Source organism: Henckelia pumila, chromosome 4 (genome assembly GCF_033568475.1).
Source record: "Henckelia pumila isolate YLH828 chromosome 4, ASM3356847v2, whole genome shotgun sequence".
Lineage (NCBI taxonomy): Eukaryota > Viridiplantae > Streptophyta > Magnoliopsida > Lamiales > Gesneriaceae > Henckelia > Henckelia pumila.
This window is the reverse complement of record NC_133123.1, coordinates 156,020,016-156,164,194: the sequence shown is the minus strand read 5'-3', so window position 1 is coordinate 156,164,194 and position 144,179 is coordinate 156,020,016. Positions and strand designations below refer to the sequence as shown.

The 144,179-nt window shown below is 37.0% G+C and overlaps 9 protein-coding genes and 1 pseudogene across 42 annotated transcripts; 7 read left to right on the top strand and 3 right to left on the bottom strand.

The window, feature by feature from the left end:
- Window positions 1-26,936: 26,936 nt before the first annotated feature.
- Window positions 26,937-30,175, top strand: LOC140860101 (probable xyloglucan 6-xylosyltransferase 5). Its single transcript, XM_073262881.1, has 2 exons — window positions 26,937-28,527; window positions 29,925-30,175. The coding sequence occupies exon 1, from the start codon at window positions 27,121-27,123 to the stop codon at window positions 28,492-28,494; it is 1,374 nt and encodes a 457-aa protein (XP_073118982.1). The 5' UTR covers window positions 26,937-27,120; the 3' UTR covers window positions 28,495-28,527; window positions 29,925-30,175.
- A 2,553-nt stretch (window positions 30,176-32,728) lies between these two features.
- On the bottom strand, window positions 32,729-47,565 carry LOC140863631 (formin-like protein 20). Of its 5 annotated transcripts, XM_073267195.1 has the most exons (18): window positions 46,955-47,565; window positions 45,480-46,186; window positions 45,167-45,388; window positions 44,374-45,088; window positions 42,111-44,241; window positions 41,765-41,894; window positions 40,691-40,762; window positions 39,847-39,945; window positions 39,702-39,743; window positions 38,333-38,413; window positions 38,209-38,259; window positions 38,050-38,131; window positions 36,274-36,368; window positions 34,277-34,348; window positions 34,081-34,197; window positions 33,847-33,915; window positions 33,685-33,751; window positions 32,729-33,603 (listed from the first exon to the last, which is right to left on the bottom strand). In XM_073267195.1, the coding sequence occupies exons 1-18, from the start codon at window positions 47,025-47,027 to the stop codon at window positions 33,449-33,451; spliced, it is 4,980 nt and encodes a 1,659-aa protein (XP_073123296.1). In that variant the 5' UTR covers window positions 47,028-47,565; the 3' UTR covers window positions 32,729-33,448. The 5 variants fall into 5 exon arrangements, 3 of the variants coding, with proteins under 3 accessions (XP_073123296.1, XP_073123295.1, XP_073123297.1); XM_073267194.1 differs by having other exon boundaries at window positions 42,111-45,088; XM_073267196.1 differs by having other exon boundaries at window positions 33,431-33,565; window positions 42,111-45,088.
- A 1,511-nt stretch (window positions 47,566-49,076) lies between these two features.
- LOC140894422 (protein IMPAIRED IN BABA-INDUCED STERILITY 1-like) lies at window positions 49,077-55,072 on the bottom strand. The gene is made up of 9 exons (XM_073302929.1): window positions 54,039-55,072; window positions 52,871-53,155; window positions 52,406-52,723; window positions 51,864-52,091; window positions 51,540-51,637; window positions 51,365-51,458; window positions 50,336-50,866; window positions 49,749-49,881; window positions 49,077-49,529 (listed from the first exon to the last, which is right to left on the bottom strand). The coding sequence occupies exons 1-9, from the start codon at window positions 54,402-54,404 to the stop codon at window positions 49,495-49,497; spliced, it is 2,088 nt and encodes a 695-aa protein (XP_073159030.1). The 5' UTR covers window positions 54,405-55,072; the 3' UTR covers window positions 49,077-49,494.
- Window positions 55,073-60,295: 5,223 nt separating this feature from the next.
- Window positions 60,296-63,128, top strand: LOC140864728 (APO protein 3, mitochondrial-like). 4 transcript variants are annotated; one of them, XM_073269060.1, is made up of 4 exons: window positions 60,296-60,359; window positions 60,691-61,283; window positions 61,408-61,838; window positions 62,220-63,128. In XM_073269060.1, exons 2-4 carry the CDS (start codon window positions 60,898-60,900, stop codon window positions 62,624-62,626), a joined length of 1,224 nt encoding a protein of 407 aa, XP_073125161.1. In that variant the 5' UTR covers window positions 60,296-60,359; window positions 60,691-60,897; the 3' UTR covers window positions 62,627-63,128. The 4 variants fall into 4 exon arrangements, with proteins under 4 accessions (XP_073125161.1, XP_073125160.1, XP_073125163.1 ...); XM_073269059.1 differs by having other exon boundaries at window positions 60,302-60,359; window positions 60,673-61,283; XM_073269062.1 differs by having other exon boundaries at window positions 60,306-61,283; window positions 62,220-62,630; window positions 62,710-63,128.
- A 10,198-nt stretch (window positions 63,129-73,326) lies between these two features.
- On the top strand, window positions 73,327-77,466 carry LOC140862307 (probable LRR receptor-like serine/threonine-protein kinase At1g74360). The gene is made up of 2 exons (XM_073265320.1): window positions 73,327-73,726; window positions 74,045-77,466. Exons 1-2 carry the CDS (start codon window positions 73,633-73,635, stop codon window positions 77,302-77,304), a joined length of 3,354 nt encoding a protein of 1,117 aa, XP_073121421.1. The 5' UTR covers window positions 73,327-73,632; the 3' UTR covers window positions 77,305-77,466.
- Window positions 77,467-77,987: 521 nt separating this feature from the next.
- Window positions 77,988-87,488, top strand: LOC140863921 (uncharacterized). 7 transcript variants are annotated; one of them, XR_012144056.1, is made up of 12 exons: window positions 77,988-78,483; window positions 79,439-79,588; window positions 80,107-80,268; window positions 80,950-81,102; window positions 81,223-81,375; window positions 81,939-82,103; window positions 82,184-82,372; window positions 82,653-82,839; window positions 82,943-83,135; window positions 83,467-83,729; window positions 86,276-86,379; window positions 86,823-87,483. XR_012144056.1 is itself a non-coding variant. In XM_073267714.1 (11 exons), exons 1-10 carry the CDS (start codon window positions 78,297-78,299, stop codon window positions 83,608-83,610), a joined length of 1,683 nt encoding a protein of 560 aa, XP_073123815.1. In that variant the 5' UTR covers window positions 77,988-78,296; the 3' UTR covers window position 83,611; window positions 86,823-87,481. The 7 variants fall into 7 exon arrangements, 2 of the variants coding, with proteins under 2 accessions (XP_073123815.1, XP_073123814.1); XR_012144055.1 differs by having other exon boundaries at window positions 83,467-83,611; window positions 86,823-87,481; XR_012144053.1 differs by having other exon boundaries at window positions 83,467-83,611; window positions 86,276-86,391; window positions 86,823-87,480.
- Window positions 87,489-88,513: 1,025 nt separating this feature from the next.
- LOC140863543 (uncharacterized) lies at window positions 88,514-94,985 on the bottom strand. 7 transcript variants are annotated; one of them, XM_073267047.1, is made up of 12 exons: window positions 94,738-94,985; window positions 93,641-94,414; window positions 93,124-93,560; window positions 91,177-92,901; window positions 90,957-91,071; window positions 90,784-90,873; window positions 90,390-90,455; window positions 90,210-90,305; window positions 89,908-90,091; window positions 89,469-89,544; window positions 88,963-89,074; window positions 88,514-88,683 (listed from the first exon to the last, which is right to left on the bottom strand). In XM_073267047.1, exons 1-9 carry the CDS (start codon window positions 94,807-94,809, stop codon window positions 89,969-89,971), a joined length of 3,498 nt encoding a protein of 1,165 aa, XP_073123148.1. In that variant the 5' UTR covers window positions 94,810-94,985; the 3' UTR covers window positions 88,514-88,683; window positions 88,963-89,074; window positions 89,469-89,544; window positions 89,908-89,968. The 7 variants fall into 7 exon arrangements, with proteins under 7 accessions (XP_073123148.1, XP_073123144.1, XP_073123146.1 ...); XM_073267043.1 differs by having other exon boundaries at window positions 88,514-88,855; window positions 88,963-89,544; XM_073267045.1 differs by having other exon boundaries at window positions 88,514-88,783; window positions 88,963-89,544.
- Window positions 94,986-112,608: 17,623 nt separating this feature from the next.
- Window positions 112,609-114,039, top strand: LOC140862149 (uncharacterized; annotated as a pseudogene).
- Window positions 114,040-135,493: 21,454 nt separating this feature from the next.
- Window positions 135,494-139,321, top strand: LOC140864889 (uncharacterized). Of its 15 annotated transcripts, XR_012144395.1 has the most exons (9): window positions 135,494-135,611; window positions 136,092-136,190; window positions 136,597-136,647; window positions 137,074-137,113; window positions 137,310-137,426; window positions 137,996-138,302; window positions 138,507-138,603; window positions 138,702-138,817; window positions 139,100-139,236. XR_012144395.1 is itself a non-coding variant. In XM_073269291.1 (8 exons), the coding sequence occupies exons 2-8, from the start codon at window positions 136,098-136,100 to the stop codon at window positions 139,217-139,219; spliced, it is 825 nt and encodes a 274-aa protein (XP_073125392.1). In that variant the 5' UTR covers window positions 135,494-135,611; window positions 136,092-136,097; the 3' UTR covers window positions 139,220-139,321. The 15 variants fall into 15 exon arrangements, 8 of the variants coding, with proteins under 8 accessions (XP_073125392.1, XP_073125399.1, XP_073125398.1 ...); XR_012144398.1 differs by lacking the exon at window positions 138,702-138,817 and having other exon boundaries at window positions 138,500-138,603; XR_012144401.1 differs by having other exon boundaries at window positions 137,996-138,111; window positions 138,507-138,817; window positions 139,100-139,129.
- Window positions 139,322-140,329: 1,008 nt separating this feature from the next.
- LOC140864991 (uncharacterized) lies at window positions 140,330-143,993 on the top strand. The gene is made up of 3 exons (XM_073269465.1): window positions 140,330-140,742; window positions 141,594-141,823; window positions 142,040-143,993. Exons 2-3 carry the CDS (start codon window positions 141,602-141,604, stop codon window positions 143,843-143,845), a joined length of 2,028 nt encoding a protein of 675 aa, XP_073125566.1. The 5' UTR covers window positions 140,330-140,742; window positions 141,594-141,601; the 3' UTR covers window positions 143,846-143,993.
- The last annotated feature ends 186 nt before the right edge of the window (window positions 143,994-144,179 follow it).

Sequence of the window (144,179 nt, the reverse complement as noted above, 5' to 3'; positions counted from 1 at the left end):
ATCTCCCAATCCATCTGTTGGATTGACCTGAAATTTGAACAAAAGCTTTATAACAGCATATGCTTGTATATCGGATTGGTGGAGATTGGATTTAGATTTCTCAAACATTCCCAGTTATTTTCTGAATTCAAATCTTTATGGTTTCGTTCCTTGCAGAAGTGGGTACTGTGCAGCATATATGAAAAAATTCATATCTCTCATTCTAGCCGTTGGATTTCTCTCAAATTTGGACAGTACATGTAACACTTCTTTATCTAGATTATGACTGGTGGAGATTTGATTTTAAGTCATAAAAATTTTCCAGTAATTTTTGGAAGTTGCTGCTCCATACTTTGGCTTCTTCTTGTCTTTTTCTAAATATCTCTTAACAATATTCCATGACATCCACATAACATTGTGTCCATTATATGAGCAAATTGAGACTTCATAAATACATTGATAGCTTCAAAATAACTTCCAATAATTTATTTGTCTATAAATCTAATCTGAAAAATCTCATTTTAAATGGTTAGTAACAATTAACCGAGTTTTGTAATCATCAAAACATAATATTATGAGACTTGTTAATGCATTAAAAACATTAATCTCATAACACGAGATTTGTATGCGTTTAAGGCGTAACATCATGGAATACACGAACGTCCCTCCACTACTTCGTGACTTAGTCAGAACTCTTCTTCAAATTATCCGAATTAAACTGTAAAATATTTTGCAAAGAATCCTGAGTGAAAACCAGTCAATGGTTACAAAGTATCCAACACATCACAAAACAAAATGAATGCATGAATGCAGTATGCCTAAGATCCTAAAAATGCACATGCATGAAAAGGTGTTGTCACAGGGTGTTGGCAACACTCCTGACAACATCTTGGTTTTGTCTATAATGCACACATACTGAGAGACTTCCTTAGACTGGAAAATCTCTCGAAATCCAAAGCTTTTGTGAATATATCAGCTAATTGGTTATTTGTTCCGACAAACTCAATTAAGATCATGCTCTTCTCGACCAAATCTCGAATGAAGTGATGTCTAATGTCAATGTGTTTGATTCGAGAGTGTTGTACTGGATTTTTGGATATATCAATGGCACTAGAATTATCACAGTATACAATAGGAGTATCACTCTTAACACCATAATCATTTAGCATTTGATTCATCTAAAGATATTGTGAGCAACAACTACCAACATCAACATACTCAGACTCGAAAGTAGACAGTGAGACACAGTTTTGTTTCTTACTATACCATGACACTAAATTATTCCCCAAGTAGAAACATCCTCCCGAAGTGCTCTTTCTCTCATCTAAATCCCCAGCCCAATCAGCATCACTAAACCCTACCAAATTCGAATTCGTTTCTTTAGTGTACCACAAACCCAAATTCAAAGTTCCAGCCACATATTGCAGTATATGTTTTATGGCCTTTAAGTGAGTAACTTTTGGGTTAGACTGGTATCTAGCACACAAACAAACACTATACATGATATCAGGTCTAGTAGCACTTAAATACAAAAGACTACCAATCATACTTCTGTAGAGGGTGTTGTCAACACTTTCGGCAACATCCTCCCTAGACAATTTTTCATTAGACCCCATAGGTGTGCGCATGTGTTTAGTGTTATCATTCAGAAACTTCTTTACAAGATTTTTAGCATACTTGCTTTGACACAAAAATATACCATCATGCATTTGTTTTACTTGCAAGCCCAAGAAATATGTTAACTCACCAACCATGCTTATCTCAAATGTAGAAGACATGCACTTCACAAAATCATCAACAAGTTTATCATTTGAAACACAAAAAATTATATCATCCACATAAATTTGGCAAATTAAGATATTACCTTGAGACTTTTTCACAAACAAAGTCTTATCAACTTCACCTCTTTTGAAGCCAATATTGAGCAAGTACTCAGTAAGTCTCCCATACCATGCACGTGGTGCTTGCTTCAATCCATACAATGCCTTTTTCAACCTATACACATAGTCAAGATGATTTGGATACTCAAAACTCTTAGGTTGTTTCACAAAGACTTCTTCATTTAGGATCCCATTCAAAAAGACACTCTTTACATCCATTTGAAAAAGTTTCATTCCCATGTTGCATGAAATAGCAAGCAAAAGTCGGACAGACTCAATGCGGGCTACAGGAGCAAAGGTTTCAACAAAATCCACCCCTTCAACCTGTGTGTATCCTTGAGCTACCAACCTAGCTTTATTTCTAATGATGTTTCCCGACTCATCAGTTTTATTCTTGAAAATCCACTTATTTCCTATGACATTACCATGAGCAGGACACGGTACTAAGTACCAAACATCATTCCTAACAAATTGTTCTAATTCTTCATGCATAGCATTGACCCAAAATTCATCTTTTAAAGCCTCTTCAACCTTTTTGGGTTCAATGTTTGACACGAAACAAGAGAATCTTACCTGAGAATATGTAGAACTCATGCACAACAAAACTGTCATCTTTCGATAATCCACTTTATCTTTCCTTTGAGTTTGCAAGTCTCCATGCACATCTCCAATGACCTGTGAGGTTGGGTGATTCTTCTGAATTCTGCTTGGAACATTCTTTCCAGCTTCATTTACCTATTTGTTCTCATCAATGTTCTCTTCAGTAGGCTTTTCAACTTTTGATTCTGGATTTTTTGTAGGAGGTGTTGTCGAAGGTGTTGGCAACACTCATTAGACAGTATCTGAATTTCCAGAATTTTCCAGCAGATCATCAACTTCATCTTCAGCTGTTTTCTTCTTTAGATCTGCGAAGTCGTCAAAAATAACATTGATTGACTCAGAAATAGTCATTGTTCTCAAGTTATACATCCTATAGGCTCGGCTATTCGATGAATATCCCAAGAACATACACTTATCACTTTTTGCATCAAATTTAGCAAGATGATCCCTATCATTTAAAACGTGACATACACATCCAAAAACATGAAAATATTTAAGGTTTGGCCTCTTTCCCATGAGAATTTCATAGGACGTCATAGTAGTATCATTCCTCAAATAAACTCTATTTGAAATATGACATGCAGTATTCAAGGCTTCAGCCCAAAAACGTTTTGAAATATTTTTCGAACTCAACATCACTCTTGCCATTTCTTGCAAAGTCCTATTTTTTCTTTCAGCAATTCCATTTTGTTGTGGAGTTTTAGGAGCAGAAAATTCATGAGAAATACCTTTCTTATCACACAAGCTAGCAAAAGAAGAGTTTTCGAACTCCTTACCATGATCAGTGCGAATATGGATTACCTTCAGATTATGTAGATTCGTAATCTTAGTTAGCAGTTTCTTGAAGGCATCAAATGTGTCCGATTTTTCTCTCAGAAAATTTACCCAAGTATATCGTGAGAAATCATCCACACACACAAAAGAATATTTCTTACCTCCAAAGCTTTCAACATCCATTGGACCCATCAAGTCCATATGTAAAAGCTCAAGGCAGCGTGTTGTCACAGATGTTGGCAACACCTCGTGTGACACCCTAGTCTGCTTCCCTTTCTGACACGCTTCACACACAAATGGAATACCAGATTTTAGGTTAGGCATACCTCTTACAGCATCTAACTTACTTAAGTTCTTTAATGTCTTGAAATTTGCATGACCCAATTTTTGATGTCATAGATCAAACTCATTAAGTTTGGTGTGTCTAAAAGCCATCTCTTCTCCGAGTTGATAGCAGTTGTCGGATGACCTAGTACCTGTCATGACACAGAGATTTGAATCATCAAAAACTTTGCATAATTTCTTATCAAATTGCACATGCAGATTATCATCACAAAGTTGGCTTATGCTTATTAGATTTGCGGTTAATCCTTCAACATGAAGCACATTGCGAAGCTTGGGCAGACCAGCAACATTCAGAGTTCTCTTTCCAACAATGTTTCCTTTTGAACCTCCACCATAGGTTACTTTTCCACTTTTCTGTTCAACATAGTCAGTGAGAAACTTTTTGGAACGTGTCATGTGACGAGAGCTACCGCTATCAAAGTACCATGCACCTGAAACATTAGTTCTCAAAGCAGTATAAATCATATGACATTGAATATCAGCTTTTGGTACCCAAATCTTTCGTACATAAGATCTGTTTCTAGGGATGTTGTGGGGAGGTGTTGGCAACATCTTAGGCAATACCTTCGATGCAGATCTATACCTGTAATCTTCCTGCAGCTTAAAACAGTACGGTTTGATATGACCAGGTTTATGACAGTAGTGACATATGTACTTACGTTTCCTTCTAGACATTGAAGGAGCAGCAGGCTGTGGCTTTGGTTTTGGAGGATCAATAGGTAAGGCCTTTTTGCTTGAGCTTTCTGTACTGCTTCTTTCCTTGACAAACACAGGGCCTTTCGAACTTTCACCAACCTCAAATATGTTGTTTTCAAAACGTAAACCAGTCGTGGCATCTCTTCCCATCATGAGTAACGAATCAAGCTTGGAAGTGCTTGAATTAAACTTGGCCAAAGTAGCGTTTGATTTTCTGAATTCTTTCTTCACTTGGCTTAATTTCATGTCTTTCTTACTCAGCATGACTTCCAGTCTTGACACATCAGCCTTTAGATCAGAATTTTCCTTTGAAAGAATAGTATTCATCTTATTCTTTTCAACCCAATCAGTATGAATTTCTTCAAACATCATCCGAGCTTCTTCCATGGACATTATCTCTTCACCTGTATCATTATCACACATGTTATCAGGAATAGAGGAATTCAAACACACTGACCTTTGGGAGATGTTGTGGCCAGGTGTGGCAACACCTGCGGAAACACCTAAAGGATTGACTTGAAACTTTTTCTTACTCTTCAGTAGGGCAGACAAGGCAGTATGGCTTTCTTCATCTTCATGTTCTTCTTCTTCAAACTCTTCATCACTCAAAGACGTGTTCATTCCTTTCCTAAGAATGTTGGCATACTCATTTGCATAGTGTCCAAAACCTTGACAAGCATGACATTGAACAGTGTCCAACTTCTTTGAGACAAACTTCTTCTTCCCTTCCATCATCAGTCGAGGATTAGGAGTATCAACAGGTTTCCTTGTTGATTGTTCTGGTCCAGTAATCCTTAAAGGCTTGTTAGAGAACATTGGAGCCTTGAGTTTTTGATCCGTCTTTCTTGACTCTTTTATCTTCTTCAGATAATCATTGAATTTCCTAGTCATGAGAGAGATCGAATCATCTTCTAAATCAGATTGATGGACTTCTTGATGAAATTGAACATACTCCTCGTATGAGGGTTTCAAGGCTTGAAGGGCTATTGATTTTCCTTTATCCTTCTCTTGTTCTGTATTGTTCATCTCAAAAACTTGAAGAATGTTAATCAGTTCAGTCATCTTCATCTTTGAAGTGTCTTTTACTTCTTCAAGTGCTCAAATCTTCCCATTGAATCTTTTAGGCAAAGATCGAAGAACCTTGTTCACCATAGTTTCACTCGCAATAGGTCCTCCAAGAGCATGCGCATCTGTAGCTATCTTCCTAAGTTTATTATCATAATCAGCAATAGATTCATTCTCACCCATCCTGATATTCTCAAATCTTGCGTTCAACAATCTCAATCTTGTTCTTCTCACGCTATCAGTTCCTTCACAGTGTTCTTGAAGAGCATCCTATGCATATTTAGCAACAGTGCAGTCAGCTATGATTCCATACATCCTCATATCAACAGTTGCAAAAATTGCATTGAGTGCTTTAGCATTGTAGCTTGAACTTTGTGTTTCCTCAGCAGTCCAAGTTTCTTCTTTCTTGATGATATAGTCTCCATCTTCATCTAGCATCTTTGGAGGATTCCAACCAGTCAGAATACTCTGCCAAGCATGAACATCCATTGCTTTAATAGTATATCGCATCCTATTCTTCCATAGTGCGTAATTCGTGCCATCAAGGACTGGAGGTTTCAGGAACGAGTTCGCAACAGACGATGAGTCCATCTTATTCCCTGTAATAAAATAAACAAACCAAGATCAGTTCTTAGTGTATCAAGAAGATGGCTCTGATACCACTTGTAAGGGAATAGGGGTTGCACATAAACAGTTTGAGGTGTTGTCACAAGGTGTTGACAACACCTACAATAACACCTTGAGCAATTTGCAGCGGAATATAATTAAAGCGTAACTAAAATAAACAAGCAACCAATAAACAGACTCAATTGATTTAAGCAAGAGTATAAAATACTCTTGCAGCGCCTCAGGGCAAAACTTCACTAGAAAACTTTTAAAGAGTTTTACAAACCCTAACACTAGTGATTATTGTAAAATTCAATTTCTCAAAACAATTGAAAAAATAAACCATAAAAATAACTCCTAAAAATTCTATTCAAGATAGAATAAATAAAATAGAGTAAGGAGTTAAAAATCTTGATGCCAAAACTTGTATAGACGAAACACTCTTCAATCAATGATTTTCAAGTGTTCTTCAAGCATCAAGTAACCTTCGCCGATTTTAGGTTTTCCAAGATCTTCAATCCTTCTGTCAATATACGTATATGAAGCTCTAGGAAATCTCACGGTTTCTCTCTATCAATCTCCTTTTTTTGTGAACGCCTATCTCAAAATAAATAGACCAAGAATCCTTCTTCAATATGTTTTCTTGTAGGCGTAGGATGTAAGAGTGGGTGCCCAGTGAGCCAACTGTGTGGCTATGGGCTTTGATGACTCTTTGTATAAACAATCTTTTGTTTAATATTATTTACACTTTTATTAATGGCAATGACTTTATATTACTTCATATTGTTATATTGTGATATACTATTGTTGTTTTGATAAAGACCTTGAATATACCATAGTGTATGTAAGATGTGGTAGAACATGGGGATGTCTATCATGAAATACATCTTATAGTCACTGTATATTCTAAAAACCGTTCCTAGTCGATTGAGCCGTCCGATAATAAGGATAAGGATCGCTCGAGTTTGAGACTAGCATTTGCGATGCGGAGTACCACGTTTCATTGGTAGGGAACATGGAGATGTTCGAAGCATGCAAATGGATATTCATAGGATGAATAATCGAACTACCCTATCCGGACTTTCCAAGTGGTTATCACTTATCGAGTGGATAAAGTCCGCGGTTTTGGTTGTACACCATTAGTCCTTACGACTTGAAACATCATGGAGACTCTATATGCTAGTGTTGTGCTTTGACTCGTTTACCGACTCTATGGGGGTCATCAGGTGTCGAGATTGGGTACAGTTACGACACATATAGGAGTCAATGCATTGTTGTCAAGGATTCACCACATACTTGCGAGTGTGGATATCCTATGCGATCTGAGGAGATATTAGTGTGACAAATCTCTGGCCAGAGTACTTGATGTGATTTAAGAAATGGTTTCTTAGTAGCACATGCGATGTCACTAATTTGATCTTCAAGATGTATTGCATAGTTATCGAATCTTGAGCGACTCTCGATATACCAATGGTTGTTGATTCGATCGGGATATATGGATGAAGGGACCGTACTGTACTCTAACCAAAATCTACTGGTTCTTGTAGGCACTATCAGTGATACCTAGGGAATCATGGGGCGATGTTGCTAGGCGCTTTACCTTGATTCGTTGGGCAAGTCGGAAAGTGTTGTTCCGAGTCACAAGGAGTTGTGAGCCCACGGCTAGCTGTATCCCTGAACCATTGAGGGTCACACAGTGTAATGGAGTTTTAATCCCCGTTGAGATAGTTAAATTTAAAGAGTTAAATTTAATGAACTAAGGAGTTGGACTTCTTAAATAAGAGTAAGGGAGTAGGATTTCCTAAAATGACATAGGGATGGACATTTTTGGAAACCACTGAATTCGGATTCAGGAAAATTTATTTTGACTTTAAAATGTGCAGAAATGGTTTCTGTGCACATTGGTGAAATTGGTTCATCGATCGGAGTCACGATGAATTTTATATTAATTTCTGAACGTGCGGGCTTTGCTTGTCGGGCCCTAGCTTATGACTAATGGGCCCTAAGGTGTTAGTGGCCTACATTATAAATAAGTTATTGCAGTACAGAAATTACAGACAACAGGTCATTTTTGAGAGACAGAATTCGAAACCCTAGCCTCCTCTCTCTCTCACAATTCGGCCGGCCCCTCCTTGCTCTGTCAGAGAATTTCCGGTCTGTGATTTTTAATTGCAGTCAGGAATAACGAATCAGATTCGTTTAATCTCTTCGCAGAAAACTTCTGACAGATTTTCTAGTGCAATCTGTCAGAGGGATTTAAACCCCATTCGTGGACCTGATTGAAGGAGTTCATCAGTTCCTGGGAGATACAAGAAGCGCAGAGAAATCTGTGTGGTGTCCATTAATCTCGCTTCGAGATTGGAGGTAAAATTTAATTAATTGTTATTTGAATTTTACACACACAATAATTTAATCGTTGAATGGTTGATACCCACACCATGGAATTGTTCCATGATAAAAATTTTTAAACTTCCGCTGCACCGGGTATCAATCGTGATTGATCAGAGAGCCGCGTTTTTTCCAACAGTGGTATCAGAGCCAGGTTGCTCAGATCAAACGATTAAATTAATCGATTGTACAAAATTTTTGAATCTCGGTTTTTGGAAAACAAAATAAATATTTTTAAATAAAAAAAAAAAAAATTTCGGGGCAAAACCCGGGCAGCGATTGGATCGCTGCCCGGTGGGGCAGCAATTGTTGCTGCCCCGGGCGGCGCACGGCGCCGCCCAAAGGGGGCGCACGGCGCCGCCCAGGGGCGGCGTTCGGCGCCGCCCAGGACGGCGCACGGCGCCGCCCAGGGGCGGCGCTAGGCGCCGCCAGGGCAGCAATTGTTGCTGCCCTAAGGGGGCAGCCGGGCTGCCCCCGGCCCGCGCCCCGGGTGCGGGCCGGCCCGGGAGTGTCCCGGGCGGCCCGCGGGAAAAATTATATTTTTATTAAAAATTAATTTTAATATGTTAAAATTTTATTTTTGGTCCGGTCAAAAATTGTTTTTGATTGGTTCACGAGATTTCGGATCGAATTGTTCGAGTCCGTAAATTTTAAAATTGATTTTGGATAAATTTGAATTTTGGAAAATTTTAATGTTTTATCCGTAAATTGAATTTTGAAATCAATTATTTTGGTACAATTGATGATAAGATATGATCTTATGATATATTGAGTAAAATATGATTTTATTTGTAAAATTGGATTTTATAGATAAAATATGATTTTATTTGATATAGAGATAAAATATGATTTTATATGTGAAATGAGATTTTATATATAAAATATGATTTTATCTTGTTTAAATTTGAATTGCCACTGCATGTTATCCAATAAATTAATTTTGAATTAAATGTTATTGGATAAGGATGATCGATTGCCATGACCAATTTTGTAGGTGTATGTTAGGAATTTACATTTTGTTTTTATTGTTGTTGGTTTTATTAATGGGCCTGGTTTATGGCCCGATATGAATGTCATATGTAATAAAAGTGGGCTTGGTTTATAGCTCGTTCCCACCCCTAAAAATGTATCCCTACTTGTCATTGTTATTTATTGTAAATACATTAGATTTAGTGGGAGATCAAGATTTGAAGACGGTGGGCCCAGCAGACAATAAAGACTGAAGAAATGTAAATTGGAAGCACATGTAATAGGATTGCATTGCATACTGCATATTACCTAGGATTGGACTAAGACCCGTGATTGGCAACCACGGGTCAATTAGAAATGGAATCGATCATCCTATATAATATTTGATATTATGATTGTATGCATGTTTAGACATAAATTGCGTGAATCCGGCAAGCATGCAATAAAATGAATATGATGAGACAAATATTTTTATAATTAAAAATCCCTCATTTTAAATATGATTTAAAATTTATATCAAGATAAATAAAGGAAATTTAAATTTGTTTAAATGTTCCCACCTTCCATCAACGGTCAATGTATGTGACGCTACCCGCGGATACGGTCCGGCTCATATTATTGGGGGGGCCCGTCCGTCGGAAAGCTGTACATTGGATCGACAAATGTTGTAAGTTGGGTGGAACTCCCATGGGATCGGCTCATATTATTGGGGGATCCACATGGCGACCGTCCATCACAACTTAATATTGATGGGTCATCTTGACATGTCACTTTAAACGGCGTCATATTATTGGGCCCTTATTGGACATGAGGTAAACACATGGGGGTTGCTTTGGAAGCAATTGGGCTCTACCTTTTGAGAATTATGGTTGGCTGATATTATTCGGGACCATAAGTTTGTCAATTGGACTCCATGTTCTCACTAAGGAAAAAGTTTCCCGTTTTCACTAGAGGGTAGTGAAATCGTTAAAATAGTGGGAGTGAGATTCATAAAATTAAATTCGCCTATTTTATGTCTTAGTAAATTGCTTAAACAATCATCGATAATTGTCTGTTTCATCTCAGTAATCCACATGTTTCTATTCTCCAACAAAACAAACTTATTGGCGCAAACAATACAGAATGATTCCATAAGTTAAGATTGTCCTAAGTTCGGAAAAGATTTTCTAAAGTGTTAGAAAAGGCTTCTCCGAAAACAGCCCCGGCTGATGTAACTGCCGAAAGGTTGGCCGAACTAGAGAAATGGTTGGACCATGATCTCAAGGCCAAATGTTACATGCAAAATTGGACAAGTCTAAACAAGTTTGTCATCATTGCAAGAAACCCGGTCATTGGAAACGTAACTGCAAGGAATACCTCAAGCAGTTGCGAACTGCAAAGGGTATGTTTTACATTAAAATGTTTTTCTTAATACTACTTCTTGGGTATTGGATACCAGATGTAGATCTCATATTTGCAATGAGTTGCAAATGATGACAAGAAGTAATAGGCTAAGGATGGGTGAGACCCAGTCAAGGCTCGGAAATGGTTCCAGAGATAAATCCAAAGCTATAGGAGACATTTTTGCAGAACGGTTTTAAGTTATTATTAAGAGATGTTTTATTTGTTCCAGATTTAATTAAAAACATTATTTCTATTTCTATGCTTGATAGAGATGGTTATTCTTGCAATTTTGTGAATGGGATTTGCAATATTTACAAGAATGAATGTTTGATTGGAAATGGACAACTTGAAAACGATCTATACAACTTAAAACTAAAAGACGTTCCAATAAATTATATTGATAAACCGGCGACAACAAACAAAAGGAAAATCGATAGTCAAAACCCAGCGAACCTTTGGCATGCTAGGCTAGGTCATATTTCCTCAAGGAGGATGAACAAGCTAGTGGGAGAGGGCATGTTTGATATGTCTGATATTAACTCTCTACCTACTTGTGAATCCTGCCTAAAAGGGAAAATGACTAAATCTCCTTTTAAGGGGAAGCCTGAGCGTAGTCAAAATCTGTTGGATTTGATCCATACAGATGTTTGTGGTCCATTTAGAGTTGGGACTCAACATGGCCACACCTACTTCATTACCTTTACTGATGATTATTCAAGGTATGGGTATTTATATTTAATGAAATATAAGTCTGAAGCATTTGAAAAGTTCAAAGAATTCAAGGCTGAAGTAGAAAACAAGCTAGGTAAAAGTATTAAAGCACTTCGATCGGATCGAGGTGGAGAATACTTGAGTACCGAGTTTTTGGACTATCTGAAAGAGAATGGGATTCTCTCTCAGTGGACTCCTCCTATGACACCACAGCTTAATGGTGTATCGGAGCGTCGTAATCGAACTTTGTTGGACATGGTTCGATCTATGATGAGCTTCACTGAGCTTCCACCTTCGTTTTGGGGCTATGCGCTTGAAACAGCGGTATTGTTGTTGAACAACGTCCACACTAAAGCAGTGGACAAAACACCATACGAGTTATGGAATGGCAAAGCTCCTAAGTATTCGTACTTGAGGATTTGGGGATGTCCTGCTTACGTAAAGCGGACAGTGGGAGATAAGTTGGATAGTCGATCCAGCTTATGTTATTTTGTAGGGTATCCGAAGAATTCAATCGGATATTATTTCTATTATCCTGCTGAAACAAAGGTGTTTGTTTCTAGGAATGCCACTGAAACGACCCTAACTCTATAATAAATAAATATGCGGAAATTTTTTTTTTTTTATACTACTAAATAAAATATGTACATATATGCCCATACATATATGCACAGAATAAAATATTTAAAATAAATACATGACTAAATAAATAAACAATTAAATACTTAAGTAAAATGCATTCTTTAAAATAAATATCAGAGTCAACCCTATAATTAAAAATATACTGCATAAATAAAATGAATAAAAAGTGTGCATGTACTAAAAATATTTAATAAAATATTCAAAAACCTCAACCCTCGAAAATATTTAAAATGTATCATAAAACAACATGTATGGTGACTCAGAAGCTGTCACGGTCACGGGGCCACTGCTACATGTCTGCTCATACGTCCTCGCCTCCGGTGGGTACAATGTCATTCCCAACGTACTCACCTGCACCATACCAGTGTAGTGAGCCTAGAGGCCCAACATGCTAACATAGCAAGGGTTTAAAAATAATTTAAATCAATTTAATACTAATACATACATATACATGAATGAGCATGCTTAAAAATTTCATAACATAACTTACTTAAATAAACATAAATAACATAATACATAACATTATTGAGCAATTCATTTTCTAACATAGCATGGTTGTATCCGTAGTGTAACCTTAAATCATACATTAAATACTGATCAGCGTGGAAACCTACGTACGTGGCCGGTGACGAATCACCTCTTAAATTGGCAGTAAACTGCCCTTCAATCATATGGGGACAAGTCCCCCTTAAATTGTCACACTACTTCAACTTCCAACATAAAATATTTTTATTGCTCAACTTAAACATTAAATCATGCATAAAATATTATTTCATGAATGCATGTACTTGAATAAAATGTGTGTCCTTCATATATATTTAATTTAATTTTCTTACTAACATATAAATATTAAAATAACTTAAATGCATAAAAATAATTAAATATATATTCAGGACACATGCAAATTTTCTCATGGATGGTACTGGACTGCTGGCCCTAACACTCAAGCCCAATTACTTAAATCTGGCCCATTAACACTGAGACTGGCCCATTAACATACTTAAGCCCAATAAGATTATTCTAAGCCCAATAAAATAATTTAAAGCCCATTAAAACATCATAGGCCCAAAATAACTTAATCTGGCCCAATGGGCCCAAAAACCCAAAGACTGGCCCAATAACTTTTATGGGCTCAAAAGCCCATAAAATTAGTGGACTAACTTAATTAAAATTTTAAAAGTTCAAATAAAATTATTTGGGAGTCCAAATAATTTTATTTCAATTTAATTGACTCAAAAACCCATTAATTCATAACATATTTTAAAAATAAAAAGACTCGAGCCCGGCCCACCAATCCCAGACCCGGACTAACTTAACCCGACCCACTAACCTACTGACCCGACCCGGACCCAAGACCACTACCCGATCCAAACCCACCCAGACCACCCAACCCGACACCCCCATATTCTACCCAGCTCTTCCTCGGCCGTGAGCAGCAGGCTTTGCGGCCTGCTGCCGGCCAGCTCCGGCCACCCACCGGCCGGAGCTCCGCCACCCCGACGTGACCCACGCCCGGACGGTTCCAACGAGCCATACCTTGACCCATCTCGATCCCTACACAGTCCTAGCGAGCGACGCTTCGGAAATCCCGTAAACTTCCAACCTACTGTGCAACCATGGTTTCTCCCGATCGGCCGGCTCTCGACTACGACTTAGACCGGCCTTGGATTGACCCTACGAACTCTATCGCACCTACTGAACACGAGCCAGCAGCCTAGGACCGTCCATGCAAGGAAAAACGTGAGATGAACGAACACAAAACCACCTGCTTCAATCCAACAAAACCCATCGAGTTGTTTTTTTTTTGAAAAATCTGAGAAAAGCTACTGCTCACGCACACACATATAATCACTAATATGGCACATTAAAATGGAAAGGAACATGCCTTGCACCGTAGAATGGAAAGACGAAGGCGTAGATGACGATTCCGGGGACGACGGGGCGACGAAAAACCAACCCAAAAACTTGAGGGGATCGGCTATGGAGTCCTTGAGATTGCCTCGGCCGATGGAGAGGATGATGAATAGTGGGTGTCGGCTGAGCTTAGGGAAAACGTGGGGTTGGGTAGCTTAGGTTTAGGTTTTAATTAATAAGATAGGTTTTAGGTAAATTAAAAATTATTAATAAGGATTTTAATATATAATATATATTGCTTAGAACTCTAATAAAAAAAAGAATCTGATAAATAATTGAAATTCCCGAAATATTAAATTAAAGGAATTTTAAAAATACTAAAAAGTCAATATTTTGGCTAATTTTGGATAAAATTGGACTCCTAAAATTAAATAAAATTAACTACTAAAAATTTTGAGATAATAAAACTCAAAATAATATTTTAGGACTCTAAAAAAGGCTCATAAAATAATTTGGGTGGAAAGTTGTCATCTCGTCCGTCCACGGTCCCGTCTACGCGATCAAATAATTAAAATACTAAAAATCATAAAAAAATCACTAATTATGGGTTAAATGCTTAAAAAATTAATTAAATCATGCACAAATAGTTCAAATAATTATTTAACCCATAAATCATAAATTTAAATACTTAAATATCCTAATTATGCATGCGGATTTACGTAATTAAAAATACCGGGTGTTACAATTCTCCCCCCCTTAAATTGAATTTCGTCCTCGAAATTAAAGTACTTACCCGAACAACTCCGGGTAGCGAGTCCTCATATCCTCCTCGGTCTCCCAAGTGGCTTCCTCCTCCGAGTGATTCAGCCACTGGACTCTGACCATCGGTATGACCCGCGTCCTAAGCCTCCGCTCCTCCCTAGCCAAGATCCGCACTGGTCTCTCCTCGTACACAAGATCTGGTGGCAACTGTAAGGGCTCGAAATCCAACACATGCGACGGGTTGGAGACATATCTTCGAAGCATGGATACATGGAAAACGTTGTGCACTGCCGCTAGCCCTGGAGGTAGAGCTAAACGATAGGCCAACGTGCCAACTCGCTCCAAGATCTCGAATGGCCCTATATACCTCGGATTAAGCTTGCCTCTTCGTCCAAAACGCGCTACTCCCTTCATAGGTGACACCTTCAAGAATACGTGATCACCTACAGCGAACTCCAAATCTCGTCGTCTGGCATCTGCATAACTCTTCTGCCGACTCTGCGCAGTCCTCATCCTATCTCGAATCTGCGTCACAATGTCAGCTGTCTGCTGCACAATCTCAGGACCCAGCAAAATCCGCTCACCAACCTCATCCCAATGCACAGGAGATCTGCATCTCCTTCCATAAAGTGCTGCATAAGGAGCCATACCTATAGACGACTGAAAGCTGTTGTTATAGGTAAACTCCACTAATGGCAGTCTAGTCTCCCAAGATCCTCGAAAATCGATGACACAAGCTCTCAAAAGATCCTCGAGAACCTGGATCACTCTCTCGGACTGACCATCTGTCTGGGGATGAAATGCTGTACTGAACAAAAGTCTAGTCCCCAAAGCTGTGTGCAGACTCTTCCAAAACGCTGAGGTGAACCTCGGATCCCTGTCTGACATGATAGACACTGGTATGCCATGCAGTCTAACAATCTCTCTGACGTAAAGCTCTGCATACTGTGTCAAAGTGTAAGTAGTTCTTACCGGCAAGAAATGAGCTGACTTGGTGAGTCTATCCACAATCACCCAAATCGCTGTACACCCTCTGGTGCTCCTCGGTAAGCCAACCACAAAGTCCATCGTAATATTCTCCCACTTCCATTCCGGAATAGGGAGAGGTCTAAGAAGTCCCGCTGGACGCTGATGCTCTGCTTTGACTTGCTGACAAGTCAAGCACTCTGACACCACTCTCCCGATGTCACTCTTCATCCCGGGCCACCAATACGATAACTGCAAATCTTTATACATCTTCGTACTTCCGGGGTGAATGGAGTACGGAGATGCGTGAGCCTCTGTCAAAATCTCAGCTCGCAGCTGATCGACGTTCGGTACCCACACCCTCCCACGATACTGAACGATGCCATCCTCCACTGTATACAAGAGATTACCTCTAGCCTCATCTCTCTGTCTCCATCGCTGTAACTCCTCATCAGTGGACTGTCCCTCTCTAATCCGATCTCGCAGAACTGGCTGCACCGTCAACACTGACAAGCTCGGTGCATGGCCACTCGGATAACACTCCAAGCCAAATCTCTGAATCTCGGTCTGTAGTGGTAACTGCACAGTCAAACATGATACCACTGATGACTTCCGACTCAAAGCATCGGCCACTACATTAGCCTTACCCGGATGGTAGCTAATGTCACAATCATAGTCCTTCACCAATTCCAACCATCTGCGCTGTCTCATGTTCAACTCCTTCTGTGTGAAGAAGTACTTGAGACTCTTGTGGTCTGTGAAAATCTTGCACTTCTCGCCATACAGATAGTGCCTCCAGATTTTCAAAGTGAAAACCACTGCTGCTAACTCCAAGTCATGCGTCGGGTAATTCTGCTCGTGAATCTTTAGCTGCCTCGACGCATACGCAATAACCTTACCACACTGCATAAGCACTGCGCCTAAACCCAGTTTAGACGCGTCGGTGTACACCACTAACTCCTCGTGTGGTACTGTCATCGCTAACACTGGTGCAGTAGTGAGTGCTTCCTTCAACTGATAGAAGCTCCTCTGACAGTCTGAACTCCAGATAAACTTCGCATTCTTCTTGGTCAAGGAAGACAAGGGTACTGCAATAGAGGAAAAACCCTTGATGAACTTCCTATAATACCCTGCCAAACCCAAGAAACTGCGAATCTCTGAAGCATTCTTCGGAATACCCCAATTCTGCACTGCCTCAACCTTAGACTGATCAACTGCAATCCCATCTCTCGAAATAATGTGGCCAAGAAATGCCACCTGCTCAAGCCAAAACTCGCACTTGCTGAACTTGGCATACAAACGATGCTCCCTCAAGGTCTGCAAGGCCGTCTGAAGCTGCTGTCTATGCTCCTCAATGCTCCTAGAATAGATCAAGATATCATCAATAAAGACTATGATGAACTGATCTAAATACGGCTGAAAGACTCGGTTCATGAGATCCATGAAAACCGCTGGAGCATTGGTCATCCCAAAGGGCATCACTAAGAACTCGTAATGCCCATATCGTGTCCTGAAAGCAGTCTTGGACACATCTGCATCTCTAACACGCAACTGATGATAACCAGATCGCATATCGATCTTGGAGAACACTGATGCTCCCTGCAACTGGTCAAACAAATCCTCTATCCTCGGCAATGGATACTTGTTCTTCACTGTGACCCTGTTAAGCTCTCGGTAATCAATGCACAGTCTCATACTGCCATCCTTCTTCTTCACAAACAACACCGGGGCTCCCCAAGGAGAAAAGCTAGGTCGAACAAAGCCTTTCTCTAACAACTCCTGAATCTGCTCCTTCAACTCTTTCATCTCGGTAGGAGCAAGCCTGTACGGTGCCTTAGAGATAGGCACGGTGTCTGGCACTAAATCGATACTGAACTCCACCTCTCTCACTGGTGGAATTCCAGCAACATCCTCCGGAAAGACATCCGGAAAGTCACGAACCACCTCTATCTCTGATAATGATCTGCTAGATGGCTCTGTAGTCGTGACAACACTCGCTAGAAACCCCTGGCAACCCCGTCTCAACAACTTCCTCGCCTGAATAAGAGATATCACCTGAGGAAAATCACTGCTCTGAGATGCATGAAAAGTGAACGGGTCGCCTACTGCAGGTCTCACTGACACTGATCTCCGACGAAAATCAATCGAAGCTCCATTGACTGTCAACCAGTCCATACCCAAAATGAGATCAAAACCACTCAAAGGCAAAACTACTACATCTGCTCGAATGGAATGTCCCTGCAGCTCTAACTCCAGTCCTCGAATAACCTTCGAGGTAGAAATAATCTGCCCTGACGGCATAGTAACATCATACCCACTATCGCTACTCTCAGGTGTGATGCCTACCCGCCTGATAAACTCCAGGGAGATAAACGAATGCGTAGCCCCTGAATCTAGCAACGCAAACGTGGAGTTGTCTCCAACTAGAATTCTCCCTGCACGCAGAAAATTTCCAACAGTTTCATACCACTACTTAATCTTCCCCAACGAGTCACTACAAATTCCTAACTCTAATCATAAGTAAAACATGCTTCCTATTCTAACATGCAGTTAAATAACCCAAATAACAAGAATTCCAAATTAAAGACTAAATTTTCAACCAAAGGAAAAATTAAAACACTAGGGATAGGATGTACCGGTGATCAAGGAGGTGTCTGGATCTACCTCCTCAGCTTGCATCACGAACACCCTACCAGCGGTGTTCTTCTTCCTGGGGCAGTTAGCTATCTGATGCCCCGGCTCTCTACAGTGGAAGCAAACTCCTGCTCCCAATAGGCAAGGTCCCGAATGCATCTTCTGGCACTTCGGGCAAGTAGGATGAGCTGTGGCATTAGGGTCCCCGCCCCTCGGCTGCTGCGGCCTCTGCTGCTGTGGCCTCTGCTGCTGATTCGGGCCCTTAGCCGGCCCTGTATACTGCTTCTTCGCAGGAGGCTGCGAAGATGGACGCTGGTATGCAGCCTGAAACTGCCTCTTCCCCTGCTGCTCCCTCTGGATCTCTCTCCGACCCTCCTCGGAACGCAAGGCTCTACTCACTGCAGACTCGTATGTAAGGACATCTGCCATACGCACATCATGCCTGATCTCAGCCTTCAGGCCCTCCACAAACTGTCGCATCTTCTCCTGCGGACTGTCCGCAATCATGGGCACAAAGTGACAGCCCCTCTCAAACTGGCTCACATACTCCACAACAGACCTGTCCCCCTGACGGAGACTCATGAACTCACGGATCATGCGGCTGCGCACATCCTCAGTAAAGTACTTGGCGTAGAAGATACGCCTAAACTCCGTCCACGTCAGTGTGGGCAAGTGAACTCCCCTAGCTGCACCCTCCCACCATAGGGCTGCATCCCCTCTCATCATGTATGTCGCACAGTTCACCCTATCGGTGTCTGTGATCCCCATGTAATCAAAGATGGACTCAAGAGAGCGAATCCATCCCTCAGCCACCAAAGGATCGGTGGTCCCAATAAACTCCTTAGGCCCCTTCTTCTGGAACCTCTCAGCCACGTCCTCCTCATGGGATAGTCTGGGACGTGCAGCCTGCTGCTCCAACAGAGCAGTAATCCCCGCCATCATCGTAGCACTGGCCTGCTCCAATGCTGTCATAGGGTTCTGCGGAGGTGGCGGTGGAGGTGGAGGTGGAGGTCCCCCACGTCTATTCACTGGTCTGGGAGGCATTCTGCACCACCACATATTTATTTACGTAAATCGCCATGCATAACTAAGTGTTTAAAATTAATGCTAACTTAAATTCTAGAAATTAAATCATGCTATAAACATTTAAAACTTACAGACCGGTAGCGTGGATTTCTGAGCTCGCATAGCAGTAATGACCCCTCAGAGGACCGTGCTCTGATACCAACTGAAACGACCCTAACTCTATAATAAATAAATATGCGGAAATTTTTTTTTTTTTATACTACTAAATAAAATATGTACATATATGCCCATACATATATGCACAGAATAAAATATTTAAAATAAATACATGACTAAATAAATAAACAATTAAATACTTAAGTAAAATGCATTCTTTAAAATAAATATCAGAGTCAACCCTATAATTAAAAATATACTGCATAAATAAAATGAATAAAAAGTGTGCATGTACTAAAAATATTTAATAAAATATTCAAAAACCTCAACCCTCGAAAATATTTAAAATGTATCATAAAACAACATGTATGGTGACTCAGAAGCTGTCACGGTCACGGGGCCACTGCTACATGTCTGCTCATACGTCCTCGCCTCCGGTGGGTACAATGTCATTCCCAACGTACTCACCTGCACCATACCAGTGTAGTGAGCCTAGAGGCCCAACATGCTAACATAGCAAGGGTTTAAAAATAATTTAAATCAATTTAATACTAATACATACATATACATGAATGAGCATGCTTAAAAATTTCATAACATAACTTACTTAAATAAACATAAATAACATAATACATAACATTATTGAGCAATTCATTTTCTAACATAGCATGGTTGTATCCGTAGTGTAACCTTAAATCATACATTAAATACTGATCAGCGTGGAAACCTACGTACGTGGCCGGTGACGAATCACCTCTTAAATTGGCAGTAAACTGCCCTTCAATCATATGGGGACAAGTCCCCCTTAAATTGTCACACTACTTCAACTTCCAACATAAAATATTTTTATTGCTCAACTTAAACATTAAATCATGCATAAAATATTATTTCATGAATGCATGTACTTGAATAAAATGTGTGTCCTTCATATATATTTAATTTAATTTTCTTACTAACATATAAATATTAAAATAACTTAAATGCATAAAAATAATTAAATATATATTCAGGACACATGCAAATTTTCTCATGGATGGTACTGGACTGCTGGCCCTAACACTCAAGCCCAATTACTTAAATCTGGCCCATTAACACTGAGACTGGCCCATTAACATACTTAAGCCCAATAAGATTATTCTAAGCCCAATAAAATAATTTAAAGCCCATTAAAACATCATAGGCCCAAAATAACTTAATCTGGCCCAATGGGCCCAAAAACCCAAAGACTGGCCCAATAACTTTTATGGGCTCAAAAGCCCATAAAATTAGTGGACTAACTTAATTAAAATTTTAAAAGTTCAAATAAAATTATTTGGGAGTCCAAATAATTTTATTTCAATTTAATTGACTCAAAAACCCATTAATTCATAACATATTTTAAAAATAAAAAGACTCGAGCCCGGCCCACCAATCCCAGACCCGGACTAACTTAACCCGACCCACTAACCTACTGACCCGACCCGGACCCAAGACCACTACCCGATCCAAACCCACCCAGACCACCCAACCCGACACCCCCATATTCTACCCAGCTCTTCCTCGGCCGTGAGCAGCAGGCTTTGCGGCCTGCTGCCGGCCAGCTCCGGCCACCCACCGGCCGGAGCTCCGCCACCCCGACGTGACCCACGCCCGGACGGTTCCAACGAGCCATACCTTGACCCATCTCGATCCCTACACAGTCCTAGCGAGCGACGCTTCGGAAATCCCGTAAACTTCCAACCTACTGTGCAACCATGGTTTCTCCCGATCGGCCGGCTCTCGACTACGACTTAGACCGGCCTTGGATTGACCCTACGAACTCTATCGCACCTACTGAACACGAGCCAGCAGCCTAGGACCGTCCATGCAAGGAAAAACGTGAGATGAACGAACACAAAACCACCTGCTTCAATCCAACAAAACCCATCGAGTTGTTTTTTTTTTTGAAAAATCTGAGAAAAGCTACTGCTCACGCACACACACATATAATCACTAATATGGCACATTAAAATGGAAAGGAACATGCCTTGCACCGTAGAATGGAAAGACGAAGGCGTAGATGACGATTCCGGGACGACGGGGCGACGAAAAACCAACCCAAAAACTTGAGGGGATCGGCTATGGAGTCCTTGAGATTGCCTCGGCCGATGGAGAGGATGATGAATAGTGGGTGTCGGCTGAGCTTAGGGAAAACGTGGGGTTGGGTAGCTTAGGTTTAGGTTTTAATTAATAAGATAGGTTTTAGGTAAATTAAAAATTATTAATAAGGATTTTAATATATAATATATTGCTTAGAACTCTAATAAAAAAAAGAATCTGATAAATAATTGAAATTCCCGAAATATTAAATTAAAGGAATTTTAAAAATACTAAAAAGTCAATATTTTGGCTAATTTTGGATAAAATTGGACTCCTAAAATTAAATAAAATTAACTACTAAAAATTTTGAGATAATAAAACTCAAAATAATATTTTAGGACTCTAAAAAAGGCTCATAAAATAATTTGGGTGGAAAGTTGTCATCTCGTCCGTCCACGGTCCCGTCTACGCGATCAAATAATTAAAATACTAAAAATCATAAAAAAATCACTAATTATGGGTTAAATGCTTAAAAAATTAATTAAATCATGCACAAATAGTTCAAATAATTATTTAACCCATAAATCATAAATTTAAATACTTAAATATCCTAATTATGCATGCGGATTTACGTAATTAAAAATACCGGGTGTTACAGCCACCTTCTTGGAGAAGGAGTTCTTATTGGATAAGAAAGGCGAGATGATGGAACTCGAAGAAGTTCGAGAAGAACCCGAAATACAAAATAACGATCCTACACCTCAGGAACCATTGCTGGACACGCCTGCACCTAGAAGATCCGAAAGGACTTCTAGACCTCCAGTTCGATATGGTCTTCTTCTTGAAGGGGATCAAGATGAACCCGACATTGGATGTGATCCAAGAAACTTCAAGGAAGCAATTTCTGATGCGGATTCAAATTTATAGCTTGAAGCTATGCAGTCAGAATTGGATTCGATGCATACAAACCAAGTTTGGTCTTTAGTAGATCCTCCCGATGGAATTGTTCCAATAGGGTGTAAATGGATCTACAAAAGAAAGCTTGGGCCTGATGGTAAGGTATTGACCTACAAGGCGCGATTGGTGGCTAATTATACTCAAAGGCAAGGAGTTGACTATGACGAAACCTTTTCACCAGTTGCAATGTTCAAGTCCATAAGAATCCTAATTGTCATAGCTGCATGGTATGACTATGAGATATGGCAAATGGATGTGAAGACTGCTTTTCTTAATGGAGACATTAAGGAGGAAATCTATATGAAGCAGCCTGAGGGGTACACATCCATGGGAAGCGAGCATAAGGTATGCAAGCTTCAGAGATCAATTTATGGTCTAAAACAAGCATCAAGAAGTTGGAACCAGAAATTTGATGAAACAATAAAAGATTTTGGTTTCATCAAGAACCCGGAGGAACCTTGCGTGTACAAGAAAGTAGTTAAGGATGCGGTGACATTCTTAGTACTTTATGTTGATGACATCCTACTCATTGGGAATGATGTAGGGATGTTGCAGTCAACAAAGATATGGTTATCAGGTAGATTTTCGATGAAGGATTTGGGAGAGGCATCCTACATTCTTGGGATACAGATCTATAGAGATAGGTCTAAGAGAATGATAGGACTCACTCAATCAACCTACATCGATACCATATTGAAACGGTTTTCAATGGATGGGTCCAAAAGAGGACATCTACCCATGTGTCATGGAGTTTCTCTATCCAAGTCTATGTGTCCCAAGACTGATGCAGAGATAGAGAATATGACACATGTACCATATGCGTCAGCTATAGGTAGTATCATGTATGGGATGATATCTACCAGACCGGATGTAGCATTTGCTCTGAGTGTCACGAGCAGATATCAGTCTAATCCTGGTCAAATGCATTGGAAAGCCGTGAAGGACATTCTTAAGTACTTGCGAAGGACTAAGAATATGTTCATGGTGTATGGAGGACGAGATCTCAAATTGGAAGGCTATACCGACTCTAGCTTCCAAAGTGATGTGGATGACTCGAAGTCAACCTCTGGATTTGTGTTCATGCTCAATGGCGGTGCTGTCTCTTGGAAGAGTTCCAAGCAGGACACCACAGCGGATTCCACCACTGAGGCTGAATACATTGCAGCATCAGCTGCTGCTAAAGAGGCCGTTTGGATGAGGAAGTTCGTCCAAGAGTTGGGCGTTATTCCTGAATTTGTTGGTCCAGTCCCGGTGTACTGTGACAACACGGGTGCCGTTGCTCAAGCAAAGGAACCAAGGTCTCATCAAAGATCCAAACATGTACTGAGGAAATACCACATAATCCGGGAGATTGTGGAAAGAGGAGACATCATTGTCGAACGAGTGGCCTCTGCAGACAATATCGCTGATCCGCTTACTAAGCCCTTGCCAGGACCATTGTTTGACAAACATCGCGAAGCAATGGGTCTACGTAGTATGACTAGTTGGCTATAGGGCAAGTGGGAGATTGTAAGAGTGGGTGCCCAGTGAGCCAACTGTGTGGCTATGGGCTTTGATGACTCTTTGTATAAACAATCTTTTTTTTAATATTATTTACACTTTTATTAATGGCAATGACTTTATATTACTTCATATTGTTATATTGTGATATACTATTGTTGTTTTGATAAAGACCTTGAATATACCATAGTGTATGTAAGATGTGGTAGAACATGGGGATGTCTATCATGAAATACATTTTATAGTCACTGTATATTCTAAAAACCGTTCCTAGTCGATTGAGCCGTCCGATAATAAGGATAAGGATCGCTCGAGTTTGAGACTAGCATTTGCGATGCGGAGTACCACGTTTCATTGGTAGGGAACATGGAGATGTTCGAAGCATGCAAATGGATATTCATAGGATGAATAATCGAACTACCCTATCCGGACTTTCCAAGTGGTTATCACTTATCGAGTGGATAAAGTCCGCGGTTTTGGTTGTACACCATTAGTCCTTACGACTTGAAACATCATGGAGACTCTATATGCTAGTGCTGTGCTTTGACTCGTTTACCGACTCTATGGGGGTCATCAGGTGTCGAGATTGGGTACAGTTACGACACATATAGGAGTCAATGCATTGTTGTCAAGGATTCACCACATACTTGCGAGTGTGGATATCCTATGCGATCTGAGGAGATATTAGTGTGACAAATCTCTGGCCAGAGTACTTGATGTGATTTAAGAAATGGTTTCTTAGTAGCACATGCGATGTCACTAATTTGATCTTCAAGATGTATTGCATAGTTATCGAATCTTGAGCGACTCTCGATATACCAATGGTTGTTGATTCGATCGGGATATATGGATGAAGGGACCGTACTGTACTCTAACCAAAATCTACTGGTTCTTGTAGGCACTATCAGTGATACCTAGGGAATCATGGGGCGATGTTGCTAGGCGCTTTACCTTGATTCGTTGGGCAAGTCGGAAAGTGTTGTTCCGAGTCACAAGGAGTTGTGAGCCCACGGCTAGCTGTATCCCTGAACCATTGAGGGTCACACAGTGTAATGGAGTTTTAATCCCCGTTGAGATAGTTAAATTTAAAGAGTTAAATTTAATGAACTAAGGAGTTGGACTTCTTAAATAAGAGTAAGGGAGTAGGATTTCCTAAAATGACATAGGGATGGACATTTTTGGAAACCACTGAATTCGGATTCAGGAAAATTTATTTTGACTTTAAAATGTGCAGAAATGGTTTCTGTGCACATTGGTGAAATTGGTTCATCGATCGGAGTCACGATGAATTTTATATTAATTTCTGAACGTGCGGGCTTTGCTTGTCGGGCCCTAGCTTATGACTAATGGGCCCTAAGGTGTTAGTGGCCTGCATTATAAATAAGTTATTGCAGTACAGAAATTACAGACAACAGGTCATTTTTGAGAGACAGAATTCGAAACCCTAGCCTCCTCTCTCTCTCACAATTCGGCCGGCCCCTCCTTGCTCTGTCAGAGAATTTCCGGTCTGTGATTTTTAATTGCAGTCAGGAATAACGAATCAGATTCGTTTAATCTCTTCGCAGAAAACTTCTGACAGATTTTCTAGTGCAATCTGTCAGAGGGATTTAAACCCCATTCGTGGACCTGATTGAAGGAGTTCATCAGTTCCTGGGAGATACAAGAAGCGCAGAGAAATCTGTGTGGTGTCCATTAATCTCGCTTCGAGATTGGAGGTAAAATTTAATTAATTGTTATTTGAATTTTACACACACAATAATTTAATCGTTGAATGGTTGATACCCACACCATGGAATTGTTCCATGATAAAAAATTTTAAACTTCCGCTGCACCGGGTATCAATCGTGATTGATCTGACCGCCAGTTTTTTCCAACATAGGATTCCTTTTTATTTGATCATATCAAATCTACACAAATAAAGAAAGATAAATATCAGATATCATATGATAAATATTCTAATCAGCTTATCAATATCGCAAATAGGAAATAAATTACATAAATAAAGATTACTTCATGTCCAAGAAAGACAAAAGATATTAAATAAATTTTTTTTAAAATAGGATGATTTTAAGGAATAAAATATTTCTTTCAAACTTCATCAAATTACGCTGAGATTATTGCGCTACATGAAGCAAGTCGTGAATGTGTTTGGCTAAAATCAATGACACAACATATCCAAATTTCTTGTAGATTATCAGTAGACAAGAAGCTTGTGACATTGTATGAAGATAATGTTGCATGTATTGCTCAAATGAAAGAAGGATACATCAAAAGTAACAGAACCAAACATATCCCCCAAAGTTCTTTGCCTACACTCAAGAACTTGAGAAGAACAAAAATATCGATATCTGTTACATTCAATCAAGTGAGAACTCATCAGATCTTTTCACAAAGGCACTTCCTACGACAATATTCGGAAAGCATATATATAACATTGGGATTCGCAATCTACGGAATATGTGAAGAATCACTTGTGTTAACATGTGGGGGATTTTACGTGGCTGCACTCTTTTTTTCTTGCTATGATTTTTATCCCACTGGGTTTTTCCTAGTAAGGTTTTTAACGAGGCTGCATAAAACACGTAATGAAGACAATCATCATATCACGATCATCATCACAAGGGGGAGTGTTGAAAAATATATTATTATTATTATGTTGAATATTGAATATTGAATATTGAGTTGTAAAATATTGAAAATTAGTGTGTGATGATGTAGATGATGATGTTTTAATTTTTGGACTAATCTCCAAATTAGATCTATAAATAGGTCTCTTTATTTGTGTAGAAAAACACAATTGAATTGAGAAAAAAAATATTATAAAATGTAAATTTTGATATATTTTAGTTTTAAAATTTTTATTTTTTATCATATATTTTTACCATTTCACAACAATAAAAACATTTTATTCTAAATATAATGTCTAAAAGAAAGCCATTAGCGTGTGTACTAGTGTAGCAATCATGCGAGAATAGAGTCCAAGAATTGAGACACGTTAAAATAAAATAAATCCAGCCCCGGAAACAGCTCCCATTCATCATCACCCACCTTCATTTTCCCATTAAACAAATCCATTCCGGTCGGTGAATTCTTCCCACTTGCATTTCTTTCTGTGCATCCGCATTTCACACAGTTTTTCTAGTTTTTTTGCTGCTGATTTTCTTGGCTGATGGGTTCTGAAAGCCCGTTTGCAGCTCAGAAACGGACTTCCAGCACACTACCGACCACAGCCGCCGCATCCAACGGCGGAGGTCGTGGCCGCGCCGCCGGTATCCTCCCACGTGGCCGGCAGATCAATAAGACCTTCAACAACATCAAGATCACGATACTATGTGGATTCGTTACTATTCTGGTGCTCCGCGGCACGATTGGTATCGGCAACCTGGTGTCCTATGAGGCGGATGCTGAAAATCAGAATCTCCGTGAAGAAATCAATCGGATCCTCGCCGAGATTCGATCGGATAAGGACCCGGATGACCCGGAGGACCAAGCAGAGGAGTTTTTCAACCCGAACAAAACTTTCACTTTGGGGCCCAAAATCAGTAACTGGGATGGAGACAGAAAGCTGTGGCTTGAAAAGAATCCGATGTTTCCCAATTATGTTAATGGAAAACCTCGGATTTTGCTCGTCACAGGTTCCCCACCAAACCCTTGTGATAATGCTATCGGGGATCATTATTTGTTGAAATCTGCTAAGAACAAGATCGATTATTGCAGAATACATGGGATTGAGATTGTGTATAATATGGCTCATTTAGATAAGGAATTGGCAGGGTATTGGGCTAAGTTGCCTTTGATTCGGGGGTTGATGTTGGCTCATCCTGAGGTGGAGTGGGTTTGGTGGATGGATAGTGATGCTTTGTTTACTGATATGGCATTTGAGATACCTGTATTTAAGTACAAGGACCATAATATGGTTATTCATGGTTACCCCGATCTGTTGTTTGATCAGAAGTCATGGATAGCGTTGAACACTGGTAGTTTCTTGTTCAGAAATTGTCAGTGGTCATTGGACTTATTGGATGCTTGGGCTCCAATGGGCCCCAAGGGTCCCGTTCGTGAGGAGGCCGGCAAGATCTTGACAGCAAATTTGAAGGGTCGGCCCGCATTCGAGGCAGATGATCAATCTGCGTTGATATACTTGCTGATTTCTCAAAACGATAAGTGGATGAATAAGGTTTTTGTTGAGAACTCATTTTATTTGCACGGATATTGGGAGGGTCTAGTGGACCGGTACGAGGAAATGATTGAGAAATACCACCCGGGACTGGGTGATGAGAGGTGGCCATTCGTGACACATTTCGTTGGCTGCAAACCTTGTGGGAGTTATGGGGATTATCCGGTGGAGAGGTGTTTGAAGAGCATGGAGAGGGCTTTCAACTTTGCGGATAATCAAGTTTTGAACTTGTATGGCTTTAGGCATAGGGGATTGGTGAGCCCCAATATTAAGAGGATTAGGAATGAGACTGTTACTCCTTTGGTGTATGTAGATCAGTTTGATTTTCGTCATTCAGTTCATCAAAAGGGTGAACCTAAGAGTTAGCTTCTGCACTTCTGCCTTCGGCAAAGCTTTTAGGTAATGTGACTTTCAGTTACAAGTTGCAATTAAGTTATTTGTATTTTCAGTCTATTGTTGAAATTATTAACCTATAAATTATCTTGGACTTACCTGTATTTCACATTTTCTAACCATTTAGGAAATAGAGAAAGACTATGTCTTTGGTAACTGTCTAATTTCATTGTTCAACTAATTCTATGAAAATGCAATGTAGCTTCGTTATCCTTTCAAAATCTTGTTATTTCAGTATAAGCTTGTTGTGGTCGGCTCTCATATGATTTGTTTGCCTTGTAACAAGCAACATTCCTTTACAACACTAGTCGAATAGTTAGCGTGAAATGCTGGTATACTAGCTAGCAGATTGTCACTAAATCTTTTGAGCACACTTATGCAGTCAGAAATCTTCGAGCTAAAGATCTATTTATAGATGATATAATCAGCCACTAGTCCTCACCATTGTGTTTGTTTTCGACAACCAGCTTCTGGATTAGAGTTTAGACACAATGTATGTTTGCTCGCTACTTTATTTTTAATGCAAGCCTTCTGTAGCATCTGATAGACATCTGATAACTATTTAATGAAGTATCCTCACCATGTCATTCTCTTGAACTGTTAATTACGGTGACGATGCTTGGCTAGGCTGTTAAAATGATATGTATGAGACAATATGTTTACCTCGTTCCACTTTCGAATTCTGATAGGGGTATATTTTCTTATTCAAGACGTATTATGTATTCAAAAGTGTAGAGATAAAGTTTGAGTTTGATGCATTATGAGGCCTTATTTTAATCAGGAAAATGTTGCTTATTTTCAATAGTCACCTTAAGGGCTGAGAGTTTGCACACGGAATTATGTATTGTCGTCGAAACTTCATTGGTTTGTAATGTAAAAAAAATGTTGATTTCGTAACCTATTGACAAAATAATTGAAAGAATGTTGATAGCTGTGATGCAAGGCCTACGAATTTTGGTAATTGTGACGTGGATCTGCTGGTTGAAGTCATTTATATTGGCTCAAATTTTTAGTTGTTTTGATGGTAATTCCTTTTTCTCTCATGTTTAACATATAAAATGATTTTTTTTTCCTGAAGCATGCTTGTACATGAACGCAGAACCTAGTACTTTAACACTGAGGTTACTTATCTGATTAAAATATTATCAACATTTATTTATGGAATTATGCCCGATGCCTCCTTATGTAAATGATCATTCCTAAACCAGATGCGAGGATAGAAGCTAGAATAAAACTTTGTAAGAAAATATCTCGAGAAATCTATAAAGATAGAATTAGGTCTCAACAAGAAAACGGATGTTTACAACCAATTACTTTGGTTGATTGGTATGATAATAGCATGTTACTATCACCTTGCATGTTGAACATCATTTTTTTTTTATCAAGTTTGTTCTTTTATGCAGCTTCGCCGTATGCGGATTCAAATTCAAGTCCTGCTTACGGTTAAAAAGGCTTTCTTGGAATTTTCATCCCGTTGCACTGTTTTAAGAATGCCGGAGAACAAGGAAAGAAAGTTGTCCTTTTAATGTTTCATATTTATTCCGAATACCGAAAGTTGTTTTTCATTAGGAATGCTGTAAACTCTCACTATCCCAAGCTTGTCCAGGAGGATATTGTGCTTTTGGGAGAATGCAAAATGATAAGTTTTTTCATACGTTTATTACTTACTCTTGATTTGTATTTGGACAGAGTTAGCTTTTATTAGTTCACGCATTTTTTATTTTCATAATATTATTGTAACAATTCTGGCAAGCACAGCGTACATGCGTACTAAGTTAAAGTCTGCAACAATTCTCGAGATATACTATAGTTTTTTTGTATAATATGGGTTAAAAATTAAGGCCCTTGAATTATTGGAGCAGACAAGTACTCCAAGGATTTGATCCTATTTGATTATGATTTTGTGCATAATATATATATAGTTTTTAAAGTTAAGGCCCTTCAATTATTGGAGAAGACAAATATTTCAAGGATTTGATCTTATTTTATAATAATTTTGTGTATAATAAATGATAAAATGGTGCTCGATGTAACTTACAAGATACAACCATGATTTTCATTATTGCTCTCACGAAAACTTCACACTATGATAAGAGCACAAAAGTGGCAAGCTTGGAGTGCAACTTTATGATTCCTCACAATGGTAGCACTCAAAATGAATTCTACAAATGGACGTAGTTCATCCAGCGACAAGGTACTTACTATAGGAGAAAATCTTGGATCTAAGATTCAGTTATAACAATTTTCTTCCATTAAAAAAAAATGAATTCTACATAAATGGTATAATTACGTTTTTTTAAACTAAAATCGAAATAACTAAACCAAGTTTAAATCAATCATTATATAGATGATTATACATATGACATCAAAGTAGTTGCTCAACGGTGCCGAGTAGTGGCGGGTACTTCGATCCTGCTAGGGGTAAGGTCAGATTTGATCATCCATTATTTTCTATGGGGTCCAATAAAGTGTGAACCTCACATGAAAATTTTAAATCTTGATCATTGATCCTATAGAAGAATACTACTCGTCCATAAATTTTACCATAAATTTTAATAAACTCATACACCACTTTCATGACGAATGAAGAAATAATAAATAGAAATATAAGATTACAAATCGCTTTTAATTATTGTAAAACTTGAAACTATAAAAAAGATGTTGACTATAATATTTCACATCAAACTATGTCTAATAATAAATTTATCGACAAATGTAAATTGAACAAGTTTCGCCCTCCATATTTCTTAGACGCAGCAATCAATCAAATTTCTTTTTCCTTTTTTGAAACATAAACATATATATAAATATTAGCTTTGGTCGTGGATTACAAGTTTATCCAAAAACGATGGGTAATAATCAGAAAACTTAAAAGAGCAACCACTATACAAAGTCTTAGATGCCAACACATGAGCAACCAATGATCAATAGCAGCTAGAGGGTGTTGCAAAAGCAACTCTTTTATAGAACGAACTAACAAAGCTTCCATCGCAAAATGTGTACAATTGGAGAGTTGGTGAATCACATTAGAAGCATCAGATTCAATAGTCCACCTTGACCAATTGTAAGAAATAGCCGGCAAAATACCTTCTTTTATAGGCATCATCTCCGCCAGGTGTGGAGCGAAGGAGCCTTGAAGACACATAAACGATGAGACAATCACCTCACCAATCCACACGCATCACGAGCAACAATTCCAACTTGATCCATCGAGTCGGTACAACAGAAAATGAGCTCCGTGATGATGGTACTGGATTACAAGATTCAAACGCCACCAATAGAGAATTAGCTCAATCAAGGATCTGTGTCTCACCATCCCGTCGAGCTTCAAATACGAACTTGTTACGGGCATCCATAAGCTCCAGGAGATCATCGCAAAAAGTTTCCAGTCATTTCGTTTACCATTAGCAGTCACCCATTCCCACAAATCGAACAAAGTGGATCCCTTAAATCCGACCAGCAACGGCCAAAGAGCCGAGAGAGTCCAGACCCTTTGAGCCGCCTGACATTTCCACAAAGCATGAAAGTTAGTCTTCTGGAGAAGAGTGACATCGCGAACAAACTGGATCACTGAGTATTTTCCGAGATAATAGGTTTGCTCGACACGGTAAGATCTCCTTTAACGCACGCCAAAAGTGTATCTTAATCTTATTTGGAATTTGTAGACTCCATAGTTTGTGATAAAGAAAACCATATTTCCTGAATTTCCTGCACTGCTTTGTTCACCTGAGTCCATGGCAAGATTGTAACCACTCTTTAGTCTTTACAGTGGAATCCCCAGATTTAGTGTAATTCCATTTCCAGATGACATACAACCCTCCATTATTAATGGAGGGCGTGGTTATTGGTCGAAATGTCATAGGTCTTAACAACCATGGGTCATTAAACACACACACCTGCGTACCTGAACCAATTCTCCAACGTATTCTTTTTTTTAACAAGTCTCGTCCCCATAAAATGCTACGCCATGTATAGGACGGATTACGGCCCATTCGAGCACTCAAAAGGGAGTCTTGCGGAAAGTATTTGGCTTTAAACAGTTTTGAAACAAGAGAATCTGGTTGTGACAGCAATCTCCAAGCTTGTAAATGAGCCTTTGAGGAGCAAAGAGGCAGAGATATGAATAAAGGACCAGCAAGACAGATGATACATCTAAAGACTAACTTTTAGTGTCAGAGTGCAAAAATTAAATAAATAAGATATTGCATAGCAGACCCAATACAATGTGTTTATTCATTAATATATTGAAGAGCTTGCATAAATCGAATCAAAATTTCTTGAGCCTAAACACTGTAACCTGACTACATGACTGAACTACACAGCCTATTCTTTACAATTTCTCTATAGTTTCTTCTATACAGCAAAGTTTTATGGAAACTTGAGCGTATACTAGAAACCAAACTAATTTATATGATACAACAAAGGAATCTAGTGCTGATCTACCTACAAGGTTAGTGCTCTCTGTACAAATGTCGTGGTATACATTTTGATGAAAGATCTGCTTATACAACTTGAGTCGCCTATCCTTTTGCAAGCTGATGTCCCAAAGGGTCAAGGCACCTAAATCGAGCCAAATTCGATGACACAATCCAACCAACACGAAACCTTCCTCTCGACAAAGGTGAGAGTGCCAAAATCATTCCCCCCGACAACTCATTTGGCCTGAGGCTTGTGATAAATTAGATAGTTGCCCATCCAAGCTGAAAAGTGTCATGGTTCACTTCTCGATTTCCTTATCAGCACAACTTCAGGTTTTGTAAAGCCTCGACAGCTCCCTTCAACTCCATGTTCTTTGAACCCATAAGGCAAATAAGTTCAACAGAATTAAAAGCTCATGGCTTGTCAAAGCAGCAGAGTGTAGATCAACAATCTTAACTCATCATATGCTGACCACTATGAAAGAAATCATCAAAATATTAAGCAATTCTCAATCTTTTACGCCTTTCTTGGTTAGATTTATTCCCTTTGCGTTCTCCATTTCAGCCTCTTTTTCAGCTTTCTTCTTTTCTAGTTCAGCCTGTTTACAGTTTTCTTCACGAGCTTTCTGAAACAACCTCACAAAGTTTAAGAGGGTTGCAGTAACTGCATACATGTTAAGATATTGACTCAGTAATCTGCAATCGAAAAAGTTGCACGAGAATAGAAAAAAGATCATGACGCTACCTTGCTCAAATGGGCATTTGGCTGGATCCTCACCAAAATATAAAGCTAGTGCATCTGCATTTCTTCCCTGGTAAACAATAGCATTGATGAATGCCATTATTACGACGGTCACATGTGACGTTATCTAATAATTTTCACAAAATACTCCAGGTGGACACATACCGCAGTGGAATATAAGTTTGTTACAGAGGACACTTCTATCTCGGCAGCACCAACAAATTCTGTCAAATTCTGTCAAAGAAAATAAAAGTGATCTTCTGGAGACGTAGCTTTAAAAACGTAGCTTTAAAATCTTTGGAATAAAAGAACAAAGAAAAAATAATCCACAAAACAAACTTCAAAATAAATTCAATTTTTATGGTGGAATTGCACGCTTACAGCAGGTAAAAATAATACCTTGCGAAAAGTTTCGGATACAGGACCATCGTTCTCTGAAGCTGCCAACTCCTGCTTTACCTTTTCTAGACCCTTGATAATGGCTTGCATTTCCTCAGCCAAAGATTTCAATTGTATCTACAAAGAAACTTCTTATTATGCAGGTCTGTTTGCAGCCACTTAAAATATATGATTAACTCAGAGATTTAATACTAACCTTTGAGGCCGTTTCCAGGCTAATAAGATCTTTGTGAAAGTCTAAAAGAGATGGTGATTTAGATGCAAGTACCTAATATAAAAGATGATAAAACACAAATGAGTTAATCAGCAGTGACCTTCCTCAAAATGACCTAGCACTCTTAATGTAAATGGCTACATCATGGAAAGCAGTGGTCTGCAACAAAGTGAAGATGTTCAAGGGTTAATTTTTTCATACCACAGAAACAAAGCTCAATTTTTTTTTTGTGGTACACCATGGCTTTTGAAACCCACTAATCAAGAATACCTATAAATATAATTGACAGACTGAACAAATGTCAGCAGTCATTACTCAGTTGTTGTACATAGGTAATTACTAATTTAAGCCCTTTTCCTTTGTTATAAAGGTTTGTTGCAGGTAGTCACACAAAGTAACGTAGGCAAATAAAATTAGGCACTCTAAATTGGCGTTGGATGGAGAGAGGTAAAAAGATAAGGCATTGGAAGCTGCATTCTAGCTCATGGATCAGGTGGAAGTGTAAGAACAGCAGTATATACATATATATATATATATATGGAGAGAGAGAGAGAGAGAGAGAGAGAGAGAGAGAGAGGAGAGAAAAAAGAAAGAAAGATATGGATCGATTAGAGTGGAGACGAGATAAAGTAGAAACTGAAGATGAAAACAAAGCTTCCAGCTGTACTTTCAGATCTTTAAAAAAAAAACTGTACAACCAGATTCAACAAGAAACCAACGTTCTGCCTGTTCCATTGCAAACATAACATTGGGACGCTTATCCCAGTAAGACAGAAAGGAACGGCGGGCAGGTTGAAGAACTGGTTTCATAGAATTTATGACTTTTGAACACCGAACACGTGATACATTGAAATATCTTGCCAGGACCAATGAATGATTAGTAAAAAATTCAAAGCTTTATTGATAGATCTTAGTCTTTTTCCATCCCACCATCTCCCTTCCATCAGTCTTGCACTATATCATACTCAACCAGTTCCTTTGATATAATCCAAGTAAAACCATGGCAAGTTCATAACACGACTTTGTCAGTTATCACCGAAATCCGATTTTCCAATTTCTCATGGACACACCTTTGCCGTATTTCTTTCTACACTGAATCTCAAGCCCACCACCAAATATAGTTTAGCACAGATGGGAAGGGAAGCACCTCAGAAAATCTGGCAGTTTTGGAAGATACATGTAGAATGAAAAATGAAAATTAATCATTGTTTTGGAGAAATGGGGGATCCACTAATTCATAAATTTTCTCGAATTTGTAGTTGCAGTAGCGACCATTGTCAATGAATTACAGCACATATCACTTAAATTATATAGAAATTGAAAATATATATCCCACCCACTAGGTCCAGTCAGATTCATTCTGAAACTCGGAAGGCTGATGATGGCCAATCATAATATGGATTGAGTCATGCAGGAAAATCAAAAAATAAAATTTTATCGTATTGAATTTGGATGTAAACAAATCGAGCAGGTAAGCAAACTTCTCGAGCTGGCCCAATAAATCTTTGACTCATATTTGAAGTTATCAAACTCGACCCAAAATTATTTTGTTCCATAATTCGTGATCCGCTCATGAGCCTCATATTTTATATATAAAGTATAATATAATTATATCTTTTATATATATAAAGTTTCGGACATTTCGAGCTGTTGAACCTTAATATTCGAGCAATATTTCAAATAGCAAGGGAATAGGTTTAAATATTTTGAGTCAAACTCGAACTCAAACTTCATTTGAGCCGAGTTAGAGCAAAAAAAATAAAATTTTCAAACTTCAAATCGAACTCGAATATACTTAATTTAAGTCAAATTCGAGTGCCAAATTTTTGCTAATCTTCTGCTCGTTTCGGTTCGTTTACAACTCTATATTTAACTGTATATTATGATAGCCGAGGAAGCAGTAGAGGTATTTGGGAGACCAGCTACAGAGAATTAAATAAAAAAATAAATAAAAGGGCCAAAAAGCAACGGGTCAATACCTTACACAGATAATGCATGAGTGTCATCTTGCTATTGGAGGCACGTGTATCAGTAAGTTTCAAAAGACTGTCCAACTTGAATCCAACCGCTGCACCTGAATGTGGAAACAACAATGTCAGATTAATCTTCCTAAAGTCTTCATATTTTTGCCACGTGATATAGCGACAACACTATTTTAATCCAATATGTTTCCCCTTTTGGTTCTTCTCATAGCTTGGGCCTGTGGATCCAATTTATTCACACACAGCTACAAAAAGAGAAAGGAGGGGAGCGAAAGATATATGACAGAAATTAGAAGAGGTAGGCAGACTTGGCCAAGGGTATGATCCACCTTTGGATTTACCAGTGTTCTAAATGGCGGCCTAGGCGAGAGGCGGCCGGCCTTTGCCTTTGTCTCAGGCGGTCGAAGTTTGGGCGAGGCAGTCGAGGCGGGTCTGAAGGCGGGTGGGTGGCGGTCAAAGACAATCAAATTTTTTTTCCCTTTTGAAGACTAGTAAACCAATTTTGAAAAACCATAATTACTTATACCTACACTTTCCATTCAAATGTCAAAAATCAAAACATAAAAAGAGCCAACCCACAAGTGCCTCTCTCTTCCTCCTTGCACTGCCGCCAGCCGTCGTCGCCTCCAGCCCACTATGTTAGCTTTTGTATATCATATTTATAATAAAATCTTGTTCTAATTCGTTATTTTTATAGTTTGATTTATATATATTTATTTGCAATTTATATAAAGTATATTGTATTGTAGTGCATTAAATTTATTTATGCATAAACATCATTTAAGTTATGCATATATTGTATGATTAGACATAATTATAGAGTTTATTGCATCAAACCTTCATGTGAAATATTGAAAATTCACATTTCTCCACTGTGAAATTTTAATAAACATCTCAGCCCTTAACCTTTTGTAACCTTTTGTAATAGTTACACGTTTAACCCTTGTCACGACGATTTTGTTAAACATGAGCTGTTTTTGCGCCAAAATAACCATTTTTTTAATAATATTAGGATTATGATACGAAAATGACCTTTTATTATTGTAATAATTTTCATATCTACTCATATACATCATCCACATCAAAATAAATAATTATTCACAAATACGCGTGATGTATTTGAGTAAATATGAAAAATACTACAATAAAAGAAAGACAGAGTCGTACTCGGTACTATAGACCTAATATTGTACCATAGACCTAATATTATCAAAAAAATTGTTTATTAGGCGATGTAACAACGGGTGCTCAATAACTCTTTGCGGCAAGGGTTAAACGTGCAACTATTACAAAAGGTTAAGGTCTAGGGTGCCTATTAAAATTTCACAGGGGAGAAGTGTGTATTTTCAATATTTCACAGGAGGTTTGGTGCAATAAACTCTATAATTATATATAAAAACTAGTAAAAAAATTCAACCACCGAGGAGGTAAGCGGTCGCTGACCGCCCCGCCTACCACCATTTACAACACTGGGATTTACCTGCGTTTGTTTTTTTTCCCTCTCTTTTTCTCATCTTCTCCTTTTTCTTTTCTTTTTTTTTCTGTGTGTATGTCAGTGGACATGGTTTGGTGGGTGATCGGATGTGGAAATCATGTAAGCATTTCAGGTTCACTTTTTATGTTTGGAAGGTCATTTATGCATGATAATCGCAGAGTTTTAAAAGAGTAAAAAAAACTTCACTTATGCAGTAAGGTATGACATTTATCAGCATATGCAACAGGTCACACAGTCCAAAAACTAAAACATGACACTTTTCATGAAAAGGTTAGTACCTCTGGCAGTTCCCTGATTCAACGTATTTCCAAGATATAAAATTTTCTTCATGATTTCTTTCAGTTTGAGGGATTGTCGAACCTAGTGCAAGTAAAAGGTAAAGTTATCAAGAATGTAAAAACACAACCAACAGACGATCATCGGCATTTCTCATGTACCTCTTCACAAGAAGAATTTACAATGGTCAAGCTTTTTTTGAAATCAGAAACCTGAGATGAAACACAAATTTAGGTATGCACACCATGAAATTCTCAGGAAGTTCATAAATGCCCCACAACAAACCTGAGAATAGAACAGAATCTTGAACAAGAAAACCCTAAGTTTAGATTCAACTCGTGGCACCTTCATCAGTTCCAGGAAAAACTGAAAGATTGAAGTAAATCATCAAACAATGCATCCATTTAGTGTTTAGAAAATATAAGAAAAATATTGTTGTTTAAATTTTAAAAGAAAGGTAAACAAATAACACACATTAAAGGAAAGGAAAACATAAAAATAAAAAAACACACACACATATATCAAAACAAGTTCCAACCAAAGTAAGATGGTCATTGCCAATGCCTCGGATGCACTTTTTCCCAAGTTAAGCATGCCAATGTCAAACTAGAGGATATTAACCAATCTTATCTCAGAAATGCATTTCTATGTAGAACTGAAAAAGAATCTTTACAACTGATCAAAACCATAAAAGTCATATGCAGTGTACTGACACAGTGACACCTCAAAAGTTAAACTATGCTGTGACTCAAAAACTGATGCAGTGTACTCTAAGCATTGAAGACAGTAAATTACAGCTGTGGGAAAGATTAATTCTCTCTGAGACATCATATGAACCATCCGAGACTAGAATAAGTCATAACAGTGCAATAGGCCTTTTTGAGGGCTATGATGTTGAGACTGAATTCATTATGGATATAAAGAGAAGGGGGTCCAATAGTACTCAAAAGCAGGTTTCCAGAGACATCTTGTAGCAAATTCTATCAGATATCACAGAGCACGAAAATAGTTCCGTGACTACACAAAGACACCAGCAATAGATTTCCAAGGAGTCAGAATCCAATTTCTATGTCACAAGTTTCTCCAACTATGCAAGCATGGATAAACGAACAGTGTTGGTGCGGTCATTGGTGTACAAGTAATCGCAATTGTACTTGTATACACAAAAGTTCAGATATTGTCAATAATCAAAATGTACCAACACAGTATCAATGCTGACAATTAGGCAACTCTTCCTACAAACGTTCAAAATCTGATTGCAGACTGAAGTTTCAATCAGCTTCAGTAAACTCCATTCCACACTTACACTCACGCAAGCACACACATTATATATTTATATGATGAAAGAAATAAAAAAAAAGTCAAAACAACTCCCCCCCCCCCCCCGCCCCCCCCCCCAAAAAAAAAAAGGCAAGCTCTTATGTTGTGGCATCTGTGTCCATATAGGCTGAGCTCAATACTGGTTCATTGAGGTACTCTTAAAATCCTACCTCTTCGCATGACAGACCATTATTAACTAGTACTTGGTCAAAAGCATAAGCTACTGGGACACAAGGAAGTGGATGCATCCATGCACCACAGACACAAACATGCCAAGCAAAATCAAGAACAAAACCAACAGCAAATAGCACAAGTCGTGATCTGGTTTGCACACCTGTTCACATTTGCCCAAATTATCAAGGTCTCCCGTATATCCCTAAAAAGTGAAATATAAAATCAATGAAAAGTAAACAACCGATCTCCAGATTAGTGAAAATACCGTGAAATTATGTCAAAATACATGAGGAAATAAGCTTCACCTTGAGAAGTTCCATCTCTTCCTTTGTTGGACAGAATTTAATAAGATTTTCAACTTGATCAGCATCTAAAATTGATTCATCCAAAGCAAGTACTGCAGCCTGTCAAAGTGAACCATCCATGCTGTTGTAAGAATATTGAAAAGCCATAATTTAGTAGGTAGAACCACAAGCAGTTAGGAGGTAGGATCACCTCCACCCACAGAGTCTTATTTGAACATGAAATTAATTAACAGAAAGTGTGGAAAAGGGCATTTTTTCAAGAGCTGATGAGTAACCTGGGCTGAAAATATTTAACTTCAAACTCCTATCTATCTTTCTCTAATTTGCTCCTTTTTTTTTTGCAATTATGTTAACCATTGTTCTAAGAAATGATAGATCATGCAAAGAATTTTTATAATATTAGTAATATGCGATACATTTGTCTCCATTCAGCAGAAGAAAGGCTTCTGAACTCAATAAAAAAACCCAACATTGGATTATGACAGTCAGTAATTGGTCCCAACACCACCATATCATCTTATATAACTTTATTAGGTACTTTTACTCCACAATGTGTGATCTCAAGTCAACTTTTGTTGCCTCTTCATCATTGTATCGTCGAGTCATTCTGTTGGAAGGAAAACGATTCAACACAACACAACAAATTTATATCCTCATGCATGCATAACGGTTTTACACAAAAATGCATTCGAAGCTGGACGAAAGTTTTCCAATAATAAAATTATAGTTAGCAAAAGAGATAAAACACCAGTTTTGGTCAAACATGTGGTGGTTGTAAACTGAATGAAATTACATACTGAGAAAAAAAATACTTGATAGGAAACTTATGGCATATTTAGCTTACCATCATGTCTGGAAGTGGCATTTTCACTTTGGTCAGCATAATTTCGGTATTATTTGCCCTCCTAAGGTCAACCTACAAAAGAGAATGCGTCGAATGAGAAACTAAAAGTAATAAAACAAAATTGATCAAAGTGTGAAATAGGTACCAACCCACGTATTCAAATCAGTAATGACAGCCTCGTGATCCAAAAGATACACACCGCAAAAGACAGGGAGAAAATAATTATAAAACGAGCGAGAAATTTTTAACTACATAGTCTGGGTCCCAATGCTCATTGAAATGGGAGAGATAACCGCCTCAAACTTACTGTTAATTGAAGTTAAACAATCCAAACGACGCGGAAAATTTGCAGAAAAAGGCTAAGCTACACTGATATCAACCATTTTATGTGATATTTTCCTTGAAGCAATAACTTAACAATGAAGCGCCATAGATTTGTTTTGGTACTCTCAGGATCAGCAAAGCCCGAACACTCTAGTTCTTGGTTTCAAACTCTGCCTAGTTCATCGAAAGAGTCTGGAAATTTATGTATTGCTAAGTAGAATAGCTATTAGAATAAAGTGAAATAGTTAAATCTGATTTATCGCCATTGGACAGGTTTCCTTTGAACACCAATTCTGAAATTATATCGATATCTGGACAGAGAATAGTATATTGAAATTTACGTGTTGCCAAGTACACTTGCTATTAGACTAAAGTGAAATAGTAAAATCTAACTTATCACCATTGGACAGGTTTCCTTTGAATGCCAATTCTGAAATTATATTGATATCTGGACAGAGAATATCTGAATAGCATAATTGTGCATTCACGAAAAGATTCTCTATCTTCATGAGGACAACACAAATGAACGAACCATCTGTCACCAGACAGTCTACTTTTAGGTGTTCTGTAACTATTTGGTTGTTACCTATACGTAACTTCACTCAATTGAACTAATACGTACATAGTACATCATCACAATTTCACGTATACAACCTCATCAATCATGGTGGCCTAGAATCTATTAACCTTGTATTTCCCCAAAAAAAAATTTCCTGCAAGAGAACGATCATCAGATTCACACAACATTACCATATGGACTTTTTCAGGCTTAGATCCAGCAGACTTCCGGCGACCACCAGATTTGCCTCCTGCACTATCTGACTTTGGCACTGTCGCAGAGAATAGAGTCTCAAGTTCCGACACATCAAACTCTGGTGCACTAGATTACAGTGCAGAGTGTCAGCAGAGCAAGGAAATCAAGAAGCAATAAAGAAAGAAAATATAAAAAATTGTTACACAATGCTATGCTAGGTAATTCGTTCTGGGGATTGGCAAAGGAGTGCTAGAGATTTTCAAAAAATTAGTAAAAACAATGAAGAACAAGCAATCCCCAATTCCAAATAAAAAATCTAAATCAGCAGAGATAGAGAAATACACTTGAGGTTCCCCGTATCTCTGCAATTCCTCCCACAAGCTTCCTTGTAATGCCCTAGTAACCTTGCTCCAATGAAGTGGTTTTAAGGTAGATCTTCGAGGTGCTGACATACCAGGAGGACGTGCAGCTCGCCCACTACTTGCTGACAACCCTCTCCCATCTACTGCCGGTCCTTTTGCACCAAATGGTGGGGGTGGGGGTGGTCCAACACCTGGAGGTCCGGGGGGTGCCGGTGGACCAGGGGCCCGACTTCCAGGAGGGGGTGGTGGAGGTGGACCTCGTCCTCCGGGTGGAGGAGGTGGAGGTGGGCCTCGTCCTCCGGGTGGAGGAGGTGGAGGTGGGCCTCTTCCTATTGGTGGAGGCGGTGGAGGTGGGCCACCAAACATGGGCGGAGGCGGTGGAGGTGGGCCACCAAACATGGGGGGAGGTGGTGGAGGTGGGCCACCAAACATGGGTGGAGGTGGGGCTCCAAGTGTGGGAGGACGTGTTGGGCCTCCAGGAAGAGGTGGAGGTGGGCCTCTTCCTGTGGGCGGAGGTGGTGGAGGTGGGCCACCAAACATGGGTGTAGGAGGTGGTGTTGGTCTTCCTGGCGGAGGCGGAGGTGGAGGTGGGCTTCTTCCTGTGGGCGGAGGTGGTGGAGGAGGGCCACCAAACATGGGTGGAGGAGGTGGTGTTGGGGCTCCAGGAGGAGGTGGAGGTGGAGGTGGAGGTGGGCCCTTTCCTATGGGCGGAGGTGGTGGAGGTGGGCCACCAAACAAGGGTGGAGGAGGTGGTGTTGGAACTCCACGTGTAAGAGGAGGTGGGGGAGGTATTGAGCTTCTAAGAGGTGGGGGTGGTGGAGGTGGGCCACTAGGAGGTGGAGGTGGAGGTGGAGCTACGCCTCTAGGTACTGGAGGCGGTATTGGGTACATAGGCAAAAGTTGTGGTGGTGGTGGTGGTGGGGGCGGTGGCGGCGGCACTGAGGCCTGAAGAGTACAAGGGACAAGTGGTTCTAGGACTCTATTGGTTGGGGTTGGTGTTGGTGTTGGTGTTGGTGTTGGTGTTGGTGGTGGTGGGGGTGGAGGAGGAGGAGGAGGGGTCATAGCACGTACAAGCGGTGGAGGTGGAGGTGGAGGTGGAGGTAGCACACCTAATGATGGACGTAGTGGTGGCTGTGCATGAGGTGGGGATGGCACAGTGGTAATCAGTGGAGATGGGCGTGGTGGAGGTGGAGGTGGAGCTCCATGCAAGGGAAAATTTGGCACGCCATAAATTGGAGGTGTCGGTTGGTGGTTAAATTGGGCGCTGAGTGAAGTCAAAGGTGGTGGTGGAGGAATCTTTATATCGGAAGATTTTTGCGAGACCGATACATGATTAAACGGTGGTGGTGGTGGTGGTGGTGGTGGTGGTGGTGGTGGAGGCATCTTTATATCGGAAGATTTTTGCGAGACCGATACATGATTAAACGGTGGTGGTGGTGGTGGTGGTGGTGGTGGCGGCGGCGGCGGCGGAGGTGGGTTGGGAGGTGGAGAACTTGGTGAAAGTGCAAGAACATTACTCCCAGATGACCAAGGTGGACGAGGCGTCGATGGAGCTACAGATGGTAAAATTCGACTAACATTCTGAAAATTAGAAAGGTTGGAAGGTCGGGCAGGTGGCGGAGGTGGAGATGAAGGTATGGATGGGAAAATTGGACTAATGTTCTGAAAATTAGAAAAGTTGGAAGGTAGCGGAGGTGCTGGTGGAGGAGGAGGTGGTGGGAGAAAAGTCACCTTCAAATTGGTACTTAAGTTTGTATTTTCAGAAGATGAGGACGTTGATGGAATAGAACTGAGTAACTGAGAAAATTCTGTACTCTGGGAATATGGCAATGGCGGGGAAGGAGGTGGGGGAGGGGGTGGTGAACTTTTAAGAAAAGTAATGGCAGCTCTTGCAGATGAAAATGGTGGAGGTGGAGGTGGTGGTGGTGGTTGTGGTTGAGGAGGAGATGATGGAGCTGGACTAAGTTCATGGGCCTCACTCTCTATCTTTGGTGATGACAGTAGACTTGTGGAAGAGGCCTCTTGGACAGGTGACAAATCTAATGATGATGGACAAGATGAATGCTTCCCATGACCTGGTGCGATTGGCCTGTCAGCTATAGCTGTAGATTCTGAAGATGGAGTAACAGATGGGGATTTAGATTTCCCATGAGGGGGAGAATCCTTGCCAAGAGATAGTGCTGCTGGAGCACTGTTATGTCTTGACGGAGGATAATATACATGCATTGAATTAGTGTAAGAACCTTTATTAGAAGGTATCCACCTGGATACAGCATTTGGCTTTGCTTGTCTTGCTAGGGGACCCAGCGACTCTTGCTGCTTAGTTTTCTTATTGGAACTAATAGCATCTGAAGAAGGTTTTAAATTGGTGACTGGCTGCTTTTTTGTGACTGTTGAGAACCCCTTAACCAACTTCTGACTATCATCATCGGCAACAACCAACTTCTGACTATCATCATCGGCAATAGAATTCTGCTGTGAACCTTGATTTTCAATCTTCTCCATTACGGTGCGCGGTTCCAGACTTTCCTTGCTCGCTTCTTCAGAATTCCCATGCATACGCTCATTTACAGATATGGTTACGGCGTTACTAGACACATCAGATATCCCTGACAAGGAATCTATTTTGATGCCCCCATTACGTAAGCGTTCATCATTTGAGTCCAACTTTATGCCTTGTAAGTGAATTCCCTCATCTGCTGCACAATCTTGAAATGCGTGATGATCCAACTCATCCTTCAAGATTTCTTTATTACGATTTTCATCAACTTGAGCGCTAGCTTGGTCTGTAAGGTCGTCAGTCTCCCCCTTGGCTTCCTGACTATCAATAACACTGCTGAAAATCTCTTCTGCCTCAAAAAATTCCTCGGGTGAAGCACCTTCGGTTTCATTGCCATCATCACTTACTGCTTCAATGGTGGTAATGAACGGAAGAGAATCAACATCTGAAAAGAGCACCTGATCCAGAAAAGAAAAGGGTCAAATTCTGAATCTTCAGAGACAGAGAGACATAGCACAAGCAACACAGAAGTTTACCTCTGATCTGAATTCCTTTATAAACTGGTCCTTAGCATCCCAGAGAACATCAACTTCATCACGGGCCAGCATCACGACATTTGACCTGACAAATGCTGTATGCAGCATAACTCTGAATATTATTTCCTCCCTCACTAGATCATCGTCAAAATGTATACATTCAAGAACAACATCTCCTTGAACACGGCAATGAATATCAATTTTCACTAGTTCACACTCGTCCTGCAGTCACATATCATAAGAACACCTCATAAATTTTCTTTTTTTTTACAGCTTAACCTATTCAAAATTAAATAGATGGATTGTCGCTTACCTGACTATACAGACGAATATACTTTTTCAACTTAGAAGATGAAAACAAAAGTTTTGAACTTCTAGTGGATTCTTTCAATGAAGGATCCTGACCATATACACGAACTACAGGCCGGCATCCTCTCCCACCATCATATAGAGGAAGGTTTCTAAATATAATACAGTCCAAAGCCAGAGGCGTATCTGAAGGAGGCCAATCTGACCCAAAATTTCTCCTTGAAATGTACTGAAGATATCTAAGTTGAGACGGCTGTGGATTCAAAGGAGACAAAAGATGAAGAAGTTCCCTTGGTGCCTGCTTGTACACCATTTCTAAAGTCTTCTGCTCCCCGGTGTACTGCTTCCTGTATAGAAGAAGACCAGCCAGCATAAATGCAAGGACAGGCCATCCTCCCCTTTCACAATGCATCAAAAGAACATTTTGTTGGCCCTCGAGGGATAACCAGCTCTCACTGGATCTTAAGAAATGGTGGATCATTTCCAACGGTAAAAGCGGGCACCCTTCATATTGCCGAGGGTAATCCATGACTGTCATGTCATACTGAGATAATATATCAGATAGTTGGCTCCGTCGTTCCCCTTCTTTAAAATTAAAAACCATAAAAGCAGCATCCGGGTAGTGATCTTGTAACTGAGCCACAATCCCATTCATGTATGATCTGTATTCATCTTCATCCAGCACATCAGTGGAGAAGCAGCAATCGAACACTACATGGAGAACAAATCAGATAGCATCACCACATCGCACAAATCACAGACTCGGTAAGAATCCTAAAGCTGTTTCCAATGGAACCAGGTTACATTGCAAAACTCACAAGCCATAAAAGACGATTTTCAGCAAATGCAGTACATAAAATATTTCATAATTTATTTATTACTTAAATCTGCAAAATAATTTAAAATAGGAGGAACTATAAAAGAATACTGATATGGAACTACAAAATAAAACTTTATTTTAAAACATGTAACCAATGCCTTGGAAAACAAAATTGCTTTCATTAAAATCATAAAATTTAACACCGCCTTTAACAAAAACCAAAGCAGCAAGCTGATAAAGGTTTTCGAGCAAAGAAGTAAAATGATGCCACAGCCTAATGATCTGAAACCCTTTTCACCCACCTGAAATCTTAAAGTTCGACAAATTTAAAATTTTGCTTTGCTGAATATAAACTCAAGCTGAATTAAAATACCAAACTCTGAAACATCAACACTCAGCAGCTCTGTATACTTTCAAAACAAACTACAACATAGAATTTTCACACTTAATTTGAGGATAACCAGAGTTAAAAGCTTCAACTTTTAGTAAAATAGTGTTTAAGTGCCTAACCAAGTTAAACAGCCAAAGAGCAAGAAATTCAACTCTTGAAGTAATCAACCCCCAAAACTGGCCCCTAACTCCATTTCGGAGCCCTTGATTCAAACATTGTTGAGCTAAAAACCCACAAAACAGCAATAAGAAAAGTGGCCACAACATACCATATACCCTTTCAGAAATCTCAAGAAGCCGATCAGGCGGCTTCCTGTAGAAGAATCGTCTGAACAGCGCCATCTAATGGCGCTGTTTTGCCCCCGATCGGATCCAAAACCCCTTTCTTTCCAGTCCTATTTCCCAAATATTCCCCTCCAAGTCGACCCAGCTGACCCCCAGATCTCCACAACCCGCTAATCACTGCCACAATGCAATCAAGAATTCAAGAATCAAACAAACCCACATCGAATTTCACAATTCCAGCTGAGGGGTTTTGACCTTGAAGCAATCCAACAGTAAATCACCAGAATCCAACTGAAAAATCCATTCAAAAACTGGTGGAATAAATCCAAGAAAGGGAAACCTCAAGCAGTGTCAGTAGTAAAAATTAATGGATATTGAATTCTTAGGGTTCGGGGTTGGGGAAGAAATGCGACGGGGCAATTAAATTCGGATTGTGATTGGGAAATTAATGAAAATAATGTTCAGACAAACGATTTAGATACAAGTTTTTTGGTTAAATATATGATGAAATAATGTGATCTTTTCGCCATTTGCAAAGGCAAAAGGGGGGAAATTGGATCGCAGGGGGAAATGACAGAGACAGACCCGACCCGGACTAAAGGGACCCGGATTTGTTTTTTCACTCTTTCAGTTGTCTTTTTTTTACTCATTAATTAATAATTAATTAATTTTGTTTGATAATGTCACGGGGCTGTGACTCAAAACACGGTTGTCAAAGATTAGACATTTATAATTTGGTGTATTATTTGGTCGACGAATTCATACCACGGTATTGTGATCTATGTATGTATATATAATGAAAAAATGATAGTTTTTTTTAAAATCGGATTGGTATTTATTTCATAAAATTAAATTATGAGATGATTTTATATGAGTTTTTATGAATCGTCAAATTTAATATTTAATAATTTCAAAGATTAATAAAAAAATGTATTGCGGAGTAAATATCAAAAAAATAATATATTTAAGAATTAGCCTCTTGTATTTGTTGTAGCTTTTTTCTCACGTCATAAAAAAAATTTAATATTTAATGATATAAATTCATTGCAATTTTTTAAAAAAAACAAATTGTAAAATCGAGTCTTTGCTGGTTTATAATTATTCAAGTCAAAATTTCCAAATCATAATTGCTCTTAGTGAAGATAATTATGGATGTCGGATGTTTTTATTGAAACAAATCATATAAATTGTGACAAGATAATATATATATATATACACCATAAAAATGTAACAATATATTATATATTTATATATTAATGGTAGTAAAGTAAATTTCCAAATCATAATTGCTCTTAGTGAAGATAATTATGGATGTCGGATGTTTTTATTGAAACAAATCATATAAATTGTGACAAGATAATATATATATATATATATATATATATATATATACACCATAAAAATGTAACAATATATTATATATTTATATATTAATGGTAGTAAAGTAAACTATCAATTTTTTTTCCGACAAGGTAAACTATAATTAGAAATTCACTTATCTGTGCAAAATTATTTCGGTAGTTTTTTCGTATGGTTTTGAGATTTTATTCTTTTAATTATAAATTGCTTAGTACATCCAATTTCACGAAATTTAAATTCAATATATTTAAAGAAAATGGCATTTTTACCTGTGAAATTCATTTATTTATTATTTAAGATTCCCAAAAAAAATAGATTTCATGGGGAAAATTAATCTATTGAAATACACCTAGTCTGATGAGTACTAAACTACAAATCTCGCAATAATAAATGAAAAATTTTCGTTGATTTATATATTAATTTTTTAAAAAAAAAACATTTATAAGTTATTATCAATCATTTTTGGTCCGAAATGTTTCAAATGTGCTGAGGATTTTTTTATTTTTTATCAATGGGCAAATAATTTCAATCTCAACAATTTTTTTCCATTTGCAAATACAATAATTTATATACCAATTTAATATAATGAATTTGACTCGGAAAAAAATAATAAACTTTTCTGAAAGAAAGATTTGAAATGACAAAACATCCTGTTAAATTTTTTTAATCCATTGCAGAGTAATTTATCTACACAAATAACATGGATTTATTATTATGGATTTGAAATCGTTGAGATGAACCAGAAGATTGAATTTATAGGCATTAGTACATTGTTTTGGGGACTAAGAATAAGAATCAAGCTGAGAAATCTAATGGAAGAGATTAAAATTGCTATTTTGATAGAATATTATATTAAAACTTTCAAAGAGGTATATGTATCAAAAAGAATAGAATGAACAAACATAATCTTCCCTTCCTAGATCTTGATTGATGTATGAGCTCGGATAAGAGGGATCCATTTTGGTCTCTTTTTTTTTTTTTTTTTGCAGCATCGTTGTAGCTGAGAGAACGCATTCGGCTGTGGTTCCCAAAGCCGAGTTGGTCATGCTTGCTAGTCAATATACAGCTCAATCCTTCTGCAACAAAGAAGCTTTTCGTTGAACGACCATGCCCGGATTGGTTATCATGATTAGATCAGCTATTCGCTTCCATGGACAGCTACAAACTAGTACACAGGCAGTTGCTTTCCGTTTCGCTTAACTGCATTTAGGAAACAAGAATTTGTTATGAAAAGTCTTTAACGAATACGTTCATTCTAAAGGGATGGGATATGTGATTTGTGAACATCCTAGTGAAGCAGTGGAAGAAAAAAGGGTCTATTGGGGCCTTCTGCCTTGTAGAAACTTATCTCGCTGCACGTCTAGCGGATAAAATTAACGATTTTGGAATCTAATTCACTTCCAAGATGGATTGTCCTACCTCTCTGGAACCATGATCTTCGAACTGCCTGGCGGATTTGACGTTCGTGCTTTTCCAAGAGTTCATCGATTCTTTGTGATTGAGTTAGCAAGGGTCCCGAAAATTCAACCTTCTCCCCCTGTTCTTGATACACCTGTTTCATGTCCCACTTAAAATAGCAAGAGCAGATAAAATGGAAGATATTTATGAAAGAGAAAACGGCATAAACCAGAAAGACAGTATTTTTTTTTTCTGATTACACGTAAAAGCTTCGACCATTTTTCGAGACAAGAAGTTTCAGTTTTCTGATGCCCATTATGTCACAACCAAATAAAAATAATTCACACAGAGAATCAACCTTCGATAGCTAGAAGTTTAATCGGGTATGAGTAGGCGTTTTTTTCTAACTATAAAGAGGATAAAAAAATTGTCTTATACTGAACTCTTTTGGTAATTGAATGATAGAACTCTGAACATGTATTATTTAATCTTCATAAAGGTTGTACTCCATAAGAGTGGTAATAGTATCACATTTTCAAGAGAAGAAAAAATGATGATGGTGATAATATATACTTGAAATGTACTACAGAAAGAAGTTTTAGAGTTACCGAATAGAGTCTTCTGGCAGCAGCCTCCTCCTTATGATAAAGTGCCTTGGTCAATTCCTGAGAGTGGTACTCATCTGAGGTATCAAATGAATCTGGACGTTCTAATTGGCTCCATTGTTTGAGCATTTGGGGCTTGATGCTTTCACATGAGTCGTGACGTTTTGTATCAGAAAACTTCCGATCACCATTCACTACCTCGCAATTGTTCTCTCCTATTGAATCAAAGCTATTCTTCAAATGCAAGGCACCAGAAGATTCAAGAATTAGGCTTCTAGAGCTAGACCTACTTCGTGATCTTAATGATGAATTGTTCATTCTCCCTTTTGCCCAGGCAAAACCACTAGATCCTGAAACTTGTAAAGGGCCGGGACAAGTATCATCGCCTTGAGATGGTTTTTTTACGTGGGACACTTCTTTGCTCCCCATAATTGATGGCTTAGGTGGCTCCCAAACTAAGAATCCATCTCCTTTGTTATTGTTTATGCCATCTCCATTCAACTTCAGTTCAGCATGCTTTTGAGGAGGGAGATTCTGTGCACGACAATGAAATTTAAAGGATGATAAAAATTTATGCGTCTATAGTTCTCTATTCCACAGATGCAGATACGAGGACACAGATACGACACCATACAGATCCCAAAATTTTTAAAAATGAGAATACGACAAGGATATAGCTGTTTTACGTGTACATATACACATACACGTATATAATTATATAAATATATTAAATTTGATCAATAACTATCTAAAAATTAAAAAATAGTTCTTATGGTACTTGGTATAGTCAAAATGCCACAACTGGTTGTATCAGGAGCGATCAAAATAAATTCATTAGCTGTAGCAAATAGGATATTCACATTCCATTTCTCGAGTAATACTTCTATGTAAACCTATAAAAGTGTCCTGTTTATACATATCGAGTATCCATATCTAGAAAGCATCTAACAAAATAGGACACGAGTATGGGGATATATTAGAACTGTGTGTATTATAGATATTTGTACAAGTTTAAAGGGGAGAGAGAGTGACCTCTTCTGGTGCAAGTTTGTTCATTCCGTTGGGTCTCCTAGTTGGCTTCCTCGTTGTTTCAGGTCCACCACGAGATCGTACATCAGACCTTTTCCTGAATACAAGGAGCAAATCTTTTATAGTTTGACTTTAAGGAACAATCATTTTCAATACCATTGGATGTAAGAGAAATTACCGGCTGGCCTCTTCACGAATTTTAATGTCAATCTCTTTACTGGGAGGATACTTTGGTAAGTTTGACGGATCACAAGCATATGGCTTTGTCTTGAAATACTAATCATTGTGAACAACAAGCAAAGGATTAGAGTCATTCTACTTGACATGAAACTTAAACCCAAGCACAATTTGAAACAGCAAATGCCCTATCAGTTTCTCTTCTTTTTGTTTCTTTTGGTGAAACCCTATCAGTTTCACATCAGAGAAATGCAAAGTATTAAAAACAATAGTGTACGGAAATCCAGAAATTTGCATGTGGCTATCAAGGGTCCAACAAGAATACCTCCGACGTGAGGGCTGAAGCAGCCGTTCCCCGCTTGTGCGGTTCCACAGACAAGAGAGTTTCTATTAGAGTAACAGCAGCTTCAGGTAGATCTTTAAAGGTTTGCCAAAGAGAGGTATCGTAAGGATGCTGTGGTTTGAATAACGTTGCATGAGGAAGTTTTGATTTTTTCCAGTAATCTTCAGGCGGGGATCCACAAAGTTTGAAAATTTTGTGCAACTGTTCAACCTGTAAAGAAAGACACATAAAAATTTCATAATTATGCCACATGGTTTAGCACATCCATGCTGCGAATTTGGCTAGGGGAATCAGACCAATTCTACTCTCAATGAGAGTCGTTAACAGACTCGCCCTAAATCCGCATTGAATACCACGTAAATTTAATTTTAACAACAATATTAGTTTTGACAAATGACAACAATATTAGTTTTGACAAATGGTAGATGTTACTTTTGTATGTCATACAAATAGTTAATTAATATTTGTCTCTCAAAAAAATATCGCTCAATACGGAACAAGAAAACTATGGCTCCATTGATTACCTCAGTCCTCCCTTGAAGAATAGGCTTCCCGATGAGAAGTTCAGCGAGTAAGCAGCCAACACTCCAAAGATCCACAGAAGTCCCATATTCAGTAGACCCCAACAAAAGTTCAGGAGGGCGGTACCACAATGTGACCACTCGACTAGTCAGAGGTTGCCTCTGCCCATAAGTACAGTAATTTGCCAATCCAAAATCACCTACCTTCAGGATTCCATTGTTATCTACCAAGAGATTTGCACCTTTTATGTCTCGATGCATTACACCCTGAGAATGGCAATGCTCGAGTCCCAATAACAACTGCTTCATGTAACATTTAACCTACAAAATATGACAGAATAAAGTTCGATTAAGGCATATATTACTGATTAATGTCATTTCTTTTTCATAGCTCATGTTTAAAGAGGTCTAGAAGGCCAGTGCAGTAAAACTCGTAACACTGTCTATCTAGAGCAGAATAATTAGAACCTGTTCTTCGGTGAATGCGATGTCTGGGCAAGATAAGAGTCCAGAAATATCATGTTCCATATACTCGAACACGAGATATATGTTGCATGACGAACGAGATGTGATTAATCCTTCCAACTTTATAATGTTTGGATGGTCTAGCCGACGAAGAATTGTTATTTCACGAGCCATGAAACGAACACTTTCAGGCTCAAAATTGTCAAACCGCACCTTCTTTAAGGCAACTATCTTCCCTGTTTCTAATTCACGTGCTCGAAAAACAGTGCTGTATGTACCCTGACCAATCTGTTAAGAAAAGAAAAGTTGAGATTTTTTGTTAGTTGAATGGCTAACAAAAAAAAATAAGAATGCCGCTGAACAATGTGAATGGATTCTATCTTATAGAATACAGACTGCAGGTAAGATGCTGTTCCGAAAACAGAAACTATTCTTGCCATCATAGTGGCAACGTCATGAGAAGATTTAGCACCTGAAATATTGGTTCAGGAAAGAATCACATAACAGTTGAACTTGCAGCATAAAGGGAGAAAATCTTGATGATTTAAGCTAGTAACTTTCTTTCCATAAAAATCAAGCTTTTTATAGAAAAAGTAGAGTTTATGCTTTCTTCACGCCGCCTGATCTTTTCAATTGCAAGGACAAGATTGAAGACATTATAAGATTTAAGGGCTTATAAAGTGCAACGTCATTTTATTGATCACAAACCACAAGTTCTCACAGGATTAAGAACCGATATTTTGCTCAAACTTTTGCTACAGGAGGCAAAGACCCAGTTAATGCATCTAGACATAGTAGTTATATCTCCACCCCCTAATCATAAATCTTAGCTCAGTTAAACCCTCAGTTCCAAGCTTACCACGGACAACGCTATTCAAAGGATTGAAAACACAAAAAAGAACCATATTTCGGCGTCCCCGAGAGTGATCGGGTGTTTCAAACTCTCCATTCTGCAACTAATTCTTCCACATTTCCATCACAACTAGAAGGCACTTGTTATATATGATCATCAGTTTTCCCAATGAAATACTAAGACACGAGACAAACACTTCCAAGTTACAACTACTACTATGAATAACTTGAATGACAAAGACACAATGAACTACACGATCCCATTTTATCTTACAATCAAACATGTAATCCGACTCAGAACCGAAACAATCAAACAAACCTTTTCAAGTTTCTCGTAAGAATCAGATTTCAGTGGAACCCAACCCTGAATGGCTTCACCCGCAACCGCACTGAGCCAAGCCGGCCAGCCAGCCGCCACCTGCTCACCCTCCACATACTTTTGCAAATTCCCAAGCCGAAAACTCACAGACTCACTCGTCCGACCAGACTCGCTCAACTCGCTCCCCGACTCACCTGCTCCTCTTTTCTTCACCTTCTTCAAGTTCATGTCCAGCTCTGCCACCAAACCGCCGCCTCCGCCGCTACTCCCCACTCGGCTACGACCCGACCCCCCATATAACCCCCCCGAGTGATCCAGTATCGCCGGAGTCACGGAAACCGTCTGTTTCGACGTTACGCAACCCATCAGCACGTGCAAACCACGCGTCACCAACACACCACCACCATAGCTACAAAAACGGAAAACTAACGCCCACCCAGATCTGAATATACTAAATCTTGACCTGGGTCAAGCTCAGCTTCGAGAAAGCGATGCTAAATTCTCAATGCCATTGAAAAATTAGGCATATTTATACACAACAGTCAAGAACAAAACAAAACCCAAAAAAAAACGAAAACCTTTCCACTTTCCACGACTCTCTCCCTCTCTCTAGCCCAACCCTCTTTATATGCGGCAATCGCGGAAGCGTTTCAACTCAAATGGGCTTCACAATCCAAGCAAGAATATGCGCGGAATCAACGGAATGATAGGCCTAAAGTACTCCCATTCTTTTTCCGTAGACTACTGTTGCAATCTTTGTCTCTGTATTATTATTATATATTGTATTGTATATCTCTCTTTCTTTCTTTAGACAAAAAAGCAGCGCGAATCTACACAGTATGAAAAGAAAGTGGCAGACTCTTCGACAACTACTGGACTATATTGACTTTAACCAGCATTTGGCCGCTTGTGAACTTCGCCAATTCAAATTCTTTGTATTCATCTTTCGCTCCTATTTTCCAGTAGTATAATCTTTGGTCCCCGGAAATGTTCATACTACACAGCTCAAATATTCCATGGAAGCGCGTGTGAACGCTAGTAAATGTGGGTTTTGATTTCTTGGTGAAGAAACCATGATTGTTGGTTGGGTAGTTGTTGATTAATAGTGTAATATGATTTCGCATTTTTAAATGTGTATAAACAAACATTTTTGTCCTAAGTTAATTTTTGGGGTATTAAGTTATACTACATTATAATAAATGCATGTTTATCATGTCATTATAGCTAATCATAGTTCTTTTTTGTGATCACAACATGAATTTAAGATCACTATCTATGATATCGTTTTATGGAGAAAGTGTAGGTTAGTACATGGGCATTGTCCATGTGCTGCATATGACGGCTCATATTTTTTTGCACTTGAAAAGTTCATGTGAACATTTTAAGTGCAGTAAATATGAGCCGTTGGATCCCCATTCGAACAGTGATCGAATGGGGTAGCATAGACAAAACCCGTTTTATGATGCTTGATCCGATTCACGAAAAATTATTTTGTTTATATATCAAAATTTATTATTTTTCTGGACTATGATGAATTTCAATGTGAGATCGATTATAAGAAGTCAAATTAAAAAAAAAAAAAATAGGGGGAAAAGCTTAATGATTGCTGCTTCCCACGACCTGTTTTCTTGTAATTATGCTGATATCACTCACTTGGTGACATGATTTCTTCCCAATATCCCATTTCCAATGAATTTTTCAAGACAATTTTTTAAAGAGAAATCTAGGTTTTTTTTATTTATTTTTTGTTTAAGCATGAACTTAATATGAAATGAGATCATGCAATGAGGTATAAAATTTTTAAAAAATTCAACAACCATGTATACTAGTATTAAAATATCAAGTTCCAGGATGTAAATCATGACTTGAAAATAGAGAAATTTCACAATATTGTTTTCCAAATTATTTACCAAATTCAAAGACACATGAGTGTATCTAAAAAATGATATTTTTCCTCATATACTGGGATAAGTATCGATCTTTGCGATGGTTTTAAAAAAAACGTAGTTCAAGTTGCAACGGTTAATCCATTGCAAAATCGTAGCAAAAGTGCGATGATTTTATATGTTTCCGACAAACGATTATGCGACGCTTTTAAAAATCGTCGCAACCGTCTTTTTTTTTTAATGACATTTGTAAGTTAACATCTCATCTCCTGTCAAATAGTTTTATCGATATTTTTTTTTAATAGTAATAGTAATATGTTAAAAATTTTAGATATAAATAAAATATGCACTATTAAAATTTAAAAGCTTTTAAAAACTTTGTCCCAACCGCGGAAGTAGGTTTTGGCCATTATGTACCGGACATTTTGATCTATCAAATTTGCTATATAGTTTTTTTAAAAGAAAAAAACTTATATAGTATTGGCAGTATATTAAAAATTTTAGATGTAAAATATGTAATACTAAAAGCTTTGGAAAATTTTGTAAGTCCCAACTGTGGAAGTAGGTTTAGTGGAGTCGCTAAAATTAATCGGTGTCCAACAACTTCCCTATATTAATCGACCAAATATTGAGAATTCATCGATAAGATTTATTTTTGTTGGTTACATAATATTTTAAAAAAAAATAATTTTTTTAGGGTGCATTTAATGGAATTAATTTTAATTTAATATGCACGAGGAGTGGCTCAAGTGTATTTAAATAAGCAAAAAATTAAATAATTTAGATGCTAATAAATGGTTTGAGGGGTTATTTTTGGAGGAAAAAAATATATGAACCTCTAAATATTATTGTGTTATATTTACTGGTGTGTTGCAGTCTTGCACTCGTAAGTCGTAACATGTATGCTTATCGAAATACATTTTTCTAATACAATACCAAATTATTATTTTCGAGGCTAGACTTATATGGTGATTCGAAAATAATTACATGGGAATAAATAGAATTAAAAAAATTTACATTTCATCTTATTTTTCTTTATGATTTAGTTGAGGTAAATTTATTGAGCTTACTTGATTGTACAATATTAGTTTTTTTAAAGTTCAATATCAAAGTAGTTACTATATCATCTTCTTACTATATTAAATAGTGTTAGATAATCTATATATTTATATTTTTCATGTTGATTGCATGTATTTTTTTTATATTAATAATGAAACCGTTATTACATTTGTAAAAAGAATAAACTTAAAACATTATTTTGAATCTAAAATTTTTTCTTTGCGATCTTTGGTCCTTTATATATCTATCATATTTTAATCTTTTTAAAAGAGCATTAATAATGATCAAAGCTAATGTAATTAAATGATTTGACAAGTGTAGCTGCACTCTATTTTAACTACTAATTTATTTGGGTGTAATAATATTTTCGTGGGATTAATTAGTAACCAAAACGTAATGTTTTGAATGCTAATGTTATCACCAATTTCTGGAGCAATAACAAGATCGCATATTCAATTCACGTAGTTTGAAATAGAGTACAACTATTGCGATGTCCATTGTTGCGATGCATTAATTTCTCATGTTGCGTAGAAAAATCGAACTTGACGTTTACACTGTAATACTGTTTAAATTAAAGATTTATGTTATATCGTTACCACTATCTATAATTTTTCGTTAAACAACAAATGTTTGATTCTACGTTCTCTTTTTAAAAAATAAAAAAAGAAAAAACGTATGACATTTATAAACCAGTTGACGAGAATGTCCACAACAACCTATGCTCAAGTTCACCTAAAGTTATAATATTTCATCCTTTGAGAGCAGCAAATCAAATGACTCATGATCGACGAAACACACTCACATAAGGTCCATAACCAATTTGGTTTTGTTGAACGCAATTCTCATAAGTCTAAAATACTTTGCATATATACATTATTCGAGGTCTTATTTATGGAATGTTATCGGTTTAAAAATAAAGCCAGGCCTTAAAAAATTTATAAACCAATGAAAACCAACCACACTTGGATAATTTATTTTCTTTAATAGAAATACTTGGACCTCATATTTATATTTTGATTTATTACATCCAAATATATATATATATATATACATATATATATATATATTGGATCATTTTTATTTTTTTCGGCGTACGACATTTATTTGTTTGATATGTCACAAGGCCAAAACATATATTTTTATATATTCAACTGTAACTGTTTTAACACATCATGACAAAATACTTTAATTGATCATATCTTTCCTGTGAGTTTTCTACTCCCACTAAGAATGAACCATAAAGCAAATAATTATTGGTCATGATAATATGGAGAATGGTGAAAAAATTGTGGGCACACTCACGAAAGATATCATTATAAAAATTAGAATAATTAATACCACAAGTAATTAATGTAATTACCACAATGTGGATTGTTATATTACTACAATTTACATGATCATTATTCTTAATTAGTATGTACACACTTCAGCACCTATTGAATTTTAGCCTGTAAAATTAGATGCATCTAAGTACTGCTAATGATTGGGTAATATATATATATAGGGTTATGAATGTATTTTACCATGAAATATGGTCTGATAACAGTTAATTTTATCATTAAAATGTGGGAAATTTTTTATTTCTTTAATAGGGAAAAAAACATGTCAAAGTTTAGTTTTGGTACACAAACTTTTATTTTTTTGTGATTTGGTCCAATTGTTGATGTGACAGCTCGACACGTCAGCATTTTTTGGTGTCATGTCATCATTTTTCGCTGTCATATCAGCATTTTCTGGTGCCACATAAGCAGTTTGATCAAAATTAATGAAAATTAAAATTTAGTGTATCAAAACCAAAATTTGAAAAGTTAACCAAAAAATAGACAAATTAGTGGACAAAAAAAATATTTTTCCTTTAAATGTTATTACATTTTACTCGATCGTGTATGTTAAAGTGTTGGATTCTTAAATTCAAGATTTTATGTCTTGCAAATTTGAACTTACGGATCATAGCTTAAAAATTTAGGTTTGGAAATGTTGGAGTGAAATGAGAAGGAAAAATGAAAATGTTCACAAATGAAATTTGTTGAGAAGGGCCACATTTTTTTATTGTCTCGGTGCCAAGTTGCAATCTTGGTTAGACATATTATTTCATTAGGTCAGGTGGATGTAACATCGGCACCAAGGTCATCTCCAACATTATTTTTTGTGTCAGGTTGGAGCATCGTTACAGCATTATACAAAATTAAAATACAGGAATTCCAACGTGTAACTTTTGATGTTAGTTTTTTAGTCGCTCGATATCTATTTTGAGAAATTTTTTTGATGCTGACATATTATGTCTTCTTCTCACAAGAACAATAATCTCATCATAATCACACGATTATTGAGAACAACGTATTTATTATCATTTTGAATATATATTAATTTTCATAAAATAAGTATAGCGTACATATTTATAATGTTCACCTTCTTAATAAATTCCTCAATAATATAAAAATCATTAAAAGAAGTGATGGTCCATATTGTCCAAAAAAGACAACTACTAATTAGCTTCAGGGACCATCAATGGTTGTCACCTTACACAGGTGGAGTCGGCAACTGTTGAAATAAAATTAAATTTTATGTATTTTGTTAAATGACAATGAATATTTTCCCTCATTCATAATAAATAATAATTTTTTAAATCTATCTATTGCTATATATATATAAACCTTGTTTATTAAGTCTTCATCTATAACTATAACTATAACATATTAATAAGGTCAAAGAGTTTAGTGTAACAAACTTTTTGTAATTTATCTATAATTATAATAACTTACCTTTTTTTAAAAAAGAATTAAAATTACTGAATATAATTTTATATTTATTTAAACTTTTGAATATTAATTTAATGGGTGAAATGGTTTTACGGATCTTTGTTCGTGAGATGATTAACAATGTTTATATTTACCATAAAAGTAATTTTTTCGGCATAAAAAGTCATGTTTTTTTGTTAACCAAATAAAAGATATTTCTCACTAAATTATCCTGAAAGACCGTCTCATATGAGTTTTGTGATATTTAATTCATAACATTAATTTTAATATTTAATTATATAAAAATAACGCTCCATGCATCATGGTGAAATGATACTACATTTCAAAAAAAAAATAAAAAATGTGGTTCGAAAAACTGTTTGGCCCAAAAGATCATATACACTGTTAGGGCAAAAATCCCAATTCCCGTGGGCCATCATTTGAGCTCACATGACATATAATTATTCGGCCCAATAATGAAGCCCAAAATCATAGAGATTCACCAATTACAAGCCCAAGTCCATTTCATTAAAGATATTTGACCTTTGAATTCCACAGCAGTCAACCGTCAGCTCTCAGTCTCACTTTCATTCTCGAGCTCTCAAGAAGATTTTTACTTCCATCAAAAGCAATTTCAGGTATTATTTTACTTACGAAATGGATGATTTTAGCCTTGTTTTAGACCCCAAAATTTTGCTCGGGCTTTCTCCAAATCCAAGAAAACCAATACTCTTTAACAAATCCATGGAGGGTCTTGCAAACTCATACCAGAAAACTGGAAAATTGTTTTTTTTTTGTGTGGATAATTGACGCCATTTTCTGGTTAACGGTGTATTAGTTTAAGATTTGTCTGTTCTTTCATCGCTTTCTCGATTGATATCCCACTGTTTCCCGCTTTTGGTTGTCACTTTGTGATCGGGGCTTGCTTTGTTCATTTCTTGGGTTTTCAAGGATTGCAAAAATGTACAGATATGTGAAGACTTTCTGCATTCCTTATATTGGAAAAGCAAGACAGCTTATTTTGGTGTTTCTGTTGCAAAGCCAGAGTCTTGAATATTGATGTGCTTTGAAGAGGCTCAGTTGAATCCCGGGAAGGAGTCGTAGTCCTGAGAGAGTGACCCTAAATTTTAGAGTTTATCAAATCATACCAATTTCTGTTAGCGAGTTTAATAGGTGATGCTCACTGAACGCGGCCGAACGTTCTTGAACCTAGGCCGGATTTTTACAAGAAATCTTTTCAAAGAAGCACGAATTAATGCATCAGAATCAAAAAGTTTTGCTTGTGGATCATGCTCAAACAAGTTGGATTTGTTGGAGCTACCAAGAAAGCCTAGAAAGTCGGAACGGAAGCCATGGGTGACGGATATTAATGAATTGAAGCGAAAGGCTAGATTGGAAAAGCAAGAGAGGGGAATGGTTCGAGAGGTTGCTTTGAAGCCTCCCAAGAATGGGTTGTTGGTTAAAAAATTAATCCCAGTTGCACATGATGTTTTAGCTGCCAGAGGTCGATTACTGTTTTATGCTTCAAGAGTTGCTCATAGTGTATCCATTTATTTTTGCAGGTAGTCTAGGAAATTAGGATATATAATTAACTTCTTGTTTGCTTCATATTGTATTAGAATTGTGTAGATTTTGTTGTTCTGTTTTTGCAATGATTGGCTAACTTATATCGTCCTTATTTTGTAGTGTTTGCGGAGACGTTCATGTGGGTGATCCACCACATAAGATTAGGACATGTAATGTGAGTGGAAGTCAAACAAATAAAGAACATGTGTGGGAGAGAGGAGGAGTTGAACATGTGTTGCCTGTCGTGGAATCTTTTCATCTGTATGATAGATTGGGAAGAGCTGTTTCGCACAATGAACGTCTACAAGTGGATCGGATTCCGGCCATCGTGGAATTGTGCATTCAAGCCGGTGTGGACATTCCTAAGTATCCAACAAGACGACGTGAGTTCCCTGTTTACTACGTTGCTGGAAGGCTGATTGATTTTGAGAAGAAGTTTCCCAAAAATGATTCATATGAAAAGGACATGAACACCTCTGGCTTTTGGGCAACACCAAAGAGGTCTAATGAAGTTCAGCAATTTTCGAATTTTTCATTCGATAATCTCAAAGGTTTGTCTCGACAATGCTCAAGATATTAACTTTTAGGAAGTTGAATTCATACTGAAGTTTCTCATCAATCTTGTTGCATGGTTTTCATCTTTTATCGTAAATTAACCTGGCATCTTTTGATTATCTTCTTAGAAATATAATTGCTGTTGTGATTAGTTGATTTAGGGTAAGAATTTTCACTCACTGTCACACCACCGCCGCTAAAGTATAAATACATTAGTTAAAGTGCTCCCAACACTTATTTACATGTATGTGTACATTGTAAATAGTGATCCTGGACATTTATTACACGGTATTTGCTTTACATGTGAGTGGTGTCTCGAAATATATTGTTCAACCACGTACCGTGGGTTTGAGCTGTTTGTGGTGCCACTTGCATAGGTTTCGCAGAGCGAGGAATGGAGGCACTGGATAAATTACATTCTGGAGTCCTGAATCTCATGGAGAAATATGATGTCCAAGCTTGTGGATATTGTGATGAGGTGCAAGTTGGGCCTAAAGGCCATAGGGCGAGGCAATGTCAGGCGTTCAAGCACCAAATGAGGGATGGCCAACATGCTTGGCAACAGGCATCCATAGACGATATTCTTCCCCCAGTCTACGTATGGCATGTGGGGGATTCACACGATAGACTTCTCATTGATGCTTTGAAGAGGTACTACGGAAAGTTGCCTGCTGTGGTCGAGTTGTTTGCACAAGCCGGAGCATCAGTGGGAGAAAATTATCAGGGAACGATGCGGGCAGATGTCACTGTACCTGGATTAGACGAAGAAAATCTTGTTGTTTGAAAAAGTAAAGTCTTGATGTTTGTGTTTCTTATAAAGAAAATGATTCTAGCATCCCAATGAATATCTCTTTCGTTAGTGCACAGATGGAGATGCTCCGGTTAGTTCAATGCTAGCAGATGGGATTACGCGGTTAATCTGAACCATGCGAGTCTGTGACCAGGTTCTGGCAATCGATGCTATACGATGCAACCTAGATGCTCCACAATTCGCAGTTTCCAATCAGTCGACACATACAAAGATGCCAAGTCTAAAGATCATTCGACGCCAGTGCACGCATGACATGTGCATAATTCGAGGTTCGCGTTAGAGGGATCGGAACTGAGTTCCCTTGTACGCTTGAAACAATGGAACCTATATTTTTTGTGTGCTCTCTGACCTTGCCGCCTTCTTAAACCGGTGTCTTGGTACTATAGCACTTGTTGTATGGGGTGTAAAATAATTTAATGAAATTGATCTCTATGTTGGCTGATTTAATTTCAAATCACTTTTTAAATATTTTTTGGTTATTTTTAAATTTACGGATTTTTGCAAAATTTCAAGTTGAGAGTGATATGATTATTTATACTAAAAGTTTAGAGAAGATATAAGAATATTTTTGCGATTGTGTACTGTTATTTAAATCTATTCGACTTTATGAATGAGTTCCATTCAATTTTTTGTTTTTTTTTTTAATTTAGTATTACACCGATAGGATCTTTGTGATAAGGTATCACTGATCATAGTTTTATCTTGTGAGATGAGTCATTTTTACTCATATCTACAATATAAAGTAATATTTTTGACATAAAATATAATATTTTTTATGAGTGACTTAAATAAGAGATATATCTCACAAAATTGACTCATGAGACCGTCACATATGAGTTAATTCGTGTATTATTAAATGTTCATTGTTAAAATACAAGAATATATATTCCACTCAGTGTTGTAAATGGCGGAAGGCGGTGGTGGGGCGGTTCGTGACCGCCTACCGACCCGACAGTGCCTAGACGGTTGAATTTTTTTAGCATTTTTTTTATATGTAATCACATATATTAGTCATCTTTATAACTTTATTATACTAACACTCCATAATTTCAAACAATATCATTAGACTTTGCTTAAATTATGTAAAAGTATGTTAAATATACAAAACCTAACCTAAAGGCTTGCTGGCGACGGCGGGCCTAGTGATTGATGGTGAGAAGACTTAAGCAAAAGTGGAAAACAAAAAAAAGTGGGTAGTGTTTTCAAGTAAGTAAGGTGTTAAAATTGGTAGAGTTTGACTTGGTTTTTAAATTTAGTTGACTCTAACCTAGTAACCTTTGACTAAAATTTAAAATTTGTTGACCGTCTTGACCGTCTCACCCGCCCGAGCGCCCGCCACTGCCGCCTCACCCGCCTTGCCACCCGCCGAACATCTTGGGGCCGCCTGAAGAGGCCGCCTAATGCCAAGGCGGGGCGGTCGAGGGCCGCCTACCGCCTCGGCGGTGCCTAGGCGACTGCCTCGACCGCCGTTTATAACACTGATTCCACTTGATGAGTGTTAAACTAATAAACTTTTAGTTTTGAATAAAACTAAGAAAGAAAAATAACATTTCTAAAGAAATTAAATATTCTAAATTTTTTGATTCTCAGACTTGTATAGGTGAGTGAAGAGTGCATTTCTTAGACTTGAAATGGTATGTTATGCCAACATTTTCCACACACGTGAATGGAATTTTGAGTCAATTTTTTCGGTCATTTATGGATAAATTAACCACTAATATTGGTAAAAATTAAAAAAAAGTTCTCCGGTCAACATTATTTTTTCTACCTTTATTGCTTACAAACTTGCCAAAATGTGATTGCCGTGATGTCTAATTAAAACATACCGCAAGAGCACGGAACGTTTGTTGTCTTCGATGAAAATCAAATTTTTTAAAGCAGTTCAAGCATCACGTCTTGATCGGTTTATCCCGTAAAAATAATTGTTGAGCCACAACAAGTATAATTAGAACGTTAATTTATTAATATACTAGTGTCTCACCCGTGCGATGCACGGAATTTTATTTTATGTAATTAATTATTATAATTAATAAGTATAAGTATTTGCATAAATTAGTTATAGTTATTGATATAATGTAATAAAAAATTTTATAAGACAATCTTATGAATCAATTTTGTGAGATAAATATATTTATTTTGACTAAAGTAAAAATATTATTTTTAGACTAAGATTAATATTTTTATTAAGATAGGCATCGGGTTGACCTGCCTAATAATAATTTTATTTTATAAATTTTTTTTTTACAAAAAATTACCTAACAAATAATAAAAGTATTTTAGTAAATCTATATATAAAAAAATTTACCTACACAAATAGAATGAGAAAGATAAGAAAAAGGACTATACTCTAAATATTCAATGACAAAATCAATAAGTTTCATGTGACATCCATTGATTTCTCTGTTTTGAAGACAGTCATTTGAAATCATTACGCAAATGATATCTAAAAAAAATATGATAAAAATACGAACAATGTTAAGATCCATTAACAAAAATCATGTCAATTACACAAAATATTTGATGTATACATAAATAAAACATGAAAAAGACTTACCAAAAAATTTAGTTTTGTCAATGACATCTGCATTCGTCAATTCTCTAAAGTTTTTGTTCAAACATCTTTGATGGAAAACTATCATCGAAAATTACACACATTTGTTTAATTAAAAAAATTACATTTATATTTGTTTGACGTGGTCTTGTATTCAATATATTTTGTGCAACAATCATATTTTTGAAAGCATAAAGATTATTTTTTTTTAGTATTGACTTCAATTTCTCAACGATGTCATATTCTATGGTTGTATGTATGCGTGCCCCTTGTAAAATTGAGAAAAATATAAATTATACTAACATTTTTTAGATAGATGGATATCAAAACAAAAAAAATTAGTATACCTCAACATCATGAAATATTATACATTTCATTGTGGGATCTCTCTTGCTTTCATATGGAGATAGTTCGTAACAACGAATCAATCATAGTTTCTTTTAAATATGTTTTGTATAATCACAAGATTTCAGTATTCCTAAAACACAATCACTTATTTTCAACACAAGATTATACATTCTAAAAATTAACAAACAAAATATTTAATAATTTGACTTACAAAATTCGAATGATTAAAAGTGATTTAAAAATAATCATGTCTGTTGTTAAATATAATCAATTGATTTAACATTCTCATGATATAACTTTACGTGCATAAATCCAACTTTTAACATTCTAAAAATGTAAATATATATCCGAAAAATCCGATCAATGTTATATATATATGTATTTTATCATATATTTATGTGTGTATATATATAATATAATATAACAAAAATATTAGATAAAGGATTTACATTTTACCAAATTTAAGTATTTTTCCATATTTGTAACAATGTACGTATGTATGTATGTATGTACGTGTGTCGTGTGTGTGTCTATATATATATATATATATATATATATATATATATATATATATATATATATATATATATATAGATAGAGTTTTGTTATGCTGCCCACCAACCGTGCCAACCTCTGTGCCCACCATGTGCAATAGTTGAGTGTTTTATACATGTGCCCACCATAAAGATTATCTTTTTTTAGTATTGACTTCAATTTCTCAACGATGTCATATTCTATGGTTGTATATATGCGTGCCCCTTGTAAAATTGAGAAAAATATAAATTATACTAACATTTTTTAGATAGATGGATATCAAAACAAAAAAAATTAGTATACCTCAACATCATGAAATATTATACATTCCATTGTGGGATCTCTCTTGCTTTCATATGAAGATAGTTCGTAACAACGAATCAATCATAGTTTCAGCTCCGAGTAACAATTTGAAGGATCGAGTTCATAGATAAAATTTAAACAATTGAGCCATTTGGATTTCAGAATAAATTCATTGTTTTTTTTTCTTGAAATGAAATATTACTTTATAGTGATGCACAAAATATATATATATATATATATATATATATATATATATATATATATTGTGTTCAAATCCACGATGGACATTGTGCTGACATATATGTTAAGTTCTAAAAAATTTAATGGCATGCAAATTTTAAGCAATGATTTATTTGAATTTCTAATTTTGAATTTTAAAAATTCGGTTGTATTTTGTTTTTTTTTTAATCTTAAATGTTGATTACTATTATTATTATTATTTATTTTATTTTATTTTGTGAAATAGATTTTATTTTGATTTAATGGCATGCAATATTTAAGGGTGGTTTATTTGAATTTTAAATATTCTGTTATATTTTGTATATACATACATATATTTAAATATATACATACATATTACGTGTATATATATATATACATACTATATGATCAAATACGTGTATATTTAACATTTATGAGATATTTGAGATATATGGACTTTGTTTTGAATTTTAAATTTAATTATGGAATTAGATTGATTGATTTTTTTTTTTATCTTTAATTGATATGATGTATATTTGGAAATCAAATATAATGTGATTGAATCCCAAAGTTATGGGATTTTTTGTTTGTTTTTTTGGCAATTCTAGATTTTGTTATAAGAAATGTGTCAATATACCGAGGCAAAAATATCCTGGGTATTTTTTAGATAATTTTTTATTTTATATGGACATCTTTAGGTTATAATATATAGTTTTGCTATGCTGCCCCACCAACTATGTCAACCTATGTGCCCACCATGTATAAAACACTCAACTATTGCACATGGTGGGCACAGAGGTTGGCACGGTTGGTGGGCAGCATAACAAAACTCTATAATATATATATATATATATATATATATATATATATAGACACACACACGACACACGTACATACATACATACATACGTACATTGTTACAAATATGGAAAAATACCTAAATTTGGTAAAATGTAAATCCTTTATCTAATATTTTTGTTATATTATATTATATATATACACACATAAATATATGATAAAATACATATATATATAACATTGATCGGATTTTTCGGATATATATTTACATTTTTAGAATGTTAAAAGTTGGATTTATGCACGTAAAGTTATATCATGAGAATATTAAATCAATTGATTAATTGATTATATTTAACAACAAACATGATTATTTTTAAATCACTTTTAATCATTCGAATTTTGTAAGTCAAATTATTAAATATTTTGTTTGTTAATTTTTAGAATGTATAATCTTGTGTTTAAAATAAGTGATTGTGTTTTAGGAATACTGAAATCTTGTGATTATACAAAACATATCACACGCATTATAATTTTTAATCTTAAAGGTAGATTTTTAATTATTTTGAAAAGCTAAAATAATGGAAGTAATACAAATTTCCTGGGATTGTGCAAGTGTTTTTACATAATGTTTGTGTCAACGTTTTTTCAAATTTAATAATCGAATTTCGTCAATTTCAATTATTAAGTATTTGATTTTAAATTTTAATCTAAAGCGGGATTTGTATTTTGAATTTTGTCAATTTAATTTAATATACGTCATGATTAAAATTAATAATTTTAATTTTTTATAAAATTATTTTTATTATCGTTTTATAATAATAATTAAAAAATTATAGAAATCTACGATTTTATTATATGTATGTATATATATTTATATACTTTTCATGAATATAATTAATAAGTTTAATTTTAATAAAATTAATTTTATTATCGTTTTTGGCCTAGACAATTTAATTTTTAGGCAAAAGTTTCTATATATGTACACGTTTGAATATATTATGTATAAGTATCAATTTTATTAAAACATAATTTATATTTTGTTTTGGGAAAAAGTTTCTTTTTTTAGAAACACAGTTTTGGCGGGATTTTGCCAAAAATGGCAAAAACTCTGCTTATATATATATATTATAGATATAGATATAATATAGATATAGATATTATATCTATAGATTATCTTTTATTTTATCATAGCAAATTGAATATTTATAGCTTTATATATGCAATGATTATGAATTTTTTTTGAATATCTTCTTTTAAAATTTTAACCTTTATAAATATGGTAAATATTGCAAACTAAAAATGTATTGAACTGTGATTATGTATACTTATTGGTAATTCTACATAAAAATCTAAATAAGTTAAACTCTTCACAATTTAGATGTTTAATATTTGTTTATTTATACAATAATAATTGAGATCTAATCAAAATTGGAAATAATTTTACTTTTGTTATTATTTTTTTATTTTATCATTTTATTGACCGGTTGAAATATCATCACTTATTTTATTCTTTTTTTTTATTATGGAAATTATATAAATAAATCTATTTATATTATAGAAAAATATATTATATTTATATAAATCTATAAATTTTCGTATATCTATTTCTATTGCATATATATTTTTTTTGTAATTTTTTTTCTTTTAATTTTTGTTCGAAATCTTTAATATTATGTAGGTAGATTATCTTGTATTCTATTATAGCAAATTAAAAATTTGTAGCTCTATATATGCTATGATTATGGAAAATCGTTTTAATATATTTTTTTAAAATTTTCACCTTCAAAAAAATGACAATTATTGGAAACTAAAAAATTTTCTGTTAATAATGTTCAATTTCTATTTATGTTCAAACTTTCATATTTTTAAATATAATCTTTGTATTTTAATAAAGAAAAATCAACCTCCGAAATTAAAGACTTTTTAAATGTTAAAAAGAAACTAAGTGATTTTTTCATTTATGGTACATTTTATATATAATAATTATTAAATATTCTAATTTTATTGTATTGTTAAATAAATATATTAATTATTACGAACTATATATATTAAAGCATTTATTTAATATGTAAGTATTCCTAAAATTATTGAATTTGTGTAGAGTAATTAAGAAAATTTAAAATTATAATTTTTTATTATTATATTTGTAGTATTTATTTATCTACATTTAAAAGTGAAATTTTTTAGCAAAACAAAGCGTTATAAAATATGTAATTTTCGTAAATTATATGAGTTATCTTCATAAATTATATATTTGTATATATATATATATATTTATAATATATAATGTATGAAAAGAATGAAAAATCTCGTTGCATATAGAACACAAATAGAAATAAGTTTTGTTTGTTTTCCTTTTTTAGCTAATTTTTTTGGCGGGATTTTACTATTTTTGGCAAAAACTCAGTTATTATATATATATATAGATGATTAAATTGTAAATGTCAAGGTTAAAGGATTCTACTTGATTTTTAAATGGATTATTTAATTCATGAAAAACTATTTGTCTGGGTATAAACAAACTATTCTCCAATTTTAAACTTATTATTATAATAAAATGTTCGACTCACATTTTTGTTTTTTATTTATAAAATTTAATTTAATTTAAGTACTTGAATGAGAATATTTTTAAAATAATTTAGTGAAACAAATAATTAAATATATTTCGAATTCTATGTACAAAAAATGATATAATGATTTCTTAAGATAAGAAAAATTTATTTGAAGTGTTTTTATTTGGAAATGATAAATATACTCTCTCTCAATGATAAAATCTATGTAACCTAACTTTTCATTATAAAATTAATTATTCATATGCACACGAATTCTACAAATTATTAATGTTTGGAATGACTAATGATTTTAATACATATTTATATGATCAATTAATTAATAATCGATAACTAGACCGAAATGGAGAAGTCAATAAGTAATTAATGTAATTCATTATTTCGGGGAAGAATAAATGTCACCGTTTTTTCTCACCACAATTAATTTCAAAGAAAATCTAGCTACTAATCTTCTTACCAAGTCATCAAAATAATAATCGCACATACACATGTATTAGAGCTATCAAAATGGATTATGTCATTAGATTGTCCCTTTTGATTTTCCAATATATCTGAATGATAAACCACCGTTCCACCCTATCAAATATAATTAATTATCGTTAGACCGATCCACCCCACCAAATAAACATACCCAAATGACGGGAGGGAATTGGTGGGTTTTGATAGGTTACGGATCGACCCATCTTGTCGTCCGTTTTGATACCTTCGCACACCCACATAAACATTAAAAAAAAGTGTTTTTCCATTTTTTTTTTAACCTCCTTTACACATTTTCTAATATCCTCATTAATTTCTCATAACCTTTTAAAAATATTTAATTATTATTTCATATTTTAACTCAAAATTTATTTATTTTTCTTGAAACGATTCAGAATGCGTTTGGATTAAGAAATCAAAAGAGAAATGTTTTTTTTTTTATTTTTAAAAAATGATTTTATTGTTTCAAATGTATTTGGATAGATTTGCAGTGCTTTTTAAAGCACTTAATTAAACCAAAATAAGTGTTTTTTTTAAAAGCTCATATTTATAGCTTTTCAAATTTTTTTTTAACTCAACTTTAAAAAAATGCTTTCAATCTATTTATCCAAACACAAAATTATTATTACTTTTACTTTAAAAAAATATTTTTAAAAGCAAACTTGAAAAAAACATTTTTAAAGTAAAATACTCATGTATTCAAACTGACCCTTAATGAACTACATCTATATCAAAGATTTAATTTCTCTAAATAAAACCAAACACATTTTCTATGTTCCCAAAGTATGCAAACAATTCTCAAACAAATTACCTCAAAACTCCCGAAAAAGATATAAAAGCACATTGCAAGTTACTAATTTTTTTAGAAAATAAATTATTACACACACATATATATATATATATATATATATAACAAATAGGATGTATGACCGCTCAAACTCACCAGTAGACCCACTTTGTTGGGGACAAACGAAACAAAATGAGGTCCAAAAAGTTTCATCTTTTTAGTCAAAATTAAAATAAAGGCAAAACCCAGAAACCAGAATCGATTTATAATTTTTGCAAAATATAATCACGTTTTTTTCTCTTAAAAATTGAGTTTTTATATGGTTATGTTTTGTTCTATAGTAAAAATAAAATAAACATTTGGTATAATTAATATAAAATATATATATATATATATATATATATATATATATATATATATATATATATATAAATATATATAAGGAAAGCGTGTTGCTATTTCTACCAAATAAATATAGACTACTAAAAAAAAGATTTTATTATAGTGCTTGAAAGAATATTCATTTATTTTAATTATATACGAATACCATGTTTGTTTTATATCATATTATTGATTGAGCTACTTATATAATATATATATATATACTTCCAAAGCACTATATTCATTTCTCTAAAAAGTCCACTCTATTTTTAAGTCTAACTTAAGCATCGAAGTGGCCCCGCCGGAAACCCCTCCGGCGCCCCACTAACGTGCTTTTTATTCCCTTCCTTGGTGTGCAGATCATCTTGATTAAGAAAGGACAACTCATATATTACCTCCATTAGCCCGGTCACCACGTCAGGCCCACTTCACTACCCTGATAGTTCGGGCCCTGGTTTTACAAAACCATCATCATTATATATATATATATATATATTATATAAGTAGCTCAATCAATAATATGATATAAAACAAATATGGTATTCGTATATAATTAAAATAAATGAATATTCTTTCAAGCACTATAATAAAATCTTTTTTTTAGTAGTTTATATTTATTTGGTAGAAATAGCAACACGCTTTCCTTTGACCAATCTCCTCCAATGAATACAAATTTGTTCACATCACTGGCCACGAAAAATTTGTTGTTTATTTCTACGAACCTTTTCTTCCTCAGTCAGCCTACTAAAATATGTATTTTGGTCCCAAAGATTTTTTTTTTCTTGGAGTATTCTCATTAACGTTTCTTTTGGGTTGCGATTTACACAAAATTTAAGCATTTTTAATTTATATACATGAAAAAGATGTGTGAATTGTGTTTGCGGTCCATGTGTCATGTGTGTATATATCTAATGAACTTTCCCTTTTTTTATTTTTTTTAATGAATTCTTCCTAGGAAAATCATGGTATGTTTCTAAGTTCGACTTTAATATGAGCCGCATACCGGAAAAATTGAAATTTTCCATGTGAAATCAGATAGAACAAAGGTACGTGTATGTATTCATGATTTGATAACATAGATATTTAACAAATGACTTTTGTTCGTGTGAGTTTTTAGCTCCGTACAATTTCGATTTTAATCCCGTATCTTTCATGTTTTAACAATTTAATTCAATTTTTTATTAAAAATGTTGATATAACACCGTACATGTGAGTGTCACATCAACATCAAGTCAGTGTCATGTCAAAAAAATATTAAAAATTGATAGAAAAAAAAAACCACAAACATATTGTCACATAACTATGAAGACCAAAAATCATAAAAACAAGACAAAAAATACGATTTTTTCCGGAATATATCGAACATTGTACATAGAAAATTCTAACTTGAAACATAATTCAAAATATTTCAATCTAATCTAGACCACCAATCTCCATTTCACGTAAATTGTAATGTAAATTCGTTCCCTTCAAGAGTTGAAAAAAGAGCTGAGTGTACTACTTTTAGTATTTTACCACTGATTATATTCATATAAGCTTGTTTCCCCGTTAAGTTTCTTCGGTCAATGATCAAGAAAATCGAAGAAAGTTTCCGTTCTTGAATATACAAAATCACACGTCAAATTGGGCGGCTTCATTTAAAACTAGAAACCTTTCCTTTTCACAATTTAAACAATTCATCAAAACGAAGGAAAAAAAAAAACAAGAAAACAATAAGCACTGATCCAAATCCAAACTATTCAAATAAAAAAAAAACATAATCTTTGAAATCAAATTTTGTTATTCAAAGAGTGCTTTGAATAGACTAATATATATATTTTTTGGGCGTACGTGCATCTGTTTCAATTTTTGGATTTGTCCTTCTGCAGGCTCTTTGTTATTCAACTTACACTTAAATTTTTTTTTTTTTCGTATGGAACTTTTTTCATGTGTTTCTTTCGTTCTTTGATTTTTGTCCCACATGAAATGAAATCCAACCGACTTGTCTGAAAGAACCCGAAAATCGAATAGCACGGGGAAGGCAGGATTAATGAGGTTTTATGTTCCAATGATCATGCCTGAAGAGGACACTGATCAGTGCTTGTTTCGTGCTGCTTTGCTCTGTTTCTTGATCATCATCACAGGTATATTTAACCGAAGGGACTGGGAATTCGATGGGGGGGCGAAAAAGTTCGGAGTGCAATGAAATTTTCCATCTTTGACAAAATTATAAGTTATGGTGTAGTAAGTTTTCTTGCTCGTTCACATGTTTCCTAAAGTGTTCTTTCTGTTTGGTTTTGGCCAATTTTAAAGGATTCTGCAGAATTTATTGTTTATTTGAGTTGGGTTTTTCGAGGATGATCATGTTGAGTTGACTTGCATTGTATAATACATCTATACATTTACATATGATGTATATATTATTTATCATTTTGTTTATTGGGATATTGTTTCATTTGCAGCAAAGCTTGCCATTGGAGACTCACTACAAACTGATAGGGAAGTACTGCTAGAGCTTAGAGCATATCTTGAGAAAGAAAATCCTGTCCTTGTGAATCAAAGAATATACCCACAGTGGGATCCTCGAGACTTGTCTCCTTGCAACTGGCCTCGAGTTTCTTGCGATGAAACGACCGATCGTGTGACGAAAATCGATCTTTCTGACTGTAATATATCGGGTAATCTCTTCCAAAACTTCTCCGGCTTAACAGAGTTGGCCTATCTCGACTTGTCCATGAACACGATAGATGGGACGATACCGGAAGATTTAGGCCAGTGCTTGAACCTCAGATTCTTGAATTTGTCACACAACATTCTACATGGTGCACTCAACTTCACTGCTCTTGGAAATTTGGAAGTTCTTGATCTGTCCCTTAACAGATTTGAAGTTGATATAGGACTGAGTATACCCAAAAATTGTGGTAATTTGGTGGTTGCAAATATTTCCAATAACAATTTCACTGGTGAGGTAGGTGGCATATTTGAAACATGCAGTAAGTTGAAGTACCTTGATCTGAGTGCAAATTCTTTGCAAGGAGATATATGGTTTGGACTTGATAGGATTGAGGAACTTTCGATATCTCAGAACAAGTTCTCTGGCACGATTCCTGCATCGGTTTTCACTTCGAGTTGCAGCTTGCGTTTGCTGGATTTGTCGGATAATCAGTTATTCGGAGAGTTTCCAGCAGAAATATCTCTTTGCAGAGGCCTAGAGGTTCTGAGTTTGTGGGGTAATAGATTTACAGGGTTTATTCCTAAGGAGATAGGATCACTGCCTAATGTTCAAGAACTTTACTTGGGAAACAACAACTTTTCAAGAGATATTCCAGAAACTTTACTAGACCTCAGAAACTTGAGGTTTCTTGATCTGAGCAGGAACAATTTTGGAGGTGATATACAGACGATTTTTGGAAGGCTCACGCAGGTGAAATTTCTTCTGTTGCATAATAATTCGTACACAGGAGGGATAGATACTTCTGGTGTTCTTGGGCTATCGAATCTTTCTCGGTTGGATTTGAGTTACAACGACCTCTCTGGTCCGTTACCGGTTGAAATATCCCAAATGGCAGGCTTAAAGTTCTTGATTCTTGCCTACAATCAGTTCACAGGAAGCATACCTAGCGAGTACGGAAATCTTTCTGGCCTTCAAGCACTTGATCTTTCTTTCAACATGTTACAAGGTTGGATTCCCCCAAGTTTAGGGAATTTAACCTCACTTCTGTGGCTGATGCTTGCTAACAATTCTCTGACAGGCGAAATCCCACCGGAAATCGGGAACTGCAGCAGCTTGTTGTGGCTGAATCTTGCAAATAACCAGCTTTCAGGACCAATACCACCTCAGTTGACAAGAATTGGCATGAACTCTACGGCTACATTTCTGTTAAACAGGAAAAATAACCAGATTCCTGGTTCTGGGGAATGCTTGGCAATGAGGAGATGGATACCGGCAGATTACCCTCCATTTAGCTTTGTGTACAGACTTTTAACAAGACAGAACTGTAAAATCTTATGGGCCAAGATTCTTAAAGGATATGGTCTGTTTTCAGTTTGTTTACCGGGGTCTAACGTTCGAACTACTCTGATATCCGGCTATGTTCAACTTAGTGGGAATTGGTTATCTGGTGAGGTGCCTCTAGAAATTGGCAACATGTTGAATATCAGTATGTTGCATTTGGGATTCAATCAATTCAATGGTACACTGCCTTCAGTGATTGCAGAGCTGCCACTGGTTGTCCTCAATGTTACACGGAACGATTTTTCCGGCCAAATTCCTTGGCAGATTGGCAATCTCAAATGCTTGCAGAATCTGGATCTGTCATATAACAACTTTTCTGGTGCATTTCCCAATAGCTTGAATAACTTGGATGATTTAAGTAAATTCAATGTTTCCTACAATCCTTATTTATCTGGTGTGATCCCACAGACCGGTCAGTTATCAACACTCGACAAATGGTCGTTCGTTGGCGATCCCCTTTTACACCTTCCATCCTTCATGGACAATGCTACAGCTAATTCATCTGGAATAAAGGGTACATCAGCTAAGAAGCCTAAAGGCCTAGGTGTAGTTCTTTTTGCTTTAATACTAGCATTCTTGGTCTGTGGGCTCATGACTCTCATAGTTTACCTCGTCGTAAAAAGCCCTGTTCATGAATCTGGATATCTGTTAGAGGATTCCAAAGGACAGCAGTTCGAATTGGCATCGAGCTCTGGTACATCTTCACCATGGTTGTCAAACACAATAAAAGTCATTCGCCTAGATAAAACAGCCTTCACTCATTCCGACATCTTAAAGGCCACCGGAAGCTTTTCAGACGACAGAATCATCGGTCGTGGAGGATCTGGAACAGTTTATCGAGGAGTTCTACCAGACGGCAGGAAAGTAGCCATCAAGAAACTTCAAACAGAAGGCAGTGAAGGGGAAAGAGAGTTCAGAACCGAAATGGAAGTCCTCACTGGAAATGCATTTGGTTGGCCTCATCCGAACCTTGTTCCTCTATATGGATGGTGCCTAGATGGATCAGAAAAACTACTTGTTTATGAGTACATGGAAGGGGGAAGCTTAGAGGACCTCATCACCAACCGAGTAAGTCTAAACTGGAGAAGGCGTATAGAGATAGCAATAGACGTAGCACGAGCTTTGGTCTTTCTGCACCATGAATGCTTCCCTAGTATAGTCCACAGAGATGTCAAAGCCAGTAATGTACTCCTCGACAAGAATGGAAAGGCCCGAGTCACGGATTTCGGCCTAGCACGGGTCGTCGACGCTGGAGGAAGCCATGTCAGCACGATGGTGGCAGGAACCGTAGGATACGTCGCTCCAGAATATGGGCAGACATGGAAAGCAACAACAAAGGGTGATGTTTATAGCTACGGCGTGCTAGTGATGGAGCTAGCAACTAGTAGAAGGGCTGTTGATGGCGGTGAAGAATGTCTAGTCGAATGGGCTAAACGGGTTGTCGGGGACGGGAGACACGGGTACAACAGGACGACTACACCGGTGGCGTTATTGGTATCAGGCTTAGCAGAAGGAGCAGAACATATGAGTGAACTGCTTCGGATTGGTATTTGGTGTACTGCTGAGAGCCCCCATTCTAGGCCTAATATGAAGGAAGTTTTAGCAATGCTTTTCAAGATTTCTTGCAGCCAAAAGGGTGCATTTTCACTTCCCTCAGAGACACAGAGGATCCAAGAACATAGTCACCCCATCACTTCAAAATTTTAGCACTCGAACATTTAGTAAACATGCAATAATTTCTAGTATGTACATTACCTTATGATTTTTGTTGTAAGTAAACAAAACTTCCTAATTTGAGTATAGGCCAATTGGTGTATTCTTTTATATGTAGCATGTATTCTACATATAAAAAATTTTCTTTAATAGACAAAAGAATACACCAATTTTTTTTTATATATATAAAATTACCTTTATATGATTATATTTACACTTTGTATTTTCCTTTGTTTTTTATTTCAATTTTAAAGTTATCGTATAACTCTCATTTAAATATAATTAATTCAAATGATGGTATGTCAATTATTTTTACAACTATAATATTACTTCTATTTAAATATAAATCAATTTATTAGGAAAAAAAACTGTATAATAATAATTATAATCCAGGATTTCCATGGTATTAGATGAGATTTAATAGATTTCATTTTACTAATGAAATTCTCATGAATTTGTCGGATTTTGCAAGATTTCATAGGATTTGAGTTTTTTTTTTTTAAAAATAAATTTTCAAAATATATTTACATAACTCACTCATAAATTTTAAGTATTCTTTACAAATTTTACAATAAAAATTTATATTATCAATTCACACTATTATATTTTAAATTTTTAACAAACTTAAAACTATCCAAATACACAAATGAAATTTTGCTCAAAAAAATAAAAATAAAAAATATAATGAAAAACTCATAGCCTGCAAACACTGGTTTATCAGAGAACCTTTTGAAGCCAAAGTTTGCTTTACTCAATTCCACAATAAATGTTTGTTTGGGCCCTTAAACACCAAAATTAATGCCCAACTCCTTAAACCCACTTCCCAAGAAAGCAAATTCAAACGGTTTCTCGCATTTTTCCAGTGAACGATCCGTTGTAGGAATCTTTTTTTCTGGAATATTAACTGGGCATTGCGATTTTCTCCCAAAAATCCCATTACGCCGGTTCGATTTTCAAAATCAGGGCCGCTTGGATCAGTGGAAAGCATGGATAATCGTGGGATGTTCATGAGATGGGACAACGTGAAGGCGCATCCTCGAGGTGGGATTGGGGGGCCTGGGGTGAGGTGGGGTCACACATGTAACGCCATTAGAGAAGGGAAGCTTCTTTATGTGTTCGGTGGCTATGGCAGAGATCAATGCCAGACCAACAGCGTTCATGTATTCGACACTGGTGTGTACTCTCTTCGCTGTTATCTTTTGTTTTTGTTTTTGTTTTTTTCCCTTTTTAGGGCCGTGGCCTTTGTGTTCACAGTTTTGGGTTATATTTTACTGCTTGCGTATTTCTTGAGTTTTCAACGAATTTTTGAGTCATAGTTATTTGCATGGTAAAGTCTATAGAGACTACTCACAAAGCCTAAGGCGAGGGAGGGGCACTCTTTGTGTGTGCGTGGCTGTAAATTGTTGAACTTTTAAGGTGTGGAATTTGTTGTGTGGTGGCTGTTGTCTTTAGTCTTATCATTCTTTAATTCATACCCATTTTACATGCAATTATGATTTAATACTTGAAATTTTTTGACATACTCTCCCGTAGACTGGACCCCAACAAAATAGGATATCAATGAAAATCTCCCCTAAATATATGTACATTCATCAATCAGCATGCATCAGAATTAAGGAACTGTGATCATCAGAACATATTTATTGACCCATACATATATGCTGATCAAAATATAAATTATAATACATGTAAGCTTTCCAAGATTAAGTCACAACTCATATTTTGATACTTCCAAACTCAAGCTAGTCTTTTTCAGCCCCCCTGGACTATTCCATGACTACCACTGTCTCCTGTTCCCACAGATACAGTTCATAATGTGGTGAGCACAAAACCAATAGTATGTGCATAAGTCAATTCATGCAACATAATATCCATAACAAGAGTAATATCTGCATGAAATCTGAATTTAAAGAATACTCACCCGAAACAATTAACCTACGTCAAAGTTTCTCAGCGACATCTACATTGTTGTAGTAACCCAGCAGTCGTAACAACAGGTCAACACCACCATAACATACTAACAACATATTTTTGTATAATATACATGTGCTCATCGGTGTGAGAGTGTAGGTGCATATTGTTTTCCAAAAATGTTCAACTTTTTAATGTTGGTATATTTTATGGGCAGTCAATATGATATGGAGTGAGCTCATGATGAAGGGTATGCCACCTACCCCGAGGGACAGCCATAGCTGTACCACAGTTGGAGATAACCTGTTTGTGTTTGGCGGTACAGATGGGAGAAGACCGCTTAATGATCTGCATATATTGGACACATGTGAGTTTGCTTATATTGCTTGCAGTTTTTTCCATATGATATAATGATGGTTGTACTTGCCACAAGATTTCATTTAATTGCCCTTTTACTCGGTAGAATAATGTTGGATGGGGAAATTATTACTTGACTGAAAGCTGTAATTAGTTTTGTTGTTGCTAGAAGAATAGAGACATGGAATTCTGTCTAAGTTTTATCCGTGGATAATCTCCATTAGATAGCGATACCTAGTAGGTTCTTAAAGTTTGACATACTTTATTAATTTTTCCAGCTGATTTCTGGGGGCAATTTGGTGTTGTGAGGAGGAAAAATGTCACAGCATCCAATGAGCCTTTTTGTTTTGTTGATAGCCACTGTTGAATCTAGGATTTTAGAGATACGTGATGCTTCTTTTATTTTCTTTTTGTTTTTCCTCTCGTGCTTAATTTTATTCTAAGTGGGGAACCTTACAATTATATCCAAAATTTGGCCCGACCATTATGCACTTTAGCTATTTGTTTGCATATATTTGTACATGCTAGCCACAAACTCATGGATTACTCCAAGTGTAAGAGGTGATGGACCAGAAGCAAGAGAAGGTCACAGTGCAGCACTTATTGGCAAAAGACTCTTTATATTTGGTGGATGCGGGAAATCTGAGAACAATCAAATTTATTATGATGATCTTTACATTTTAAATACTGGTATGCACCTTCTTGTTTGTCTCATACAGTCACTTTGATGTAAACAAGTACATACGTTTTTCTATGTCACGGTGTCGCATCATGCTTTTCAGAAAATAAAATGAATGAATGTCACACCATGCTTTCTGCGTACATGCACTGTTTTTTCGCATTGCTGTCACTTTTTTTTTTTTTTTCTTTTTTCTCATCTGAAGCTTCTGTAGATAAGGGGTACTTTGTTATCTAACCTCGGTACCATTTTTTTAATAATCTCCTGTAGTATTTTTTTTTTTAGAGTCCTGTAGTGTATTTCAAATACACTCGGGGAGGTCATTTTAAAAAAAAGGTTGACTAGGTCCATTTTCCCAAATATCCCTGTAGAGAATTAATCGGGAATTTTGGTTCTGCTTGAAATATTATTATTGAATTTTGTTAGTCGATTATAATTTATAAAGTGGCTTTACTTAGATAATTCAATAAAAATAGATTTTGGGCGGCCAACTTAATACAGCCCACCCACTGCTTCTTGTTTGCTTAACCACTGTGCGTGATTCATTGGACGTGCTGTCAGGTTTACGATTTACCCTCACTCTTGAGGTATTAGATCGTGGTTCCCAGTGTCTTAAAAATAACATCAGTGCTTTATCAGGGTTAACCAAGTGAAAATCAACTTACTGAAATTCTTTCTTCTGTAATCTGCAGAGACATTCTCATGGAAAAGTGTAGTACCTTCAGGCACTCCTCCGAGTAAGAGGGATAGCCATACGTGCTCATCCTGGAAAAACAAAATTATTGTGATAGGTGGAGAAGATTCATGCAATTACTATCTGTCCGATGTCCATATACTCGATGCAGGTGCCGCCACTTTTGTTTCAACATCATTATCTATGACCAACTTCAGCACAAAATTTTGTAAATTTTGTGATTTGTTTTATGTGTTGATGTGATTAATTTTTCCATTCTTGCTGCGAATAGATACTCTTGTCTGGTGCAAGTTGAACACCACTGGCCAATTGTTATCCCCTAGAGCTGGTCATACAACAGTTACTTTTGGGAAGAACTTAATTGTCTTTGGAGGATTCTCAGATGAGCAAAATTTGTATAACGATATATATATGCTGGACATTGGTATGTAAGTTTTCTGTTTATTGATATCCTTACTACCCTGTTATTTATAATCACATGATATCTTGGGCCATTAATCAACTTTGATGATTCATAGGACAAAGAGAAGGATGACATTTACTTTGGGCCTTGTGCTTTTGTGGTTTTTACGTGAGTCGTGAGAATATTATGAAAACTCATAGAATGAATGGTCTGTGACAAAAAAGCAAGCCTCATAAATTATAAGATCAAAAGGTTTACCGTACAGTTTGACCTCGAACTTTTTGAGAAACTTGTGGACTTGTATTATTAGCCTCACATCAAATTCCTGTAATTGGCAGGTTGCATTAAAGTTGTTTTGTAATGAGTTTTGCACTATCTCTTCCCCTACGGTTCTTTGTGCGAAGTTTGAAAACTTGACCTGGTGTGTTTGAATTTACTGGGCAGTAGAACATTGTTTGAGCTACGTTGTGTGCATAGCTACTGAATGTGATGATCACCTAAATTTCATACCTTGTTCAATCTTGTTTGTTGTTTATATAAGTGAAGCTGGGGAATTTACTGGTCGTGAACTGTTTTTTTGGTAGAAAATGGCACGTGGGTGAAAATAGTATCCACTGGTGAAGGCCCTACTGGCAGGTTTTCTATGGCCGGTGAAAGTTTGGATCCTCAGATGGGAGGTGTACTTGTTTTTATTGGTGGTTGTGATAAGAATCTTGAGGCACTGGATGACATGTATTTCTTGCACACAGGTTTGATATTTTTTCCTTATTTTAATGGTGGTATGCGACAGGTTGTTTTTTCTTGTTGTTTAATAGAATTTCAATACCAGGGCTTTTTCGAGGAGTTGAACGAGATGAGCGGCGGATAGAGAAGCTATCTCTGAGGAAACAATTGAAGTTGAAATGCCAAGGCCAATCCTCTGTTCCTCATGCATACGAGAAGGCTACCTTTGGAGTTGAACAGTTACATGATACTACCATTTATCAACCCATGCCAATATCAAGTTACATGCCACCAGGTAAGAAACAGCTGTTTTTTGTTTTCGGCTGAAACATGATTTGATGATTACCCTTGACCACGCTGGGTGGGAAAATAAGTATGTAGCTGATAACTGATTAATGTGAAACATACACTTTTGCGAGATGTTTCATAATCCAACAGCGTGGCCTGACATATCAAGTTGCTGTTCTGATCAGATTCCAGATATTTTTGGTTTAAAAAGCTTTAAAAATGGAATTATTTAAATTATTATGCGCTTATAATGATCTAAAATGATGCATTGATTGATTTTGTTGCAGGTCGGCAGAATTTTTATTTGAATGAATACCAGACTCCTTTAGGGAAGAGAACCTTCCAAGCTAAAGTCACAAAAAGCATTCTGGATGGATATACTATTGAAACTATCATCGATGGAAGGCCTCTTCGTGGAGTGCTATTCTCCAACAAACCAACCTCCTTTACTGCAGGATCTGATCATTGCAAGAGGTGAAGATGTGCAATTGTTTCGATTATAATCTGTTAATTTACATTAAACCTGTGTTAGACCAATAATTTGATCTGGCTTATAATTATATCCATTTTATTACAGGAAGGAAAAAGCAACACAAAATGATGATTCAAGTCTGAATGGTCACAATTTGTCTGGAGAAAGTGAGAAATCCAAGGAGCATTTTGCACATGATGTTAGTCAAGCCGATGATGTTCAGAAAGAAAAAGGAGCGGACGTTGCTGCTTCAGAAATGATAAATCTAACACCTGTTGATTTATCAATACACCCAGAGGTCGTTTCTTGTTACCCTGAAATGATGAATAAACTTTTTGATTATGAATTAATTTGATTCCTGCATAAAGGCCCTGTTTGAGTGGAAAATTGTTTTCCAAATTGTTGCATTCGATCATTCAATTAAATTACTTGTCAAATCACATTTTAAAGCACAACCATGACACGGTTCTAATTTTTGTAGCAATCATAGCTCAATATCTAATACATTTAATCTGATTTTGTCATGGTGTTGGTGATAAGTTTTTGCTTCTATTTTCGTTTGTTCAGAATCGTCAGATAGAAATTTGTGGTGAGTAAGGTTTTGATCATTCTCTCTTGTCTCATCACAGGTTTCTGGAGCCTCGGCACCGTTTGTGGTCCATGATACTGCCGTGAGAAATGATCCCCTTAAGGATGCATTCTCCCCTAATTTGGAAACTTTTACCGAGAATCTATCAGCTGTTTCTTTGGATCAGGACCCTCCCATTAACTGAGGTACTCTGTAAAAAAAATTTCTGGGTGATTGCAAGTCAGTTTATGGTAACTGGGATGCCTTACGTCCAATGTAACTGATAATGCTGGCTAGACGCTAGCCTTTGTGGATGGCTCTCGGGTGTGGACATTTAATTGCTACTGTAGACCAGCATGCATTGACTTCATCTATGTAGTTCATTAACTCTAGAATCTCCAGTGCCCAGTTGCAAACTTTAGTTTTATATTGTTAAATTGATTGGACGATGCCATGTGTGAAGTTTAATAATTTCACTCTTGTAATGTTTGGTTTTATTTAATAAGAGTGGCATGGGGAATTGTGCATGATTCCATGGACAATTCCTGAAATGGTCTCGGGAACAATTTTTTTCCATGAATCCTGATTTGTTTCTTTTTGTTACATTTGAGGCAGCCAAACTACATTTTTTGTCTGCAATATTGTTGGTTTTGGTGATCACATAAAAGTTATTAAATTTTAAAAAATATCCTAGACCATGTCATATTCTGGGTTTTAGCTGACATATTAGCATTAGACACAGCAGCACAACACCAGCATGGGCATATAGGTACCTCTGGGACCCTTCACTCAATTTCGGACTATTTCAAAATTTAGCCTAAACCCACAACTTGTGCTAATGGATGGGAGTGGGGAGAGTGATGAAGTTCCAGAGGAAATGTGTCATATTTACATTGTTGCTAAGGTTTGTGCTTTAGAGTGATGAATGAATTCATGTTGTCTCCAAAAATTTTCATACATATTTTTTCAGTTTCTTACAAGGGCATATGCACATTTATATCCTCGAGCGAATTGAAAAATGACGTGGAAAGATTCAATTCAGCAGCTATATTTGGAATGTTTATATTTATATTTGGTAAATTGTATGTTTTCTATTTGTTTTGTGTTTTCCTCAATCATGGAAGTATTTGATAGAAGCTTGTAGTTTCTGCCCACATTTATTACTCAGTGCTTTGTCAGGGTTTCTCAGATATAATATCTCGAATGCATAATAAATAACACCGTACATCTTTTCCCAAACTTTTCCTGGATATCATCGTTGATAAATCCAATAAAATAATTCAAACATAGGAATTTTGCACCATCATTTCAATGCCATATAAACTAGTGTTCAGCTCATGTCTGTGCATTATGAAATGTTTAATGGAATTATTTATCACGGCAAGCCATAAAACACCCAAGCAAACGTAGAGACGATGGTAATCGGTGAGAATCTCCTGGATATTATTGAAGGTAGTGCAAATTTACAATATAGATTTGTAAAATTCACTATTTGGAAATAAAAAGGAGTAATATTGTGAGTGGACATAAGAATACCATAACCCTATGTGGGTCCTTAATAAATTGCATAGATAGATCATGGAACACCTGACCACTATCACCTGTATCGTGCATAATTTCAGACTAGTCAACAATTACCAGAGTGTAGTTTTCTCCCCTTCCCCATCTTTTGAAGCTTGTCAGTCATATGGGATTTTGAGGATTACTTTTACTTTACTGTTGTGAGAAGGCGGTGGTCGTTGACGTATTTGCTTGTCTCTTATCGAGTTTCAAGGTGGTGTTGGGGGCTGGGGTTATTCTTGTTTGGGGTTGTTTCTATTAATGGATTGGATCATGGTGTTTCTACTGATTTAGGCTTCGATGTCGAAACTACCGTGGATAGAATAAGAATTATTTTCAGTTCAACATGGAGGATTTACGACTTACCGTTGTGTTATGTCTGCTGTGAGATGATGAATGATAGACTGATGTTACTAATATGTGAACATTTATTTCAATTGTTGCCTTGCATAGAGTTGATACTTATGTGATCATTTTTATCATGTTATTTACAAAATCTCATAAACGATTCAATTACCTTCTTTGTAATAGAGAAGTTTTTGCGTGTTTAAGACTTCTAACCGGCCTTGGATATTATCTTATTTCCCTTTTATCGTTATGCTTCTTACCATTGATTGGCTGCAAAAACGAGGAATAATTTGGATTGCCAGTCTAAGCATTTCAAATCACTATTTCACCACTTGATGAATATGTAGCAAAGATTTTATAATGCAAATAGGATCTTGGTTTGGTACTAGGGATTCACTTTTGCAATGAGCCTTTTTTGTGAAGTGATATGTTTTTGAAAGATGACTCTCGTTGTTTAGATGAGGTTTGTCCCTTGGGAAAAGATATTGATTAAGCATATATCAAAGTGTTTTTACTAAATACGTTGTTGGGGCCACTGAGGTAAAGATGAAGAGGATGAACATAATGCATGCTTTGCTCAGGATGCAACAATAAAATAATATTCTTCATGGAAAATGTTTCTAGGCGCAGAGTAATCAACAAGCACTCAATTGTTTCAGCTTCAAAAAAAAGCATTCGAAGTATACTTGGGTGATAAATGAGGTTTTTATTTCAGAGATAAAGCCGATGATTTAGAAATGTATAGAGTGATGAGTATGGCAGACTCGTGTTTGTGTAGGTGGGACTCTGACCGACTGTCCACTCACGGATGAAATGGAAGTAACCAAAAAAGTGATAGGAGTTCATACTTGTGTAACTATAATGAGCTTCACGAGTCGTTTCCATGAAAACTCTGTAGTTCTGTTATTGCATATTCTGTGATAATTGATTATTGGCTCTCAATTTGCTAAACCATATTTCAGGAGGAGATGAATGGCAGATCCGAAGAAATGACATCAGTCAACTGTCAACCTATATTTTTCTAGCCATGAATCAATTGTGAGATCAGAAAGATGTCCAGGAAACTGTTTGACTAAGTGTAATATTTTTTGCTACTTGTGAAGAGTCCTTGTTATTTGTTAGCCTTTCTTGCACAGTGCCAGCAAAATATACGGAGAAAATTTCTTATTATGACTGATCTCTGGGTATAGAATGCCTTCTATTTTTTTTTCCAGTTCTATATATGTTAAAATATTACTGTTTGAATGTCTTATTATGGCTGATCCCTGGGGTATGAAACGCCTTTTATTCTTTTTTCAGTTCTGTGTATGTTAAATATTACTGTGTTATTTGCACCAATATTTTATTCTCAAACTTGAATACATGATAAACGACTACAAGAAAGCTAGGAATGATCTTCTTTTGTCTCTGGTACTATCTTAGTAGAAGTTTTTCATTGACAGTTGAGTTCCCAGTTGCATTTTGAATTTATTGGCTCTTATAAGTTGCTATATCTCTTTTGTTTTGCAGTGATGTGGGCAGAGGCGGAAGTTTTGGTCAACCATCACTACGTGGAAATTCTATTTGGCTAGCAGGATGGTGAAGTTGATAAAATCCAATTCTAGATGACATCTTAGGACACAGAAGTTTTATAGTTTCTGACTAGGAATTCGCAACTAGGAATAGCCCAACACATTTTGTTCTTTCTACTTAGATGGTCATTGCATGTATACTATATGCTTCCGTTCACAGGTTTTGGTACATTTGAAGTTCATATTCTACCACTGATAAAACTGAGCTAGGCATGTTCCCATCCTCTGTACTCTTTACCTGCTTCCATGTGCCCTTGATGATCCCTTGTTCCCGGTCAATTTTTCCCCATGCTTTGCGACTATTTTCGACAGGTGAAGGAAAAATCTTTCAGCAACTGGTTATTATATGCTTTGTTCACAGGAACTCTAGTGTTATGAAGAACCTCAAACTTGCTGTGCGTGGTTGGTTCTGTATCTTTGGATCCAAAGAGTTGCTGAGAAATAGATGATATTGGGGTATATGAGAGAAAATAGATGTAAATAATTTTGACTCAAAATTCTTAGTGGGATTAGACTTGCTATAATATATCCATCAAATACAGTTTATAAGCATTTTAACTTTTGTGATCTGTCGTACGTTTGAAGGCATTCAAACATTAATGAAGATGCCACATTCTTGCCATGTGTATTTTGTACATGCGACAAACTCATAGATTTATATGACTAGAAAAATTCACATGCGTTGTATACAAGCGATTTCATTTAAAAAAGATAGTAGTTAACATGTAACGAGCAATTTCATTTTAATCGAATTAACGAAAATGATCATCATAATAATAATCAATGTCGATCACTTGTAAGAACAAGCAAACTTTAGCTAGCCCTCAAAGGGGTGTCTAAGTTGATGGAGCCAGAGATCAGGAGTTCGATTTTCCCTTTCAACATTTTCTTCGACTAGCTTGTTACACAGAGTTTGTCCAGTGTGGTTTACCTTACTAGCCTAATTTGCAGGTTATTATGTTGGTTCGGGGTTTACTCAGAGCGTACCGAAAAATAACGGCTGCGAGTTTTCACGTCAAAAAAAAAAAAAAAAAAAAGCAAACCCCAGCTAGCTAGCTAGCCACCGTCCTCGTTCATTTCATGGGTTTGAATGTGAAAACATTAAGGTGGGCGGGATCACTACTTGATATTCTCAAAGAAAGTACATTAAAATTCTTTCTAAATACAAAGAAAAGAGTATTGTACCTGAGACAGATCAATCCATTTCCTATTTGTAATAAAAAATAATAATATTTGCTATAGATCGGATCATATATTTGTCTCACAAAACTAAGACAATCTCACATTATTTTTTATGATCATAAAATACCATAATCGAGTTGCATTACTATATATTTGTATTAAAAGATGTAGCTAACTTTGATTATGGTATTAAATATTAATGTGATTTATATACACTTTATTTTCTAAAATACTCACAAATCACAATACATGGCATTTTGAAATTTTAGTAGTTAGAAATACTTTTCTTTTGCACTTAATTAAAAAGATAATGTCCGTGCCTATATCAACAATATACAATATACAATTATGACTGATGACGTTCGAGCTGAAACCCCTAGATACAAAGCATTGTAGTATCATAATACTCGAGGCTCCATCTATTTTAAGTTAACATCACAAATAGGCTCCATTAAAAAATATATAATATGTATATAGAACATAAAAACTAAAATAACAGTGTGTACTATATTTACAGGAATCCAGATCACAAATTTTCTTCAGAAAAGCAAAACAAAACAAAACTTTCAATCCACAAATTTACAGAAAATTTCAAATACCCGATCGCATCCCAAATCCTAGATCAAAGATGGATATTCAAGTTAAAGGCTTGTGTTACAGAAATGTAACATTTTATTATCTTTGTCATTTAAGGAAGATGAGATCTTGTCTTTACTACTGCACAATAATATAAAGTACATTAAAGAGAAGTAAGGTAATAAAGCACCAGCCCCAAATCTTGACCATATGCTGAAAATTACAGAAGTTTTCTCAAATAAAAAGAGAACCAAAAATGATGATAAATCCTCCAAAACAATTTCGATGTGAATGACAGAAGAAAGTTTAATAGGGCTCACCTAGACTCGAAAACGAAGGTCTACCACGTCGGATTGACAAGCAGGTGATAAATGAGTCACTTCAACTTATGCCCCCTTCCAAGAATTCCTCGGAATATTTTTTCTTGTCCAACTGTTTTGGACCAGAAAGTAAAATTTGGTAGATATATTTAATCTCATGAATGATATCGCTAAAAAAACGGTGAATCCCCGCCCGTCTTATGGTTGAAGATTAAAGTCGTTCATGGGGAAAGTAAATAACTTTTTTTGACATGAGCACACAATTATCTGTTGTACTCAAAATCAGAAATTGAAAACTAAAATAAATCATTCACGTAGAGGTTTAGAATAAAGACAAGTCACAAGTGTCCGAGTCTCAATTGTAAGTGGGTGATGTCATATCGTATAATTTCTTTAAAAAGACGCTGATTCTCTATTTCAAGATCATCACCCTTCCAAGGCTAACATGTCCCAAGGCAATTTCCCATAGTAATATGGTACAGGTGATTAATAAATTTGACTCAAACCTGAGCAAGCGGGTTGCAAGACTCAGCCTGGTCTATAATTTTCACCACTGCTATGTGCTTGATTTGTGAACTCTTTCTGCAAGAAAGTTTCAGGAGATATATTAGCTTCTTGTTACAAGGAAAAGATATATATTTCTGCGTTTGAGTTTAACGGAGATGTGAATATATATATGTAACTAACAGCTATAGGCAAAAGGGATGGCACATACATGTTATTCATAACTAGCAAATATTGGCTGCAAAATAGTGTCTAACAACAAGCTCAAAAGCAAAATAAACATATATACGGAAGATAAAAAAACATAAAATAAAATAAATATATATAAGTAGAAAGAAAATACTTGTTGAGGAAATTCCGAACATGTCCTGTGGAAGCACATTCACTGTTCCTAATGAGCAAATATGCAAAAAATTGAGCCATTCAAAGATAATTACTCACAAATAAAAATAATATCCACCGAGACAAGATTGTAAGCAAAAGCATTCTTTAGAATCAATTTTTATACAGCTGCAACAGGCTCTTCAACTGCTTTATTCCGCTTTGGTCGTCCACACCTTCTTACATCTTTACCTTTCAGTAATTCCAGAGCTTTCTCTAAAGTTATATCACTAGGCCTCATATTCTGTGAAGCAAGGTGAGAGCATAATTAAGTCGATATCCAGTTTTTTAGACCATTTGAATCAAGCACAATGTTCATTCAAATGGACACAATGTTAAAGAAAATCAAAACAGAAGTGTACCTTGGGCACAGAAGCAATTGTGCGCCTGTGTCTAATGGTGAATCCTACCCTGGCAAGCTTTAAAATTACCGGTTGGTCATCATCTGGGTGGTTCCCCTGAGAATAAGACCACGTTCAAGATCAGTCAAAAAAAGATATAACATAACGTAAGAAAAAGGAAAAACTGCATGGAAAACATACCAAAGTCAGTGGATACTGCAACAAGTCGAGGGCATCTTCCAAGGTGATGGACGCCACATTCTTTATCTAGAAGAGAAAGTGTATTGTATGAAGGCAAACAGATATACAGGTTGAAATTTGGCCCAATAAAAATAATGTATGCACATCAGATACAGGCATTCAAACATTCACAAATGGTAGCAAATAGTTCAGTCATAAACAGTAGCAAATATTTCAAGTTAAATATTTATTTAGGATAAAGCACGAGTGTTCGATGTTCTGCATTTAAGAGATTTCAATATGGCAATGTGATATGAGGTAGTATGCATTTTCAGACATTAAAGCTGTCTGCATGCATGCAGGGGAGGACAGAGTATAAGTTTCTTGAACTTGAAGTACCAAAACGCAAACATACTTGAGACACCGAGGCTCGCTTGGGTAAATGTCCCTTTCTATCTTCACCAAGCTGCACGTAGTTGCCATATGGACCACTCTTTAAGAAAACCTGAAAGTTGAATTTTAATTATTTAATTACAGAAACAACGGTTATTATAAAACAGTCACACGTGTAGATTTTAAAAAAAAAACCTTCTCATTGGTTCCTGGATTAAGACCAAGCAACTTTGGCTCCTGCAAATTCTTTTGTTTGTTTTCAGGATCGATTTCTTCGTCGTCTTCACCATAGAGTGTTTTAGCAATGTACCTGCGACAGAATTTCGTGTCAAGACTACATGAGAAAAATTTAAGGTCTTCAGAGGAACAAGGAACGAAGCTCCATTCACGCTAGTATGCTACATGTTAAACTCACTTGCATTTTGGGTGCTGATCGCAGCCAATAAAATATCCCGCTCCAAACCTGCTAACTTTAAAAACCAAAGTTCCCTCTACACAACCAGGGCATGTTCTATTTCCATCACGAAAAGAAGCAAATAAGAAATGACCAAATGTTTTCTCCAACATCTTTTCTACATTATGGATATGAACCTTTCCAGCATTCTCACAATACTCGCTAAATCTTGTCCAGTAATCTCTCAAAAGGCCTTTCCATTCTGTCATTCCAGCGGAAACATTGTCAAGTTCAGTCTCCATATCAGCAGTAAAACTATAATCTGTGACCTCAGAAAAATAGTGAGAGAGAAATGCTGACACCATGCGACCACGAAACTCAGGATACAATGTCCTACTTTTCATTGTAATATAATGTCTATCTTTTAGCACCTTAATGGTAATTGCATATGTAGAAGGTCTCCCAATACCAAGTTCTTCCAGTTTCTTCACTAATGACCCCTCAGAATAGCGGGGTGGAGGCTGTGTATAGTGCTGACCAAGTTCAATTTCGGACACGCACAACTGTTGGCCACACTTCAAACCACTCAAATTCTGAAACACTTCAGTACGATAGTTCTCTCGATCATCATCACTTTTTACACTGATAATTTCCGTGTCTTCATAAACAGCTTGGTAACCAAGGAAATCGACTTTTGAGCACGTAGATCGAAACATTATTGACTGGTCACCGTTCCCAAAATCAAGTTGTATCTGCTCAATGATGGCAGGTTCCATTTGACATGCCATTGCACGAGACCATATAAGAGTATATAACTTTAGGGAATCTTCATCAAGCAACCCAAGCATTGATGGTAATCTTCGGATGTCCGTGGGTCTAATAGCTTCATGGGCCTCCTGAGCGTTTTTCACCTTTTTAAAATACTTGCGGGTACTCTTTGAAGCAAAACTCCTCCCATACTTTTCGATAATCAAGGAATGGATATCCCTTGCTGCTTCATCAGACAAGTGCAATCCATCTGTTCTCATGTAAGTTATTAGTCCTGTAGCCTTGCCATCCATCAACTGCACTCCCTCATACAGTTTCTGTGCAAGTTTCATTGTATATGAAGCTGCAAAGTTCAATTTGTTAGCAGCGTCTTGCTGAAGTGTTGATGTTATATATGGAGCAGGCGGATTTCTTCGAATCTTGCTGGTTTTTGATCCAACAACTTCAAACTGAGACAGACTAATCTTGTCTTTTATTTCCTTTGCCTCTGCGTGAGAGCTAACTGAGAGCTGATCCAACCTTTTGGAGTCGAAATACGTCAGATGTGATGAAAAAGAAACATTGTTGGATGAATTTAGATCTGTCCTATTGAACTCAACGTCAACTGTCCAATACTCTTGGGCAATGAACTCATCAACTTCCTTTTCCCGGTCACATATGAGAGCCAAAGCAGCAGACTGGACTCGTCCAGCAGACTGACAACCAGGTAATTTCCTCCACAACAACGGAGAAACACTGAATCCAATCAAATAATCGAGAGCCCGACGTGCCAGATAAGCATTAACCAAGTTTGCATCAATCTCTCGTGGAGCCTGTAGAGCACTTTTAATGGATGATTCAGTTATCTCATTAAAAACAACTCGTGCGACAGTGATATCATCACGTAGTGCATCCTGTTGATGCAACATCTCGATAATATGCCAAGCAATGGCTTCTCCTTCACGATCAGGGTCTGAGGCAAGAATAAGAATATCCGCTCTGTAACAGAGAAGGAAATGGTGCAATATACAAGTCAATTAACATCAACCTAAATAAAAGAATCAAATATAAAACCAATCCACGCATACTATTTGAAGAACTAAAGCTAGACTTATAACTTCAAAACAATAGGATTCAGTTTTAATGTTTTATATACTGATATCCAGTAAAACGTGAGTTATAGCAAGAAAAAAACAGATGATTGAACAGAAAAAATCATACCCACTCAATGCAACCTTAATACTCTTAAGATGAGACCAAGCAGCAGATGGAACCTCCCAAACCATACTGAAGTCATCATCAGGTCGCACGGATCCTGATCTAGCAGCCAAATCCCTGACATGGCCATAACTGGGCACAACCTCAAACATTTCACCAAGGTATCCTTGAATGACTTTCGCTTTCGTGGCAGACTCAACCACAAGGACAGATTTTGTAACGGCTGGATATAATTGACGCCATGCTTTTTGCCCTGGAGACTTGCTTTTGTTTGTTAGACATGATTTATGTCCGATCGATACCTTTTCTTTGGGTGAAGTGTGAGCTTCTGTAACAGATTTACCCCTTCTTTTGGAGTTCCTGGTCGCCTTAATAGGAACACTTTCCACACAAATTCCATTATTATCCGCTTTTGTGACAGTATTTGTAACTGAGTCAGCCTGAAAATATGCTCAGGTAGTCAAATCACTAACAATGAATTAGCATGAATCCAATTTGCTTAGAAGAAAATATTTCTAACCTCGACATATTCAGGAGATGGTTTACTTTCCTTGTTCCCAGTCATCTTAGCTTTATTAACTTTCTTGGAGGGCATTGGCAGGTCAGTTGTATCAGTGGTAGTAGTACCAATGGAAGATTGATCTTGCTTATTCTCGCTTCTAGACTGCCGCTTCGCTTTCACTTTAGTCTTATGGGTTTGTGTACTTTTACTGATTAACGAGTTCATGTCATCCTGAACAATTGGGGCTTTTGAAGAAGCCAAATCAACATCTTCTATCTTCAGTTCCGATGCCTTGCCTACAGAAGTGGCACTTGCCATTTTCTCCTTTGATGTTGCATTTCCTTTGTGACCAGCAAAAGTCTTGTGCCTCATCCCGTGCCTACTGAATATTTTAACTAATTGATGCTGCCCACTGCCCCCATCTTCTGTAGCTACGATACGATTTCTTGTACCTGCTCTTGGGACCTGACAAAATGCTCTTTTACTGATACTACAATAACAAGTAGGGCACAGCGAACGTAATGTTGCATTTTCCACGTTCATATGCATCCCAGTGTCAGAAAGTCCATACTTAAATTGAGGTTTGAGGTTGAAGGGAGAAAAGGAGCGAGAAATATAGTTGCCACTTCTAAACAGCTGAAGATTGCTATCAGACTTGATTCTAAGAACTTTTGTCTGGACACCAGTCAGTGCATGAGGCAACCGGAATATAGCAGGGCATTTTTCAAATTTCTCAGCATTTGCAAATGAAGACCGTACACAGATGCCGGACTGATGTTGTAACGCTCGGTTCTGCAAATAAAAAATAACCTTTAACACAAAGAAAGGAACATGCTACAAAATTTCCTGAACCCAACCATGAACTAGATTTGATACTAAACCAATAATATAGTTGATCATTGCAAGTGATGGCTGATATTAAAACACGCATAATAAATGACGAAACTGGATTCGAATTACTAAATACAAGCCATGACTACAATAATCCTTAAAAATAAATCTTTTCTCCACTGGAAAGACTAAGGTAGCAACTGGAGCACTGATCCCATTTACCATAGCCATTCAAATATAAGTTAAATTCGACAAAGGGATGAAAAATGACGATTAATTAGTACCATGATAAAGGGGCGGTGGAAGCTAGAAGCAGAAGTGGAGGAAGCTGTCAGGAAATATTGAAGAAATGCCATCCAAACCCAGCAACATCAGTAGCTAGTAAAATTCAACCATGCGTATATCAAAGAATCGGATCGAATTGAAGTGTTCTTTCTGAAAAAAAATAATAATAATATATAATAATTAGAAATGGTGGAAAAGGTTTTGGCTGAAGCTGAGGAATGGGGGTTTAGGGTTTTGTAGTGCTGGAATGACCTCTCTTTTATCCTTGTCAAACGGCGTCGTATACACATTCTACTTGTATTTTTTTTCCTATACAATTTCCTTCACAATTTTTTTTTTAATTTAAAATTTAAGCATTTGGTTCAACTGAATCGAATAAACCGAAATTTTTATAAATCGGGCCAAATGATTTTTTTTTATATAAAAAATTGAACTGAACTGATATCGATTATTTCGATTGGTAATCAAGTAAACCGAATTTGCACGAAAATAAATTTGAAAATTAAAAGTTATAGAAAGATTCATATATTGTCACCTAAGTCCAACGAAATTTGATGAAACATACAATAAATGTAGCTTAATAAATTCTTCATTTGCAACACTAATGAAGCTAGCATGCAATATATATATATATACAATTTTGTTATCCTGCCCACTCACTGCCCACCTAATGTGCCCACCATGAGGTGACACTCAACTATTGGATGTTATGAATTGTGCGTCCAATAGTTGAGTGTCACCTCATGGTGGGCACATTAGGTGGGCAGGATAGCAAAACTCTATATATATATATATATATATATATATATATATAGAGTTCTTTCATGGTGCCCTATACTATATGCCCACTTCATGCCCACCATGTACAATAGATGAGTTGACCGGTACAATAGATGAGTTGACTTGTACATGGTGGGGCATGAAGTGGGCATATAGTGTTGGGCACCATAAAAAAACTCTATATATATATATATATATATATAACATTTATCTCTCTTATGAATGAAGTATAAAAATAATAACACGAAAGAGAGGTAAATGACAAAAAAAGACAAATATAAGAGAGATGACTGCAAATAAATAATATTTCAAAAGGGTTGATCCTGAAGGAGACCCCAAAAATGCCCATATGAGGATCGAACCCGCAACGCTGGGAAATTTCTTCACACGTCACATCAGACCTTATCAACTCGCCTATGCCCTGTGGGCGAAAATAAATAACATTAGATGCAAAAATAGAGGCTAAGTTCCCGCAAATTCCATTGTTTTACAATTAAAACAACAAAATTATTTGAATATTTTATTTTTTAGAATAAATTATTTTAGTTATTATTCACTAGTACAAGTTGCGTGCGTGAACAGCACAATTTAGACACTACGATTTTGCATACCAAAAGAGAGAGTTATCAAATTGGGAACTTCTCTTGGCTTGTAATGAGATGGCCGATGGGTACTTAATTATGCCCAATTTATTTAATTAATTAGTCCATTGGGCTAAGCCCCATCTAGTTTAGCCCACACATGACTCAAGGCCAAATAAAGAATCTTTTTGCTTCAAGCCCATAAATAGATTATTTATTCACATTTCAAGAAGAAACTCTCATTTCTCATATTTTAGACTCTCGTTCTCTTTCGAGGTAGTGTTGACTTGAGTATCTGACTAATGTTCTGTACATGACACATGCATATGACGATATACTAAAGTAGTGTTTGAGATAGTTTTAGAAAACACTTTTCAGCTTTTTCTTAAAATTTTTTTGAAATTTTGTGAAGAAAAGTCGAAAAATGCTTCATAAAAACTCTTCAAAATACTACCTAAGTACATTTCCTCCTTGGGGTTCACAGAAGATAATTGCGCACTCGAATCCAACATTCCCGCTTTCTCCTGAATTTTCTTGATTCAATTAGTAACGATTTTATTTTGGTTATAGGACACACCCTGATTGTGTTACATACGTACATACATATATGCGGCAGTCCCACATACCATAACAAGAAACATAGAACATATAGTACAGTACTGTATACTAATTGATGCTTTCTTGATTTGCTTTTGCTTTTATATATGAACATGTTTATATAAGTTCCTTTGAAACCACACACTTTACTTATACATCTTTTTTTTATGTGGTATTCATTCATTTCCCATGTTCGAAAGGCGATGCTACGAAGCTCAAAACGCAAACGTACAGCATGGACGGATACATGTCTTCATTGCATCCTTGTATAGTTTCATGCAACAGAGATCCAAGTTCTATTCGATCGGCCTAGCTAGGTATGATGTTTGTTAAATGTCTGATCTGCATGTGGGGAAAAAGTCATGTTCAGTGTTATCGGTTGGAAAAAAAATAGGCACTGATGTTATATTAGTCCAATGATTATACAGTCAATATATCACAAAAAAGTGTGCAATGATATTATTCTTGCTCAATTAATTGCACTGTATCGTTCCGTTCGTGGAATCATCACGCAAGCGAAAAACATACAAATACTAGTTATAAAAAATGAAATATTGAGTATGTGTTATGTATAACCCTCTGTTTTTCGTGTCACGCGATTTTGATGATTTATAATTGACAAGATTGTCACAAACTTTACTTACTACTAATTCAATTTGTATCATGGTTTGCGTGGAATCTTTAAATTGGAGCACAGGAACATTATCATGTTTTTCCCATGACAAAGAAATCTGAGGCCGTTACATCAAAACTTTTTATGAAGTATATGTTTCCTAAGTGAATAAAAGGTATATTATTGAACCTAGGCTAGGGTGTTTGCCTCAACATGTACAAGTACCTCTGTTTAAGATTTGATTTGTTTCGTGAAAGTACTATCTCCAGTCACAAATATAAAGCCCGTATTTTTTTCATCCGTCCAAAATATATAGTTCATGAGTTTCCATATACTTCGTATTATTTTTTGTACTATTTTATTAGTTTACCAATATCTTTAAGACGCCGCTTGGTTTGGACGAAGGACATTGATTGATTCTTCATTCTTGTTCTATCAAATGTTTGGTTCAAAAACTATGAGAGATTATTGTAATTTCTCATTATCTTATCCAAATATATTGATTTAACATATATATATACTCCATCATCTTTTTTTTTGTGACATGAAAACCCGCAGCCGGTACCTTTGGTGCGGACTTGGTAAACCTCCGAACTAACGCAATAGCCTGCAAACTACGTTAATCAGATAAACCACACTAGGCAAGTCATGTGTGACAGGCTAATCCAAGAAGGTGTTGATATGGGAAATTGAACTCCTAACCTCTGACCAAAAGTTCACCTACTCCACCAACTTGAATACCTCTCAAAGGCTATATACTCCATCATCTTATCTACGAGCTAGGGGTGTATAAATATGTTAACTGTTTCCAACAATTTTTTCGTCTTATTAAAACACTCGTTAAATAAGGTTGAAATGGAAATTTTTTTTTTGTAAAAATTTATTTTTCTATTTTTTTTTTAAATTTGTGTTAATATATATATGAGGAGGAGGAGTATCGACTTATCGTATAATGGGCAGTAGAATCATTATCATTATCAAGATAACAAACACGTTCCCAAAATAATGCATGGTACCTTGTTATGTGTATGGGTCGAGCCTCCATTAATATTGCATCTTTAATGCACCACAATTAAAGAGATAAGCATGAAAAGACTTGTGAGATAAGAGATGTTGCCTCATATAGAATGTTCATTTATTCTTTTTTGATGTGGAAATTAAAATTATATAAGGATTTAATGTTTTCTTAATTGGGGATATGATAGTTATATTTTTTATATGAGAAATTGAGAAGTTTAAATATTTCTTCAAGATAATTGATTTGCTTGCTAGCTCTCTCTTGCAAATGCTTAAGGAACATTGATTCAAAATGTAGCCAAAAATTTATTCAGTACACTCGAATATATATAGTAAAAAAAAAAAAAACAAGAGGATCGAACAAGATGTGTTTCAATATGATCAATTCAGATGCAAACTCATTTTACAATAAATCTTGTTGGGCATTGATTAATTAGGTGACACTAAAATAGTTTTTGATCTATATCGGGTTAAATTAATATAAAAATTAGATTGTCTATATCTTTAAGACAATTTATAATACTTCGGAGATGAGATAATCAGATAACCGTCTTTCAAAATACAATAATTTGCTTCTTTCAATAACAACACTACCAAGTACCAACCAGAAATTCAAGTTCAAAGTGCTTAATTTATTCAATAATTTCTAAAATATTACCTTGGAACATTTTAAATGTGGGGGAATCTAGCTACTTTTCACCCTTGATTCGATTGACTTATTTTTATTTTATTTATTCATTTCTCACTCATACAAATTTAATTTTTAGAAATTATTAAACCCGTGTCTATTTGTGATGTGTCTTCCATTCAATCCATCGGTTTCTAATTAAATTACGCAATGCATGCACGTTCAATCGAAATCAACCCGTATGCGTCACATCGAATTTTCGCATAAAAAGATGTCTGTTAACAAGATAATTCTATTAATTAGATAGATTCAATAATTCAATTTTGTTTTGTCATACGATACGAGATTTATATTTAAAAAAAAGTATAGACCCACATACGCAAATAATTGGCTTATCACGCTTAAGATATAATGGAATGAGTCGAATAAGTCAATAAATAACATACACTAAGAGGGTGTTTGACTAAGCTTATTAAAAAGAGCTTATAAGCTCTTAGAGCTTAAAAGCTGTTTTACGAGCTTATAAGCTGTTAGAACTTATTTTAAAAATAAGCTGTTAAAGTGTTTGGGTAAACTTATTTTAAATAACTTAAAGATATTGATATGTTTGGTATTATAAGATCTTTTTATTGTCAAAATTACCAAAAAGGGTATAATTCTAAGAAAATAATATTTTGAGTTATACACATACGAAAATAGTTTTAGAATAAACTTATATTAAAAAAATAAAATTGTTTTAATATTTTATTTTTAGAAAAATTTATGTGATTTGTAATTTTTTTAAAATAATATTTAATATTTAATAAGTGGAGGATAAGATAGAGATTTATTAAAATATTCAAGGATATTTTAGAGATATGAAATATTAAAATAAGATCTTTTTTAAAAAAGTACCTCCCCCCTTGCTTTTTTAAAAACAGCTTATAAGCTGTCAAACAACTTATTTTGACAGCTTATAAGCTGTTTTTAAAAAAATTTACCAAACACATTTTCAGAGCTTAAAAGCTCTAAAACAGCTTATAAGCTGTTTGAAAGAGCTTTTAAGCTCTGCCAAACACCCTCTAAATACAACAAAGAAAAAGCATTATTAAGTCTAGGCACATACTATGGGCTGTGGAACAATATAATTAGGTATAGAAGCTTATAATTAGTAGCCGGCCTATTAATGATACAAAATATTAATAAATTGGAAATTTTTATTTGCTGGCCTACCAACGAGACGTGTGACAAAATAATTGTCCCTTCTCATATATTAAAAATAAATGTAAAAACGCATGTGGCATGTTTTACGGGATATTTTATGAGACACATCTTTGATTCAACGTATAATAATTTTGACATAAAAATATTTTTTAGTGAATCACGTTAGAATATATATATATATATATATATATATACTCATTTTTTGTAAAAAATAAAAATAAAAAATTACTACTTTGTTTATATGTGAATTTGATTTCCCGTGTTATCAAATCTCATTCTTAGTATCTAACATAGTTTGTTTTGTTTTTGTTTATTTTTAAATATTTTTTTTCTTTTTTCGATCTGACAGCGATATGATGATAAATTTATATCAATATAACACTCACATGCAGGTTAGGGTGTCACGTTAACATTTTCATGGAGAAAAAAATAAAAATTATCAAAAATTTAAAAATATAAGATTGGACCTGATTTTGATAACATAGAAAAATAAAATCACAAATAAACTGACGTACATAACTAAAAATGCAAAATAAATTGTCTATGGTGTAATGTTCATTTATTCATAATATTGTGACATAATATACTGAACTATTCATGGAATTAATTCTACGAAAATCAAGGTGGAAAATGGGTATTGCATCACATCAAAATCTATACAGTCGATTCTCAAAGGATACATTTGCATGTGTAAAAAAAAATATTACAGATCAGAAGGCACACCCCAAGATGTGGTAATGATGTTGTTTGTCCACAATGAAATCCATGACCAAAGATATGCACACCCAATTTGGCTTGTCTTTTTCCAATATATTTACAAATTTTTAAATATAGAGATGTTATTGGAATTATTGGATAAACATATACTAATCCAAATAATAATAAAAATATCAGCAACAATAAATAGATATATGATCAAATTGTCTCATAGATTGTATCGTGAGAATTGTCAATCATATCCATATTTAAAATATAAAATAATAATTTTGATATAAAAATTAATAATTTTTCATAGACAACACAAATAAGAGTTTCGTATCACAAAATTGACTCGTGTGATCATCTCATAAAAATTTTACGATGATAATAATAATAGATGAAATCCTAGGATCCTCTTGAATCATCATCATCGTCATCTTTTTTAAATGTGTAGAGTGTAGGGCATATGTCAGCATATATAAAAAGAACCAAAATTTTGATGAAAAAGATGAACCGCATATCTTGGAGACTGATTTTGGGGACCTTCTAATTAATTTATAGGCAATAGGCGTTTTTTTTTATATAAAAAAAAATAAAAGTATATGATGCATATATATTTTTACAAACTATATATAAATGGCAAGACCTCTGTTATGGAGTTAGGACTAATGAAAACACACATCATGCGAGTGAAATAACTACAATTTTAGTCATTCAAGTTGATTTTGCAACTCCCCAGATTTGATGAGAAACTTTCCAGGGCCACTCATTCTATTATTGTCCTAATTCAAGCACACTTAATTTTGAAGTTCTTATAACACAATAAAATAAATCTAAACAAAAATGACTAAAATTGTAATTTCTCCTGATGAGATTAGCTTTGCATCATTGAATGAAATTCTCTATCGATTTCAATAATGTAAAGATGCACTTTCCTGGTATCATGGTATGTAATGTATACTTATATATGTAGCATCAAGTATAGGATGACGAACAAAAGAAATGTAATTGATCAATACAAGAAAAATCGTTTTTTAGCGACGGTTTATTAAGTCATAAAACCATCATTAAATTCGAATTAGCGACGATTTTGCGTGTAATTTATTCGTCGCTAAAGTTAGGAATTTTAAATTTTAGTCGCTAATCAGCGTGTTTTTTTAAGTGTGAATCTGCAATTCAATTAACTACTTGATCAATCTCAACTAAGTAGTTTTGCTCAAATATAAATGCTATATCTAAAGCAAATGACACTTGATGATTATGATTAACTGCAAAGATAATAGAGATAACATTTTCAGTATGAAAATTGTGAAAAATCGATTTCACAACAAAAAGATAGTGGTGAACGATATGACTCTTTGGTGTTAATATAATGAAAAAAGATGTATATATATTTAATAACTTTTCAGATGGCTATATCATGATTTATTTAATTATCAAATATAAAAGATTGCGAAGGTAAATTGTGAGTGACACTTGGCTAGATATGCTAATGTTTTAACATTTTTGTTTGTCTTTATAAGGGATATCATGGTTCATAAAAATTATTAGAATCAGATGTTGTCACTAGGTGTTGACAACATCCTACTCAACATGCAGCGAAAATATTAAAACATGAATAGTAACAGCAAACTAACAGTAAACCAACAATAAAAATAATCAAGAGTAAATATGCACAAGTACTAAAGTAATAAAAGGTTGCACATAAAACAGATTCAGATGTTGTCACTAGGTGTTGACAACATCTTCAATAACACCTTGATTAACATGCATCAGAATTTTTTAAAGCAATGAATAAAATAGATAAGCAACCAAACAAATCAGACTCAAATATTTAAGCAAGAGTATAAAATACTCTTGCAGCGCCTCAGGGCAAAACTTTCACTAGAAAATAATCAAAGAGTTTTACAAACCCTAAAACTAGTGAATTATTTCAAAAATCAATTTTCTCAATCATGTGAGAAAATAAAGAATGAATAAAAACAACTCCCTTAAAAGTCTACTGAAAGTAGAACAAAAAAACCCAAGATAGGAGTTGATCCTTGATGCCAAAATACGAGAGCAACACAGCTTCGATCACCAATCTTCAGTGCTCTCAAACCTTCAAGGCATCAACGAAAATCACGAAAAGCAAAACGATAAAACCAAAAGAAATTGATCCTGATTGCCAAAATTCGAGAACCACAAAAGGTCTTTCGATCAACATTCTTGCAAGTGTAATCTTCAAGTGTTCTCGAAAAGTTTCACGGCAATACAGAAAACTCCAATCTTCTTATGTAATTCAGAGCTCTTTATTTCTCATGAATGAGTCTCTGAATTTTCGACGTGAAACTCTCTCTTGTGCAGTATATGTGTTTCTCTGCTCTCGCTCGCTCTATTCTGCACTCCACACTTTTCGATCTGCTCTCCTATTTATTCAACGTGAATGTCTTCCAATTTTATCTCCAAAAAGGGCTTGATCTTGTTTCTTTAATTCAAACTTGAATCTACATTGATAAGAAAACAAAGATAAGTTAGGAGATAAATATATATTATGATAAGTGCATAATATCTCCTACAAAATAATTAACCCAATCAACCATATTTTAAATCTAGAAATATTATATTATCTCAATTCAAATCAAAGTAATTCCTAGTTTAAAATATATCAAACATATAGATAGAAAACACAATATTAATTAACAATCCTAGAAAAGCAAAACGCATTAATACAATCTTTCAAAACATGGAAATATATCAAGGAATAATTATCATTTCAATCTCCCCCTTTTTGCCTTTCTGGACAAAGCACCTAAAACCAATTCAGCAACCCCCTGAATATTAATTCTCAGAACTCCCCCTGAGTTCAAACTTCTCAAATCATCTTTCAATTATGAGTGTTGTCAAGAATGTTGGCAACACCTGCACACAACACTTGGCGAGATCAGAAAATACTTAATACATAGAAGTGAATCACAAAACACATTTAATCAATTTAGCACACATCACAACTCTCTTGAATATCAATTCTCTCCCTGAATTCAAAAATACATTCTCCCCTTAGTCTAAGCACAGATGTTGTCGAGGATGTTCCTAACATCTCCTCACAACACTTAAGTCAGAGCAGAGAAATTTTTTTTTTAACCAATCAGAGAGTTATAATCAAACAAGCTAACATTGATTAAAACCAGATCAGAGCAAAAACATAAGACATATCAGAGCAGAGCAAAATAAACCAACAAAAATTAAACTTAATGCTCTGTGATGATCTATCATTTGCTTCGCCAGAACTAGCTTCTTCTCCTTCAGAACCAGAGTCACTATCTTCTCCATCAGAGCTAGAGCCATCAGATTCAAAATCTTCTCCCCTTTTTTGTCCAGAAGAGGTACCTACACCAGGAAAAATTAGATATTGAGACAGAAGAGCTTCATAGTAAGCAATGTCTGCTTTGGCTTGTAAAATCTTATGTTCAACATGCAGCATCTGAAAATGAACAAAGACAGAATCCAGTTGTTAAGTTAAAGTAGGAGGAACAAATATGGCAGTGGCAGGGGAGGTGTTGGAAACATCTGCCACAACATCTGCAGCAGCACCTGTTTCTGACCAAGGTAGGTCTAATTTCATGTTACCTTTAAGTAATGCAGGTGCAAGATTCAGTACCTTAACAACAGCAGATAAAAGCTCATCATCATGTTTTTCAAAATATTGAGATACTAGCACAACAAATATCAAAGAAAAAAACATGAGCATGCAAGGTACCAACCCACAGTTTGCATATTGCATAACTGTAGTAAAACACAAGCTTTCCAAAGTTCAAAGTTTCTCCAGTTCCTACAGCAAATATCACACCAGTTTGTTGTTTGGTGACAAACGTGAAATTTGTGGACGGAGTCCAAGTCTTGATTGCAGTCTTGTAAAGAACATAAGCTATCTTATAAGAGCAGGCTGCACATCTTTTTCCACCTAGGTTGAGTTAAAGAATCCATTAATCACAGTAGGACTAAACTCGAAAATATGAACTCTCACATGAATTTTCCCAAATTTTGCGAAAGAGGGTTCGACACAGCTTTAGTCAAATTTCAGTATAATTCCAAGACCATAAGTCTAAAGTAAAGAGTAGCATATATCACAGTAGCGAACATATTTCTGAGTTGGAAAATTTTTACCAGACTTTGTGCGCCATATGCTTTCAAATCAATGGTGTGGTCCTCAAAGAAGTCACAATTGGCATAGTGTTGCCAATCGTTTGCAACATTCTCAGAAAAAAAAAAAAAACAGAGGAATATGATTGTCTTACTTGGTATTTTTCATCTAAGGTGTTGTTCAGGGTGTCAGCAACACCTGCAAAAACATCTTCCGCAGAAACAGCAACACCGGCTTCCTACAGAAAGGTGTAATAACAGTGACAGTAGCCAGCAAATTCCGAATTCTGAAAAATTCTACAATATTCAAATACTCCTCATCTAAGATGTCAGCAGCATCTGATGGAACATCTGCTTCTGAGGAAGATTCCTCAGAGCCTTCATCAGAGAATGCAAGCGATGGATCAGCAGCAGTAAAAATGACCATCAAAGATGAATCAACAGCAGTAACAATGACCATCAAATATCTCAAAAAAAATCATCCTCTAAGATGTTGTCAGAGGTATTGTCAACATCTAGCTCAACATCTTCTTTGTAGCCCATCTCTGTTTGAATATCACTGAATCAAAATTCTTCTCTGCCATCAAATTTTGAACAGTTAGAATAAGAAAAAAAGAATTTGACAATAATGCAAGGACCGACAAAATTCTGTAGAAATGATAATGTGGTGAGGGTGAGCAAAAAATAACAAGACCATAAAACATTCTGATGATAAGATCAAATCTAAACAACAAACCCTTCACCGCTTAATCACTCGGTCACAGTTAATGTTCCCTAACAGTAACAATTGCCAATGTTAAAATGGAGTTTGAAATCATTATGGCAATAAATTTCCGAATTAAAGCAATAAATCAAGCCAATTGATTTTCACAAAATTTCCATAGATAAACTCCACATTGAATTTAACTCCACTAAAACACTTTCGATCACAAAGCAATTCGAAATATTAGTGGATTGGGCAAATCACTAAATTTTGCTTATTTCGAACTTCAAACTTCTCAGCAAGATATATTCACCATAAAATAAATATGCATGTCCTAATTATGTCTAAAAACAGAGTGCAACAATGCAATAAAATGCAATCACATGCAAAAAATATGTTGACAAGTGAGGTGTTATCCATGATGTTGGCAACATCTCCCAGCAACACTTCAGGATTCTCAAAAAATTTTGTTATCCAATTCATTATTACAGAAGTGGTAGCCTGCACACTAAAGGAACGATCTTCAACGGACCCCTTTAGGTAGCTTTTTCCATTTGCTTCTGATTTTCAATCAAATTTGATGATTGAATTGATTATTGTGAACCTTTTTCTTAATTTGAGTTTCTGAATTTGCGAAATCACTTTTCACTTGGGACAAGATTATGGAATACACGAACATCCCTCTACTACTTTGTGATTTAGTCAGAACTCTTTATCAATTAATCCTCATTAAACTGTAAAACACTTTTGCAAGGAATCCTGAGTGAAAACTAGTAAATGGTTACAAAGTATCAAACACTTCACAAAACAGAGTGTATGCATGAATGCAACATGCCTAATGATCCTAAAGATGCACATGCATGAAAAGATGTTGTCGCAGGGTGTTGGCAACACTCCAGACAACATCTCAGTTCTGTCTATAATGCACACAAACTGAGAGACTTTCTTATACTGGAAAATCTCTCGAAATCCAATGCTTTGGTGAAAATATCAGCTAATTGGTTATCCGTTCTAATAAACTCAATACAGATCATGTCTTTCTCGACCAAATCTCTAATGAAGTGATGTCAAATGTCTATGTGTTTGGTTCGAGAGTGTTGTACTGGATTTTTGCATATATCAATAACGCTTGAATTATCACAGTACACATTCACCTAAGCATGATATCTAGCCCAGTAGCACAAAAAAAACAAGATACTTCCAATTATGCTTCTGTAGAGGGTGTTGTCAACACCTTCGGCAACATCTTCCCTCGACAGTTTTTCACTTGACCTCATCGGTGTATGCATGTGTTTACAATTTTCATTCAAATACTTTATCACAAGATTTATAGCATACTGTATTTGACACACAAAGATTCCACCATGCATTTGTTTCACTTGCAATCCCAAGAAATAATTCAATTCACCAACTATACTCATCTCAAAATTAGACGACATGCACTTCACAAATTCATCAACAAGTTTTTCACAAGAAGCACAAAAGATTACGTTATCCATATAAACTTGGCAAATAAGAATATTACCTTGAGACTTTTGCACAAACAATGTCTTACACACCTCACCTCTTTTGAATCCAAGATTGAGCAAGTATTTGATTAATCTTCCATACCATGCACGTGGTGCTTGCTACAATCCATACAGTGCCAACCTTTTTGGGTTCACTGTTTGACACAAATCATGAAAATCTTACCTGTGAAAACGTGGAGCTCATGCAAATTAGTCCAGCCATATTTCGATAATCCACATTTTCTTTCCTTCGGGTTTGCATATCTCCATGCACATCTCCAATTACTTGTGAGGTTGGACGATTCTTCTGAATTTTGCTTGGAACATTCTTTCCAACTTCGTTTACCTCACTGTCCTCATCAATATTCTCATCAGTAGGCTTTTCAACTTTTGTTTCTGGAATCTCAGCAGGAGGTGTTGTCGGAGGTGTTGGCAACACTCCTTGGTCAACATCTGAATTTCCAGATTTATGCAGCATATCATCAACTTCATCCTCAGCTGTTTTCTTCTTTAGATCTGAAAAATCATCAAATACAACATTAATAGACTCAAAAATTGTTCGAGTTCTTAAGTTAAACATCATGTAAGCTTGAATATCCGAAGAATAACCTAAGAACAAACACTTGTCACTTTTAGCATCAAACTTTGCAAAATGATCAATATCATTCAAAACGTAACATACACAGCCAAAAACAAGAAAGTACTTAAGGTTCGGCCTCTTTCCCATGAGAGTTTCATAAGAATTCATAGTAGAACCATTCCTCAAGTATACTCAATTTGAAATGTGACGTGCTGTGATTAAGGCTTCTGCCCAAAAATGTTTTGAGATATTTTCAGAACTTAACATCACTCTAGCCATATCCTGCAAAGTTATATTCTTCTTTTCAACAAATTCATTCTGTTGTGGGGTTTTCAGAGCAGAGAATTCATGAGAAATACCTTTTTTACCACATAAATTCTCAAAAGAAAAGTTTTCGAACTCCTTACCATAATCAGTGAGAATTCTGGTCACCTTCAAGTTGTGAAGATTCACAATCCTTGTGAGCAAATTCTTAAAAACATCAAATATATCTGATTTTTCTTTCACAAATCTTACCCAAGTATATAGTGAAAAATCATCTACACAAACAACAGAATATTTATTACCTCCACAGCTTTCCACATCCATTAGACCCAACGAGTCCATATGTACAAGCTGAAGACAGAGTGTTGTCTCAGATGTTGGCAACATCTGATGTAACACCCTGGTCTGCTTTTTTTTGACATGCCTCACAAACAAATGGAATTCCAGATTTTAGATTAGGCATACCTCTAACAGCATCAAACTTACTTAAGTTCTTCAAATTCTTGAAGTTTTCATGTCCCAACTTCTGATGCCAAAGGTTAAATTCATCCATCTTTGTATGTGTATAAGTCATCTCTTTTCCAAATTGGTAGCGATTATCAGATGACCTCGTACCTGTCATAACACACATGTTAGAACTATCAAACACTTTGCATGATTTCTTATCAAACTGCACATGCAAGTTGTCATCACAAAGCTGGCTAATGCTTATTAAATTTGCAGTTAGTCCTTCAACATGTAGCACGTTGCGAAGCTTAGGCAAACCAGCAACATCCAGTGTGCCTTTTCCTACGATAATTCCCTTTGAACCTCCTTCATAAGTCACTTTCCCACTCTTTTGTTCAACATAATCTGTGAGAAACTTCCTAGAACCTGTCATATGATGTGAGCTACCGCTATCAAAGTACCAAGCACCTGAAACATTAGTCCTCAAAGCAGTATAAATCATATGACATTGAATATCAGCTTTTGGTATCCAAACCTGTCTTACAGTAGATCTGTTTCTGAAGATGTTGTGGAAAGGTGTTGGCAACACTTTAGGCAACACCTTCGGTGCAGATCTATATTTGTAGTCTTCCTGCAGCTTAAAACAGTATGGTTTGATATGACCAGGTCTATGACAGTAATGACAAACATACTTACATTTCTTTCTGGGCTTTACATGAGCAGTAGGTTGTGGCTTTGGTTTTGGAGGATCGGTTGATGTGACCTTTTTGGTTGATCTTTCTGAACAACTACTTTCCTTGACAAACACCGGCCTTTTTGAGCATTCACCAATCTCAAATTTATTGTTCTCAAAACCTAGTCCAGCCTTACCATCTCTTCCCATCATGAGCAAAGAATCAAGCTTGGTTGTGCTTGAATTGAATTTAGCCAATGTAGCCTTAGCTTTCATGAGTTCGTCCTTAACCTGACTTAATTCCAGATTCTTCTTACTCAGCATAACTTCAAGTCTTGATATATCAGCCTTCAAATCAGAATTTTCTCTTGAAAAAAAAGTGTTCTTATTTCGTTCAACCCAGTCAGCATATAACTCTTCATATTGCATTCGCACATCTTCCAGAGACATTCTTTCATTACCTGCATCAGAATTATTCACATTATCAGCAGTAAAAGAATTTAAACATACTGACCTTTGGGAGATGTTGCGGCCAGGTATGGCAACACCTGCGGCAACACCTAAAGGATTGACTTGCATCAGCTTCTTTCTTTCCATCAATGCTGTCAGGGATGTGTGGCTTTCTTTTTCATTCTGTTCTTTACCTTCTTCAGAATATTCACCACTCAAAGATGTGTTCATCCCTTTCCGAAACCTGTTTGCACATTCATTGGCAAAATGACCATAGCCTTGACATTCATGACATTGCACCGTGTCAATCTTCTTTGCAGTAGGCTTTTTCTTTCCTTCCAGCATAAGTAGAGGCTTTTGAGGATCAGGAAAATTCCTTGATGATTGATCAGGCCCGCCTATTTTCAGAGTTTTGTTAGCAGCCGAAAAAAATGGAGCTTTGAGTTTCTGATCGGTCTTCTTTGTCTCCCTCATCTTCTTCAGATAATCACCAAACTTCTTTGTGATGAGTGACAACGAGTCATCTCCCAAATCCGATTCAAAAACTTCTTGAGGTTTGAAGAATGAGTTTGCTGTTGTTGAATCCATAATATTCCTGAAAAAATAATCCAGAATCAGCTCTTAGTGTATCAAGAGTAGGCTCTGATACCACTTGTAAGGGATATCATGGTTCATAAAAATTATCAGAATCAGATGTTGTCACTAGGTGTTGACAAAATCCTACTCAACATGCAGCGAAAATATTAAAACGTGAATAGTAACAGCAAACTAACAGTAAACCAACAATAAAAATAATCAAGAGTAAATATGCACAAGTACTAAAGTAATAAAAGATTGCACATAAAACAGATTCAGATGTTGTCACTAGATGTTGACAACATCTTCAATAACACCTTGATTAACATGCATCAGAATTTTTTTAAAGCAATGAATAAAATAGATAAGCAACCAAACAAATCAAACTCAAATATTTAAGCAAGAGTATAAAATACTCTTGCAGCGCCTCAGGGTAAAACTTTCACTAGAAAATAATCAAACAGTTTTACAAACCCTAAAATTAGTGAATTATTTCAAAAATCAATTTTCTCAATCATGTGAGAAAATAAAGAATGAATAAAAACAACTCCCTTAAAAGTCTATTGAAAGTAAAACAAAAAAACACAAGATAGGAGTTGATCCTTGATGCCAAAATACGAGAGCAACACAGCTTCGATCACCAATCTTCAGTGCTCTCAAACCTTCAAGGCATCAACGGAAATCATGAAAATCAAAACGATAAAACCAAAAGGAATTGATCCTGATTGCCGAAATTCGAGAACCACAAAAGGTCTTTCGATCAACACTCTTGCAAGTGTAATTTTCAAGTGTTCTTGAAAAGCTTCACGGCAATACAGAAAACTCCAATCTTCTTATGTAATTCAGAGCTCTTTATTTCTCATGAATGAGTCTCTGAATTTTCGACGTGAAACTCTCTCTTGTGCAGTATATGTGTTTCTCTGCTCTCGCTCGCTCTATTCTGCACTACGTTCTGCACTCCACGCTTAGGGGTGTTCATGGTTTGGTTAACCGCCCGAACCGAGCCGAAACCGAAAATTCGGTTTGAACCAAAAACCGAACCGATTTTTGGATTTTTGGATTTTCGGTTTTCGGTTCGGTTCGGTTTTTTTCGGTCGGTTCACCGAACCGAACCGAAAACCAATTTTTTTGATTTTTTTGAATTTTTAATTATTTTTTAATATTTTAATTAATATTTTTATTTGTTTTTATTAATAAATAAATATAAAATAAATAAAATAATTTAAAAATATATAAATTCGGTTAAACCGAAAACCGAACCGAAAAACCGAAAAAATTTCGGTTTTTAACCGAACCGTTAAATTCGGTTCGGTTTTCGGTTCGGATTTTCGGTGAATTTCGGTTTGGTTAACCGAAATTTCGGTTCGGTTCGGTTCGGACCGAATGAACACCCCTATCCACGCTTTTTGATCTGCTCTCCTATTTATTCAACGTGAATGTCTTCCAATTTTATCTCCAAAAAGGGTTTGATCTTGTTTCCTTAATTCAAACTTGAATCTACATTGATAAGGAAACAAAGATAAGTTAGGAGATAAATATATATTATGATAAGTGCATAATATCTCCTACAAAATAATTAACCCAATCAACCATATTTTAAATCTAGGAATATTATATTATCTCAATTCAAATCAAAGTAATTCCTAGTTTAAAATATATCAAACATATAGATAGAAAATACAATATTAATTAACAATCCTAGAAAGGCAAAACGCATTAATACAATCTTTCAAAACATGGAAATATATCAAGGAATAATTATCCTTTCAGCCTTATAGTTAATACGAATTATAATTTTGTGATTTGATATGAGCATAAAAACTTTTGTGAGATTGTTTCATGAGTTATTTTTGTGATACAAGTCTCATATTCGATCCGACCTATGCAAACGTACTATTTTTATGTCAAAAGTATTACTTTTTCATTATACATATGAATTGGGTAAATCCGTCTCACGAATAAATATTTATGAGACAGTCCCCAGCCTAAATAAAATTCCTGGGTCCACCCCTGAAAAAACTAAAATTGAAATCGATAACATGGATATGACCAAAATCGCAAAGGAGTAAATTCTATAAAACATATATTCATCTTTAACACAATATATATACTCACAAGAACCACTTGTATATATAATTCACGGGCAATTAGAACTTGAACCATAGGCCCTGTATACCTAGGAAAGAATATAGCATGTAGGTGTGAGTGATATCAAGTCATGGTGGAATGATAGGAACATATTTCCAATACCACACGTGCATTGTTTTATTGGAAACACTAAAGGGCTCTCCACTAAGCATGAAAAATTGTCCAAAAAAATGTGATTAATTAATACTAAAACAGTACCAAAAGCCCTTTAATTTCCTCTATAAAAAGTAGAAGAGAATTGAAGCTATAGCATATAGTGACAAAAAACTAAAAAAAGAAAAATGGAGAATTCCCAATATGAATCATGTGATCATCCTGATCACAAGGTTAAAGATGTCTCTCTAAAAGAACTAAGAGATAGGCTTGAAGAGTTTGCTAAAGTTAGAGGCTGGGAACAGTATCACAGCCCTAGAAACTTGCTTCTTGCACTGGTAAGTAAGTACTCCATGGTTTCCAAAATCAGAGAGACACTGGATTAATTTTGCATAGATACTATAATATGTTGGGATTCTCATTTGATCATGTTGTTTTCATTATCTGTGTTGTTATAAAGTTTCGATTTCGTTCACGTCCTCAAATTCGTTCTTTTTGTTTTTCTTTCGAATCATCATGATTTTCACCCCCATCATTTGTATCCCAGAAAATTTTGTTATAAATTAAAAGGCGGGTTATAAAATGATCATATATAGGTTATTAGGTGATCATGCGTTCGAGCCGGGTTCGAGGATCGAAAGAAATTTAAGGAGCCAAGATGAATGGATTTCATGTGGCTATATAGCTATTGATTTAATTAACTTAATTGTTTGGATTGAATGTGATTAAATTCTGAGTAATTTTCTTGATTTTGGTGGCAATCAGAGCTAGCTAGAAGATAGAAGCACAATCTTGAAAATAAATAAATAAATATATATATATATATATATAGATTATATAGAGTGGTGGCTAGTGAAGCAGTACTACTACGTACGTACTCTACGAAAAACATGAGAGTTGATGGGATTCAATAATTTTTATTCTGTAAAACCTTATTGATATATCAGTAGTGGTACAAAATTAGCTTGATTTCTCACTAGATTTAGGGTTTAAATTGGATCTTCAACATTATTTTATCCCATTTTTACAAAGATTTCATAAAAACCACAAAAAAATATGGATTATATAATAGCTATATTTAGCAACATTTTTTTTGGGTTTAATTTATAATAAAGTGTACTGAATTCTTCTCTTGATCATCACATGAAAGCCAAATCTAGAGTAGTACTGCATGCCCTAAACCAAATATTTTCCATCTCTCAATCAAGATTATCCAACTTTGGACCATTAGACATCACAAGATTTCAAATAAATCCAAAAGGGTTTTCAAATATATAATCATATTTATACATCCCCCGTACATTAATTATTAAAGCATGGACTAATAATCTTGTACCTTGTCTTCTCCAATATTTATCACATGTTTGGCACAGGTAGGGGAAGTGGGAGAGTTGTCTGAGATATTCCAATGGAAAGGGGAAGTCGAAAAGGGACTCCCAAACTGGTCCTTGGAGGACAAGAGACATCTTGAGGATGAGTTGTCCGATGTTTTGCTGTACCTTATACAGCTTGCTAATGTCTGTGGGCTTGATCTTGGCCAGGCTGCTCTCACAAAAATGGTGAAAAATGCGCAGAAATATCCGATCAAAAATCAATCTCCGTCTTCTCGCGATTATTAGCTAGTCATGTTGTTAGTTTGGTGTTTGGATTATTAATTTTGAGGTGTTTGTGTTCCGAATTTGCATGAATTTCTGGTGTACGTGCCATTGCATGTAGTCTATATATTGCGAGTGATAATGTGATATGATGTTACCTGCAATATTCGATAATGTTATAATTAAACGTAGCACTCCGGCCGGGTTTGTAACATCAAATTTTTTTTATATATAATTATCAATGTATAAAATTTATGTGTGAGTTTATAAAATAATTTGAATTAATTTCGACGTTTGTAGTAAACGCTTTAAATTTCGTTAAAAGAATATTCAATTTATAGGTTTACAATTTAATTCAAACTAATATGCTTTAGTATATATTTATCTAAAAATATATAATATATATGCTTTCATGTATTTCTATATATCATTTTCTTTATAATATTGCTAACACGAATTCAAATTAGTTCATATGGCTAGCATATATTTGAATTGAAATTTGAAATATCTAATGAAATTATAACATGACAAATTTGGAAAAGGATCCTATGATATAATTAATTTATTTGTTCCTTTTATGCAGTAATTAATTTTGCAATTTGATGTCATATATTGATATTACAATTGATATATTAAATAAATAAGATATAAATTATATCAACTATAAAATTGAAGGAAAATATTTTTTTTTCATTAACTTGTCTATGTTTTGGTTTTGGTCCATTAATTTTTTAAAATTTGGTTTTGGTACACTAATGTTTAATTTTCAGTGATTTTGGTTCAAATGCACACGTGTCAGGTAGACATTGACACACGTCATCATATTTCGGGTGACGTATATCAATGTCTAGCTGACACATATGCAGTTGGATTAAAATCACTGAAAATTAAAAGTTAGTGTACCAAAACCAAAATTTAAAAAGTTAATGGACCAAAAAAAATATTTCTCCTAAAATTTATAGTAATAGTAATCTTGTTTTTGAACAATTAATTAAGATATATATGATTCATTTTACCTCACATCAAACATAAAATGCAGTTCAATTTTAATTGATTTGCTGATCAAGAATTTCTAATCACTCTTTAGAGTTTAGTTGTGGTCAAACTGGACTTTCAAATTGATTTATATATGAAGGACATTTTTCATATTTTTCTTGTTTTTTCTCCAATAATATCTTTTTTTTCTTTAACTAAGCAAGATGATTATTGATTATATTAGTCAAATTAATCTGAAAGACTGAAACAATTACATTCGAAATAAAAATATTAGGACGTTGATCAAATCTTCCAACAAGACCAAGCATAGAAGCAATCTCCTAACTAAAAGGTAGACATCCTAGTTCGATGATCTTCTAGAATAAAACAAAAGTATAAGATGGAACCTCATGAGTAAGGAGTTTACGATCTTCAATTATAAAACTCAGATGAGAATGACGTGGATCATTGTGATTAAGAGCATTGATAACCAATAAAACCCCAGAATATTCCACAATGATAGAAGATAAATAAAATGAAGGTTCTTCCTCCAACTATAAGCTTCGATTTAATGGTCAGAACATATGTTGTATAACTTATTGAACTTTTGATGCGGGCGAAATAATTATGTCCCTATTCAGCAAATAAAATAAGAAGTCGTACGTCCTCCTGGTCTCCTGCTTCTATGATCACCTGAAAAAGTCGCACGTCTTCCTTTTGGGCTGTCACCTAATTCACGAACACACGTTAGAGGCGCCGGGTGGTTACCCGGCGAAAACCCTCCGACGCTCAAGTCAGCGATCACCTCCACACAAAATAGGAGAGCAGAGAGCTTTTGTAGGCTCAAGAGTCACTTACCTTGAAATGAAGAGATTCACTCCTATTTATAGGCAAAATTGAGCAAAATTGCACACTAACCCTCCTAGGCTCAAAAAATGCAATTTAATCCTTTCTAGGGTTTCAAAATTAAGAATTAATCCTTTAAAAATGCGATCTCCGCAAATTAAACCACTCAATTTATTTATACATAAAAAGTATATTAAAAATATACTTATACCCACCATAGGCCCCCTACTCTTGAGTAACTACAATTCTAGTGAAGATGATCAAGAGTACTCTTTATTAATCTCCCACAATTATATATATTTATTTTTGTAATAATACCCAATATGTGTACTCCTCACACGTGTCCTCCAATCTGAGAATTCTTTGACAATTCACTTGGGCAAAAAACTCGGTGCTAGGGTTTTTGTTTTATTATAAATAGAGTCCTTTTCTTTGCTCCGCTTTCTGTGCACCTTTGCTACAGTAATCCAAAAGTGGCAGGTAGTACTCTACTCTGTTTTTCTTTATTTTGTTTACGCATTTGGCTTTCTTTTATTTATTATTTCTCTGATGCACTCCTTTTTTCCTTCTTTTTCTTCGTAAATCTCTCCTTTTTTCTTGTTTTTATTCTGCTTTACACGACTCGCACGATGTATCCCGCTCTACCTCCTTCCCCTATTTTCTGTGTGTGTTTTTTTTTTGGTGAAATTCCAATGGGGAAATCTGGTGGCCACGACGGACATCTTTGGTGGCTAGGTTCAATGTTTTCGAGCTAGCGGCGTGTGATAGTGATGGCTCGCGATGCTGAGCCTGTAATGGGTTTGCTTGGTGCGACGGCTGGGTTGAAACGTGGAGGAGAGTTGCTTGCTGCGGGGTCAATGGTGGTGCCGTGATGGAGATGGGGTCGTTGTTGTGGAGGCTAGCCTCAAGAAGAGTGTCGGTGAAGGTGGGGCTGTGATGTCACGAACTTACGATGTTGTTGCGTGCTCGCGGGCTGAGTTTGGTGCGGATGCTTGCAATGGTGATGGTGAGTTTGGTCGTGTGGTGACGAATGCGCGCGAGGCTGAGCCCGTGAAGGGGTTGGCTTCGTGCGACGACTGGGTTGGTGGTTGGCCTGCGGGACTGAGCCCATGGCGGGGCTGGTCCGTGCGGTGGCTAGGTGGTGTTGAGTAGGAAGGGTGTTCGGTGTGGCAGCAACGGCTGGAGTGGAATGAGGCTTGGAGGTGGTTGTTGGTGATGGCAGCGGCGTGCTGCATGGGTTAGGCAGAGATGTAGTGCAGCTGCGGGCTGGTGGAGGTGGTTGTGCGGATGAGCGGGCGTCGCTCCTGGTGTTAGATCATTTTGGTGTGTTGGTTGCAGTGGCGTGCTGCTTGTGCAGATGAGCGGGTGTCGCTCACGGTTTCGTTCTGACGGAGGCGTGGCAGCGGAGTCTTGATTACGAGCCGGTGTCGCTCAGTGGAGAGCGGGTGTCGCTCTCGGTGGTATGTTGGTGGAGAAGGAATGGGCGTCGTTCTTGGTGTTAGATATGAGATGTTTGAGCGGGTGTCGCTCATTTTGGTGCTTCGGACTTTGCGAAGGGGAGCGGGCGTCGCTCGTAGTGGTTGTTGTTACTGTATTTATGTGTTATCCAATTAATTATAATTTTATTAACTGTATATTTGTTTATGTATATATGTTTCACGAGGAATATCTTCAAAGAAGAATCTCAAATATACAAAATTTAATTTGTGAGATCTTCGCAAAATTACGTAGGATGCGGCAGAGGGAAAGAATATTCCTTATTAATGTCTCTGCGAGAATCCCAAACTGAGTCCAATCATGGCCCTGATTCTGAGCGGTGTGCTGAAACTGATTCCCCGGCTAATAGTCCCAGCTTAAGTGTAGGTGTCGTCCGTTCGGGTATTTTTATCTCACTTGATGTTGAGCCGACATCATTAGAGCCCAAAGCCTATCGATTTTAATCTTGAGCCCGACCCTGGTTCTTCTAGCGAGTCAGACAGTGATGGGATTCCTGGTGAGATGGTGTCCCATCCTTTGTCTCGTGAAAGCGTTTCTTACGTGTGCCGCTGCAAAGGAATACCCAAATCCTGCGACATTATAGTTCCGTGCCCTGGTGACTCTCGTCACTCTCCGCCTGCTGGTTTTTTCACAGTTTATGTTGAACACCTAAACAGCGATTTCTCAATTCCTCCATGCCCTATCCTGATATGGTTAATAAAAAGCTTAGGTGTTAGTCTCAGTCAGTTGACTCCTAATGCCCTTCTGTATTTTTTCGGATTTCGACATCAAATGGGTGTTTTTGAATTGGATCCAAGTCTGGATTTATTTCATGCACTTTTTTCAGCTCGTCCCACGAAACCGAACTCTGATATATATTTCCAGCCCCGTCCGAAGTGTAGGTTCTTACATAAACTTCGATCTCACCGAGGTGCTTGGAAGTCAGATTTCTTTTATGCTAAAGATTGCGGGTGGGGGGTGCCCGTGGATTGGAGCTCTGGGCTTACTATAATAAAGAATAAAGGTTCTATTCCTGAGCTTCAATCACAGTGTCGGTCTCTGGGGCTCTTTAACGAAAATTTTGACCCTCGGTGTTTAGTTAGTGCTGGTACTATTTAGGTCTTTTGCGTGTGTAATCATTTACTTGTTGTATTTACTACTTATATTCGTTTGGCTCTGAACAATTTTTTTTATATATTTATGCAATCTCCCTTACAGGTAACCAGATTGACCTGAGTAAGCTCCGTCATCGGGAGAATACCTCCGGCCGCCCTCTTCCTTGGAGTGGGCCGAAGCACAAGGGGAATGGGAGAGATGCATCTGATCGTGTTGCTGTGTCAGTTCCCCGTGCTGGAGAGAGCCGAGGCGTGGTACCACGGGGACGCCAGGGCCATAGTATCCCTTCCTTGCCTGATGAGAGATCTTCGGGTGCTGGTGCTATTGAGCACCGGAGGGGGCGGGCAAGAGGCCGATGGAGGAGGGTAAAAAAAGGGGGTGAAGTCCTTCCTGCTGATCCTGCGAAGAAACTTCGGGAGGCTTCATCCTCTTCGGTGAGGAAAGCGAGATCACACCCCTTGCTTCTTGACGGGGTGAATAGGGATGGTGCAGAGTCCTTCTGGGACTCTAGTGATTTTGAGATTGGCCTTAGGCGGGGGGCCAAGGTAGTAGGGGATCATGATTTGAACCATTTGATCCCTCGATCCTCTTCGATCCTACACCACTCTATTGCCCTTGGCTCTTGTCAGGTATTTTTGAAGAGTTTGTTTTTCTTATCTTGATATTACCAATAAGGTTCTTATTTATTTTTCTCTATTGGCTTCAGATTTTGTCCGCTGTACGAGCTCTGGAGGCTCGAGAAGACAAGACTCGGGCTGACGAGGCTAAGATTCTGAAGGAGTTGGCCAAACTGAAGGAAGATGTTGTTCTCTTTGAAGCTTCGGAGGTTAGGGCGAAGGAAGAGATTCTCCGTTTGGGAGGGGAGAATGCTAGCATTAAGGAAGAACTCCGTCAGTGGCTGGAGAAGCTTGGTGTGAAGGAAAATGAGGGGGAGACTCTTCGTTCTGAGCTTAGTGCTCTTTATGAGAGGCACTATACTGAGGTGCAGACTGGAGCTGAGTTTTTGTCCTCCCCTCCGGGGTTGCAGTTGCAGAGGAGTTTGGAGGAGAGGGCTGTTGAATCGTTTTGCACCTCCGCTGCTTTTGAGAAGGAAGTTTTTCGGCGTGCCTATGCGATTCATGATGAGTTGATACTTGAGAGCCGCCGGATTCTTCGCGAGCAGCATGTTTCGGAGAATGTGGTCAAGATGATTGGCCCTGGTTTTCCAGATCCGGACATGGGACCGACTGATATGCCGAGGGTAGCTGCGCCCCTTGATGATTTTGGTGACTTCGAGATTATAGAGGCTTTGAACTCCCTCCAGGGAGATGATGCTCCTGGTGTTCCATGATATTTATTTCATGTGTAGAAAGTTGTCCTTTAAATGATTTTGCGTTTTTTGGAATTTCTATTATAGTCTCTTTCCAGCTCCTGCGAGAGCGATATTCCGATGTTTTTATACTTTGTGTCTGTTTTTTGGAGCTGGTTTTTGTTATACTTTGCTATATATCTTGGTTTATTCTATGCTAGCTTCGAAATATTTCCTTATTGTTATACTCTCGCTAGTACTTGGGAATTTATCAGGTTCCCAAGGTTTGTCGTGTCTCTTGGAAAAGCGTACACCTACCTCATGGGTGGTGGGGGCTTCCTATTCGTCTTGACCTCTTACAGTGTCAAAGTACCTTAGCTGGGCTGGCCAGGCCTCTTATGCTTTAGGTGACCTGTTTTTTGACGACCAGGGTTTAGTGACGATTAAAAATGCTTTTAAGTGAATAAACATGCGTGATTTGCTCATGTAGTTTTGTGAAGGGAGAAAGCATGATGCGATGCTTTTACAAAAACTTTTATTTATATGAAAACGTATTACAACTACGGAACTATTACTCTTGTTGCTTAGCTAAAAAGGAAAAGCAGCTATGAGTTACTGAAAATATTTCTTTAAGTTTGCCACATTCCATGTTCTAGGCAACACCTTCCCGTTCGAATGCTGAAGGCGATAAGCTCCTTCTCGGGCGATTTTGATTACTTTATATGGTCCTTCCCACTTTGGATCCAGCTTTCCTACGGGGTGTAGGACATCTGCTCTTCTTATTACCAGGTCTCCCACCTGGAAAGTTCGTTGTTTTACTCGGTGGTCATATTCCCTTGACATCCGTGCTCTGTGCCTTGCGGCTCGTACTGCTGCCCCTTCTCTAAGCTCCTCAATAAGGTCTAGAGATGCCCGTAAATCCTGCTCGTTTCCCTCTGCATTGTAATGTTTTATCCTTAGTGATTCTTCTCCGATTTCTGCAGGGGCAATGGCTTCGGCCCCATAGGCCAGGCTGAACGGAGATTCTCCTGTCGAGCTTCGCGGAGTGGTTCTGTATGCCCACAGGACACTGGGTAGTTGGTCAACCCATTTTCCCTTGGCCTCCCCAATTCGAGTCTTGATATGTTGCAGGATAGTTCGATTGGTTACTTCGGTCTGTCCGTTGGCTTGTGGATGCCCGACGGAAGTGAAGAATTGTTTGATGGACAGTCCTAGGCACCATTCCCTCAACTTGGCACCGGAAAACTGAGTGCCGTTGTCAGACACTAGTGCTCGCGGAATTCCGAATCGGCAAACTATATTTTTCCATAGGAAATTAATCACCTCTTTCTCAGAAATTTTTGCAAGTGGCTCTGCTTCGACCCATTTAGTAAAGTAGTCGACAGCTACGATGAGAAACTTTCTTTGCCCTGCAGCAAGAGGAAAAGGCCCTACTAGGTCCACTCCCCATTGAGCAAAAGGCAATGGGCTTTCGAGTGGTTGAAGCGGTGTAGCTGGTAGATGCTGAATATTAGCATGTTCTTGACACGGCCTACATCGTTTTACTAGCTCAAGCGCATCTTGCCTCATCGTAGGCCAAAAGTATCCTTGTCGGAGTGCTTTTCCAGCCAACGCTTTGCCTCCCAAATGGTTTCCACAAATTTCTTCGTGGATTTCCCTGAGTACGTAGTCTGCCTGAGCAGGTGCAAGACATTTCAAGTATGGCTGAGAGTACCCCCTCTTGTACAGTTCTCCGTCTATTAAAGTGAATCGAGCGGCTCTTACCCTAAGCTTTCTTGCTTTGTCCTGCTCTGGGGGGCGTTCTCCTTCTGACAGGTACTTGATGATTTCATCCTTCCAACTTGGCTCACCCTGATTTGCACACAGGATGTTAAGACTTCCAGTTCCTATTCCCTTTTTATCACACGTGATGAACGTAATTGTCCTGCTACTAATTCCTGTCGCGGAGCTGCCGAATTTGGCCAGTTGATCTGCTATTTCATTTTCAGCTCGAGGAATTTGTTTGATTTCAAAATTCTCTAAACGAACAAGAAGGTCCTTCACTTTTGATAAGTACTCCTTCATACTATCTTCTTTGGCTTCATAGTTCCCTTGAACTTGATTGACTATGAGTTGTGAATCGCTATAGGCAATCAGCTTTCCAGCCCCTGCCGCTAAAGCCAGTTCTATTCCCATGATAAGTGCTTCGTATTCTGCTTCATTGTTTGATGTTGGAAACTGAAATTTGATGGCGTACTGGAACTGATCTCCCTGTGGACTCTCTACTAACACTCCTGCTCCAATCCCTCCAGACGTGGAGGATCCATCTACGTGGATTGCCCAAGTGGGAGCTGAAACTCCTGCGCCATTGGTTTCCATTTCTACTATGAAGTTTGCTAGAACTTGTGCTTTAATGGCGGGGCGCGGCTGATATTCAATCTCATACTCACTTAGCTCGACGGCCCATTTGGTCATCCATCCAGATGTCTCTGGGCTGGACAATATTCTCTTCAAAGGGTGATTTGTTAGTGCGACCACCTGGTGGGATAAAAAGTAGGGACGCAGCTTTCTTCCTGCCACTACTAAGGCTAAGGCCAACTTCTCGATGTTAGTGTATCGGAGCTCGGCGCCTTGCAGTACTTTGCTTATGTAGTACACAGGTTTACGTTCTCGTTCCCTGTCCACCGTCAGAACTGCGCTGATTGATTCAGTCGATATTGCCAAGTAGAGTAAAAGGGTATCTCCGTCTCTTGGTTTCACGAGCAATGGTGATGCTGCTAAGTACTTTTTTAAGTCTTCGAAAGCATGCTGACATTCTTCGGTCCAACGAAAACCTTTTTCCCTGCCTTAGGACTTTGAAGAATGGCAACCCTCTGTCAGCCGATCTGGAAATAAAACGGTTCAAGGCGGCCATCCTTCCTGCTAACTCCTGCATCCCTTTTATGCTTTTGGGGGGCGCCATGCTTAGGATTGCTTTAATTTTCTCAGGGTTCGCCTCTATTCCTCGCTGGGAAACCATGTATCCTAAGAATTTTCCTCCTCGAACCCCAAAAGCACATTTTTCGGGGTTTAACTTCATTTTGTATTTCCTCAATATCTCAAAACATTCTTTGAGATCTTCCACATGCTTGAGAGCTATAACGCTTTTTATCAACATGTCATCGATATAGACCTCCATACTCCGCCCGATCAATTTCTCGAACATTTTGTTTACCAATCTTTGATACGTGGCCCCAGCATTTTTCAATCCAAAAGGCATTACTTCATAGCAATAGATACCTTGATCAGTAATGAAGCTTGCTTTTTCTTGATCTTCAGGAGCTAACCCTATCTGATTATACCCTTGGTAAGCATCCAAAAAACTGAGCAACTCACATCCGGCGGTGGAATCAACCAACAAGTCGATTCGTGGCAAGGGAAAGAGATCTTTGGGGCAAGCCTTGTTTAAATCGGTGAAGTCTATGCATAGACGCCACTTACCTCCGGGTTTGGGAACAAGCACCACATTTTCTAGCCATTCGGGATAGGAGACTGGCCTGATATATTTGGTCTTCACCAGTTTTTCTACTTCGACCGTAATATGTTTGTTCTTTTCTGCTCCAAAAGATCGTTTCTTTTGCTTTACTGGCTTTATCCTGGGGTCCACATTAAGTTGATGGAGGGCATACTCATGAGGTATTCCTGGTAAGGGTTCACCTTCCCAGGCAAATACATCTGCATTTTCCCTGAGAAACGTTGTTATCATCTGTTCTACTTCAGCAGGCATCTCCGTTCCAATCTTAAGAGTTCTACCGGGACTTCCTGGAGTTACCTCTATTCTTTTGAGCGCTTCGGTTGCCTCTAAGTGTTTTACTTTCTCGACTTCACTATCGATAGTATGTATTCTATCATTTTTGGGCTCATCTATCTGTGGATGCCTTTTCTTCTGAGTTGATATCTCGTCCACCCTTGACCTTTTCTTGCAATTGGCTGGGTCTCGCAGGATGTTTGTAGTAGCCCGAACCCTAATTGAGTAATTAAAGGATTAATGCTAATTAAATAAATTGGGGATTGGACGGATCGGAAGCTCCGAAGGGACGATCGGAAGCTCCGATCGGGATCGGAAGCTCCGATGAGGATCGGAGGCACCGATGATATTACGTCATCCATGACATGTGGCTGGATCGGAAGCTCCGATCAGGACCGAAGGCTCCGATCACCCCTATCCGGAATCAACAAGTGATATTTTGACACGTGGCAGATCAGGATCTTCGGAAGCTCCGATGGCAGGATCGGACGTTCCGATCCAGGTTCGGACATTCCGATCGAGGATCGGAGGCTCCGATCGTTGTCTATAAATAGAAGGCCGAGACTTCATTTCTCCTTGCCAATTCCGGATTTCCTCTCTATTTCTAGTCATATTCGAGCTGTTCTAGTCTTCTTAGGCTTGGTCCGGAGGTCGGAGAGGCGTTCGATAGTCGTAGCGGAGTTGTGCCCAAGTTCTGGAGGCATCGACATCAAAGGGCTAACGACGGACGAAGGTATAGCTTTTGCTTCCTATAAATATTTAGGAGTATGCAATAGCTTAGTTAAGGCTTTTAGAGCACTGTAATGATAGTAGTATCATTTCGCTGTGTAGGCGGACTTTAGGCTTGGGCTTAGAGCTGGTAGTGCCTACCTGGTATTTGAGGTACGAAATTACTGTTCGAGATATCCTGACTGAGTATGCATGTATTATGTGACTGCATGATTTATATGCCATGATATTATGCTGTATCTCCTTCGAGATGTTTGTTAGTAGGGTTGTACCCTATCCTGTTAGTGGATGGACTTCCATCGATTTGGGTCCGGTGTTTCCACGGTTATCTCGGTATGGGAGCCACCTCCTGAAGCGACGGCACAGCGTGCTACATACCAGGGCCCGGTCTGTCTCTGTTATCTGATCCTTGACCTCGAGTCTATAGGGAGTTCACTTTGCATGCATGTATACTCATACTCTCGCACTGAGCGTTTTATGCTCACGTCTCGTACTCTGTATTTTCTGGACACCCTATTCCATGGGGCAGGTTTGCGATTGGACGAGGAGGGTGGATCCAGGAGGGGCTAGTCAGTGGTTGGCCAGCTGGAGCTTCGTCTAGGTTTTATTACTGTTGTTTGGGTTTATACAGCTATTCGATTTGGTTGTATATTTTGGATAATTACAGATTCCTTTTCTTGGGATTGTATAATGTTATTGGTTTCCGCAGTTTTATTCTGATATCTGTTTTATTAAGTTAATTGCATGCATAAGTTCTGTTTAGTAGGTGATCCGGGTAAGGGTCACTACATTTATGGTATCAGAGCATGCAAAAGATTTCTTGGGATTTAGTCTCATCTTGAGGTATTTTTGTAGATGTCAAATCGTGACGACCAGAGTTCTCATGGCAGTGTTGGTGGGCGTTGGGGAGATGCCGACCGGGAGCCTCGTCGAGAACGGCGTCATCGTCACCATGACGACGAGCGTTTCACTGTGCGTCGATTCTTAGCTATGGGTCCTAAGCCCTTAGTTGGAGGTGAGTCTCCGGAGCGGAGAACTGGTTAGACCGCATGGAGACGACTTTTCAGACTTTCCAATGCACCGATGAGCAGAAGGTGGAGACCCTTGGCTATCTTCTGGATGGGCGTGCGCGCAGGTGGTGGAGGTTTACTTCTGCACCTTTTGTTACGGCGAGAGGAGTGGCCACCTGGGCCGAGTTTCGCACAGCTTTCCAAAAGCGGTATTTTCCTCCTGCACTCCGACAGTCGAAGGCAGGCGAGCTACTGAGTCTGCGACAGGGAACTATGTCTATCGATGAGTATCAGCAGAGGTTCTTTGATCTGCTATCCTATTGCCCCGAGATTGCTGATAGCTCAGAGATGAAGTATAATCTGTTCCTTCAGGGTCTTAACCCTGAGATCCATGATCGTGTGGCGGTTGGCGACGACATGTCCTACGAGGGTTTGGTGAGCCGTTGTCACCAGGCGGAGGACAGCATTCGGCGGAACAGGTCTTTCTCTCAGTCGAGACCTGCTAGTTCTTTGGGTCCCCGTGCCCAAACTTTCAAGAAGTCCGGGTCTACTTCTTCCTCTGGTTCGGGAGGTGTTGTCCGTTTCGGTAAGAAGGACAAGTGTGATCACTGTGGGAAGAACCATCCATCCGACAAGTGCCGCAGAGCTTCTGGAGCTTGTTTCCGTTGTGGAGAGACTGGTCATATCCGGAGGGATTGTCCACTGTCTGGGGGAGGTGGTTCTGGATCTGGTTCAGGATCTGGTTCTCAGGCTACCGTACAGCAGAGGTCGCAGGGACAGTCTGCTGGGAGTTCTCATTTGAGGCCACGAGCTTCTGGCCAGGTGTTTGCCCTGAGACATGATCAGGCTGTGGAGGAGAATGAGAAAGTCATCGCAGGTACATTTATGCTTTATGGTATACCTGCTCTTGTACTTATTGACACTGGTGCATCTCATTCCTTCATTTCTGCACGTTTTGTTAAGAGGCATAAGTTACCATGCATTGCACTAGACGTAGTGATGTCTGTTTCTACTCCGACGGGCCAATCTGCTTTGGCTAAGCGTCTAGTGATGGGTTGCCCTTTAGAGTTCGAAGGGAACGTTCTGTTGGTGAATCTCATGGTCCTGGCGATGGACGACTTTGATTGCATTCTGGGAATAGATGTGCTGACTACCTATCGAGCTTCAGTGGACTGCTATCAGAGATTAGTACGCTTTCATCCGGAAGGGAGTGAGAGTTGGTTTTTCTATGGTGAGGGAGCGCGACCCCCGATGCCTTTGGTATCAGCTTTGAGAGCCTGTCGAGCTCTAGAGTCTGGCGGGGAAGGCTACCTTATCTATGCAGTTGATTTGTCCGCTGAGAGTATTGGGATAGAGAGCATTCCTGTTGTGGATGAATTTCCAGATGTGTTTCCTGATGAGATTCCGGGTTTTCCTCCTGCTAGGGAAGTCGAGTTTGGCATAGAGTTGATGCCGGGTACTTCGCCTATTTCTAGAGCACCGTATCGTCTGGCTCCGTCAGAGATGCGTGAGTTGAAGAATCAGCTACAGGATCTTTTGGACAAGGGGTACATTCGTCCTAGTGTATCTCCTTGGGGAGCTCCTGTTCTCTTCGTGAAGAAGAAGGATGGGTCGATGCGGCTGTGCATTGACTATCGGCAGCTGAATCGAGTCACTGTGAAGAACAAGTATCCATTGCCTCGTGTTGATGACTTGTTTGACCAGCTGCAGGGCACATCAATTTACTCCAAGATTGACTTGAGATCTGGGTATCATCAGTTGAGAGTCCGTGATCAGGATGTAGCCAAGACTGCATTCCGTACTCGCTATGGGCATTACGAGTTCCTAGTGATGCCATTTGGTTTGACCAATGCGCCGGCTATATTCATGGATCTGATGAACCGTGTATTCAGGGAGTATTTGGACAAGTTTGTCGTGGTCTTCATTGACGATATCTTGGTGTATTCGCGTAATACGGAAGAGCATGTTTCTCACTTGCGGTTGGTACTACAGACTCTTCGAGATGAGCAGTTGTACGCCAAGCTGAGCAAGTGTGAGTTCTGGATGGATAGAGTGGTCTTTCTTGGCCATATCATATCCAGGGAGGGGATTTCTGTTGATCCAAGCAAGATTGAAGCGGTACTTAATTGGTCGCGTCCGACGACAGTTGCTGAGATCCGTAGTTTTCTGGGTCTAGCAGGGTATTATCATCGCTTCATTCTGAACTTCTCTCAGTTAGCTCGACCGTTGACGCAGCTTACCCGCAAGGGTGTGGATTTCGAGTGGTCCTCCGAGTGTGAGGAGAATTTCCGTGAGCTTCGACGGCGGTTGACTTCTGCGCCGGTGTTAGCATTACCGTCAGGATCTGGAGGGTATGTAGTTTACACGGATGCTTCTCTTCAGGGGTTAGGTTGTGTCCTGACTCAGAATGGGCATGTGATCGCATACGCTTCTAGACAGCTGAAGCTTCACGAGGACAACTACCCAGTCCATGATTTGGAGTTAGCTGCCATTGTGTTCGCTTTGAAGATCTGGCGTCATTATCTGTATGGCGAGAAATTTGAGATCTTCACCGACCATAAGAGTCTCAAGTATTTGTTCACTCAGGCAGAATTGAACATGAGGCAGAGACGTTGGATGGATTTGCTTAAGGACTATGATTGCGAGATTAAGTACCATCCGGGAGCTGCTAATCTCACCGCTGATGCTTTGAGTTGCAAGGTGCGACTATCCGCACTTCAGACTTGTTCGATGTCTAGTGCGATTAGTGACTGTTGTACTTCAGGTTATACCTTCAAGCATAAGAAAGGTATGCAGAGTATCCAAATGTTTGCGATATTATCTGAGCCAGCCTTGTACTCGCGGATCCGAGATGCTCAGATGTCTGATTCGAAGACCCAGCGTTTAGCTCGTCTAGCTAACGAGGGTAGCTCATCTGGATTTCATTATCAGTCAGATGGCTTTCTGTGTTTGTCTGGTAGGCTTGTGATTCCACAGGATGAAGAGTTGCGAGAGGAGATTTTATCTCAGGCACATCGCACTAAGTTGAGTATTCATCCTGGGAGCAACAAGATGTACAAGGATCTACGTACTCGTTTCTGGTGGAAGGGAATGAAACGCAGTGTTTATCAGTTTGTTTCCAGATGTTTGGTGTGTCAACAGGTCAAGGCAGAGCACCGACGACCTGGAGGATTGCTTCACAGTCTGCCTATTCCTGAATGGAAATGGGAGTTTATCACTATGGACTTTGTGACCCATTTGCCGGTATCCCCGAGGAACTGTGATGCTATCTGGGTTGTGGTGGACCGACTCACCAAGTCAGCACATTTCATTGCCTATAGCCGAGAGTACTCTGTGGATCGCATGGCACGGATGTACATTCAGGAGATCGTTCGACTTCATGGAGTGCCTGTGAGCATTGTCAGCGATCGGGACCCCAGGTTTACTTCTAGATTCTGGGGGAGTGTTCAGCGTGCGATGGGTACTACTCTCAGTTTGAGTACAGCCTATCATCCAGAGACTGATGGTCAGTCAGAGCGCACTATCCGTACGTTAGAGGATATGCTTAGAGCGTGCGTCTTGGATTTTGGTTCAGCCTGGCAGGATCATTTGCCGTTGATCGAGTTCGCTTACAACAACAGCTATCACACTAGTATTGGGATGGCACCTTTTGAGGCGTTGTATGGGCGACGTTGTCGTACTCCACTCTTCTGGGAAGAAGTGGGGGAGAGACAGGCTGAGGGACCGGAGTTTATCCAGCAGGCGATAGATATTGTTGATCAAATCAAGAAACGGATTAAGACTGCACAGGATCGTCAGGCCAGCTATGCTAATATCAAGCGTAGGCCTTTGCAGTTCGAAGTCGGGGAGAAAGTGTTTCTGAGAGTGTCACCTTTCCGCAAGATTCTCAGATTTGGCCTTAAGGGCAAGTTGTCTCCCAGATTTATCGGTCCGTTTGAGATCTTGGAAAGTATTGGCGATTTGGCTTATCGACTAGCTTTGCCACCGCATCTATCTAGTATTCACGACGTGTTCCACGTATCTCTGTTGCGACGGTATGTGGCGGATGAATCTCATATTCTGCAGCGGTCTGAGGTTCAGGTAGACAAGGATTTGACTTATGTTGAGAAACCTCTTCGCATCCTTGATTATAAGGATAAGGTTTTACGGAACAAAGTCATTCCTTTGGTTTTAGTTCAGTGGCAGCGCCGAGGCACTGAGGAAGCCACTTGGGAGCTTGAGGACAGGATGCGTAAAGACCATCCTGAGTTGTTTTGATTTCATTCTTTAAGTTGTATTCAGTTGCAAACTCTGTAAACGTTTGTTTGAATAAAGAATGTTTCTGATTTCTGTATTTGCATTCGGTACTTAAGATCTGATTTCGAGGACGAAATATCTTAAGTGGGGGAGAATGTAGTAGCCCGAACCCTAATTGAGTAATTAAAGGATTAATGCTAATTAAATAAATTGGGGATTGGACGGATCGGAAGCTCCGAAGGGACGATCGGAAGCTCCGATCGGGATTGGAAGCTCCGATGAGGATCGGAGGCACCGATGATATTACGTCATCCATGACGGGTGGCTGGATCGGAAGCTCCGATCAGGACCGGAGGCTCCGATCACACCTATCCGGAGTCAACAAGTGATATTTTGACACGTGGCAGATCAGGATCTTCGGAAGCTCCGATGGCAGGATCGGACGTTCCGATCGAGGATCGGAGGCTCCGATCGTTGTCTATAAATAGAAGGCCGAGACTTCATTTCTCCTTGTCAATTCCGGATTTCCTCTCTATTTCTAGTCATATTCGAGCTGTTCTAGTCTTCTTAGGCTTGGTCCGGAGGTCGGAGAGGCGTTCGATAGTCGTAGCGGAGTTGTGCCCAAGTTCTGGAGGCATCGACATCAAAGGGCTAACGACGGACGAAGGTATAGCTTTTGCTTCCTATAAATATTTAGGAGTATGCAATAGCTTAGTTAAGGCTTTTAGAGCACTGTAATGATAGTAGTATCATTTCGCTGTGTAGGCGGACTTTAGGCTTGGGCTTAGAGCTGGTAGTGCCTACCTGGTATTTGAGGTACGAAAGTACTGTTCGAGATATCCTGACTGAGTATGCATGTATTATGTGACTGCATGATTTATATGCCATGATATTATGCTGCATTCATTTGCATCTTGCTGTATCTCCTTCGAGATGTCTGTTAGTAGGGTTGTACCCTATCCTGTTAGTGGATGGACTTCCATCGATTTGGGTCCGGTGTTTCCACGGTTATCTCGGTATGGGAGCCACCTCCTGAAGCGACGGCACAGCGTGCTACATACCAGGGCCCGGTCTGTCTCTGTTATCTGATCCTTGACCTCGAGTCTATAGGGAGTTCACTTTGCATGCATGTATACTCATACTCTCGCACTGAGCGTTTTATGCTCACGTCTCGTACACTGTATTTTCTGGACACCCTATTCCATGGGGCAGGTTTGCGATTGGACGAGGAGGGTGGATCCAGGAGGGGCTAGTCAGTGGTTGGCCAGCTGGAGCTTCGTCTAGGTTTTATTACTGTTGTTTGGGTTTATACAGCTATTCGATTTGGTTGTATATTTTGGATAATTACAGATTCCTTTTCTTGGGATTGTATAATGTTATTGGTTTCCGCAGTTTTATTCTGATATCTGTTTTATTAAGTTAATTGCATGCATAAGTTCTGTTTAGTAGGTGATCCGGGTAAGGGTCACTACAATGTTAGCATGACACTCCCGAGCCAACCTGCTATCACCAACAGCCTCTCCAACTCCTTCTGACGTTGGAAACTTCAACTTCATATGATAGGTTGATCCTATGGCTTGGAACACATTTAGACTCGGGCGCCCCAGTATCACGTTATATGCAGAGATCGCATTTACTACCAAGAACTTTACCATTTTTGTAACTCTTCTCGGATACGATCCTAGCGAGAGAGGAAGTGTGATCTCTCCTAGTGCTTCCACTACTTCTCCAGAAAATCCAACTAAAGGGGTGCTGATGGGCGTTAGCTGTGCATTGTCTATCCCCATTTTAACAAATGCATTAAAAAAAATGATATCTGCTGAACTGCCTGAGTCAACCAGCATCTTTTTCACCCAGAAGTTGGATATTGTAGCGGAGACAACCAATGCGTCATTGTGCTCAACTAAAGGGTATTCCCTATCTGACTCAGTGAATGTCATTTCTTTTGATATTTTCGATATTTCACACACGACTTGGGCTTGGTTAGGGTGAGTACAGTGATTCCCCCTAGAAGCATTACGCAGAAGAGTCTTCCTTGCTCTATTTGAATCTCCGCAAGCTGGTCCCCTGGTTATAACAGCGATAACCCCTCCGGTCGGCATGTTCTCATGGAAATCTCCATTATGCTTTCCTTGCTTCTCATGATTCTTTGGGGGTTCTCTGTTTTGGCGGTCTTCATAAGTCTTGTTGTCTCGTTGTTGGTGGTAAGACTTACTCACGAAGTTTTTTAAATAGCCACGTTTGATTAGCTTCTCTATTTCTGTTCTCAAACTATAACAGTCTTCGGTAGAATGTCCTTTGTCTTTGTGAAAGTGGCAACACTTGTCAGATTTCAGTCGCTTTGGGTTGTCTTTCATTGGCCTCGGAGGTTGCAGCAAACCTTGCTTTTTCGCAACCACCAATATATCAGTCAAGCGTGCATTTAGGGGTACCTGCTGAAGACGAGGGCCTTGGAATCCTCGTTTCTCTTCTTTTCGGCCTTCTCTTGGTTTTTTTTTCTTCTCTTTTTCTTTTCCCTAAATATCGTGGTTCAATAGTCTCCTCAATGCGTATATACTTCTCGGCTCTTTCCAGTAATTCTTCCAAGGTTCTTGGGGGTTTTCCCTCTATGGATTCCTTAAACTTTCGATGACGGAGGTTTTGTTGCATAATTTCTGCCAAGAGATCATGATTGACATGTGGGACTTCGTGAACAGCCTGAGTGAAACGCTGCACATACTCTCTCAAGCTCTCTCCTTCTTTTTGCACAACCGAGAATAGGTATGATGCAGTCTTAGGGTATTTTCGATTAATAGAGAACTGATGAAGGAAACGCTGAGTAAGTTATTCCAGGCTTGCAATGCTTTCTGCTGGGAGTTTATTGAACCACGCCAGTGCGCGATTAGTCAGCGTAGTCCGGAAGATTTTGCAGTACGCGGCATCACTGAAGTCATATAGATCGGCTTTTGCATAAAACCTGTCGAGACGATCCTGAGGATCTCCTGAACCATCGTACTCTGGCAGACTTGCTATCTTCACTCCAGCTGTCAGTACCTTGGCTAAGATAGCAGTAGTGAATGGGTTACGCCGGGCCGGTAATATTGCTAGAGCACTTTCTCCTCTCTCCTCAGTCCAAATTCCGGGGCGCACGGGCCCGTGGCTATTTACCTCCTCCTCATGGAGCACTGTTTCCCTTCTTGCACTGGGGTTTGGTACCCTGTTCGTTCCAACTTCTTCTTCTAGTGTGCGTCTCCTTTCTTGGTGTTGAGGAGGAGGCAATTCACCATTTACATTTGGATTGTTTTCCAAGTTATGATGTTGCGCTGCCAAAAAATGTGTCATGGCCTCCGCGACCGCACGCGAGGCAGCTTCCTCCAACATGGATTTCAAGGCATTTGGGGTGATCAGAAACTCCTCTTGCGGCGGGTGGTTAGGAGGCGGGTGGTTAGGAGGCGGGAGCTCCCATCCACCTTCAGTGTTACGGGTGGCATGTGATCGCGTTTGCATCTCTAGTGGATAGGTGGCTTTCCCACAGACGGCGCCAATCTGATGCGGGCGAAATAATTATGTCCCTATTCAGCAAATAAAATAGGAAGTCGTACGTCCTCCTGGTCTCCTGCTTCTATGATCACCTGAAAAAGTCGCACGTCTTCCTTTTGGGCTGTCACCTGATTCACGAACACACGTTAGAGGCGCCGGGTGGTTACCCGGCGAAAACCCTCCGACGCTCAAATCAGCGATCACCTCCATACAAAATAGGAGAGCAGAGAGCTTTTGTAGGCTCAAGAGTCACTTACCTTGAAATGAAGAGATTCACTCCTATTTATAGGCAAAATTGAGCTAAATTGCATACTAACCCTCCTAGGCTCAAAAAATGCAATTTAATCCTTTCTAGGGTTTCATTAAGAATTAATCCTTTAAAAATGCGATCTCCGCAAATTAAACCACTCAATTTATTTATACATAAAAAGTATATTAAAAATATACTTATACCCACCAACTTTCATTTTTTTTCAATTAAAAAAATGACTGAAATCACGTAGTCATTTTTTTTAATGTCCGATTATCATTGAAATCGAAAAAGAAAAAGTACAAATAAGTACACTAAGACCCAAAAATAACTACACATAACCAAAAATATAGTTTTTACAAAATAATTTTTTGTTATATATATATATGTCTATGTTTGTATTATAAATAAAAACAAATAAAAGGTGAATTGGAAAGCATATATACATGGGCGTGTGACAGACTGACAAAAAATAAAATTTGTGGCTAACATTAATGATTCACATGGAGTGTTGTCAAAAGATTTTGTACTCCATGTTATTACTGGCTCCCAAAATCTGGTACTCGATTTTCTAACCTTTAATTTGACGTCACTAATTTTTATATGTGGTCTTATATATAATATATTTACACAACTAACGGTACCATTTGGCGCACCGGATGATATTGAGATCATGAATATTTTTTTTTAATCTCATATTTTAGTCATCAAATTTGCATCCATTTCGCATTATTACACTGTATATGTGTTGCATGAGACATTTTTTCACATCGACATGATGAACATACGATGAATAAGTAAGTTTTTTTGAGACGGTGTCACGAATTTATATTTTTCATACGAGTTAACTTGGTGAATATCTGCAATGAAAAACAATATTTGGACATAAAAAAAAAATTATTAAATTTTCGAAGATCCATCTGATAAAATTGATCTGCAAGTATGTTTCATGAAAGTTTTTATAATGATCATGAATATGATACAAATGAAAATTCATGATCCAGTACATATACAACCAGGGGCGGGCAGGGCCCTTGACCAGGCCACGCTCATGGTGGGGCCCCCAATTTATTTATATATATATATATAATATAATTATTATATATTAATAATGTTTAATTAATTATTAAAAAATTATAATTATTATGATACAAAATATCAAATAATATTCACGCACGTCCAAAGCTATATATTCAATATTTGCTCCGTTAATCATTTCTCATTATGGTGTTGTCTGTCGTCGAGCATCGCTCCACATCGCCCTTCCGTGATCATTGATTTTTCTAGCCTCGAGTTCTTAGCTTGATTTGTTTGAACGATTTTTTCTCTGCCTCTGGTTGTGCTAAAATTTGATTTATGAGTCGTTCAATTTAATTTTTATTTTATGTTAGATGTTAATATTTGTTGTTAATTCCATGTAGGGGTTGAAAATTCGTGGATTGGAAGCACAATTTTTGAAACCTAATTTTGAAAATTGGGTTTTTTTAGTTTAATTTTGAATAACTAAATTAACTATATATAAATTGAATTTGCACCTGAACTGTAAGTGTGGATTATTTAGTGTGATTTTTTTATGAAAAATTCATGATTACAAAATGTGAAAGATAAATTTGTATAACTCAATTATATCTGACTTTTCAAATTAATGTAAAAGGCCCTTTGATCTAAACTTCGCCCGAGGTCTCGTTTTTCTTAGGACCGCCTCTGTATTCAACAACTCCAACATATGATTTTAGTTGCGTTTAACTCTAAATGATACAAATTATATAACAATAATATTATATATATATATATAGTTTTGTTATCCTGCCCACCCACCGTGCCCACATAATGTACCCACCATGAGGTGACACTCAACTATTGGACGCACAATTCATCACATCCAATAGTTGAGTGTCACCTCATGGTAGGCACATTAGGTGGGCACGGTGAATGGACATGATAACAAATTGTATATATATATATATTTATATATAATATGTCGATGGTTTGCCAAATACATAAAATATAACTTAAATATTCAAATAAACAATTAAATATGTATAACATTGCTCAAACTTTGAACTAGCATGCTTATATTTAATTTAAGATATTAAGAATAGAAAAAAAAAAAAGAATTAATCACTATTATTAGAAATTAGTGATATGTACAGACAAAATTATTTTAAACAAATCTAATAATCAAATTTATGTATCTTAATGTGAAAATACATACATTAATTAAAAGAACAATTTTTTTTCAACAAAATTATTATTATTAATTCCCAAAATCAACAATTCCTTAAACCCATCCGGCGGCAAAAACCCTTAACCACCGCTCACTCCACCGGCCGTCCACCCCCTCCCCCCGGATAATCCGCCGTTTAGTATTTCATCTATTTTTGGGTACATCAAAGCTCATATTTTTATGTAGAATTCTAGTTTGTGTTATAATATAAGATCAATTTCATATTGTTTAGTTGTTATAATTTTTTTAAAAAAATTGATTTTTCCCTTCATGGGCTCGATTCGATTTTTCATCTTTTATATATGATTTTGGAGCTGGTTAGGCTCATTTGAAAAGTCGAATTTGATTCAAGTTCGACTTCTTGAGCATAAAAGTTTCGCCTTTTCACTTTGCTGATGTTTGCTCAGTTGAGTGTAAACGAGCTGGGAAAATAATGCTAACAGTACTTTATTTTTCTTTCATCCATCAAATCCATACAATCTGTTGGGATCACGTTTAGTTAAACGAAATTCGGCCGAAAAAGATATTGTTTTTGTCGAAGTTATTGCTAGTTCTTTGATATATGGTGGCATTCATTGGTAATATTATCAAATCCTGATTAACGCTTGGACTGAAGTTTCATTTTCTGTATGTTTCAGAAATGAATGCACCTTCTCCAGTCCACGGTGAAGGTTAAGGAGAAGAGGTTTTTCCGGATGAAAGCGATATCATTAACGAGTATGATGTTGATGAAGAAGGTATATTGTAACTGCTTCCGTTGGCTTTTCACAAAATAATGGGGCTGTCGGATGTTTTTTCATGATGGTTCTAGAGTTTCATGTTCTGATGAAATTTTTTAGGAATGGGAGAAATCCTTTGGTTTTAAAATTGTTTAGTTGCAGTGATTGGTGGCCATCTTATGTGGAGTAGTTTTGTGGAAAAAAGGTTTATTTTTTAAGTTGGCGAATGATTTTCATATACAAAGGGTATATGTTGAATGAACAGATTTTTTTTTGTTCTTTTACCGGAAAGAGTGTCGTATTTTGCCTTTATCTTTGAAGTTGGTTTCTTTTTTAACAGCACTACATGTTCATCACGCCATTTTGTGTTTGTTCCTAAATTTCTACTTTATTTTATATGTAATTGAATTGTTTGTGATTTCAGAACTTCCAGATGTGTGTGATGAAGGAGGCTCTGATGGAGAAGAAGGTTCCGGTGTGTATTTGATAATAAATAATATTACTAATACTTATTTTGATTTATCCGCAATATACATACAAGATATCTGTAATATGTTTGATGTGCACTTGTTTCTTGATTTATTGAGTGGATGAAAGAGAACACTAGGTACATACGGACGGACTGTGTCTTTCCTACCTACAATGTCAATTCAATGATTCTGTTTCAAGCACTCAGAGTAGGAAAATATAATCGTAAAAATTCTAGTGGAGTATCAATTCATTTGGTAAATGACTCAACTTAATGGATTGCTGATAAATAATGTGAGGCATGAGACCATTCTTCGTGATACAGTTATAAACTTATAGAGTTTTTTTTTTTTTTGTGAATGAGTTTATATCCCAATTATTTTTCTTGTACGTTTGTCTTTTATCTTACCCTGTTGTGAAATTATGGTTACAGATGTTGTCGATGATTCAATACACATATTTACTGGTCACAGGTGCACCATTTCTTTTTCTGTTGACCATTAGTGTATCATATTGCTTTTATGAATTCCACATATTTACTTGTCATGCAGTTGCCCTATGTTTTCTGGTTTTGAATGCCATTTCGGTTGATGAAGCCAGTATAAGGTGTCTGTTTCTTTGTATTAATTCTTCTAACAAATCTTTAGATGATTGTTCCTTTGCTTCTAGGTGAACTATACACTGCTGCATGCAGTCCAACGGATCCTACATTGGTTGCTACTGGTGGTGGCGATGATAAAGGATTTTTATGGAAGATCAAAGTAGATTGCACTTTTGCATCAGAAGGTATGGAATTTGACTCAATTGAGAATTTCTGAAACCAAAAAAAATGAAAGTGTTCTTGAACATTTCTTGGGATATTTCCAAATATGTGTATGGTGTCAGCAATCTAACAAATGACTTGTGAATTTCAAGAATTTGAAGTATATCGTTAGAAAAATCCTTGGTTTTCAAATTTGAAGTCTAATGAAGGTTTACGATAAGCAGATAATTGGTAAGAGACAAAATAAACTTGAGAAAATAAGCTAGTACAAGAGATTGTGTAACTTTGCTTCACTAAGTGTGAAGTTCTTTGTGGAAATTTGCTAACTCTTGATGAACAGCTTGGAAAGAGCATGTGACAAGAAATGGTGATCCCACGCCTACGTTTATATTTCTAGCTTGCTGTCGCTCTATTTCCTTCTCACTCTCCGCAGCTAAACTTTGCACCAACAATGATGATTAGCACTGGAAATTACTGCTAACAACATCTGTGCTATAAAAAAGTCAAAAGGGCATGCTCCTCTATCATTACCACAGTTTTCTAGCCTCAGGATTTGCTGGCACTATTGATAATTGTACATCTTAATGTAAAGGTCATCCTTATCATGCTGAAGGACTCACATGCTTGACGATCAACTCTGACTCTAGTCTTGTGCTCACTGGTTCAAACGATGGTTCGGTTCATATTGTCAACATATCAACTGGGAAGGTGCTTTTGCTTTGTTTTCTTTCTTTTCAGCTTTCTATGCCACTAATATGCGTTGGAGTGGTTTCACTTCTGACAAAATTGGCAGTTTTTTGGGTGATTTTATTGATTGATCTCGCCACTTTTAATCCTCAAGTGGTAAGTTCTTTAAGTGCTCATTCCGAATCACTCGACTGTGCAGCTTTTTATGTAAGGTGTGACTTGCTACTTTGTCAATTGTCATTTTCATCTGTAAAATAAAAAGAATAAATACAGATACTGCCATCTAACTAACTTATTCTGGGTCTTTTGTCAAATTTTCATGTGATGTTTTGTGAAGTAGAATATATATTTCAAGTGTCTTTTGCCAGACATGATTATTAAATCCTTTTTGGTTTAAACTCGCTTGAAGTACTCAGAGGAGGCTATCCAATGGCTGCGACAGGAGGAATGGATAATAAGCTTATAATCTGGGATCTACAGCATTCATCTCCTAGATGCACATGTGACCACGAGGTTCGATGAATTCCTTTCTTTTGATGAGATGTTTTTTAATATTCTTTTCTTGGTTTGTGGAGTGGGATAAAGATTAAATTGCAAGATGGGGGCTGTAGTTTTCGGGCTCGGAATCCAAATAGCTCAAAAAGAAGTCTTCACTTTGCTAGCACATTACTTGAGAAGAAACATACTCCACAATCCACAACACTACTGACTAGTGACTCCTCACCATGTAAGTTTAAACTATTAGCCTACTACTGAAATCAAACAATTCATTTACTCATAAAGTCAAATTAATTTCATGGAGTCATTTAGGGGGATATTTTGAGATTCCTCCGAGGTAGCGAAATTTGGTTAGATCCAATCTTGATCCCACACTAAGCGCGTCCATCTTTTAACGAGCATTTATATTTACTTGCAAGTCAATGTCACTTCCTATATATTTGGATCAAATCTCCCCACCATTCTTTCGTTGGTAGTCGTTGCAAGTTCTTATTGTCGTCCTGTTTGGCAGGATGGAGTCATTTGTTTCCTCTGGCTAGCTGGTTCTAGACAGTGCCACAGGCTGCGTCGATGGGGAAAGTTCGAATGTGGGACATTCTCTCTGGAGACTATGCAAAATATTCTTTTGTAGGATTTGTATCATCAAACAGTGTGTATGGTCATGATTATTCTAAAAATACTGAAATTTAAATAATATCTAATAATTCTTTTCTTTTTTAGGCATTGTTTAATATAATTCGCATCGTGTTTCGAGAAGAGAATGCTATCTAGCCTCTAAATTTAAACAATCAAACTTCTATACGAATATTTGTAATGAACTTTTGGTGAACTTGAAAGTTCAAGTTTGCATATTTTGTTCAATATGAAATTAGAGACATTTCACCTATATTAATTTTTTTTAAAAATATTTCATATCATGTCGTTCAACTATGATGTCCTTCTTTATCAATAAATATAAATCTCATTGATCAAAATAGAAACATATACAAAATACACATTGAACTTAAAATTACGTTACTAATTTAAATGCACTTTTAAAAGAGTTTTTTTTTAAGTTTTTTTTAAAAAAAATATAATGATAATTTTTGATTTTATAGCAAAAACTCTCTAAAATATCAACCCCTATTAATTAATTGGTTTTGTCTATCAAACCACGTAGGCTCTAATAAATATATTAATCAATGAGCGTTGCAAAGGACGTCTCTTTCTTTAAACAAGATAAATCTTTACAATAATTGAATTTGTTTGAAAATTAACTCCATAGAATTCATGACTTTTCTAGTATTTAAAAATATATTTTCTTAATGAATCTTATAACATTATAAAAAAATTTTTGACAAACTTTGGTGAAAGTAAACTACCCATTCGATCAAATTTTTAAAAACTATGATTTTTTTTATTCCTCTCAGATAATAAGATGTTGTTAGTTTAATTAAATTTCGAGCTCAAGATCCCGTTTTACATCTGGAATTTTTGTGTACCTGTGTTCCGACAGATATTTTTATTTATTTTTATGAAATCCCTTGATAAAATCCAATTTCTTGACAAATTAAGATATTGCAAGAAGAAAGATAATCCAAAGACCAATCCTAGAAACAACACTCATTAAAGTGCAAGCAAGATTCCCCTGTTATCCCCACACACCACACCACAAACACCACACCCCCCTCCCTTGTGGGGCCCAACATTGACAAATCCCATGTCTCTTCTCATTCAAGTTTTATGCTCTTCCTCCCCCACTTTCTTAGTAAACTGTGTTGCTCTGACCCCATCAGATCCAAAAATCTCCAATTTTTTCTCTTTTATCACAGAGCTTCCCTTTTCCATTGGCCTTTGCGTGTTCACCAATTCAAGCCTTCTTTTCTTGGCCTTCTTCCCCTTTTCTTGCACCAACCAAAGCCCGGTTTCTTTTTCTCTCATTGTATGCCAGCTTTCTCAAAGCTTCAGTTCCTCGGGTTTTCTTTGTAATGGGCTCTCACCATTTCACTTCATTTCTGGTTTTCCTCTGAAAAAAAGCCACCTTTTTTGTCTTTTCTTGTTTTTCATGCTTTTGATGTTCGAGGTTTGTTTTCTGTTGAGTTCCCGGTGAAAAGAAGCTCTTGTTTCTGCTGCTGGTGGTGGATTCAAGTGGGATTTTTGTGCTTGGACTTTGTGGTAATTCAAGAAAGTCTCTTCATTTATGGAGTTGATAAGTCCTGTGTTTCGATCTGTTTTGTTTGTTCTCATCCGGGATGGTTTTGATTTCATGATTTGTAGACAGAGTGTTTGTGGGGAACTTTGATTCTTTTCTTCCTCTCCATTGTAATTTGATGGTGGTCGGCTGTCGTTTTGATGATAGGATCCATCCATTGTGACATAATTTCTCCATGATGGAAATAAAATTATGCTAATGTATTATTTCATTTTTTTCTCATTTCATGTAATAATTCCAATTTTCTCAGCTTGCTGTTGTTTATCTTCTCTTTTAGTCTTTTCTTTTCTAAATATTGGTTGCTTCTTGCTTTAAACTTCTTTCTTGGTCGTAGCTGGAAAATGCGGATTTGGTCATCAAGAGACACCAGGAATCGAGATACTGATCCTGTATTTGTGGATGCCGATCTGTTTTTCCAGATGTGTTGTTTAAATTTGAAAGATTATGTTTCTTTAGTGTTGGTTGATTGGAAAGTTGTATTCTTTATGGCCTTTTCGGCCTCTATGCATTTGCCTAATCGATTGCTTTTTATCTATATGTCCTTTTCTTTTGTTCTGAACTTTTGGTGCTTTTGATTTCTGATGTTATCTTGTTGTATTCATTGACGTCGAATTCCACTGGCTGACTCATTTTTGCTCAAATAGTCGGTTCACCATTTCAAATCCCTGTCTTCTTCGGTATCATACATGTTGTCTTACACCCCAAAATTACAAGGAATGCCCACTTATTTGTTCATGGTTATATGATAGTAAGTAAAATGAAAGTCGAGTTCCTGGTTGCACGTAAAGACTTAAACTTTTCTTTTGGCAAGCAGGAGGAACTATGAATTGTGCAAGCTACGTCCCTTCGTGTTACCAACCGAGGGATCTTAATAAGTGTGAAAGTGGTTTTTCGTTGCACCCATTCGTCTTTGATGGTAAGAATGGAGAAGAACAAGGGGACAGCATTTCTTTGCTGCCGTTTAATATGAATCAGCATTCGGGTCATGACAAGGTTTTATTGAGCCAGATAATGCAGAAGCATGAAGCTACATTTAGATATCAGGTATGCATACCGTCAGGATTTAATCCTCATCTTTTTTGAACTGGTGACTGTGCTATCTATTGAAATCATTAATGGCCTTCATTTTGTTCATTTAACCTGTATTTTTATTTGACTTTTTTTCATTCCACGCATCTTTTTGACAGGCTCGATACATGGCCTGAATGTCATCTCTATAGAATAGCTTTTTTTAGTTTATCTTTTTTCTTGTTCTTACAGCTCCAGGAACTGCACAGATTGTACAGAAGACAAAGGGAGTTAATGGATGAAATCAAGTTGAGAGAAATGTTTTCTCAACATATACAATTCCCCACATCACAATCAAATAACTGTTTGTCTCAAACCCGGTCTGAGGTTTCTCAAACATCGCGTACAACTAGCTGGATCCTTGGAGATCGATTAGATAATAAGCTGTCTGTACTGAGCACAGATAATCTTCGAGGTCCTTCAGATTTTGTTGCGGAGAATTTTCAAGAACCAACAACTGCACATCCTGGTTTACTGCTGACAAGAAACTGTTATAATAGAGTCCAAGCTCCTCCATTCACAAGTAAAGGACATGAAATGAGAATTCTGAATCTTCGATTTCCAGATTCTGTGTACCATGATGCAGAAGAGAGGGAGCGGTTTGACGAGGTAAATGCTTCTAAAGATCCTAAAAGGGATTCAGAATTTGCTCGTTTTAAGACTGGAGATTCTACTTCTTTTGATGCAAGATGCCAGAATAAAATTTTTTTGATCGACTTAAATGAACCCATACAACTTGAATCCGTGGCTTCAAGTTCCACAAGTCCTTTGGAACCTTTTCCGTGCTACTTCGAGTTTTCACACCATGATCCTCGTGCTTCTGGAGAGGTAGAAACAGGATCTGTTGTTCCTAAACACTGCGGACATGATAGCTATGGTAGGGACTCTGTTGATAGAAATACATCTGTCGGTATCGATTTGAACTCTATGCCACTCAGTTGTTCATCAGAGACTGTAATTACTCAAGTAGACCTTCTGAATTCGAATCAGGAATACAAAATTGAAGATCCGAAAGAACATTTGCTTTCCTTCGTAGAAAAACCAGATTATAATAGTGGGGTTCCTTGCTCTTTCAAAAGCAAAACATCACAAGCTTCTAGTGTCGACAAAGCAGTAATTTTGAGTACTAGTAGCTCTATTCATCATCATGAAGTGTGTGAACAAAAGCGTGTCAAAATCGACCTTGAAACAAGGATCGGTGAAAAGCCAATGGAATTTGAAACTCATATAGACTTAAATGTTTGTGTAATCTCCAATGAGACATTTCCATCTCTGTCAAGTAACAATGTTGGGACTAAATCTGCTGCAGAGGCAGACTTGGAGGCTCCTGTGAGTCCAGAGAACAAGGAGGGTTTTCCGCCGAGAGGAAAATCCAAGGATATGCCACTCAGTACTCCTAGTCGTTTATCTGAACGAGGAGAATCAGACCCTGATGGGATTGCTGCAGAGACTTTACTCTTACTATCCTCAGCTATGATGCAGGACTTTAACTTGAGTAACTCTCTGTATTGGCTTGCTGAAATAGCTACTGCGACTGGTAATGCCGAGGACCAAGAAAACAAGGTTATGGAACTGCAAAATGGCTCAACCAACAAGGATGGATTCAAGCATTTGTCAGATGGGATTGGTGAGTTTAAGGATACTACACTTTGGCCATCTCAGAAGAAGGTCCAAAATCTCTCTCGCGATGTTAATGAAGAGAAAGAAAGAGTTACTTTGTCATGTAGACCTGTGAGGGGCCGTGCAACTAAAGACCATAACACGGTTAAACCATTCCAGAGAACATGTTCATCGACGAGAAACTTAGTAAAGAACTCGAGCGAAAGATCCAAAACCCACTCCAGATCATGTCCTTCAAATGCCAAGAAACCAATGGCCTCCATTATGAAAGAACCGGCGACTCGCAGTAAAGTGGGATTTCTGCAGAGTTGGGGAAAGATGAAGAAACGGCAAGGTGGTCCTAGACGTCGCGCTAGTAAGTTTATTACCATCAGCTGAGTTGGTCCTAGAGGTATGAAGTGTAGTTTTGTTTCTTTATAGGTGATATGATAAACATCATTTATGTTACTGATTAAACTATTGGCCTTAGAGGCATGAGCAGCTTTGTATATATGAAATTTGTTGTTGTTTAATGAACCATGTTTGATGGTAGACAATTTTTGTCAGATTCTTTGAAGTTTGTTTCTTTTTGGAAACATGAAATGAAAATATTTGTCAATTAACCTTGGAATTATGGGACGAGACGATGAAACATCTATGATATAAAGATGATAAATTAATCTATATATTTAGATAACATAATGATTTAATATTTATAAATCTAATCTTTTGT

Coding starts and splice junctions, on each gene's coding strand:
- LOC140862307 (XM_073265320.1), top strand. CDS start 73,633: ATGAGGTTTTATGTTCCAATGATCATGCCTGAAGAGGACACTGATCAG. Junction 73,727..74,044: donor TTTCTTGATCATCATCACAG/GTATATTTAACC, acceptor TTTCATTTGCAG/CAAAGCTTGCCATTGGAGAC.
- LOC140894422 (XM_073302929.1), bottom strand. CDS start 54,404: ATGGGTTGCGTAACGTCGAAACAGACGGTTTCCGTGACTCCGGCGATA. Junction 53,156..54,038: donor CTTACGAGAAACTTGAAAAG/GTTTGTTTGATT, acceptor TTTTCTTAACAG/ATTGGTCAGGGTACATACAG. Junction 50,867..51,364: donor ACAAACTTGCACCAGAAGAG/GTCACTCTCTCT, acceptor TGTCGTGCACAG/AATCTCCCTCCTCAAAAGCA.
- LOC140863543 (XM_073267044.1), bottom strand. CDS start 94,809: ATGGCATTTCTTCAATATTTCCTGACAGCTTCCTCCACTTCTGCTTCT. Junction 93,561..93,640: donor CATCTCCTGAATATGTCGAG/GTTAGAAATATT, acceptor GCATATTTTCAG/GCTGACTCAGTTACAAATAC. Junction 90,456..90,783: donor AGCGAGCCTCGGTGTCTCAA/GTATGTTTGCGT, acceptor TTTCTCTTCTAG/ATAAAGAATGTGGCGTCCAT.
- LOC140864728 (XM_073269060.1), top strand. CDS start 60,898: ATGCTCACTGAACGCGGCCGAACGTTCTTGAACCTAGGCCGGATTTTT. Junction 61,284..61,407: donor GTATCCATTTATTTTTGCAG/GTAGTCTAGGAA, acceptor CTTATTTTGTAG/TGTTTGCGGAGACGTTCATG. Junction 61,839..62,219: donor TTCATTCGATAATCTCAAAG/GTTTGTCTCGAC, acceptor CCACTTGCATAG/GTTTCGCAGAGCGAGGAATG.
- LOC140860101 (XM_073262881.1), top strand. CDS start 27,121: ATGGGTTCTGAAAGCCCGTTTGCAGCTCAGAAACGGACTTCCAGCACA.
- LOC140864889 (XM_073269291.1), top strand. CDS start 136,098: ATGCACCTTCTCCAGTCCACGGTGAAGGTTAAGGAGAAGAGGTTTTTC. Junction 137,114..137,309: donor CACATATTTACTGGTCACAG/GTGCACCATTTC, acceptor CTTTGCTTCTAG/GTGAACTATACACTGCTGCA. Junction 137,427..137,995: donor TTGCACTTTTGCATCAGAAG/GTATGGAATTTG, acceptor CTTAATGTAAAG/GTCATCCTTATCATGCTGAA.
- LOC140864991 (XM_073269465.1), top strand. CDS start 141,602: ATGAATTGTGCAAGCTACGTCCCTTCGTGTTACCAACCGAGGGATCTT. Junction 141,824..142,039: donor AAGCTACATTTAGATATCAG/GTATGCATACCG, acceptor TTGTTCTTACAG/CTCCAGGAACTGCACAGATT.
- LOC140863631 (XM_073267194.1), bottom strand. CDS start 47,027: ATGGCGCTGTTCAGACGATTCTTCTACAGGAAGCCGCCTGATCGGCTT. Junction 45,089..45,166: donor TAAAGGAATTCAGATCAGAG/GTAAACTTCTGT, acceptor TTTCTGGATCAG/GTGCTCTTTTCAGATGTTGA. Junction 41,895..42,110: donor AGATACGGGGAACCTCAAGT/GTATTTCTCTAT, acceptor ACTGTAATCTAG/TGCACCAGAGTTTGATGTGT.
- LOC140863921 (XM_073267714.1), top strand. CDS start 78,297: ATGGATAATCGTGGGATGTTCATGAGATGGGACAACGTGAAGGCGCAT. Junction 81,376..81,938: donor TATATATATGCTGGACATTG/GTATGTAAGTTT, acceptor TTTTTTTGGTAG/AAAATGGCACGTGGGTGAAA. Junction 82,104..82,183: donor CATGTATTTCTTGCACACAG/GTTTGATATTTT, acceptor TTTCAATACCAG/GGCTTTTTCGAGGAGTTGAA.